The sequence below is a fragment of the Loxodonta africana genome, chromosome 6 (genome assembly GCF_030014295.1).
Source record: "Loxodonta africana isolate mLoxAfr1 chromosome 6, mLoxAfr1.hap2, whole genome shotgun sequence".
Classification (NCBI taxonomy): domain Eukaryota; kingdom Metazoa; phylum Chordata; class Mammalia; order Proboscidea; family Elephantidae; genus Loxodonta; species Loxodonta africana.
The window spans coordinates 31,980,303-32,124,481 of NC_087347.1; the positions used below are offsets into that span (position 1 = coordinate 31,980,303).

At 37.4% G+C, this 144,179-nt stretch overlaps 1 protein-coding gene across 1 annotated transcript; it reads right to left on the reverse strand.

Moving 5' to 3' along the window:
- Nucleotides 1–2,939: 2,939 nt before the first annotated feature.
- Nucleotides 2,940–4,709, reverse strand: VWC2L (von Willebrand factor C domain containing 2 like). Its single transcript, XM_064287421.1, has one exon. It carries the CDS (start codon nt 3,915–3,917, stop codon nt 3,522–3,524), a length of 396 nt encoding a protein of 131 aa, XP_064143491.1. The 5' UTR covers nt 3,918–4,709; the 3' UTR covers nt 2,940–3,521.
- Nucleotides 4,710–144,179: the final 139,470 nt, after the last annotated feature.

Here is a 144,179-nt window from a genome sequence, read left to right on the forward strand (position 1 = left end):
GATGTCCTGAATGATTTTGTGCTATGCATGTTAGTCGTCTCATCTCCCTCACCTTTTTTTTTTTTTTTTTTGCAACAAACCTCTGGCCCTCCCCACTCTGCCATTAGTTTCTCTTCATCTTTGTTCAATTCTATACTTGGTTACAAACTAATCTTTTTTTAAAAAATCATATTTAATTAGGTCATCTTTTTTTTTTTCTCTGTACAACAACCTGCACTTTATTTCATTATTCTTCAGACCAAATAGAAATATTTTGGCCCAGTACTCATTTCCTCCCATCCACTGTCCACCAACACATCTCCAAATATGCCACTCTCTTACTAGAGGAGCACTTTAGTCAGATACCACTTTCTGTTATTCCCATGTCCCTCTTCTTTGCAGATTTTACACATTTCAATCTCTGATTTTGCTCAGGAAGTTTCCTCTTTGGAATTCTTATCTTCACAGATCAATTTTAATTACTTTTTTAAGAATAGCCTCAACTTTGACCATTCAGAAGGAAGAGAAGTCTTACTTGACCAAACTTCACACAATGTTGATAAGATTTTGACTCCACATCCCTTGCAATTTGTATTGGGGCTTTATAATCATAAAATTAACTGCAGAAATTTTTTCCCCTTCTCTCCCCACATTGATGAAGTCCTTCCTTGTGAGTAGAGACTTTGCCTTCTGCATATTCTACTTTTCAATTTAAGTACGTCTACAGTATCTTGTATAATAAAGAGCTCAATAAATGCTTGCTGAATTAATCTATTATATGTAAAGAATATTTCATAATATAAATTCTTAACACATCAAGATTATTACATGAAAGTTCTATGCATCTTCAAAAATAAGTTACTTCTGTCTTGATAATCAGGTTGGGGGAGAATCAAGATGACAGAATATGGAAAAGATTTACTTAGGGATATATAGTTCATAGGAATAAGGAGAATTTTTTTAAAGAAATTGAAATTATTTTAATTGAATGATTTTAAAGTTGAGCTTCCATTATAAGATGTGGGTGAAGATACAAAGGAATTCAGAATTTAGAGAAAATCCATGGATATTAGAGTTTAGAGAGAGAGAGAAACAACCATTTATTTAATATCTCTTGGGTACCAGTCATCACAAGGCTAATAATTTCACATAAATTATCTCATTAAAGCATTCCAATATCTCCTCCCACAGGAAGGTAATTATTATTATGACCGTTTTATAGCCAATATCATGGAGGCGAAGAATGGTTAAGGACGCCATCCAAAGTCGTATATCCAAGTGATGAATTTGGAATTTGAATCCAGGTCTACTTGACTCTAGAGCCCAAGTGCTTTGAGTGGTTGTGTAGACTGTATTGTTAAAAAATAGAGTTAAATAACTTGACAATTATGGGCAAGTAACTTTAAACTTCCTTGGTCTCAGTTTCTAACTGTTAATGAGGAACTTCCCCTAGATAATCTGTAAAGATCTTTATGACTCTATAAATCCTTGTGAAAAAGTATCACCTGTTTTCTTCTTTTTAAAATTACTTTTAAAAAGAACTCATGGCACATAGAGCCAGGCAGAAAAATCTATGTACATCAACTGGTTATATTATATATTGATTATAATCCAAGCTCAAGCCCATTGTTGTTGAGTCAATTCCAACTCATAGTGACCCTATAGGGCAGAACAGAACTGCCCCATAGGGTTTCCAAGGACCATCTGGTGGATTTGAACTGCCAACCTTTTTGTTACCAGCCGATCTCTTAACCACTGCACCACCAGGGCTCCTTGACTATAATAATAATAATAAAATGCATATAATTAGAGGGGGTAGGGAGTTATTATTTAAATATCTATGCACTATTTGACATATTAAAAATAGCTATTGCCTCTGTGATAAAATGAAATCTAATAGAGGAAAAGCAATTGATAGCATTTTTAATGGGAGTTGACTAAGTTCAAACAGTCTATTTTCTTATTTATTTAATATTGATTACCAAATTATATAGATCTAAGAAATTTTATATGACAATTCTCTTCAGTTTGGGTTAAATATGAAGTGTTGTTCCTATGTTTTTATTGCATTCTAGAAGAGAGTGATATGATTCTAGAGCCATCTCTAGAATCAAATCATGTGTTATGTACTTGTATTTACTCCTATTAACCTGCAAGTAAAAATAGCAAATGTCAAAGTTTATCCAATATTTTAGACTATATATACCTTCAGTTACCATTTGTTGTTAACAATGATAATTTTACTAACTTTTCAAGCTTCTAGCTTCTCAATATTCTACAAGATAATATAATACATGAAAGAGAAAAGTCTAGAATAATATTCATGTCTATGAACATTAAATGTGATAATTATCATTAAAACTTTCCCTCATATCCTAAGGAATCTACTTAAAATTATTAGGTATTTTTGGATAAATCAGAAATGATTTGATCCCAGAACTTGGAACAGACTGAATGTTAGTGAAATACCAACACACAGAATCCTTCTGCTACTCTTATCATCAGTCAAAATTTACTTTTTACATGTTAACTTCTGGCACCATTTGACTCTTGTGGAGAAAGAAGTTTGGTCTGCACTAATAACTAAGCCTTCTTCTCTCAAACAGAAACAGTCACATAACTGGAAACTAGCTCTACCTTCTTTTACCTATAAAGTTCTAAGTCATTTGTCCCAGAACTTGGCTAGATGAAATGAGAACACTTTATATCAAGCCATCAGTATAACAGACACTCCAAGGCACAAACTGCCATTACATTCAAGGAGGACATTTTTGATGTATTAATTTATATCCTCAGGCTTCAGAGCTGGCTTGTAGGACATCATAATTAAAACTAGCCATTGGAGAAAAGAGACCAAAAGAGCTAAAAATGAACTCCAGGTACTTGAAAATATGACACAAGCATTAAAAAAAAAAAAAAAGACCAATAATACCATGGAGACTGAGAAAATTGAAGTTTTTTTTTAAACTACTTTTTACAATGGACTGAGATAAAATTCAGTTCTTTGTGGGATCCTGGAAGAAGAAAGTCTAGTTAGCAGAGAACAGAATGGGTTTATAGTATGTTCTTAATATGAAGTCCACAGCTCAGTTGTGTGTCTCTGTAGTGCTTCCTTTTCCACATACTAAACAAGTAATTCTAGACCACAGTAAAATGGTTCCAAATACCAGCTAATCAACCACAAAAAAATCCAACAAGATTTAAAAATTAGTTTACAAGACCCATAGTCTATAAATAAAACTAAGTTTCCCCAAGAAGACAAGTGTTGTAATAACACAAAAGAAAAGTTCAAAGGCAAAATATAAAAGACATCAAGATGTCCCACATAGTTCTGCAGGGAAACGATATTATGAAACACCAGAGATTATCGATCAGCAAACCAATTCACTACTTGTTGACCACAGGCTACTTATGTTATGTAGAATAATACTGTTTTCAATTAAGAAGGAGATTTAAAAATATAGTTTTCTAGCTTTATTTTTTAAGTAATATTCTATGCATGTGGTGTGAAACGTTAGTATTCAACAAATATGGAGGGTCATTCATACCTTAAATTCCTCCAAGATTTTGTAATTTTTCCCATGATATTCACAAAAGTTTTTCACTTCTTTGCACTCAGGACAGCATCCATTATGTTCCACTTTAGTACACTTTGGGTGAATTTTAGGGCATTCGGGCTGGTCGCAAACAGGTCCATCCAGAGCACAGACACACGGACAGTTGGAATGCCCTGGGAAAAATCGTTCTCCCAACTTGTATACAAAGCCGCTGTCATCCACACACCCTTTCCCTCGATAGTCATCAAAGATCAGATTATCATTACTGGAGGTCTGATCGCCTTCATCAGCAGGGTAGTCTTCATGACTGATGGCAGCAGAAGTGACCAATCCAGGGATGACCAACAGAAGTACGCAGGCTTCATGAATATGAAGAGCCATCCCCCTCCTCAAAGACTTCTGGATGTGCTCCTAATATTAAATATACCCAGTTGCTTCCATGGGAATACAAGAGGGGTAGGCTGAAAATAAATATTTAAAGAGAATAATTTGACATACAAAAAGAGAATATAGATTTAATTAAGGCCATGCTCTTAACCTGTTTGTTAGGGATCAATTTCAGGTACTAAGACTTCAAATAGACTAAGTTCATGCAACTGTTCACACTTTATTAAGAAGTTTTGAGAGTTGATTCTTGGCAATATATACATTCAAATTTGTCATTTAAGGTGTATTTTTCTCAGGAAACTTCAGCTTGAATTGACCTGCTGAATTCCAAAGGTCTGGCTTTGTCTGACTTACTTACAAGAAGTGGTTTTACTAAGCCTCAAAAGGTGGTGACAAACAGCTACTTATGAATAGCTCAAGGATATTTGGACTTACATTTTCTATTATTCTTAAAACAGAGAGTAAACCAGTGATGGGATGTATGTATGTAATAAGCATCTGTATCAAAATCAAAGAGGTTAGTCAGTAAAAATAATAATTCTAAAAGAAAGGGAATAAAACAACAGTTGAATGTAAATTCTAATTGGGGCAGAGCTGGGATAAAGCTAGTATTAAGGCTTCCCTACTTCTTTATGCTCATAACTGGAGAACAACGATAGTCTCAGCATGGACTAACATGTTTCAGGGAACAAGGATCTGGATTCCGAAACATGGCTAAGAATAAGAACAGTAAAAACTATTTCTCGCCAAATAAAATAAATTTAAAACAATAAAGAGTAAAATAGAACTCAGCATATTGAAGAGGATTTGGCAAGAATAAAATGATTTGTATTATTGTCCACATCTTGATTTCATTCAGGAGGTAAGCTTCTAGTGGGCAGGAAAGATGTATCTGTTAATAGTTTTTACAGCAACTTGAATCTAGCGTTCACATAATACTATTGTCACTATAACAAAATAACTACCATTCATACAATCTTGAAAATATAATTCTCCTTTGAAATGCCAAAATATTTGTATTTAGGCAATTTTCATAAAAAAGCCAGCATAAATTTGTTTATGGAACTTTCTGAATACTGTGATGGAGTGTTGTTATTCATAGTAAATAGGCTTTATTAATTTTGGTGGCATTGGCTCTTGTAAACTTTACTTAGTATTAGTACTTAGTGTGGAGTGTTGGTAGTGGGTTTTTATATACAAGTGACTAACTCACACAAAGGCTCTGGGGAAGCTGTGCCTTTTGGGAGTAATAGAGAAGGAAAGCACTGGCAGATAGCTCACGTCTATTTAAATACTATTGGTTTTATGCCAATATCACAAAGATTGTATATAGGACATTTTCAGATCATTTATAAAGTCATTTATTGGTTTATTTTCAGATCATAATAAGAGCGATGATAAACTATCTCTTTTCAGTTTAACATAGAGATGATGGTTTCAAATAAGATTACAAGATAGTTTTAGGAAACTTTTCATGCATTATTTTATTATATTGTGCATTTTAAGTTAAATATGCAAATTCTAGTAATAGAAAAATGGAAGGCAGAATATTCATGTCCTCCTTCCAGAGAAACCTGCCATCTGATATTAAAAATCTTCTGGGGGAGGTATGACTTCTTTTAAAATGTGTCAAAAATAATGATTCATGACAGAACAAGAAAATTCAAACCTAGAATTCTATTTGAGAAGCTGGAAGCTCCATTGACAAAGCATTTTTTTTCTTAAATTACTACAGAGGCCACAAACATAACAGAAGCCTCTGAAAAGCATAAATATATTCTACTAATTAAACATGCTATTATACATCTCTCATGCATTTGGGAAGTTTGTGTTGGAACAAAAGGGAGCTATTGTGCTTCCTTATAGTATTCCTGTAGTATCTGTCAGTACATGCAAGACAAGTCACAGAAAATACACATAGCATTCTGCTTCAAAAGGACATAGGCAGAAAATGATCTCTTTGCAAGCTACAGGTAGGCATTAATGTGTCAGGTTATGCTAAATGTAAATGTAAAGGTAAAAATTGGGGTGTAAGGCATACTATATATAAACATTAAACATGCTTTTATTATATGAAATACATTTTAAAATCTGCATGAAGAAAACAGTTTTCTTCTTATCAAAACAAAGTTCTATGGCTATTTTTTTAAAAAGCAGCCTTCTTTATAAATAAGGTTCTCTAGCACAATTTACGACACTATTTATTTTGGAGACAGAACATTAGAAAAAACATACAATATTTATCTGAAGATTTTAATAAGTATGTAAACATTACCAAACTGAAGATTACTTCCCAGCTAAACTTTCCCCCCACCCCATATTGCTACATACGATTTTCAATGACTACATCTATTTATTTGGAAAAAACAAAAACTAATGTCATAAGATACACTTACCTAATCACTCTGGAGGTTAATGGTGGTGGTGGGGGTCACAGACCAATATGAACTAAAAGGTCAGGTATGTTTTAGGAAAGCAGCTCCTCTTTAATTACCCAAAGAATACATTTTCAGACATGAATTACAGGCAATCCATTCTTTCTACCTCCCATTTCAAAACACAGTCAAGAAGCAGTCTCCCGCCCTTCCAGGGAGAAACACAGCAGACACACATAAGAAATGAGCTTTGAACCTGTCTTCAGAATTCAAAGCAAGAAGCAATGCTGGTCCTGTAGAAATCCAGACCCCAGTAGTAGAATCATGTTGAACTTATTTTTAGCATTTTCCCAGATCCTTCTATGAAATTTCCCGGTTGATTACGCCTCCTCCACACATGAGTTCACTTACACAGTGTTTGCTACGGCAGTAGAGGTGATTTGGCTAGGCTCTCAGGATCACAAACAGCAACAGCATGCTACAGCTTAAAGCCCGCTCCGCCGGCAATACCATCAGCATCATCCACAATATGTTGTTTGAATCCCCTCTTACACACCAGAAAATGCTAACTGTGGACGTGAAGGAAAGGAGCAACTTTAGCTGGGTTTCTGCATCACTGAGATCAGTTCGCAGACCGCTGATTTGGAGCTCATTCTGCCGGCAGCCGGGAATTCCTCAGCACCACGGACAGCGCCAACAACTGGCTTCTGAGCCCAGCTCGGTCGAAATCCCCGAGCTGCTTTAGACCAGGCTAGAGCGTTCTCTAAGCAGTCGCACTTCATACAGCGGATGCGTGCATGAGGAGGAGGAAGAGCGTTCTACGTGTGAGATACTTATTTGCATTGAAATTACAATAACAACAACAAAATCATCGTAATTTTACCTAATGCATTCTTGGATGGGCTGCAGAGATGAAAGTTCCAGAAGAGCCCTGCATTTAGATTTAAGCCATCTGCAGTCCGCGGTTATTATTAATAGATGCATAATCATTGCCTAAGAATCTGTGAAAATGAATGTTCGCAGATTCTGCTTGACCCTTGGCTTGCAGAAAGACTTTCCTAGTGTTAGATGATTAAACTTCAGGTCTTTCTGCAGCGTGGATTTGATGGGGGGGGTGGGGGGGAGTAGACGGGTTTTCTGCAGTTTGTTCTCTAACATAAAAGATCAATCTCTTGTAATTCATCTAGTCTGTCATTAGGCGTCATTGTAAAGCTGTTTCTTCTAAACCTCTAGCAAAGATGCTCCGTCTCTAAATTCTTGTCAAAATGAGAGAGAGAGAAAAGACCCAGACACAAATAAATGGCAGAAAGTTATTATTTTTTTTATTATTGGTAATAGTATGAGGACTAAAATATATACCTGAAGCATGTTTTAAAGCAAATTGTAAATGTTACCTGCTGGTATATTTAACCAGTCATTTACTGGTTGGGAATGCCCTCCGCAATGAGATATGCTGACCATCAAGACCACGTTTGAACCGTGCCGTCAGAGCCTCCGGAAAACAGGCTCTCCCCATCGTGAGAAAACACCACTGTGTGCGCCTCGCTCTCGTGGCCCATCAATTTGTGGATCTGCCCTGATTTCAGATCTAGTAAATGGATAACTCCATTGCCACTGGCCTGAGCTAAAACTCGACCTGAGAGAGAAAAAGAGAGAGAGAAATCAAAGTTTTATTTCAAGCAATCACAGTATATAAGCAATGGGACATTCTGCTTTGTTTCATGTGTAATTCAACAAACTTCCATTTTATGTTAGATACCAACTGATAAAGTTGAATTAACTCCTGTCTGTACTGGAAATAATTTGAATCAAAACTAAGACAAATGAATGACTATATTATAAAATTTTTGAATACGTAAATGAAAACTAGTGCCCTATCTGCCTTTCTTGAAGAGGTCAACAAATGCCCTGCTCTTCTCCTTATATTTGTGATTAATAATTCATTTTCAAGAATATTATTTAAAGCAGCTATGCAATGTAGTTTTCTTTTTCAAATAAATTATATGTTAAAAAGTTTTTAACAGCAAAGGTTTGGAAATTTATCTACGACCAAGTTTTATATCATGGATAATTTATATTTTAAAATTTGAATTCTTTAAACTTATTTATTATGATTCTGTCTAAATCATTAACTTATAACAATATACATTTCTGCTTTCAAAATTGTGATACTCATGAGAACTTTTTTTTTTTTTTTTGGAGTTGAGGGCAAAATGAATACCTTCATTTCAAAGATGACTTAGCCACTTTCACTCTAATTTATATTCCAAATTCAGTTAAACTAAGCTGTGTTACATAAGAGAGCTAAATACAACACAGACTATTCTCATAACTTTTATATTGCATATATTTGAGTGAATTTTTCCCTAAAGTGAAAACAAATTAGCAATCCAGTTTCAATTAATACTATTTCTATTAAGGTCAGAAGCAAACTACCAGGGAATTTGGAGGCAAGTAAAAGTAATAGAATATGTTTACATAAGCTCAATACTTAGGTTAAATAAGAATATGAGTACAATGCATGGGATTTATCTAACCACAATTAGAAGGTATGTTATCATTTTAGAAATAATATCTAAAATGAACTAAACTCTCTCTATATGCTAGATACTATATTTAGTATTTGATATGGATTATCCCATATACAATTTATAGTAATAAATTGTAATTAAGCTAGCACTTAATTACAAACACTTTGAATTCAGAGCCTGGGAATTTAACCATTTTGTTTTCTATATCCAGAGTAGCATTGTTATCAATGACGTCTTCTTGACAGATTTTAGGTAGGTGACATATTGTGAAAATAGATTTGTTCATTTCTTAAAAATAATTCTATAATGAGATCACCATAAAATTCACAGTGAAATATTTAATCACAAATTATACCCCAAATGGTCATGAATATCTCTAAAACAGAGAAAAGTTAAAAATGTAAAGCTAACCAGGATAAATATGGCCTATTTGCAAACCTTTATAACTACTGGGCTTCTTCATCTAGAACAAAGCCTGACACAGCAAAGATCCTTAGGATGGATTAGGGTGTCCAAAGCAGCAGATGTGAATATTTATTATATACCTTCTTCTACTGTCTTTGCTGACTGAGGCATTACATGTGGATTTCACTTATAGCTACACTCTATAGGCAATTGCTGTTTGTGATTTTCTTAAGAATCAAATAACTTTTTTTTCCCCTCATGGTTTTCATATTGCTATAGTTAAAAAAAAAAATTTTTTGGGGGGGGGAAGGGAAAAATATTATTTTCTATTTTTAAAACCAAGCAAATACAAACAGAACAGGAGCCCATAAAGAAAAAAAAATGTTTTAAAAGATTTAGGTTAAAATGATTATTTTTTGTTGAAGTGAAATCAATGAAAATCATAATCAGAAATATCTACGGGAACCCTTGATAATTTTATGAATGTTTGTTTAATAGAACAGAGAAAATGATAATATTGGAGCCTAAAGATAGGATTACATAATTTGGCAGATCATGCCTCAGGTGTTTCAAAAACCCTGTTGCTAGAATAGATTTGAGTCAGCAAGTTTATGGTAAGGCTTTTCAGGTTTATCCGAACTCATTTTGAAAAGATTGCAAGACTGAACATATCTCATAACTGATTCCTAAAAGGAGTATACATTTATAATCATGTTCAACTTGATTTAATGCATACTGAATTATTACATGACATACAATATCTGACCTAAAACTAGTTTTGTTGGAATGGGGATGCTGAAACTTTCTAGGTTTAGAAGATTTTCCAAAATTACAGGATGTGTGAATTGCTATATTAGTATCTAGCTGGTGTGAGTGAAAGAGAAGTAGAACTCTCAAAAAAAAAAAAAGTTCCAATATTGATAGCATTTCTAAAAAGTAGAGTGTTTATGGATATGTTCATGGATATTTTTCTAACTATCATGGTGTTTGGTAAAGAAAAACATAATAGGAGTTATTTGTCCTCTGAATATTTCAGGGTCTTACTGATGATTCTAAAAATAGAAAACTTAATCTATATTAGAATTTAGATTTAATCTGTATCAGGAATGAAAATATGGTAGGACAAAAATTTAAATAGTCCCATGAGAATTTATGTGAAACTTAAACCACGTGTATATATATATGGAAACCCTGGTGGCATGATGGTTAAGAGCTACAGCTGCTAACCAAAGCGCAGCAGTTCAAATCCACCAGGCATTCCTTGGAAACCATATGAGGCAGTTGTACTCTATCTTATAGGGTCACTCTTAGTCAGAATTGACTCGACGGCAACAGGTTTTACAAGTTTATTCTTATTTTAACTATTTATTAGATTGTTATGAAAAACAAATTATAACCAAAATAATCATCTTGTAACATCGTCCTTGAGTAAACAGATTATTTAAGATGTCATTTAATCTAATATTTTAGCACGAATAACTATACCAAATTATGAATGTGCATGTTCTACAAATATAGTTACAGAAGTTATAGAGATTGAAAGGATATGATTACAAAATGTAGAGTAGTATAGTTTACATTGATTTAAAAACAAAAATAGACAAAATTGACTCATAAAGGTATTATTTGTAACAAAAACAAATATTTTGGGAATCTGTTATAAAAAATGCCTTCTTTTGTTAACATTTTGGTTATTAGGGTGCCCAAATTTTTCACAGAATGGGAATAAACAGTCTTAGGAGAAGACTGATATAATTTTGTGATCACTATTCTTTCATATAAATAACTCACTACATATTAACAGTGAGTGATTATATTCACCTCTTCATTCACATAGCTCTAAAAAACTTAATCATTGCTAATTTTTCTCTACCGAGAATATTTAGAATGTTTTCTTATTGTGTAAATCAATATCTTTCTTGTTGGCCAATGGGAATGTGTACAACAGGTGTTATTATCCATTTTATATGTTGGATAAATTTACCAACTCCTTTTGAATTAGAAAAAAAGAACTAAACGTGGTCTGACCCCATATTATTACTCTGCCATTAAATGAAACAACCAACCTTTGTAATTTTAGTGGCTCTCTCAAATTTTATTTCCAAAATAAATTGATAATTAAAAAAAAGATATAGCTTCTCTATAGTTTGTTTTAAAAAAGTAACAAAGCCTAATAATATCTTGATCAGAGCAGCCTCAATTACTTTGGTATAAAAACCCAAATATTTGAATGTATTTAATAATTTAAACATCATTAACAATAGAACCCCTTAAGGAAGCTTATGAAACCAATTTATCCATGAAAATCAAGTGATAAAATTTTATCTCAGTGTCTTCTAATCATTTTGGATACACCAACCTAAATTGGAAACTCTTAATTCCATGTTAATAAAATGTGTAAATATATATTAGCATTTGTTTCAAACTAAAGACTTCAAATTAATTCTACTTACATACATCTGTGAAAATTCAATTTGATTTTGCGACTATATACCTAGAATAGCCAGGAGTTGTCTTAGTCTTTGCAACACTTATTTACCTCCTCATCTAGACAAATTCATAGTTGTGCACGGTGTCTGTTACTGTAATAAATTTTCCCCAAGCATAAAGCTTCACACAACCACTGCCTCATATATGCTTGTTGCAGAAGGAGATGGGGTATGTTATAAATAGGGTGGCAAAGACTTATGATTTTTTAAAAATAGAAATGATATGAGCCCATTACTTTGTCTTTCAGATTTACTTGAATAGCTAGCAGAAGCCCCCATTTATTGACCATCCAGAACTCTACATGTTCTTCATCCAACTATGAGATAGGTATTCTCCCACTGAAAAAATGAAGAATGAGACTAGAAGAAGGTTGATGTGGGATTTTAATCAATATCTTTATTATCTAAAATCCATGCTTTAGCTACCAGTTTTAGAGTCTTTCATAAAATAAGATTCAGATAAATGTGATACTTTCGGACTTATCTTTGAATACTTCTTACTTTCTGAGACGAATAAGCTCTTAAATGTAACATCATGTTACTCTCGTAATTGTTTTATTCAATGTTCATTTTACTACTTTGTGAAACTCTGAAACTAAAACATGCATGTTCTTGCAGGAGTCTCTCTCTTCTATCTATCTGTCTGTCTTTCTGTCTGTCTATACCTTACATCCACTCATCCTTATATACATACATTCTAGTGCATATATTGTGTATACTAAAAATTATACCTAAATGATAACTACAAAGGTTCATTTACATTCCTTCCTACATCTCCAATCACATTATCTCCCAGGTCTTCCCATTTCTGTTGTAGATACTACAGTCTGTTTTCCAGGCTCCAAACTTCAGTGTTATTCATTTCTAATCATTTCATCCTCTCCAGCCTCAAGCTAAGTTCTATCCTTCCTTTATTAATTTTCTACAATCCATCACTTTATTTCCAATTTTTATGGACACAATATTAGTTAAAAGCCTTTATTTTCAGATATTAGGGCCATGAAATGATTTCATTATAATTTCTTTATTTTCAAATCTACCAATATTAATTTCTAAGGCATTTTTTCAGTTATGCCATTCTCACCCTAAAAACCATGAATTTAAACAGAACAATCACAGCAGCAGTAACAAAATAGGCAACCCTAACTACTCAGATTTTGTTTTGTTTTAGATCCGATCATCTCATTTTACAAATGAAACACATGAGGTGAAGACATTTGCCCAAGGTAACAGAACTCATTTACAGTAGTTGCAGAATATGGTTGAAATCAGGTCTTTGACTCTCCCAAATCACTGCCCTTTTTTAAAAAAATTATTTCCTTCTGACACTGAATAATGCCCAAATATCTTTGCATGGCTTTTACCACCTCCACACTCTACGGCAAACCTGCATTTTCTCATCCAAGTACACTATTACATGAACCCCGTGTTCTCCACCAGGCAAGACTGCCATCATTTCTTAAATATATTTTTTTGTTTCCACACCTTTGGATCTTCGCTTCTGTTATTTCCTCTGATAGAAAACTTTTAGTTTCCCCCATGGTGCCTGATTCTATCTGCCTAACAAAAGTAAACTCTCCCATTACATCTCAGTTCAAAATGACTTTCTTCACCAACTCGGTCTAAGTTATCCCTAGTGTAACCTTCCTCTTCTGAGTATGTATTGCATTTTATGCATACCATAGCTAATTTTTATAGCTAACCATGTATTTCTCTTTTTTTAATCTTTTTTTTTAACTGTGCTTTAGATGAAGGTTTACAGACCAAATTAATTTCTCATTAAACAATTAATACTTATATTGTTTTGTGACATTGGTGCCAGTTCTTGTCTTACTTTATTAACTTTGTAATTCCTCAGGGACAGGGGTCGTATATATTTTTGTGTTCCTCCCAGCTTAGCACACAGCCTATTGAAGTCAGTACTCATAGGATAACATTAACAGTCTTTACAACTACCATTGTTTAGTGCTTAATATTTGCCAAGTACTATCCTAAGCACTTTACATACATCATTACATTTTATTCTTAAAACAACTCTATGAGGTACCATATAAGGAAACTGCACTATCCAGGATAGTAGCCACAACTCACATGCAGCTAACTGACCACTTGAAATGCAGTTAGCCCAAATTGAGATGTGCTGTAAGTATAAAATGACCATTAGATTTCAAAGATTTAGTATAAAAAAATGTAAAATATCTCATTAATATTTACTATACTGATTACATGCTGAAATGGTACTATTTTAGATATATTGATAAATAAAATATATTTTAAAAATTTATTTCATCTGTTATCTTTTAATTGTGGCTACCAGATAAATTTTACATTATCTATGTTGACAGGTAATATATATCAATTTATATACATATTTCTATAAACAAGTCCATGAGAGTCAAAATATGACCTTAAGTACATCCCACCTGAATTTAGAGACCATCTCAAGAATAGACTTGACACACTGAACATTAATGACCAAAGACCAGACGAGTTGTAGGATGACCTTAAGTACACCATACATGAAGAAAGCAAAAGGTCTTTAAAAAGACATGAAAGAAACAAAAGACCAAAATGGATGTCAGAGAGACTCTGAAACTTGCTCTTGAATGTAGAGCAGCTAAAGCAAAAGGAAGAAACAATGAAGTAAAAGAGTTGAAAAGAAGATTTCAAAGGGTGGATTGAGACAACGAAATATCATAATGAAACGTGTACAGTCTTGGAGTTAGAAAACAAAAAGGGAAGAACACGATTGGTATTTCTCAAGCTGAAAGAAATGAAGAAAAAATTCAAGCCTCGAGTTGCAATATTGAAGGATTCTATGGACACCTACCTGGCCAACCAACTGGGAGGGATCTACATACTTTTACCCATTCCAAAGAAAGATGATCCAACACAATGCAAAAGTTATCAAACAATATCATTACTATCACACAAGTAAAATATTATTCAAGATAATTAAAAAAAGTTTGCAGAAGTGCATCGACAGGGAACCATCTGAAATTCAAGCTGGATTCAGAAAAGGGATCATTGCTGATGTCAGATGGATCCCGGCTGAAAGCACAGAATACCAGGAAGATGCTTACCTGTGTTTTATTGACTATGCGAAGTATTTGACCATGTGGATCATAACAAATTATGGACAGCATTTCAAAAAATGGAAATTCCCGAACACTTAATTGTGCTCATGTGGAACCTGTACATAGACAAGAGGCAGTCATTTGAACAGAACAGGGGGATGCTGCACAGTTTAAAAGCAGAAAAGCTGTGCATCAGGGCTGTGTCCTTTCACTATACTTATTCAATCTGTATGCAGAGCAAATAATCTGAGAAACTGGGCTATATGAAGAAGAACTCAGCATCAGGATTGGTGGAAGACTCATTAACAACCGGTGGTATGCAGATGATACAACCTTGCTTGCAGAAAGTGAAGAGGACTTGGAACACTTTCTGATGAAGATCAAGGACCACAGCCTTCAGTACGGATTACACCTCAACACTTAAAAAAAAAAAAAAATCCTCACAACTGGACCAATTAGCAACATCGTGATAAATGAAGAAAAGACTGAAGTTGTCTAGGACTTCATTTTAGTTGGATCCACAATCAACACCCATGAATACAGCAGTCAAGAAATCAAACAATGCATCAGGCAAATCTGCTGCAAAAGACCTCTTTAAAGTATTCAAAAGCAAAGATGTCACTTTGATGACTAAGGTGTACCTGACCCAAGCCATGGTATTTTCAATCGTCTCATACGCATGCGAAAGGTGGGCAATGAATCAGGAAGACCAAAGAAGAATTCATGCCTTTGAATTATCTTGTTAGTAAAGAACATTTAATATACCACGGACAGCCAGAAGAACAAACAATTCCACCTTGGAAGAAGTACAGCCAGAATGCTCCTTAGAAGCAAGAATCGTGAGACCTTGTCTCACACACTTTGGACATGTTATCAGGAGGGACCAGTCCCTGGAAAAGGACATCATGCTAGGTAGAGGATCACGGAAAGAGAGGAAGACCCTCAATGAGATGGATTGACACAGTGATTGCAACAATGGGCTCAAATATAGCAAGGATGGTAGGATGGTACAGAACCAGGCAGTGTTTTGTTCTGGTGTATAAAGTGTTGCTGAGTCTGAATGGACTTGACGGCACCTAAAAACAACAACATGTATTTATATTTTGAAAACTCGAAGTTTTACAAAATTCATTTGTAAAAAATAAGTTTTACATAATCTATGTGGCTCACGTTATATTTACACTGGAAAGTGCTGGTATATACCCTACTTTACAGAGGAGGAAAATGAGGCTTAAAATGAGGCTTACAGAGATAAAAACAACTCCAATCCACATAGATTGCAAGTAGTGGAATCTGGTTTTGAGGTCTATATGACTTCAAGCTCATGCCCTTATCCTCTTTGGAGCCAGGCTTATCCTCTACGTCATGCCTTAACACGGCCGGATGAATTTTTATTGATTGGCTCAATGTCATCTCTCACTGTGATTAAGCTGCCCTTACTAAAACGCAACATGACTCAAACATCTCTTGGGTATGCAGCTCCAGTTTCCAGCAGAATCTACGCTTACTCCTAGGAATACTTTAAAATTAATTTCTATTTAAGTACAAGAAATATTTCAAAAATTTCATTTCTGTTGTTTCCCTAATGGCGCTTATTGAATCCAAGAATCTAATTGTACAACTAGTACCCTAGGGATAAATGAGAGACTTAGGGAAGCCGCTTTTTTATTCTTGTAGAGCTCAAAGCTCCCAGCCAATATACCCAGGATTCAGCAGTACGGTAGTGAGCAGAAAAGACCCCTGCACATCTTTAGGTGTTTTAATGCTAAGATGTCATTAAAATTTATCATTGCATTCTCACCTTAGGGGAAACAAACTAGAACATATTCTTCTGGTACTTATGCTTTCAACATTGACAAACATCTCCTCAGTGTCACCCAAGCAGTATTTCTGAATACAGTGAATATATTTTATCCAATTCCTTATACTAATTGCTCTTGAAAAGAGAAACAGTTTTTGTTTTATTGAAAGATTTCAACTTAATTCGTTTTTGCATGAAAGATTCCCTCAGAATTAAAAAAAATATTAATTTGTTAGACTGATAAAGTAAAATTAGCTAAAGAAGAATTATTGGGGCCTTAAGTATCGATATGACAATTCATATTCCTTGATATTCCAAATAAAAATTACTGAGATGCATGAAACTTTGTAATAAAGTAAATTGGTGATCAAGTTATAAGAGATACTGGTTCAGCAACACTTTACATTCTAGCTTATTCACCGGCCAAGGTGATGTCCTTTTGTAATGTGACAACCAGATAAGGAAAATAGTTAAGTGGTATTGGCAATGAAATTTACTAAATCATGTTGGTAGGGATCTTTGTTTATTATTATTATCATTTGTTGTAGGAATAATTCACAACACTTGTTAATGTATCAGGAGTTAGGAGTTGAGTCCGCCTTAGAGAACTCCTCAACTGATCCAATAAAATTTATCCAATGAAGGTACCAGTGACAAATCACTGTTAGCAAAAGTTGACTATATTGGTTGAGTTAAAGATAAATTCAATCCTATTTAATGAGAATGATAAGATGATATATCTATTGAAAGCTCAAACTTACCTTTTTTAGAAAATTAATTGAGAAGGCTTACATTTCTTAGTACTGTCTATATACCGGACATATATATTAGCAAGAAAATCACATTTGCCTATATGTTTGATCATGTTACAAAAATACAACTTGCCATCAATATTATGAGTCATCAGTTGACTAAAATGAAGTACTTTTCTATGATTTGTACCATTAGGAATAGTGTCATTCTGGATTAGATGCTGGGGTCTGCATGAACGGAGTTCTGTTTTGGGAAATAGAAACAGACTCGAAACTTTTAAGCTTACTATAAATAATGAAAATGTGAATGAAATACATCATTACACTTCTCATTAAAATAACTCCAGTAATTTCTTATGATTATTCATGCTTTGATTAAATTTCAAGCAATATGTTCCCCACAAAGAAACAGAAACACCCATTTTACATTGCTTTCAAATTAGTCTCATACACAGATCATAGAAAATTTGTTTAGTACAAATATACAAGAATGGAGTCTAATCCAGGCTGAAGTCTAAATCAATTATGTGCCAGATATGAAATAGCATATCAGAGAGGGGAAGAGAGGCTCTGGTCAATAAGGAAATGATTTTTATACACATCAGAACCAATTTGAAGCAATTCTCTCGATCAATATAGATAGGTAGAAATGTTTCTCAGCATTTATTACCTGTGGAGAGCATTATTGATTAATTGTATTGATTTTTCAGATGCATGTGGAGAGGTATGTGTTGTTTCTTTAAAAGATGCCTCTAAATGAAAAGTATCAAGAAAATACTTAAGTTTTGAGGATTTGCATTAATGGCTCAACCTGGGTCATTACTCAGAATTTCAAAAATATCATTGAAGGAGATGTGAAATGTGATTTGGTTTTTTTGTACTCTACTGCCTTTTTTTTTTTTTTTTACTGCTGATCAATACAATGTATTTCAAAAAAAAAAAAAAATGTCACTTGGGAATTTAACTTGCCTAAGGGCCAGTAACAATTTATAAGAAACTTTTTTCCTTTTTTTTTTTTTTTTTTTTTACTGTGTATACTGTTGTTAAAGACTTCTAACTTTTCTCTTGTAGGTAGTGCTTCTTAACAAAGATTACTTTGTATTGAACTATAAATATAGAATACAAAGCAAATAAATTAAAAATTCCTCTTGGTAGAAACTCATGTCACAAAAACAACAGGAAGGCAAGGAAAACATCAACATTTTACTTTAGGAATCTATGGTCAAGCATATATGTTTACCTTACCTAGAACATATATTGAAACAGACTGCTTAGCCATATCTTGGACAGAAACTGCACCATTTTTCCCTTCTCTGGCCTGTCTCTAACTCCAAGTATGATTTTGCTGTTTAGCTCCTCTAAAATTAAATGTTAACCAATGTTTCCCCTAGGACTGTGGAAAAACAAGTGTTATTGATCTAAGTCTGTCAGAGAGGACAATGCACCTGTCTTGTGACCATGAACCAGGGTGGCACCAGTCACCCCCTGGGCTGATGAGACAATGAGAGGAAAAGGTCAGCATGTTTGAGATGTGTCCACCGAAACCACACAGAAGGAAAATGGATATTCCACAAGTTCCTAAAACCCATGTCCCCTTTCCTATAAAACCTCCATCTGGCCTCCAGTTTGAGGAGGCAGGTTTAAAGGAGGCAATAATTCCCCCATCTCCTATATATCGATATATAATAAAGTTCTTGCTACCCACATCACCTGTCTCAAGAATTATTTGTTTGTGGCAGGCGGCTCTAACTCATGAAATTGCGGTAACAATAAATTTAGTAAATAAACAAAATAAGAGGTTGAAGAAGAAATCTACCATTACTTAAATTTGGTATAGAATGTTATTTGTGAAGCAAGTAGATTTTGCTGCTTAGAGTATGTTTGACATTTTTGCCCTGAATAAACAGTTTTAAACAAAAATAGTAACAGTATCTTAGCTTTCACATGATATTCACATCTTGCCTTAGGAAAGCAGGTCCTTGACACTACAGACTTTCCTAAACTCTAGTAGTAGAATAAACACAAAAAATAAAGCATTTCTTTGCTAGTAACAGAACTTGTTTTTTTTGGTCTTACAATCTTTCTTTTTTTTTTTGTTTCCCTATTAGGAAAACATGAATGAATATCTTCTTGAATAGGTGCTTTGCAACATGAGCTGTCTTCTGAATCCCTTGTAAAATCCCTTGTGAAATATGCCTAAATTCCTAAAAACGTTCTAATTATTGAATCTATTTAGAATATCAAAAGCCACCTGCTTTCATTAAGGAATCCTTGTAGACTTGTTTCCTAACTTGGTCTTCACCTATGCAGCTGATGAATGTTGGAATAATATTTATTCAGGGACCCCATGCACCTGGAGCTTTGTGAACATTTCAGAAAAACTTGTGTTAATGTCAGAGAAGACTCTAATTTTGGTCCAGCTCTGAGAACGTGATAAACCATGGTAAAGTGTAGTTCATGGCAAATCATAGATTATGATATTTTCTTCCTAATTTTTCATGAGTAAGGAAAGAATCCAAAGGCCTATATTTTATATCAAAAATTTAAAACTTAATTATATTATCTAATTATAAATTCATAAAGCTACCTTAAGTATTTCTGATTTTTTTCCTATTTAAACCATAACACTTACTACATTTTAAAACCCCAAAAGTCAGACTTCTAATGTTTCAGGAGTTTTTCTCTTACTGGACATTCGTGTAGGCATGAAGTTCATTATATAGGAGTCCCACCTTTGTGACTGTGGAAGCTTGTCTGTGAGGAGGAAGATACTGTCAGCTTCTCTTAGTGTTGGGGATAATGAATTATTAATAATAGCATCCTTATATTTAGAACTTCATCCTTTCTCACTCCAGGGTAGCATCAGCAATATATCAGCATCACTACACCATTCATAGTTCTTGTCAGAAGGATGCAAATGTGCGATACAAGAATTATAGCCAAGATGATACCCCCCAAGACGAAAAGAATTGCTGGAAAATAAACTGCGAACATCCTGTATGAGTTCAGCGTGGTTAAATAAGTTAGTTTAAATACAGTATGTGTAGTCTGTTGATTTTTAAAAAATCATTAAACCCTATGAAATCATTAAACCCTTTGAAATCATACAGCTACATGAGGATGTGACACTTACAAACATGAGAGACTAAAAAGGCAGGCCCTAGATTCAAAATCTTTCATAATTCATTACCTAAGGAAGAGCCATAGAGCTAACATCTAATCTATATGTTACCTTCAAAATGATTTGAAGTAGTTGATAAACTAGCTTCCATTTATTACCTACCATTTCCTGAACATTTTACTTCTATTATACTGTGTGATCCTTATGGCCACATACGAGGGAAATATTAATATCATAATTTTAAGATAGAGGCATTGAATCATAGAGAATAAGTAATTTCGCCAAGATAACAAAGCTAGTGTTAGAGCAAGGATGCCAACCCTTGAATGTCTAAGAAGCTACTCCCTCCTATAGGCTGGGGGAAAGGAAAAATGGTTATGCCAGAAAGCTAAGCTAATTTGGCTGCTACATTAAGCACTAAATAAATTTATATTAACTCATAATTCTGTGAAGGCATCTTCTTGGAAAATTAAAGTAACATTCTAGCATATTGTATTCTGATGACCTGGCTTTATACTTGATAGAAAATTTAAAGCAACATGTGATTTGTTTGTTCTTTAGCTAGCCTCTTTCTATCACATTTGCTTACTCTCACTGTCTTAATCTGGCATTTCACTTGTATCAAAGTTAGCTGGTGAACAATTTGAGATTAAGTGCACTGATGAATATTTGGGCTTCAAGTAAGGAGACACACGTGACTTAAATATTTACATGAAGCATACAAATGGCAAATTTGACATTGCAATTATAAAAAAAATTGACTTGTCTGAATAGATGGAATACTGGTCAATACATCCTTAGTTGCACGTCAAAGAACGTCAACTCAAAGTTGCAAAGGGAAAACATAAATTTATATTTATAATGTGGAAATACAAAAAGTCTGACTCCATAAATGGCTGGTCCAAGGGGCTGGAATGGTGTTATAAGGACTCCCTCCTCTTTGTCTCTCAGCTCTTCTTCCTCAGTTTGAATTCATATTCAGGCAAGCTCTTTCCACTTGGTGGTCCCAGCAGGTCCCTGCTCACTGTCCCCCAAATTCAAGGTCTATGGGAAGATCACCTTCATTGCCCAGCAATTCCACATTGAATTAAAAAAAAAAAAAATTGTCTCTTTTTGGCAGACTTGGGTCATGTACTTATCCCTGAACCAACTACTATGGCTGGCATGATGGATGGGTCCAGGCCAGAACTGGGGGTCCACCACAGCAATTGAGAGTGCACAAGAATTATTATTCAAAGGGAGATCAAGATGCTGTTATTAGAGGAGAAATAGTCATTTCTGCATTAAAAAAAAAAAAAAATCTACTTCCCTTAGTTATTCCAGATGTGTTAAAGGCAGGGCCAGTTTTTGCATTAGAGAAGAAAACAAATAAAAACCAGGCCATATTCTAGGCCACTGAAAGGAAGCTTTACTTTCCATTGTTTTCCCATTTGGCAAATTCATTCCAACCCATCCTTTTGTCTCCCAAAGGACTCATATGCAAATAAACTACATCTGCCTTTACTAAGAAATTAGCACAATGGTTTTGTTGAACAGACAGCCAATATTTGGGTCTCTTGATTTACAGTGGGGTTATGTTGTTGTTGTTAGTTTCTATTAAATCGATTCCAACTCATGGCAACACTGTGTGTGCAGAGTAGAACAGCTCCATAGGGTTCAAGGCTGTTACCTTTTGGAAACAGACTGCCAAGCCTGTCTTCTGAGACACCTTTGGGCAGGTTCGTACCACCAACTTTTTAGCTTGTAGATGAGTACCTAACCATTTGCATTATCCAGAGACTCCTATAGTGGGGTTACAAACCAAACAAAATCCACTGCCCTTGAGTCGATTCCAACTCATAGAAACCCAATAGGACAGAGCAGAACTGCACCATAGGGTTTCCAAGGATGTAAATCTTCACAGAAGTAGACTGTCACTATCACGTCTTTCTCCTGTACAGTGCTTGGTGGGTTCGAACTTCCAATCTTTTGATTAGCTGCTGCCAGAGCTCCTTAGTGGGGTTAAAAGGTGCAGAAAAAAATTTCAAGGACAAATTGTAGGGAGGGTGGCAGTGAAGTGGGAATTATAGATGCAAAGGCAACAGAAAGAGCTTGGACATCTATATGACAAGCAATCTGTGTTAGGAAATAGAAAATATTCCATAAACTCAGGCTTCTTTTGTATTAACTAGATACTATGATATTTAATATCTGAGTGTCATTCATATACTAGATTACACCTCTCCACAAAAATACCATTTCTGACAATTGCCTTGAATTTCCTTTATTAAATAAAATTAAAGGATAAGATTTTTTTAATTTCTGAAATTAGAAATACATATCATAGGTTTTTTTAGTCTTTCCTAATAATCCTGGTATTTTAATGAAAAAGAAAACCTAAGAAAATTATCTTTTTAAGGGCTATCCTAGCTGGGCTGACGTATTTTCTTTTTTTAAAATTGTGCTTTAGATAAAGGTATACAGAGCAAATTAGTTTCTCATTAAACAATACACACATTGTTTTATAACATTGGTTTCCAACCCCACGCCATGTCAGCACTCTCCTTTTCTCAGCCTTGGTTTCCCCATTACCAGCTTTTCTGTCTCCTTCTTCTCATCCCTGCCCCTGGGCTGGTGTGCCTATTTAGTCTTGTTTTGTTTTATGGACCTAATTTTTGACTGAAGGCTGAACCTCAGAAGTGACTTCGGTACTGAGTTAAAATGGTGTCTGGGGGCGAAACTCTTGCAGTTTCTCTAGTCTCTGTCAGACCAGTAAGTCTGGTCTTATTTTGTGACTTAGAGGCAGATATATTTTCTTGCGAGTTTCAGTGATAATCTTGAACATTTTGAAAAGGACCTTGATGTGGTCCTACACAGTTCTGAAGACTAAAAAAATCATGACAGATATGTCTAAAATAAAGAGATCAATTAAATAAAAATCAAAATATAAAAACATATACAACTAAATACTGTTATTTTGCGAAATAATTATCTTGAGAAATTGAAATAATTATCTTGAGAAATTACACTATTTCTGTTGTAGTCATTGTTGAAACTTAAAAAAAATTGGAAATTTTTTTCAGAATCTAAGAATAAACCACATGAAAATGTGAGAGGACCGGCTTGATGAAACAATATTGCCAAAATATTAATAGTTGATGAAGCTGAGTGATAGGTAAATAGGACTCATTATACTGTTTTGACCACTTTTATGTTTATTTGGAAAGTGATAAAAAGCCATAAAAATATCAGTCACATAATAAGAGCAGCACCATTACATTATAGTCATTTCTGATATTTCGAGCTAAAAACTTGTTTGATTTTTATCAAAGAGAAGTACAAAGTCTTCTAGAATGAGGAGTATATAGAACGTGTCCAAGCAATTACGTTACCACCTATAGAGCCAGATAAAAATAAACAAACAAGCAAAACCAAACCCGCTGCTGTTGAGTTGATTCTGACTCATAGCAACCCTATAGGACAGAGGAGAACTGCCCTACAGAGTTTCCAAGGAGCTGCTGGTGGAGTCAAACTGCTGATCTTTTGGTTAGCACCCATACTCTTAACCACTGTGCCACCAGGGTTCCACCACTGTGCCACCAGGGTTCCACCACTATGCCACAGGGCTCCATATTAGTATAGAGAGCAGTTATTGACTCAGTTTGTGGTACTACGATGGCTCGCTTGCAGCCATGATACTGGAAGCTTTGCCACTCATATTACAAATACCAGCAGGGACACCCTTTGTGGACAGGTTTCAGCAGAGCTTCCAGACTAAGACAGGCTAGGAAGAAGGATCTGGCAGTCTACTTCTGATAAAACTGGCCAGTGGAAACCTTAAGAAATAGCAGCAGGACACTGTCCGATATAGTGCTGGAAGACGAGGCCCTCAGGTTGGAAGGAACTCAAAACATGACTGGAGAAGAGCTGCTTCCTCAAATTAGAGCTGACTTTAATGACTTGGATGGAATTGACTCGACACCAGTGAGTTTAGTTGAGTTTGGAGTCAAGCTTTCAGGACCTTCATTTGCTGATGTGGCATGACTCAAAATTGAGAAGAAACAGCTGCAAACACCCATTAAAAATTGAAATGTGGAATGTATGAAATATCAATTTAAGAAAATTGGAAATGGTCAAAAATGAAATAGAACACATAGAATCAATATCCTAGGGATTAGAGAGCTGAAATGGACTGGTATTGGCCATTTTGAATCAATTGTGTGGTCTGGTATGTCAAGAATGTCAACTTGAAGAGGAATGGCATAGCATTCATTGTCAAAAAGAATGTTTTGAGATCTATTCTGACATACAATGCTGTCAGTGATAGGATAATATCCATATATATATAAGGAATTCCAGTTAATATGACTATTATTCTAATTTACCCACCAACCACTAAGGCCAAAGATGAGGAAACTGAAGATTTTTACCAGTTTCTGAAGTCTGAAATTAATTAAACATGCAATCAAGATGCATTGATAGTTACTGATGATTGAAATGCCAAAGTTAGAAACAAAGAAGAAAGATGCGTAGCTGGAAAATATGGCCTTGGTAATAGAAATGACACCAAAGATCACATGATAGAATTTTGCAAGACAAACAACTTCTTCATTGCAAATATATTTTTTCAGCAACATAAACAGTGACTATATATGTGCGTCTCACTGGATGGAAAACACAGGAATCGAATTGACTATATCTGTGGAAAGAGATAATGGAAACAACACTCCATATCATCAGTCAGAACAAGGCCAGGGGCAGACTGAGGAATAGACCATCAATTGCTCAAATGGAAGTTCAAGTAGAAGCTGAAGAAAATTAGAACAAGTCCATGAGAGCCAAAATACGACCTTGAATATATCCTACCTGAATCTGGAGACCATTTCAAGAATAGATTTGACACACTGTAATAACCAAAGACCAGGCGAGTTATGGCAGGACATCAAGGACGTCATACATGAAGAAAACAAAAGGTCATTAGAAAGGCAGAAAAGGAAGAAAAGACCAAATAGATGTCAGGAAAGACTCTGAAATTTACTCTTGAACATGGAATAGCTAAAGTGAAGAAATGATAAAGTAAAAGAACTGAACAGAAAATTTCAAAGGGCACCTTGAGAAGACAGGGTAAAATAATGAAATGTGCAAAGATTTGGAGTTAGAAAACCAAAAGGAATGAAAATGATTGGCATTTCTCAAGCTGAAACAACTGAAGAAAAAATTCAAACCTTGAATTGCAATATTAAAGAATTTATGGGTGAAGTATTAAATGATGCAGGAAGCATCAAAAGAAGACAGAAGGAATACACAGAATCACTGTACCAAAAAGAACTGGTTGATGTTCAGCCATTTCAGGAGGTAGCATATGATCAAGAACCAATGTTACTGAAGGAAGAATTCCAAGCTGCGCCTAGGGAACTGGCAAAAACAGGGCTCCAGGAATTGACGGAATATCAATTGGGGTATTTCAACAAACAGATGCAGCACTGGAGGTGCTCCCTGGTCTATGCCAAGAAATTTGGAAGACAGGTACCTGGCCAACCAACTGGAAGAGATACGTATTTGTGCCTATTCCAAAGACAGGTGACCCAACAAAATGTGTAAATTATCGAACAATATCATTAATATCACACACAAGTAAAATTTTGCTGAAGATCACTCCAAAGTGGTTGCAGCAGTACATCGACAAGGAACTGCCAGAAATTCAAGCCAGATTCAGAAGAGGGCATGGAAATGGGGATATCATTGCTGATGTCAGATGAATCTTGGCTAAAAGTGGAGAATACCAGGAAGACGTTTATCTTTGTTGTATTGACTGCGCGAAGGCATTCCACTGTGTGGTTCATAACAAATTATGGATAACTTTGTGAAGATGGGAATTCCAGAGCACCTAATTGTAGTCATGTGGAACCTGTACATAGACCAAGAAGAAGACATTCCAATAGAGCAAGAGAATACTGCACGGTTTAAAATAAAGAAATGGGTGCATCAGGGCTGTATCCTTTCACTACACTTATTCAATCTGTAGGCTGAGCAAATAATCCCAGAAGCTGGACTATATGAAGAAGAATGGGGCATCAGAGTTGGAGGAAGACTCATTAACAACCTGTCTTATGCAGATGACACAACCTTGCTTGCTGAAAGTGAAGAGGACTTGAAGCACTTACTGATGAAGATCAAAGACTAAAGCCTTCAGTATGGATTACACCTCAACATAAAGAAAACAAAAATCCTCACAACTGGATCAATAAGCAACATCATGACAAGTGGAGAAAAGATTGACATCAAGGATTTCATTTTACTTAGATCCACAATCAACACCTATGGAAGCAGCAGTCAGGAAATCAAACACCATACTGCATTGGACAAATCTGCTGCAAAAGACCTCTTTAAGGTGTTAAAAAGCAAAGATATCACTTTAAGGGCTAAGGTGTGCCTGACCCAAGCCATGATATTTTCAGTTGCCTCAGATGCATGTGAAAGCTGGACAATGAATAAGGAAGACCGAAGAAGGAATGATGCCTTTGAATTATGGTGTTGGCAAAGAATACTGAATATACTATGGATTGCCAAAGAATGAAAAAGACTGTCTTGGAAGAAATATAGCCAGAGTCTCCTTGGAAGCTGGGATGGTGAGGCTCTGTCTCATGTACTTTGGACATGTTATCAGGAGGGACCAGTCCCTGGAGAAGACATCATGCTTGGTAAAGTAGAGGGTCAGCAAAAAAGAGGAAGACCCTCAGTGAGATGGATCGATACAGTGGCTGCAACAATGGTTCCAAACATAACAATTGTGAGGATGGCACAGGATGGGACAGTGTTTTGTTCTGTTGTACATGGAGTCCCTATGAGTCAGAACTGACTTGAAGGCACCTAACAACAATGTTTACCTAAGTAATTGGTCATTGTAAATGATGCAAATATTAAAAGATAATCATAGCTCAAATCATTAGATTCTAAAAATCATTAATGTATATATCCAACTGAATTGAAAAGTAAGAGTTGTCTATGAATGTGCTGTTCATGCTACGTGACCTAAAATAATACAAAGATTTTAATCAAAAAACACTACCCATCATAATCAGAAAGCAGATTGAAAATACAGAATGGATCTCCTGGCCCATACTCTGAGAACTGGCCAATGATAGTGTATTTGTACAAATACACCAGATAATTGTTCTACTATCTGATTCACTTTTATTATATATTTCTGGTGTACATTTCCTACAAGTTGGAGAGTCAATCCATTAGAAAAAAAAAGTAGAGACAATTTGAGCTTTTTATATTAAGAGTTTCTTCAAAATTACACAATTAGCCTTCTAAAATTTTTAGAGCAAATCTAAAGCTTTTATGTTTCTTTTCTTAGGAATTAGTATCTTCAGTATTTTCCATTCATTACAATTTTCCACTTTTCAGCAGTTTCTCATTATAGGTGTTGTAAAACATGAGATAAGAACAAAATTCTGGTGATCTACTACCCAAAATGAGCCAATGAAAACCCTAGAGATCACAATGGTTTGATCCACAACTGATTATGGGGATGGAGCAGGACCAGGTAGCAGTTTGCTCCGTTTTGCATAAGGCTGCCTTGACTTGATTTTGATGGTGCAGGACCGGGCAGTGTTTCGTTCTGTTGGGCATAAGGTCGCTATGAGTCGGAACTGACTCAAGGGCACCTAACAACAACAGCAGCCTTGATTCGGGATTGGGTGAGGTGTGCTGTTGGGGGGAGGGGGGAGGTGTTGTTGTTAGCTGCTGACTCCCAGAAAGCTAACAACAACACCACAAAGCATGAGGGGTCTAAAACACTCCTAATTACAATTAAATGTAAAGATGCCTTTGAAAATACATACACACACCCACTGCTGTCGAGTTGATTCCGACTCATAGCCACCCTACAGGTCAGGGTAGAACTGCCCCGTAGAGTTTCCAAATACATAGGGCCATGTTTAATCCTGCACATATAATGTATATTCATTTTGACTTAAATGATCCTAATTAATAATTATGTCAACTTATTTTACTGGATAATTATTTTGGCAAAAATATTTGTAAAAATATTTTGTTCTTTTCCTAGATCCTAAAATAATTTGCGTCTATTACATACATAATCCAATCAATATCTTATCTGGTGGCAGAGTGATTAAGAGCTATGGCTGTTATCCAATAGGTCAGCAGTTTGAATCCACCAGCCACTCCTTGGAAACATGGGACAGTTCTACTTCGTCCTATAGTGTTGCTATGAGTTGGAATCGACTTAACAGCAATGAGCTTTGGTTAGTCAATGAGAAAAAAATTACTCCCCTCCCCCAACTCTCAATATTCTTGAACCAAGCTTCTTCATCTGGTGATATGCAGGACATGGTAAGCCAAAACCAACTCTTGCACATTGCCTTCAAAGGCTGTTAGCCATCAGTGTAGGAAAACTGTGATAACACTAAACCAATGCAAGGATAAGCTATCCATAGGTTATCTTAGATTCATGAATGTGTCCTTGATCTAATTTCAAGACGAGAGGTTAGAAAATCGCTTCCAGTCCAAAAGACAAATGGATCACAACTACCACAGCCTCCATCAGACTGAGTCCAGCACAACTAGATGGTACCAAGCTACAATCCCTGACTGCTCTGACAGGGATCACAATAGGAAGTTCTGCACAGAGCTGGAGAAAAATGTAGAACAAAATTCTAACTCACAAAAAAAGACCAGATGTACTGGTCTGACAGAGACTGGAGAAACTCCGAGAGTATGGTCCCCGGATACACTTTTAACTCTGTACTAAGGTCACACTTGAGGTTCACCCTTTAGCCAAAGATTAGACAGGCTCATTAAAACAAAACGACACTATACGACACCAGCCCAGAGTCAAGGACAACATCGCAGTAGCAAACAGGAAAGCTGGTAATGGGGAACCAAAGGTCGAAAAGGGTACAGTGTTGACAAGTCATGGGGGTGGCAATCAATGTCATAAAACAATATGTGTATTAATTGTTTAATAAGAAACTAATTTACTCTGTAAACTTTCATCTAAGGCATAATAAAAAAAGAAAACTGCTTCCATACCAGATATTTGCATTTTAAATTAGTTTAATTTTTTGTTGAGGAAATAATCTGTACATGGTTAAATCAGCAAGTCCTACAGGTTTATGATAAAAAAAATAATACTCTTCTGCCCTAATTATTCCCCCACCACACAGGCTTATTCCCCAGAAGTAACTATTTTGCATCCTTTTAGCTGTTTCTTTCTGACATTTTCTTCCAGATTGAAGAAAAAAAAAAAAAAAACTAACACGCTCCATTGTACATAGTATCTTCCAGAAACTTTCCTTGGTGCTTTACATATTATAATCAATTTACTCCTCAAAATCATCCTGATGATTACCCCAGTTTTATAGAGGAGGAAACTGAATCCATAGAGCTTATGGAAATTGCCTTTTGCCATACAGTCAAGTATGCAGCAAGTAGTTGAGCTAGTAAGTGGTAGGGCCTAGATTCACACCCAGGATGTTTAGATTCAAGGTCTCTGCCATTAATCACTATGCATACAGTCCATCTAAACTCAAGTCATGGTTTTGTAATCTCTGATGTGATAAAAGTGTCCTCCACACCCTTTAAGATCTCTCGGGAAAAATCATGTCTAAAGCCACAAATATTTAATCAAGTGCCCTCCACAGCTGCCTGTTCATTACCTGAGAAATATCCCTGGGCTTTGCTCTACACTTGGCTTAAGCCTCCTTTCTCATGGAACCGTCTTGTCTCTGCCTGTCAGCTTCAGACTTGGACTTGTTTCTTTTGCCAAACATCCTATAGCTTGGCAACTCAATTTTGGGCTCTCTTTTTTTTACTGTGATTTGGCTTTTTGTTGGAACTGTGCTTCTGGTAACTTTCCCTTTGGCTCCACACACTCCATCCAGTTGGAATTAGTGTCATGAGCAATATTCTCCTTGAGAACCAATGCTGGGTTTCCTGACCACCACCTAGCTTTCCCACTTCTCCAGGGAGGGGAATGACAGTGCTCTCCTGTATTTCTAAATGAGTGGTATTGTATTTTAACTGTCTCTTCAAATGATATTTTTAGTGATATTTAATTCAGCCTTCAGAATATGACTGCTTTTAACCAATTTATGCTCAAAGTGGGCCTGAGATAAAAGGGAGCTGGGTGGCATAGAAGAATAGTCACTTGTTTGGCTATCCAAGAAGCCAAGTTTAATTTTAGCCTTGAGAGAATGTTAAATCATTATAATTAGATGAGTATTAAAGCCCACAAGTGAAAAGGACTTTTTTTTAAACATACCCATTCATTTAGCATCAATTCACAACTGGCAGTTCATCCTCCCAAATGTTCTACCACTGAGCATGCATACAGAGTTGAAGTAAAACACTTCTGGAGGAGTTCAAATAACTAGGAAGTTGGCCATTCCTAGAGGTGTGACATAGACCCTACAATTAAGTTGTATATCTGTTGATGTAAGAAACATGAAATGTATATGTATCTGTAGAAGGGAATATTTTATCATTTTATACATTTTATTTGTGATACAAAATAATGAGATAGTTGGTTTAAAACGATTACAATTCTCCCTACACGGTAGCGCTGGGCTTCAGTATAAATATTGGGTAATAACCATTCCTGAGCCTGAGTTCCAAGGTTAATTTGAAGTGCACTCCAGAAAAATAGGCAATCATTTCACAGTCACTTCAAAATTCTAAGTAAGTTCTGCTTCAGTCCAGACTAATGACCTGACTCAAGAATGTCAACCATATGACGGTCCGAGGTATCTTGAGAAACAACTGAGAAAACACGACTGGCAGTTTAGTTTCCTGCCCCTGCAAACAACTAAAAGGTGTTTTTGTAAGATTTTGAAAAAAGCAGATTCAAAAACTGGGCGTTGGCATTTCCAGCAGAAAATGAAAGCAAGGGCTCTTCTTTGAGCATGAGCATGTTATTGTCAACAGTGGCATCTCTATTAAGCTTGTTCTTTTACCTAAACACTCCTATTACTGTCATCTCACAGGTTTGTCATACCCACTACCCCGACAGTACAAACATTCCACTGTAAAATCTGTCAAAGAGGTCGGTTGATTTTCTACATCTTCTGACACATGCTGCTCTTTAATACCAGCCTGTCAGAACACCTAAGAGAAAGGCATCTGCTTTCATGCCTGGAGCTGAGGCTGGGACTACCAACACACACACTGTAATCATTAGCTCTATACTGCTATGAAATTCTGCCTTTTGGAACCTTAGAGTCTCTTGCTGGAAAATGCTACTGGCACAACTGTATCATGTAAGTTAGAATGCACACATTTTGGGTGAACTAGCTAGTTTCAACAACTTTTTTTTTTTTTTTTTCTGGTATGACTCTGCTGTAATTACCGTTTTTAAAGTAAGTTGTTTTAAAATGTGTAGTGGATTTTCCTCTGTCACAATCAAGTGGTACCTGCAATGGAAGCCTAGAGAAATATTTTTGGCTTTATATATCTTGATTATATTCTCTTCTTGTGGGTTATATATGCCCCTGCATTCTTCTTAGGTTTCTCTTATCAAAGAGAACTGCTCCTCTTGGTTTCAAATGTGATTGACTTAGCTAGTTTCAGCGTGCTATGATAGAAAGCCTTTTATTTACAAAAGATGGTTTTCCTGACACACCACTGGTAGGTCATTGAGCTTTTATGTTCTCTCTTGTTACCTAGTTCTCTTGTGGCATGTGTTTGTGAGGAACCTGGGGAGCAGTCTATTAATACAGATGATGTTCTCCTAAAAGAATGGGGCCAAGTTTGTAACAAATGTAACAGAACTTCTAAAATCAGTATATGTGGTATCTTCATAGTCACCTTGAGAGAAGGATGTTGACTCATCAACCTTTTGGTCAGCAGTTGAGTGTTTTAACCATTATGCTACCTTGTAAATGCATGGTGACTTTTACTTTTTTAGTAGATGTGAAGAGTACATATATTATTTAACTTTTTATTTTCCCTTTAACACTGTATCATGACCACAGGCAGGTTTACCATGAAATGAATGAACCATGAACTTTAGGGCCCCTCAACTGTATGAACCACTTCAAAGGTCCTGGGAGGGAGAGGTCCTAGCAATTTTTTATGCATATTTTTGTGTTCTTTTTAATAAAAAGTCCCCTGAAATTTATGTTCCTGGTCCCAAAAAGCCTGGATCAACTCCTGAGCTTGGACATCTTTCCAGGCCAGTAGACTTGAAATATGTACATCTTTTTTTGTCTTAGCAGTCCCACAAAGGTGAATCTCTCCAATAACAACGACAACAACAACAAAAAGTATCAAATGTATATAGAAATAGGGACAAGGATCATTGTAGCATTTTTAAGATATCACACATATGGAAACAATTCGTATTTTCACCTCTTAGGGAGAAGTTAAAAAAAAATGTGGTACAACTACCCTTTGGAATACAGTGCATGTTTCTGTGTGTTTTAAGTGATGGCAAATCATTGCTTTCTCAGGGTGGATTTTCTTTTTTGAAACAACCAAAAGGCTTTCAGAGTTTGATAGAAAGTAGGGGAGCAACAGGAAGAGTACTACCTTTGGTTAAATATTAGGATGTGGTAGTAAAGTCACGGGCTTTTGTTGTGTGTTGGTTTGGCTAACTCTTCCATTCAACAGGCAATTATTGAGCGCTTGGTTTTTTTTTGGTATCATTGTTAGTAAAAGAGGTAAAAAAAAAAATAGCAGAAATAACATGATAATCTCAGTTTAACGCAGAGTGCCAGAGAATGAATGTCTGTCGAAAGAATTAGCAAATGAATCAATAAAATGCTGTAACAGTATTATGTGTATAGCATCATAAAAGCACAAAAGAGGGAGATAATAACTGTCTAAGGGAGTCAGGCAATGTGTGCTTCACAGAGGATAAGACATTTGAGCTAAAAGATAAAAGAAGTTGGAGTGAAAAGAAAATATTCTGGGTCAAAGGAAATAATAAATAACAAGACAGAGACGTGCGAAGGGGTTTGACTTGGCTTGGCATGCCAGGTTACGTACGTATTTATGAACGTTAGGAGCCGGGATGGAAAAGTTAGGCAACTGCCAAAAGACAGGTGCTTTTCTCCCTATTTCATATTCTTACACTGTGTCCTTATTTTGATTCTTCGACAGTCCTTGTTAGAACAAAATTCCTCCATTGGACAAACTTAGTTTTCCATATTTAGCTGACTTGTCCCTCATCAGAGGACAACGTTCTTTAAAAAATGACATTCATACTTTTTCTCTTTCTGGAACATTTATGCGGTGGTTATTAGAAAAGGCATATATAATACAAGAGCCAAATTGAACTATTTATAGAAAATCAGGATCAAAAAAAAAGGGAACACACAAATGACAACCAGAAAATTCAGCACAATAACTACATCATTAAGCTTCAGATTTGGATATGTGCTTTCTGACAGCTGAGTCAAAAAATATGTGGCTTGAATAAAAAGATATATAACTCTAAAAATAAAAATATTTTCTCTTGAGTCTACATACAAAGAAAAAGTAGTTAAGATCATGGACTCTGGAGTCAGAATGCCATGGTGGTAGTTACCTAAACTCTCTGTGCCTCAGTTTCTTCATATAGTAAATGGAGGTTTTGTACAGTTTAAATAAGATACTAATAGGTAAGATTTACATAATGCTAAGTAAGTGCTGACAACTTCATTAAAGTTGTCAATGATTTCATTCTACTTGGGTCAACAATCAACGTCCATGGAAGCAGCTGTCAAGAATTCAAGTAACATATTGCATTGGGCAAATCTGTTGCAAAGACCTCTTTCAAATCGTAAAAAGCAAAGATGTCACCTTGATGACTAAAGTATATCTGACCCAAGCCAACCTGACAGCGACTAACAATAAAAACAACAACAGACGTACACTAGGAATGATGTAACTACTTTACATATATTGAAGCATTTAATCCTCACAATAATCTGAAAGGTAGGAATGATTATCTTCAGTCCCATTTTACAGGTGAGCATAGGGTCGCTATGAGTCGGACTTGACTCGATGGCACTGGGTTTGGTTTTTTGGTTTATAGAGAAACTGAATAACTGTCCAAAGATTATGCAACTACTGAGTGGTCGAACCAGAATCAGAACCCAGGTGGCCTGACTCTGGAGCCATGCTCTGAACTACTGACTATGCTGCTCATCTGAGAAAAAAAAGAGAGCAGAGAGCAAGGCAGTAACCAGAATTTTCAATACCATTTGGTAGCAAACACAGGCATGGATTTTCTATGCTGACTATTGCGGTCCATGTTTAAAGTAAAACATTATAATGTTTTCTAATGGAATTCAGTAACAGCAAAGGGCAAAACTACTGTGGTCCAAGTATGCAGACTTCAGAAATTCCAAGTTAACTCAGGGGTGGAATTTAGAATACATAGAAGAGTGAACTGCTTGCATGTGCTTTAGTCACACTCTCCTAAATACGACTAATTTTAGTTACTTTTCTGTATTTCTGATTGAAGAAGCAGCAGTATGCTTTGGAAACCAGATCAGCAGATGGTATGTTTGGCGACCTACTGCATAAATTGAGGAAACAAAAAAGTTTTCCTGCCTGGAAAACATGTTCTGCCAGTGGTATGTAAGTACGTACCTTCTGCCTGAAGAGAGGTACATACAGAGTGTTTATCAGGAGGACATCCAAGATACTTAAGACATTTTTATATACCGTATTTTTATGAAAATAACACATATCTTCTACGTTTATTGCCAACCATGCTCTCCCGCAGCGAGATATTTTCATAAGTATCGCTATGACAATTCCTTTTACATGTTATGTAAAAAATTAACATAGCATGCTTACAGAAATACTTCTCAGGGGGAGGCCGTGGTTGGCCAACAAATGTAGAAGGCACGCGTTATTTGCATAAAAATATGGTATCATAAGTGGGATAGAGAAGGGAAAGTAGAGATATTAGATGTGGAAAAGGAAATTAGTCAAACCTTCTTCCTTTATACGAAATATGGCACCACTCTGAAACCCAGCACAGTTTCTTAGTGAGAGATCACAGTGGAGACATGAAGGCATAGATAGTAGGACATTTGTATTAATTATTGTATTTAACATCCATAACCTGATGTGTCACAAGATCACCTCTAGGAAAAAAAAGTGTGCTTAAAAAGAGTCTGTATTAGTTAACTTGTAAAGGAGACTTCCAAATATATAATAAAGGTTATGGGGGAAAATGTACTAAAATAAATATAGTCTAGGTGATAGCTGTCATATCTTCGTGAAGAGGAAGTCCTTTCAGACAACTCAAATATCTTTTATGGCCCAGATCAAGGGGAGGCGAAATCTATTTGATTTTAATGTGCTCTTAATTTTGTTCCACTCGGTATCTTCACTAAGGAACAGAAACTTGGTTTTAAATTGAAATGCTCTGAGATGGTCTTGTACAAGTTAAAAGGTCATGTTCAAGTTAACGAAGCTATCTTAGGAATTCTGGGCCTACTGTATCAAATATGTGTCAATCTTCTGGGCAGAAGAAATATGTCAGGGATACCAGGCTTTTGGGCAAAGTTGTTTTATCAGCAGAGACTTACAGAGTGTTTGCCATGTGCATAAATCATTACAATGATTTGCCCTCTAGTCTTCCAGCACCTTCTCTTATCTCTCTCTAAAAAAACTACACACACACACACACACACATACACATGGTAGCCAGAGTGAGTTTTAAGAAATCTAAATCTGTTCTTTGATGCTTTCTCATTTGCCTCATCATTATGCAATCTCCCCTTCATTTACTTTTCACACCACTTGCCCCCCTCCCAACTCCTACCTCCTGGCCTTGACAAATTAGATCCTCTCTGGTTGGGATGTTCTCTTCAGGCATCTCCTTTTCCTCATTAAATGAATTTCTTTCAAGTGTTAATCTACACGTCCCTCCTTTTGGGAGCCTTCTTTGATCTCTCAGACTATTATCTAGGGCCTCATTTTGTGCCTCCATAGTAGCTCTATCTCTTTCCAGCACCACGCAACACATAATTATTTAATAATTATTTGTAGTAATCTTACTTAAAGCCTGTCTTCCTCACTAGCCTGTAAGTTCAATGAGGTTGAGAACTGCGTGTTGCGCTCCATAAGAAGTTTACTGACTGACTTCCTGAGTGGAGTTGTATCTCATGGGATAGGAGAGTGATGAAGGTGTACTAAATGTAGGGTGGGGGCTTCAGTATGAGCAAAGACACAGAGGTGGGGATTGGCATGGAAAGCCCTCAGTGTTTTAACACTTGGTGCTCTTTAGGCAAGGTCTTAGCAACAGTTGTGCTTAGAGAGGTAAAAAGCCAAACAAGCTGATCTCATCAAGTCACCTTCTAATCCAGGATTTTCTGTATGTGGTACATATTTTCACAACTCGCAGAGGAAAAAGAACGGTCCCTGACTGCATATTGAAGGCACAAAGGGACACGAAGCCAATGTTCTTCATTTAGAAAGGGAGGCTGGGATTCAATATGGAAACTTTCAGTGAACACAGAGCCAACGTCATGTGCTCGATGGATACTCAAGAGCTGAGCTATTGTTGCTAAGAGAGGATGGTGCTGTCTTGAAGACTCTCACTACCACTGTTATCTTTTCAAGCACTCCCTCCTCCATGAGAGTGTTTAAGTCTGAAGGCTATTACCTACAATCACAAAATCTGCTGCACAGAGTACCACCTGCCATGAATTATAAAGGTACTTATTACACTAATGTGGAGTCACTTGCCGGGACCAAAATCTAAGGTTAGGTCATGAAAAATGTAGGCTCTATTTTGCAACAAATATGTTTTGGTTTAGAGATGCTGAGTATTTCTTCACAGTGAGGTTACATTAACAAAAAGCCATTTCTTAGAAATGAATTATGCTTCTTTGCACATTTGTAATGGAACTTAGTTCTCAGTCAAGCAGGAGTCAGGTTAAAACCATTCCTTATTAGTCACATTTCTTGGAGGATTTGATCTTTCTGGTCATTGGCATCATTCAAATGGCTGAGCCATAAATATTTTAATTATTTTCTATTCACCATACGGGATTACTTCTGGCGACAGGAGAGATATTCAATGATTCTTCTGCTGCAAAACTTGGCTAACAAATCACTGTGATATTTACTTTTCTTTTTCCAAATCTACAGGGAAATAAATTTATGGATCACTTAACCTTTTGCCCAAGGAACAAACCCAACTCAGCTCTGAATTAATATTGCTCTGAGGATCCAAAGTGAGGTCTGGTGTTCACAGTAAAATCCAGATAATAGAGGCAGAACTGCTTGTCCTCACCTGAATTAAATGGTTGTTCCAGCCTTTAGTATATTTGCACAAACATCTAATAGCTCGTTTTTCTTTTGTTTTGCTTTGCCTTGTTTAGCTTGGATTAAGTAACAAATTGCCTACTATGGTGAATCGGGGTTCTTCAGAGCCAGAAAAACCATAGTCACGCATGTCCCACTGGAGCTGACATAGATACTTATCCTCTCCTTCACCTGGAGACCCCCAATCTGGCTTCAGCCACAGAATCTGGCTGTGCTCAGTGTCGCAAAGGGTGAGGAATACATGAACAATTTTGTAGATGGTTCTGATGTCTACATTACACTCTGAAGTTTGCCAGATGTGCTATAAATGTGACGTTCTACCTTTCTATTCAAATAGCCAAATCTCTTAACCCTTCAGAAATTATTTTATTCAAAATGCCCCTTCATATCTTACACTCTATACAGGAAGAAGTTGTCTACATGGAAAGACTTCAGTGTTCCTTCATACCTGTAATAACTTTAGCAAAAGAAAGCACTTTCTGATTTTGCTAACTTAATGCAGGAAGTATTGGAAATTCAGCCTCAGCATGCACTGTCTTAGCAGCAACTGGGGATCTAAAACTATTCAGAAATGGCACATGTTTTCTACATTCCTTTGAACTATCCTCTGAACACACACCGTGTTTTCACGTGATAATCAATACTGAGAAATGCACTGCTTCTTAGAGTTGCTGTCATTAAGTACTCCAATTTTCTTGAAAAAAAAAAGTGTCATTCTGCTTTTTCTTGCAAAGAGAAAAAGGATATTATACACACAGCAGTACCAAGAAAATGCTTAGGGTCTGGGGGAAGAACGGGGTGATTATCCATGTCCAGTGGATTCAGTAGCAAATCAGGACCTTTTTCCCGGTATTTACCAAAATTGCCTTAATAAATGCTCCTCTGGAGAGCAAGGACCAATTACACTAATGTAGGAGGGGAAGCAATAATTGACTTCACATCATGGAAAATACCCACTGGAAGTAGTGATGTAAACAGTGGTGACCAACATGTTTGACTGACTGCTGTTGCCGACATAGGTTGTAGTGTTTATCTTTTCTACTCTGTGCTTTGAATTCACAACTGCCATGAGAGAAGTGCTTTGTGAATACCGTGAGCCTCTGAGCCATTTAATTTTGAAGGTTTACTCTATTTTAACTTCTTTATATGTGCATTTATCTCTAAATTAGAAATAAATTAAACAACGTACATGCCAGTACATTATCTCCAGAAACTGACTCTGACAGGGTCTTTACTTTTTTATTAAAAAATAAAATAAAAGAACCTTGGGTCCCATTCTGTTACTTGTTTTCTGCATATTAAAACCCTCACTCATTATTAACAGTTCTTGAACAGTAAAGCAGAAGCAATCACACAGGATCACATAAAATACAATTTTAGTAGAGTTCAATAGGAACCTTTCTGAAAATTGTTTTAGGCATTTTTTCGAAGACTGCTAGTAACTAGAAATGCTTTTCAAACCCTAACATTTTTCAAAGCCTGAAAATTTATGTTAGGCCTATTGGGTGAAAGACCTTTCGTTTCTACCCCAGGAAAGCCAATAGTGGAATCGACACCATTTTAAAGGTCATCACTACAGATTAGATTGGGTCTGCCTTGTTTAAGACAAAATAATTTCTAAATTTTGTTGAACTACACAAATCTAGCTCCTTTCATCATCGTCTCAGCATCTTGTTCTATCCTTGCTTTTCTCTTTGTTGATAAAATATATGTTTACATAGCTGCCCATGCTTTCATGCATTTATTCCTTCATATAATAATACTGATTTGCTATGGAAAATTTTTTTTTTTTTTTATGGGTCAGGTGGAGCCCTGGTGGCGAACTGGTTAAGAGCTTGGGCTGCTAACCAAAAGGTTGGCAGTTCGAATCCACCAGGCGCTCCTTGGAAACCCTATGGGGGCAGTTCTACTCTGTCCTATAGGGTTGCTATGAATCGGAATTGACGAGACAGCACACCACAACAACATAGGTCAGGCACTGTGCCTGGAACTAGGGATACAGTGTTACTAAAATACAGCCTCTGCCCTTGGGAAACTTTGAGTCCAGCCCCTTCTCACTTACTCAGTCTAGAGCTGTTTCCTGGATTCCTGGGCTATCTTGAGCTATATATACGTGCTGGGGCAATCTGTGTGGTGTTTCTGGAAGGTTTGCCCAAAACAGAAGGGTATTAGAAGATAATTCTTCTCTATTTTTGATGTTAGTCCTCCAAATTCTTAGAACTATTGTAGAGGAAGGATATGCCCACCTGGATAGCCAAATTAATCAATCCCAATCAGTGTTATTGCACCCAGGTTTTTCTTACATTTAATATTAGCTAGGGCAAACCGAAGGGGATCACTGGGATCCCTGGGTGGTGCAAATGGTTAAGCACTTGAGCGCTAGCTGAAAGGTTAGCAGTTCGAATCCACCCAGAAGTGCATCAGAAGAAAGGACTAGTGATTTGCTTCTGAAAGGTCACAACTGTAAAAACCTTGCAGAGCAGTTCTGCTCTGCACGCATGGGGTTGCCATGAGTTGGAATTGACTTAAGGACAGCTAACCACAATAACAAGGGGATCACTAAGGCTCTAGATCCATTCTAGCTTTCTTCTGGAACTAGTCTAGAGGAGCCTTTCCTCATTCGAAATTCAAACTCTAACAAACTTTTTAGCCTTCTACAAGAGGCTGCAATCTTGAACCTCAGGACCAGCCAGGGACAGATTACCCAACAAGCAAGATACACAAGCTCTTACTTGTGCTTACTTATCGGTAGTACACAATTTCACCTATTTTCACTTCAAAGACGTAGTAAAACCCATGAAATTGTGCACTACAGATTTGTAAGTAAACACAACTAAGCCCTTGCATACCTTGCTTAATGTAAGCCCATGCTTACCTTGCTTACTGGTTAGTGCAGGCCAGTGAGCCTTCAATCACAGAGAGAGTGTTAAGATGGGACACATCTCTCAGGGAAACTATCCACTTACCAACTCTGGGAGTGGCCTCTAGTAAGTACAAAAGGAAGAGCAGGGCTTTGGGAATCAGATTGCCGCAAAGTAAATGGAAGCTCTGATAAGCTTTGCGATTTAGCTCTCTGAGCCTTGGTTTCTTCTTCTGTAAAACTGGAGACAATAATACATTGCAGGGTTGGCAATGAAATGAAATGTTTTTAAGGAAAGTGTTCAGTTTAGTACATGCTGTACTACCCAAAGAAACTGTGGTGGCGTAGTGGTTAAGTGCTACAGCTGCTAACCAAGAGGTCAGTAGTTCAAATCCACCAGGTGGTCCTTGGAAACTCTATGGAACAGTTTTACTCTGTCCTACAGGGTCACTAGGAGTCAGAATCGACTCAATGCTCAGCGGCAATAGGTTTGGTACTACCCAATTAACGTTACTACTGTCTCCTTTCTTCTCCCTGTATTTCTCTGCTTGGCTACAAATTTGGTTGGGTGGGGAATTTCTCAGAACTACCAGATCAGGCAGTTTCATAGGAAAGCATGGATAATTAGCAGTTTTCAAAGAGCGTGCACCATAAATAGGGACAATTCACAAGAGGCTATCAGGTGTCAGTCTAACCCAGAGTTCATCAACCTACAGCAGGTATGCCAGACGGTGGTATAATGAGCCAAGGTACTGGGCATACAGCCATTGCCCAGGTGAAAAAAAAGTCCAGACTAACTGCCAATCTTAGTCTGGCAGAATAAGTCTTGAGTTTTTACTAACTGCAGCTGCTCCTTGTATTGTACGACTGTCCTATGAAGCAAGGGAAACATTGCCAAATAAAAGCTGGAGCTTATTTTCTGGACTTGGGGCTGAAGACACAGTGTCTCAGAAACTTGTTTTACCACTTTCATCCCTATGCTCTCCTAATCATAGGGTTGTGTGATATGCTTTGAGGGACGTTGCTGGTATCCTATCTGGCATACATCCTCCTCTTTCCCTTTCATGATAGAACCCTGATGTCCTGCCACTGTTAGCACTTAGGGAAAACTCCAAGGATGAGTTCTGATCAGTTCAACTCTATCAAGGTAGAAAGAGTATGAGAAATTGTTACAGGAATAAGGTTCTTGCCTCTCACTTGCCAAGACTGAGCGGGTAAGTCATGTAGTTTTCCACACTAGCAAGGCTTTATTGAAGAGGCTTCCAAACGGAGACAAAGAGGGCCTAGAGCAACGCTTACCCTCGTCTCACAGAACAAAAGATGGGCCTGGGTTTTTAAAAGTTCTTGGGCGGGAAAAGATTCATGTTTATTCATAGACACAGGTGGGGATATGTTAACTAAAGTGCATGCGCAGCAGCTTTCCAAGATGGCTCCTGTCTCGGAGGCCTCTGGGATTTGTAGCAGGGCTTATTATGGGGTGTCATGTCTGCACAGTCTCTTGCTCCCCGGGTTCAATTCCCCGGCTGGGGCTGCAGCCCCTCCTGGCTCTGGTGGACGGTCACACAGTGGTCACAGGTGGATGTTCTGCGCATATCCCTGGGGCTGGTTTTCTCCAGCTGCTTCTGAAAGGCAACTTTAAAGAATTTTGCTGGCTATTTTTATATACCCTGCCCCATTGTTCTGGGGAATGGCTTTGTTTCTGCATCCTGGCCCATTTCTTGTTACTTTGTTTGCAGATTTGCAGGCCCCTCTGTTCTCTATCTTAAAATCAGGTTCTGTTTTTCTAAAAGTGAACAAGGAAGCACTTAATGCTAATTGCCACTGGCAGCTATTCCAAATTTAAAGGTTATCAGTCTTATGATAAAGCCCATAAAACAGAAATACAGAGTAGAGATACAGAGAGAAATCAAGGGGCATAACTGATGACATCATTGAGCCAATGGAGCAACTCTCTCTGCCCATATCAGATTTAATGATTTCTAAGCTTTCTTATTTACACCAACAGTTTGGGTTGAGTTTCTCATTATTTGCAGCCAAAAATTATCCCTGATTCTGTTGCTACAACAGTTTCCTATTTTTGATGTAACAAATTACCATAAATTTAAGGGCTTAAAACAACACAGATTTATTAAGGTAGAGTTCTGGAGGTTAGAAGTCTAAAATGAGTCAGCAAGGCTGGTTCCTTCACAAGGCTCCAAGAGGAGAATCTGTTTCCTTGCTTTTTCCAGCTTCTAGGGTCTACCTGCATTCCTTGGCTCAAGGCCTTGCACAGGGGCGGATTAACCAGTAAGCACGGTATGCACCGGCTGGCATTGTGCAAGGGTACACATGGGCTTAATTTTACTTACTTGCTAATCTGTGGCGGGCAATTTCACATGATTTTCACCACATCTTTGGTGTGGTGGGGGACAGGTGAAATTGTGCACCCCAGATTGGTGGGATGGCACAAGTGGGCCCATGTGTACCTTGCTCACTGGGTAATCCAGCCCTAGCCCTGTGTAACTCCAACCTCTGTTTCCATCACATCTTCTTCTCTGATTCTCCTCCCTCCTACTAGGAATCTGTGATTACAGTGGGCCCACCTGGATAATCCATGATAACCTCCTCATCTCAGAATCCTTAATTTAATCATATCTGAGATGTTTATTTTATCATCTAAGGTAACATATTCTCAGGTTCTGGGGGATAAGATGTGAACATCTTTGGGGAAGTCATTCTTCTGCCTATCACACCTGCCTAACACAACCGCATGGCTACATTACTGAGGGGTTCTTTGTAGTCTGCTAACAATAAACAATAATATCAGTCTTACATTTTTTTAATTGTCATTTAGTCATGTCATTTAAGCAACACTTATAGAACACCACATGTTGGCATTGTGCTAAGCATCTCAGTTATAAAGACGAGTAAGTCCTTGTTCCTTTGCAAAGAGGGAAGACAGGCAAGTAGTTGGAGGATCTTATTAGAGTATGTTCAGCAATGTAGCTGAAGCTATGTGAGCACAGAGAAGAACCCTTGCTCTCTCTAATGGGTCCGGCTGTTTGGGTGTAATGAGGCCTTTTGAATCACAGATATGGAGAGGATAATATCACTATAATAGGAGATTATTATCAAGAAAAAAGCTAGTCAATTGCTAACGTGGTTTTAGTATTTTGGATTATTTTTTAGATTTCCACTGGTCTGGTGTCTTTAGGTCAAACAGGCATTGTTTCAGAAAATGTCTGAGAAACCTGAGACAGGTGAAAGGTGAGCCAGATGATTTCACACAATGTAATTACAAGCTAACTCATTTCATAATCCATTTATTCAACGGACGTTTTCTAAGCTACTGAGTTAGCAGGCAGTGAGCTGCATTCCAGAGGCAATTTCAAAGGTGATTAAAGTGTCATGGTCTCTTGTACTCTAATTAGAGATGCCACAAGTATACAAATGACTAATACATTTAATGCATTTTATAATATTTAATTCTGCCAGAAATTGCTCCATTATCAGCTTCTACTTTGTTTTTCATCCTTTTCTCCCATTTCTTCCCATTCATAATTTTACATTCTTTTCTTGTTATTTGAAAAAATTAAAAACACTGAAAATCACAAGTAAAAATTACCCACCATGCAACTGCTTTGAAATGCTATGTTGTTGTGTGCCGTTGAGTCAATTTCGACTCATAGCAACTCTAGATGACAGATTAGAACTGCCCCATAGAATTTCCTAGGCCAAAATCTTCATGGGAACATACATTATAGAATCTAAGGTATATAGATCGTAAGATACGCTGTTATTGTATGTGCCACTAAGAAACACACACACAAATACAGCACTGCCAATTAAATTAGGTCACACCATCAACTATACAAACAATTCACAAATGTAGAGATGTTAACTTGTGAAATTGGTGAAATATAGTATATAATACAATGAAATCTTCCCCTTTTCATTTCTCTCTTCCCAGAAGTAACTGCTGGGTTTAGTTCAATATAAAAAAACACCCGTTTATACATGTAGGAAAAACCACAAGAGGTATGATGTTGTATAGTTCCCAACTTTCCATGGCTACAAATCAATATGCCTAAAATCTATATTGCCAAATAACACAGCATACTCTTTCCTTTTTTTACTTAGTTACCACAACGTGTCCACATATATCTCCAACATTTCAGGAACAGTGGTGTAGAAGAGTGTTTTTTCTTGTTATGTAATGTGTGAATATGTGTGTGTGTGTGTATGTAGAAATGCCTGTATGCATTCACATGCTGGTTAAGAAATTTGGTATAGGAGACGATATGTCATGAAAAGCTATATTCTAGTTCCAGGTAATGAGGAGACAATGTGAAGTTCAGGGTAACGAAAAAAGAGAGAGAGATTGAGAAATCTCTTTGCCCCACTTTGTAAACTGGTTTTGGTGATTCTTCTCCTACAAGTTTCTTGGAAAGCTAAAAGATCTCATTTCAGAGATGCTTCAACTTCTGCATTTTCTAACAGTTCTACATATTTTCCTGAAAACCTGAACCCTTTTGTTTATACTAGAAAATCATTTAAATTCAAGATCAGTTTCAAAATTGGTTGATGCCTGAAAAGCCAGCAAGTGCAAGAGAAACGGAGGATGGTTGTTCTTCCCTTAATCTTTAACACTCAAGTAGATGAAGATGTTGGTTCTGTGACCAACCAAAGGCCAGAAATCCTGTTATGACATGTGTGCTCAAAGACCTAGATTTAAACTTATACTAACAAATTAACAGCATGCTTATCTTGAGGGGATTTGAAACTTAAGTATTTTATAGTGCTATGGATTGAATTGTGTCCCCCTGAAATATGTGTTGAGTTTCTGGCCCTTGTGATGTGATCGGTTTGAAAATAGGGTTTTTCTTTTGGTATGTTAATAAGGTTATGTCAGTGTAAAATGGATCCTAAACATAATCACTTCTAAGTTATAAAACATCCAGAACAGACACAGAGACACACACGTAGGGGAAGATAGCCACCACGTGAGAATCACAAGGAACCTTAAGGAAATCCAAGGAACTCCAAGGAACGCCCAAGGCTACTGACAAGGAAAGATACTGGTTTGAACTTCCAGCCTCCAAGACTGTGAAAAAATAAATTCCTGTTCTTTAAAACCTCTCACTTGTGGATATTTTTTGTTATAGTATCACTGGGTAAGTAAGACGTAAAGCATAGAATATCTCTCCACAATATACTAAGGGCTTAGGTGACATGCAACTGTTGAGGGTTTTGAATCATGCAGACCTTAACTTTGTGTGCCAGTAAGTACATGAAAAAAAAAGTTTGTTTTGAGATAAAGTGCCCTCTCCAAGGAAGGAAACCTAGATTTATTGAGTGTTTACTAAGAACCACACATCAAGCTAAATGATTTTGTTTGTAGTGCTTTATTTAATCAAATGAGGTATGCATCTACTTTACCGCAACTTTGGTGCAGAAATCAAATGTTCTATTTCATATAATGATTAGCTGAGTAAATTACTCTATTGCAGCTCTGTTTGGGATCCCTGATTATTCAACACATTAGCTTTCAGGGTTGCAGGTGCAGGCTGCCGCTTCAGCATCTTGCCCATTTTGAGAAATTTAGAGTTTCTGATGCTCTGCTTGATTCTATTTGATAAAAGAGTTTATGATATCATATATTTTAGAAAAAAGAGTTTGTAAAGGAACACGAGCTACAGAAATGAGCTGGTAAGTGATTTTAATATGGGCAGATATATATACTTTTTTTTTCCCTGTGAAATATCCACAGAAGTTAACGTTCTTAGGCTGGTAGCCACATATATTTCCTGTTCTGTTTAATGTGTAATCGGATATATTTATTGTCAGAATTCACTTTATACCCCATACCCGTTGCTGTCTATTGCAACTCATAGTGACCCTACAGGATAGAGTAAAATTGCCCCATAGTGTTTCCAAGAAGTGGCCGGTGGATTCAAATGCTGACCTTTTGATCAGCAGTCGAGCTCTTAATCACTGCACCACCAGGGCTCCAGGATTCACTTTAATGTCTATCAAATAGATTTTGGACAAATTTGCTTATATGGGAATTTGATCTGAAGAAAATCATTCTAGATATTTTTAGAGTCATTTCCAGATTTCCTTCCCAGCACGTTACTGCCAAGCAAACGACTTTGGGAGTTAATTTAAAATAATTAGCATAAAGGCAGTGTTTATTAGTTGTCCAAAAGACAAAATCCAAATTCTTTAACATTGTGGTTCAAAGCAGGCACTTTCTGAGCTGGCTTCAACCTCCCTCTGTATTCCCATTTCCAGCCACTGCTCCTCACTTAGTCTGTATTCTTCTCTCATAGCATTTTATCCTATTGCATTCTAAGCAACATCACAATAAACAGAGAAAAGATTGAAGCTGTCAAGGATTTCATTTTACTTGGATCTACAATCAATGCCCGTGGAAGAAATCAAGCAACGATTTGCGACAAAAGACCTCTTAAAAGTGTTAAAAAGCAAAGATGTCACTGTGAGGACTAAGGTGTGCCATGGTATTTTTTTTTTCTTTTTATTGTATTTTAGATGAAGTTTTATAGAACAAACTAGTTTCTCATTAAATAATTAGTACACATACTGTTTTATGACATTGGCTAACAATCTCACATGTCGATACTCTCCCTTCTCGACCTTGGGTTCCCTATTACCAGCTTTCCTGTTCCCTCCTGCTTTCTAGTCCTTGCCCCTGGGCTCTTGTGCATCTTGAGTCTCATTTTGTTTTATGGGCCTGTCTAATCTTTGGCTGAAGGGTGAACCTCAGGAGTGACTTCATTACTGAGCTGGGCGCCATCTAGTTTTGGTGGACTCAGTCTGGTGGAGGCAGTGGTAGGTGTGGTTCATTAGTCCTTTGGACTAATCTTTTCCTTGTATCTTTAGTTTTCTTCATTCTCCCTTGCTCCTGAAGGGGTGAGACCAGTGGATTTTCTTAGATGGCCACTCACAGGCTTTTAAAGCCCCAGACGCTATTCACCAAAGTAGAATGTAGAACATTTTCTTTATAAACCATGCTATGCTGATTGAGCCAGATGTTAAGCCATGGCATTTTCTATCACCTCATATGCAGGCAAAAGCTGGACAATGAATAAGGAAGATTGAAGAAGAATTGATGCTTTTGAATTACAGTGTTGGCAAAGAATATTGAATATACCATGGACTCTCAAAAGAACAAACAAATCTGTCTTGGAAAAAGTACAGCCAGAATGCTCCTTAGAAGTGAGGATGGTGAAACTACGTCTCACAGACTTTGGACATGTTTTCGGGAGGGACAAGACCCTGGAGAAGGACATCATGCTTAGTAAAGCTGAGGGTCAAGAAGGAAAGGAAGATCCTTAATGAGATGAACTGACACAGTGGCTGCAACAATGGCCTCAAGCACAGTAATGATCATGAGGATGGCGCAGGACTGGGCAGTGTTTCGTTCTGTTGTACATAGGGTCACCGTGAGTCAGAACCAACTCGAGGACACCTGACAACAACAAGTTCTATATGCAGATAATTAATAAGGTGAGCATTCCCAAGTCATGGACTATCTTATAATAATTTAAAGTATTTCTATTTTTCAAATAAATAAATAATTTACTAACTTTTTATCCCAAAAGAATACACTAGATTTGGTACCTTTCTGAGAAGTCAATCTGCGTTATAAGGTTTAACCATACAATGTGTGACTCTTGTAATCAGTTTACTTGCTGTATAGTCATGTCTCATGTAATCAATATTGACATGAAAAAGAAATGTAATCCTGTATTTTTGCTTTGGCATATAGCACCTCCCTATCATCTTCATAATAGCTGTTGATGGTGAGAAAGTGATGTTTTATTAATGGTGCCATAAAATTGTCAACACAAATCACTCGATATTATCAGTTTACTCCAAAAACAAATTTTTTTTTTGAAGCAATTACTTCTCTGTATTAATAAAGCGCCAGTCTGGAGGCACACTACTTAACCTCACCATCATTTCATAAATATGAAAAACATATAATTTTCCTACCTTCTTTGATCTAATCTCTGATTTTCTGATAGACTTGACATTCTCTAAAATATTCTTTGTGGTTTTCTTTCTCTCTTGAATTTTGCTTTGTCATCCCACAGCATCAGTAGCACCATTTGCTGGTACATAGGTTTCAATATTTCAATTTCAATAAAAAAAATACATATATATTTCTAAACTTAAACAAGCAGGGCGGGTGACAAAATCTCCTGGCATTTACCTTTTTTTGAGGGTGGTTGTAGCAGTGATAGCAGAGAAAGGGCTGAGTTTTTTTTTTTTAACCACAGATGGCAAAAAAAAAAAAAAAAAAAATCTATATTCCTTACTCTTTTTATCTAGTTGTATTATTATAAAACCCTATAAATAGGAAGAATAACAAATTATTCTTTTGCCGTAAATTGTAGCCTTCTTTTGATCAAGCCTCTGCAATTCATATAATCCCCTTGGGAGGTGGGGATAAATACACAGAGTGCTTATGTGCTGACCTTGACTCACACTTTTGCATCCTTATTAAAAAAAAATTGGCTTTTTTTTTGTTGTTGTTTTCCTACTAGTAGTAATTCTCAGAGATATGTTCCAAATGACATTAAATAGGAAAGCTATTTGGTTTTTTATGTTTTTCTGTTTTTAAGCCACTGTTGCAAGCTTGCAGTTGAATTTTATTTTTGTTTGTCAGCTTTGGGAAAGGAAGTCAGATCTTGTTTAATTTTAAAGCCTAAATGATAAAGACTAGTTATACTGTTATGATGCTTTAAGGAAAGTTGAGATCATTATTTGTCCTGTTTGGCAATGGAAAGGACATAGAACACACTACAGGCTGTTTATACAATTTGTATTACAGAGACAGAGCATGTAACAGCATGGAATTTGGGTCCCTAATGGCCTTTAGATATGATTCTCTAACTTTAAGTCTGGTATGTGAAGAATCACTAATGTCTGATTGCTGTATGAATCTGCTACCTGGTATATAAATTTTAGTCAAAAAAGGAGAATCCTAATAGAGGCCAGTTTATGAGACAGATATATCTCAAAATTAAAAGAGAACAAGAAAAGGTTTAGTAATAACGAAATCATATGTAAGACATGTTGTTGTAAATTAGACTATGTACTCCTTGCCATCAAGTCCATTCTGACTATAGCAACACTACAGGACAGAGTAGAACTACCCGACAGGGTTTCCTAGGCTGTAATCTTTATAAGAGTAGACTGTCTGATCTTTTCTCCTGCGGAGTGGCTGGTGGATTCAAACAATTGACATTTGTTTAGCAGCCAAGCACTTAACCATTGTGCCACCAGGGCTCCTTATGTAAGACACAAATATGTATAATGCAGAATCTAAGCTTTGCAGGAAAATAAAGCCACATAAGTCAACAATATGAGTTACAATGCATCCAAGTTTGACTGCCTTTAAGACAATCTCTAGCACAGAGCCTGGCACAGAGCAGGTACTCATGTGCAAAGTATATTTGTTAAACAACTGAGTAGTAACAGGGCTCCTGACTCCCTGGGTACATGAATTAGAGCAGCCTCATTGAAGAATATCCTGTGAGTTATTCTACATACTAGAGTCATTCAATCAGACATGATGCATTAACTTAGTGACAGCCCACCTTAGTTTGTGAACTTGACAATGACTTCACTAAATGTCAAAGCCCCTTTAGAGTGCTAAAATGACCTGGAACAACCATAGTAGATGGGGACTAAAAGCCTGGATGTGAATGATGCAGTTACAAATAGTCACAGAGTATCAAAGAGATTGAGGCAAGTATAGAAAACTTTGGAGGTGGGGACAAGATGGCGGAGTAGTCAGATACTTCCAGTGATCCCTCTTACAACAAAGGCCCCCCAAAACAAGTGAAGTGATTATATATATGATAAGCTAGGAGCCCTGGACATCAAAGGCAAGGTTAGGAAATCGGACTGAGTGGCAAGGGGAGGAAGAGATGGTTTCAGAAGCAGTGATGAGTTGCCGGACTTGACTCAGCAGAAACTGGCATCCCTCAAGCATGATCCCCTGATGTGAACACCATGGGGCTGGCAGTAGCATCCAGGATACAGTTTCCTCAGGGAGAGATATAGCGAGCTGTACACTCATGCCTCCGGAATTGGTGAAGAACAGTGCTCTTGGCAACAGGTAAGTATGGCTTCGGGGGCTGCCGATTTCCCTGGGCCTGAGATGGGTTCTGCTGCATGCTCTGAGCCATTCTCCTGGCCTTGGAGAAGGAAGAAATTAACAACTGGGGGAAAATACTATCAGCCAGCTCCCCTAAGCTGGGAGCTAAGGGCAGAAGCAGCTCCTCTCCAGGCACAAATGGTCCATGGACTTTGAATGCCTTTCACCACTGCATGGACATGTGTCAGCCCATTTCAGGAGCTTAAGCCTTTGTTGGAAGACTGCAATGGTGTATATGCCTGAGACCTGACTTCAACTGTTTCAGCTGTGTGGTGGAGAGGTGGGTTTTTGACATTTGACACTGCTCTGCCTATTAAACAGGGTCCTCACCTACCCACATCAGGGGCCTAGGTGCCGGTGGCTCCACCCATGCCACCTAGCCACCCGCGACAGGGGTCCAAGGATAAGTGCTGCCTCCCAGTCCCTACAACAAAAAGCATTGGGTGCCCATGGTCCAGGTGCAGAACCCACCCACCTGTGTGCTCTAAGGAACAGGGACTCACTTTACTCACAGACATTCAAGGGATGGTTGTCAGCCCCCTGCCTTGCTCAGAGCTTGACCCCCTGCTGCAACCAGATACCTGTGTCTACACCAATCACCCCTGGCCCAGTAAGACCATCAGACAGAGCCTGCACCACACACTTGGTGGCCAACTACCTGGACACCTGAGCTGAATCCATACAGGGAAAACTGAATGGACTCCTAGGCTCACATACCTGGTAACAGCTCTACCCAGCTGGTGACAGGACGTTAGAGCTTCAAAGGCACAAATAATCAAGCTAGCTCTCTCAAGCAGCCTATTTGGGCATATCAAAACAAAACAAAAGGAAGCTAGGATACAGTAAGCAAACATAAAATAAATTAATACAATAACTTGTAGATGGGTCGGAGACAGCAGTCAATATCAAATCACATAAAGAAGCAGACCATGATCACTTCAACAGGCTCTCAGAACAAACAATCAAGGATCTTCCAGACAAAGAGGGATCCCTGGAATTCCCAGAGGAAGAAAGCAAAAGATTAATTTACAGAACTTTTCAAGAGATCAAGAAGGAGATCAGGCAAAATGCAGAACAAGCCAAGGAACACACAGATAAAGTGGTGGAGGAAATTAAGAAGGTTATCAAGAGCATAATGAAAAATGTAATAGGCTGCAAGAATCGATAGAGAGACAGCAATCAGAAATCCAGAAGATTAACAATAAAATTACAGAATTAGACAACTCAATAGAAAGTCAGAGGAGTAAAATGGAGTAAATGGAAGTCAGAATTAGTGAGATTGAAGATAAAACATTTGGCACCAATATATATGAAGAAAAATCAGATAAAAGAATTAAGAAAATGAAAAAACCTTAAGAATCATGTGGGACTCTATCAAGAGAAATAACCTTCGAGTGGTTGGAGTACCAGAACGGGGAGGGACAACAGAAATACAGAGAGAAGTTTTGAAGATTTGTTGGTGGTAAACTTCCCTGATATTGTGAAAGATGACAAGATATCTACCCAAGATGCTCATCGAACCCCACATAAACTAGATCCCAAAGAAAGTCACCAAGATATACTATAATCAAACTTGCCAAAACCAAAGGTAAAGAGAGAATTTTAAGAGTGGCTAGGGATAAATGAAAAGTCACCTACAAAGGAAAGTCAGTAAGAATAACCTTGGACTTAAAAAAAAAAAAATTTTTTTTTTTTTTTACTCAGCAGAAACCATGCAGGCAAGAAAGCAATGGGATGACTTATATAAAGCACTGCAGGAAAAAAATTTCCAGCCCAGAATCATATGTCCAGCAAAACTGTCTCGAATATGAAGGCAAAACTAGGATATTTCCAGAAAAACAGAAGTTTAGGGAATTTGCAAAAGCCAAACCAAAACTACAAGAGATACTAAAGGGAGTTTTCTGGTTATAAAATCAATAACATCAGATATCAACCCAAGACTAGAACACAGGACAGAAAACAACCAGATATCAACCCAGATAGGGAAATCTGAAAGATAAATCAAGATTTAAAAAAATGCTCAGAACTCGGAAACAGCGATGTCATTATGTAAAAGATGACAACATTAAATCGATAAAGAGGGGCTAAAAAATGTAGTCATAGATCTTTCATATGGAGAGGGAGACAAGACAATGTAAAGAAATAAAATTTGGTTTAAACTTAGAAATAGGGGTAAATATTAAGGTAACCACAAAAGAGACTAACAGTCTTACACATCAAAATAAAATTCAAGAAGAACATAAAGACTCAGCAAAAACAAAATCAACAACAATGAAAAAGAGGAACACACAATTTACAAAGAAAAACTAAAATTAATAAGTGGAAAAATGAAACTGTTAACGGCACATGAAAAAAGACATCAAAATGACAGCACTAAACGCCTACCGCACCACACCCACTGCCGTCTAGTCGATTCCTACTCATAGCGACCCTATAGGACAGAGTAGAACTGCCCCCTAGAGTTTCCAAGGAGCGCCTGGTGGATGCCTACCTATCCATAATTACACTGAATGTAAATATGAACCAATAAAAAGACAGACAGTAGCAGAATGGATAAAAAACATGATCTCTCTACATGCTGCCTACAAGAGACACACCTTAGACTTAGAGACACAAACAAGCTAAAACTCAAAGGATGGAAAAATATATATCAAAAAACAACAATCAAAAAAGAGCAGGAATGGTAATATTAATTTCTGACAAAATAGACTTCAATGTTAAATCCACCACAAAGGATATGGACAGACACTATGTAATGATTAAAGGAACAATATACTAGGAGGATATAACCATATTAAATATTTATGCACTCAACGACAGGGCTGTACGATACATAAAACAAAACATTAACAACATTGAAAAGTGAGTTAGACAGCTCCACAATAATAGTATGAAACTTCAACAAACCACTTTCAGAGAAGGACAGAACATCTAGAAAGAAGCTCGATAAAGACGCTGAAGATCTAAATGCCACGATCGACCATATTGACCTCATAGACATATGCAGAACACGCCACCCAATGGCAGCCAAGTATACTTTCTTGAAAAATGCACATGGAACATTCTCTAGAATAGACCACATATTAGGTCGTAAAGCAAGCCTTAACAGAATCCAAAACATAGAAATATTACAAAACATCTTCTCTGACCATAAATCCATAAAACTAGAAATCAATAAGAGAGAAAGCAGGGAAAAGAAATCAAACACTTGGAAACTAAACAACACCTTGCTCAAAAATGACTGGGTTACAGAAGAAATTAAGGACAGAATAAAGAAATTCATAGAATACAATAAGAATGAAAACACTTCCTATCAGAACCTTTGGGACACAGCTAAAGCAGTGCTCAGAGGTCAATTTATAGCAATAAATGCACACATCCAAAAAGAAGAAAGAGCTAAAATTAAAGAATTATCCCTACAAGTTGAACAAATAGAAAGAGAACAGCAAAAGAAACCTTCAAACACCAGAAGCAAATAATAAAAACTAGAGCAGAATTAAATGAAATAGAGAACAGAAAACCAAGTAAAAGAGTTAACAAGATCAAAAGCTGGTTCTCTAAAAATTAACAAAATTGATAAATCATTGGTCAAACTGACAAAAGAAAAACAGGAGAGGAAGCAAATAACCTGAATAAGAAATGAGACAAGTGATAACACAACAGATCCAACTGAAATTAAAAGAATCATATCCGATTACTATGAAAAATGGTACTCTAACAAATTTGAAAACCTAGAAGAAATGGGCAAATTTCTAGAAAAACACTCCCTACCTAAACTAACACAAACAGAGGTAGAAGAAACCCATATGAAAAGAAGAGATTGAAAAGGTAATTAAACCCCCCCCCCAAAAAAAAAACCCTGGCCCTGACTGCTTCACTGAAGAATTCTACCAAACTTTCAGAGAAGAGTTAACACCACTACTACTAAAGGTAATTCAGAGCACAGAAAGGAATGGAATACTTCCAAACTCATTCTATGAAGCTAGCATATCCCTGATACTAAAACCAGGTAAAGACACCACAAAAAAAAAGAAAATTACAGACCTGTATCCCTCTTAAAGTTAGATTAAAAAATTTTCAACAAAGTTCTAGGCAATAGAACTCAACAACATACCAAAAAAATAATTGACCATGACCAAGTGGGATTCATACCAGGTATGCAGGGATGGTTCAACATTAGAAAAACGATCAATGTAATCCATCATATAAATAAAACAATAGACAAGAACCACATGATCTTATCAATCGGTGCAGAAAAGACATGTGAAAAAGTCCAACGCCCATTCATGATAAAAACTCTCAGCAAAATAGGAATAGAAAGAAAATTCCTCATCATGAGAAAGGGCATTTATACAAAGCCAACAGCCAAAATTATCCTAAATGGAGAGAGTCTGAAAGCATTCCCCTTAAGAACAGGAAAGCAGACAAGGATGCCTTTTATCACCACTCTTATTCAACATTGTGCTGGAGGCCCTAGCCAGAGCAATTAGGCTAGATAAAAAAACAAAAGGCATCCAAATTGATAAGGAAGAAGTAGAAGTATTTCTATTTGCAGATGACATGATTTTATACACAAAAAACTGTAAAGAATCCTCAAGAAAATGACTGAAACTAATAGAAGAGTTCAGCAGAGTATCAGGATACAAGATAAATATACAAAAATCATTTGGATTCCTCCACAGCAACAAAGAGAATGTCAAAGAGGAAATCACCAAATCGATACCATTTACAATACCCCCCAAGAAGATAAAATACTTAGGACTAAATCTAACCAGAGACATAAAAGACCTATACAAAGAAAACTACAAGACACTATTGCAAGAAATCAAAAGAGACCTACATAAGCGGAAAAACATACCTTGGTCATGGATAGGAAGACTCAACATTGTAAAAATGTCTATCCTACCCAAAGCGATCTATAGATACAATGCAATCTCGATGCAAATTCCAAGGTCATTTTTTAATGAGATGGAGAAACAAATCACCAACTTCATATGGAAGGGAAAGAGGCCCCAGATAAGTACAGCATTACTGAAAAAGAAGTGGGAGGCCTCACACTACCTGATTTTAGAGCATATTATACCACCACAGTAGTCAAAACAGCCTGGTAATGGTACAACAACAGGTGCATAGACTAATGGAACAGAATTTAGAATCCAGAAGTAAATTCATCTACCTATAGGAGCTGATATTTGACAAAGGGCCAAAATCCGTTAAATGGAGAAAAGATAACCTCTTTAACAAATGGTGCCGGCATAACTGTATATTCATCTGCAAGAAAATGAAACAAGATCCATACCTCACACAATGCACAAAAACTAACTCAAAATGGAGTAGAGACCCAAATATAAAACCGAAAACAATAAAAATCATGGAAGAAAAAATAGGGACAACACTAGGAGCCCTAATACATGGCATAAACAGTATACAAAACATTACTAACAATGCACAAACACCAGAAGAGAAACTAGATAACTGGGAGGTAATAAAAATCAAACACTTATGATTTCACCAAAAGAGTAAAAGGATTACCTACAGACTGGGGAAAAAAATTTTTGCTATGACAATTCCGATCAGTGTCCGATCTCTAAAATCTACATGATACTGAAAAAATTTAACAACAAAAAGACAACGCAATTAAAAAATAGGCAAAGGATATAAATAGGCACTTCACCAAAGAAGACATTCAGGCAGCTAACAGATACAAGAGGAAATGCTCATGATCATTAGCCATTAGAGAAATGCAAATCAAAGCTACAATGAGATACCATCTGATTCCAACAAGGTTGGCATTAATTCAAAAAACACAAAATAATAAATTTTGGAGAGGTTGTGGAGAGACTGGAACATTTATATACTGTGGTGGGAATGTAAAATGGTACAACCATTTTGGAAATCTATTTGGTGCTTCCTTAAGAAGCTAGAAATAGAACTACCATATGATCCAGCAATCCTCCTCTTTGGAATATATCCTAGAGAAATAAGAGCCTTCACACGAACAGATATATGCACACCCATTTTCATTGCAGCACTGTTTACAATAAGAAAAAACAATGGAAGCAACCAAAGTTTCCATCAATGGATGAGTGGATAAATTATGGTATATTCACACAATGGAATACTACGCAATAATAAAGAACAACAATGAAGCTGTGAAACATCTCATAACATGGAGGAATCTGGAAGGCATTATGCTGAGTGAAATTAGTCCATTGCATAAGGACAAATATTGTATGAGACCACTATTATAAGAACTGAAGAAATAGTTTAAACACAGAAGAAAATATAGTTTGATGGTTATGAGGGTGGGAAGGGAGGGAGAGGGGTAGTCTCTAGAAAGTAGACAAGAACTTTCTTAAGTAAAGGGAAAGATAACACACAATACAGGAGAGGTCAGCACAACTGGACTAAACCAAAAGCAAAGAAGTTTCCTAAGTACAACGGAATGCTTTGAAGGCTAGAGTAGCAGGGGCGAGGTCTGGGGACCATGGTTTCAGGGAACAGCTAGGTCAACTGGCATAACAAAATGTATTAAGAAAACATTCGGTATCCCACTTTGGTGAGTGGCATCTAGCAAGTCGCCGTCTAAGATGCATCAATTGGTCTCAACCAACGTGGAGCAAAGGAAAAGGAAGAACACCAAAGACTCAATGTAATTATGAGCCCAAGATACAGAAAGGGCCACATAAACCAGAGACTACATCAGCCTGAGACCAGAAGAACTAGATGGTATCCAGCTACAACTGATGACTGCCCTGACAGGGAACACAACAGAGAATCCCTGATGGAACAGGAGAACAGTGGGATGCAGATCTCAAGTTCTTGTAAAAAGACCAGACTTAATAGTCTGACTGAGACTGGAAGGGTTCCAGAGTTCGTAGTCCCTGGACCTTATGTTAGTCTGAGACTGGAACCATTCCCAAAGCCAACAATTCAGACAGGGATCGGACTGGATTACAATACAGAAAATGATACTGATGAGGAGTGAGCTTCTTGGCTCAAGTAGATGTACGAGACTATGTGGGCAGCTCCTGTCTGGAGGGGAGATGAGAAGGCAGAAGGGGACAGGAGCTGGCTGAATGGACACGGGGAATACAGGGTGAAGAGGAGGAGTTAGCTGTCTCATCGGGGGAGAGCAACTAGGAGTACATAGCAAGGTGTACATAAGTTTTTATATGGGAGACTGGCTTGATTTATAAACTTTCACTCAAAGCACAATAAAAAAAAATGACACACACAAAAAACTTGATTGACGTATGACTTCATTTATTTATCCCCTCAACATAATACTATAAAACAGCTTGTTTTAAAGCATGGAAATGCACCAGGTTAGATTTTCTAAGAAAAATGAATCCTTAAATGAAGATCAATTCATGTTACAGTGAGCACTGTAGCATTGTAATACGCAGCACAATATTTGAAGTGAGAGGCATGCTGGAGATTGGACGTGGTTCTAGGCATGGATGGGAATGTTCAAATAGAAATAGTTTAAAACTTCTGTTGTGACTGCTTTTTCTAATAACCACTCTATTTAATCAGAAATGGGAAGAATCCTATCATTTCATGGTATGATGTATGTTCAATTAGGAGAGGTTTTAGGGCAAGAGAGATGGCAGAAGGAGAACAGCTGGTAAAGATGAATAAACAAGATTAGACAGGGAACTAAGAGGAGAAAATATGGAGGGGAGGCATGTAATCATGGGAAAGTGTTATCAAAAAGTAATTTCTGGGCCATAAAGTCAAGAGCTCTAGAGATAAGGACAAAGCGAAGGATTAGGGCTTGCTAATCGCCTGGTCATTTTTGAAATTTGAAAAGAGTTTCAAGACTGAGACAAGGGTAGAAATGAATTGAAGAGAAGTTGCAAGGGAGAATATGAGGTAGCTTTTCTTGAAAAGTTTAGTAATAAGTAGAATTAGAAAAATGAGGAATTGCTGGAGAGAAGGGCAGGATAGAGTAGGTGTATTGTTTATTTTTAATTCTTTTAAAGGATGAAATGGATTGGTAGGGTGAGGAAAGGATCCAGAAATGAAAGATTGATGTTACAGAGAAGAAACAGTTGATGGGGCATCATTGGGTTGACCATGTCTGAAATGTACTCAGAACAATGGTAACAGCAGAAAGAGGGTGACTGTGAACTAAGTACTAACTTTTCTAAAAAATAGGAGAGAATTACCCAAATTTTGTTGATTACAGTTGGATTAAATTGATATAAGTAAAAATCTTTGCTTCCAAGCGCAGTGGTGGACTACTCAAGGCTAGTTTTAATAAAGTGGAGCAAAAATAATGTAAATTTCTTCTCATTACACTCATGTAGAGAAAAGAAAATGAATAACCCCCAGTTGTAAAAACTGCGTGTGAGGCACTATTATTAAAAAAAAAAAAAAGTTGCAGTCAATTCAGTTCTGACTTATAGAGACCCCATGTGACAGAGAACTACCCAACAGGGTTTTCTAGGTCCTGGTGGTATGGTGGTTAAAATGCTTGGCTGCTAACCCAAAGCTTGGCTGTTTAAACCCACCAACTGCTCTGTGGGAGGAAAGATGTGGCGGTCTACTTCCATAAAGATTTCAGCCTTGGAAACCCTATGAGGAGGTTCTACTTTGTCCTATACTGTCACTATGAGTTGGAATCAGTTTGATGGCAATGGGTACATAGTCTAATTTACTGCAGATCACTGGTGGGAGCAGAAGTAGTTGGCATTTAATGCCATTACTTATCTTTTTTAGGAGTCTCTGGGTGGTACCAATGGTTAAGCGCTGGACTACTAGCTGAAACATTGGTGGTTCGAACCCACCCAGAGATGCCTGGAAAGACAGACCTGGCCATCTGCTTCCAAAAGGTCACAGCCTTGAAAACTCCATGGAGTAGTTCTACTCTGCACACACGGGGTGGCCATGAGTCAGAATCAACTCAATGGCAACTAACAACAATACAGTTTTTTTTGTGTTCATCTTTTCCACCCAACTGGTTGATTTTATGGTGACTCAAATATATCCAATGAATGAATAATGCAATGCGCAAATCTTAATTTAATACATTTTCATTAAATTCCAAATTAACTTCAGTTGGCTACTAGGTTTTTCCTGTATTTTTGCCTTGTATACATATATGCGTATGTGTATATATATATATATATATACTATAATTGCATACTGTCTTGGGTCATTTTTCTCTGAGGAAACTTGTAAATATTTCTGGTCTGGGTACTGCTTGCAAAAGCATGTCTTACCAAAAGTATTACTTGGTAGTGGGAAAGTCTTTTGGCAGAAGTTATACATCCACTATCTAAACATGGGCACCACTTCAGTAAAGCGCAGCAAACAGTGTGAGGATCTTTCACAGATACCTAACGAATATAATTGTTCCGATGACCAGCCTTTCACATTTTTCCTAGGTACGCATTTATAGAGTTTCTTTCTTATTTTCAGTTGTGAAGATAAATTTATTGGTGCCTTCTCAAGGCTACTTAGAATTTGATAATAGAAGGTATCAGACTGTCATGTTTTGAAAGAAACAGACCTTGAAGAGAGTGAAGAACTAGTTATTATATGACAGAATAATAAAGATGTCATCTCTCCCTACAACCCTGTTTTCGAAAGTCATTTTTCACTGCAGGGAAAATTAATATATTTCAAAAGATATAAAATATAGGAAATGGGCATCAGTCACCTTCATATTTTTAATGGAAATACTGTGAAAAATCATAATTATAATCAATTTCACTGAACTAAAAAAATTTTTTTTTCCATTTACTTAGTTCTTAACACTACTCCGTAGTATATAAGGAATACTACCAAAGCATGGAAAATATTTTCTTCTTTTTAAAACTCTTAAGGTTACATTTCTTATATCTTGTTTTAATTTTGCTATTCACTTCATTGGTAGTGGTGCTTTATGCTTGAACTGTTAGATCATATTTGGATGGCAATTTCCAATCAGTCAAAATGGCAGTCATGTTTTGAAGGCTGCTGTTAGCAGGAGAATATGATCTTGACTATCTTACCAAGTGACAGTTCCCCAGGTCACTTAATAGGAAAAGGAAAGCAATCCTGATACCAAAGGTTTAAGTGCTGATATTCAAGTTCAAATTCATATTTGCTCTTCAAACTGACTATGTCCAAATTGAACTTATAATCTTTTCCTGCAAACTCGTGCTTCCTCTTTTATTTACTATCTGTTGTTAAAAGCAGAACCATTCCTTCTGTCACTCAGGCTTGAAACCTCAGTTATCTTCTCTCTCCCTTATCCTTTACCAGCCACATTCCTAACTCCTTTGGATGGTAATAACTTACAATGTGTCTCCCTACCATTCTCTTTGTCCATTCTCGTTTACACATTTCTTCCTTCCTGGACTATGGCAGTATCTTTCCAATAGCTTTTGCAGCCTAAGTTTCATTCCATATGACATACTGGCATCAGAGTTAATCTTGCTAAAGTTATAACTTTGAACAAGCTACTCCTCTCTGCTCACAAACCATGCATAGCTTACTGCTGCCTAAGGAAAGAAGTACATTCTCTGTCATTCAAACCAAAAAACCAAACCCACTGCTGCTGAGTCGATTCCAACTCATAGCGACTCTTTAGGACAGAGTAGAACTGCCCCATAGGGTTTCCAAGGAGCAGCTGGTGGATTCAAACTGCTGACCTTTTGATCAGCAGCTGTAGCTTTTAACCACTGTGCCATCAAGGCTCCTTGTCATTTAAGGCACTTAAAATCACCTGTGATCTATCACCTCCACCTTATTTTCGATAATCCTGCCTTCAGAGTGACCTTGTATTTTACCTGAGTTAGATTATTGTGTATTCTCAGAAAATACTCTGTACTTTCAGTTTAATCTGAATGCCATTCTCATCATGCCAGACTAAAATCCATTTCGAAAGCCCTGTTCAAACACTGTCTACTCTGAAGTTTTTAGTAATCTCACATCTATACAGACATTCAACTATGTACTGAATCACCCAAGCATTGTAAAGATGTTGATATCCCAAATAAATACCCCAAATACCCCAATAGATGTCTACCCCTAATGGAAAAAAATATGAAAACAAACAGCAATATCAATATAACATTAATGGTGTATGTTTCTTATCTATAATTGAGTTATCAACAAAGTTCTATGGAAACACGGAGGAGGGAGTCAGTACTTTTCCCTGGGGGAGCCAGAGAACATTTCACAGAGAAGAAGAGATTTGAGCTACATCTACAAATAGTACAAAGGAAGGACATTCCACATAGAGGAAATAGCATCCAGGGGCAGTAAATACTTAATGCATTGAAGAAATACTTATTGAGAATCTATTACATGTCAAACACTACTATATATTGGGGATACTATAGCAGGAGACACGGAGAGGAGAAGGGAGAATTAAGAGATATGTTTTTAATTTAATGGGAAGAGTATGGTGACACTTTAGACATGTGGATATGTGAAGGTGCAAAAGTCCACCATGACGCTAGCATTTCTTGATTGGAAGGAATAATTAGCCAATTAATTAATTTGGAGAATACCATGGAAGGAATATGATTGGGTCATTTTTCAACCTATTAAATTTTAATTACAAGCAAGATGTCCATGTGGTGAATGGAAATGTGAGCCCATAGGACTCATCAACATTTAAATGAGATTTGAAGCCATTGGAATGAATATTTTATTAAATAAAACACATAGCTTGAGACTAGAAGAGGTATCTCAGAAAGCAGGAGAAAATATTTCTTCAAGAAACAGGGAATGCTTAAGTTTTACAATGTTTAATTATAGGTACATCTAAGAGAAGAGGTTATTTTTGACAGGGAAGAAAACTTAGGTAAAGCTGTAAATTGAAGAATAATAATTAAAGGAAAGATGGAAATTAAAGCTATAGGAGAAAGGAGAGAACTGATGGGCCTCACTCTGGGAAGAGGAGGAAGGCAAAGGAATTAAGAACCTTGGTGGAATGAGTGGTCATGGAAAGCAGAAGGGCATGAATACAGATAGAATTTTAGTTAAGTTTAGAGATAGATATGAAGAAAATTAATTCATGGCTCCATTTTTTTTTTTTCCTGTGAATGGTTCTTACTTTCTGTTCTTATGGCATGTTGTATTCCTTTTAAAGTATTCATCACACTCTGCCCTGGAATATAGATGCTTGTATTTATATTTCAACTTCTCAATAAACTTACAAGCTGCTTAAAATCAGGGATGATGTCTAGTCCACTTGCGTTTCTTCAGTGTACTTAGGACAGTACTTAAAAAAAGCAAAAAAAAAAATTTTTTTTTTTTTTTTTAAGTACTTAGTGAATTGTAATTCAGGAAAGGGGACCTCTAAAGGTATTTTTGAAGCTATCTCATTAAATAATAGCTCTTAAACATATATTCATTACATAATCCTTTATTGACTAGCCACAGCAAAAACAATGGATATAATACTAGTCCATGAGACTGAAGAACAGTGAGAGATTGTCAGGCATCCCTGCGTTATGAAACAAATTGCAAAAAACAGGATATCAATGGATCCACCCATGCTGGACAACCAGCTAAAGAAAGTCGTGTTGATGTATTTGATTATCTTTCTATACTTCTCCTTTGGGATAGATTGTATCATTGTTCAAAGTAGTTGCTGCCTCACTCTAAGGAAGGATTGTACTTGACTACTGAAGTCCTAGTGGCATACTGGTTAAGAGCCATAGCTGCTAACCAAAGATTGGGTGCTCAAATCCACCAGGCGCTCCTTGGAAACCCTAGGGGCAGTTCTACTCTGTCCTATAGGGTCACTATGAGTCAGAATTGACTCAATGGGCACGGATTTTTTTGGTCCCCACGGAGGTCAGACTTGGTCATAAGGCTTGCTTTGGCTCCTCCTTGTGGGAGAATTACACATCCACATTCTAATGAACTCAGAGTATTTGTGTGATTTACTTTGGCCAGAAAAGTGTGGAAGTTATACATTTTGCCCATTTCCTTCCCCTGCCCTCTGCTATGGGACTGGTAATGCCTCAGAACAGGGGCTTATCCTTGAGCCTGGATCCAGTGCTGCAGATGGTATGGGGCACTACCTCAGCCCCTGCAAGGGACATTTATGTGACAGAAAAAGAAAACCTTGTTCCTGTCAGTGATTGAAATTTTGGGATTGTTGGTTACCACAGCAAACAATCCTGGCTGATACATCTCCCTCCTCAGACCTCTCTTCAAGAAGGCATCAGAGATATCTTGAATCATGAAGATAAGGGACCTACTGCTTGTTACACATTCAATCTAGTTGCATATACAATATACACACATGAAACAATTTAAGAGTAACAGAACAATTATGCCTAGGTGGAATATAACTTGAAGTGGATTTGTGAGTGCTGTGCAATAAGACTAGAAATAAGTAGGATAAATAAGTAACAACTCCACAGAAGAGTATATTTGACATCAGGTAAGGGATGGGAGCTAAAGGGAAGAATGAGAAAGTTGTCTCAGTCATGAAGAATTTCATCCACAGAATCTTGAGAGTCTCCTAAATTTTACAGTTGATAAAGAAACACAAAATTTGAAAGCTCAACCAGCTCTACTAAAATTATCTTCCAAATTGGTTCTCTGCTTAAACAAATCAACTAGTATTGAAATAGGAGGCTCGGCCATATCTTATAGTACCTATGCCATTTTTTTTTCTTTTTTTCTTCTTTCTTTCCCTTCCCTTCCCTAGTCCGTGTCTGTCTCCAGGTATGATTTTGCTGTTAACTCCTCTAAAAGTTAAATGTTAACCAATGTTTCCCCTAGGACCATGGAAGAACAAGTGGTATCAATCTAAGCCTATCAAATAGGGCAATACTCATCAGGAGGGGGCCAGTCACCCCCTGGGCTGATGGGATAATGGCAGGAAAAGATCAACATGTTTGAGATGTGACCACCGAAACCAAACAGGAAGAGAATGGACATTCCACAAGTTCCTAAAACCTATGGCCCCTTTTCCTTGCAAAACCCTAGATGGCCTCCAGTTTCTGGAGACAGATAGCTTTAGGAAGATATCATTCCCCTCTGTCTCCATATACTGATATACGCATAATAAAACTCTTGCTACTCACATCACCCCAGTCTCAAAAATTGGCTGTTCGCGGCAGGCAGCCCTAACTCAGGAATTTGTGATAACAGTATGAAGAGGTTAAATTGCTCTTGCTAAAAATATTTGCAAGGCAAACTAAGATTAGGTTACGAAGTGATCTTACAGAAGGTTAGTGACAGTTGTAAAAAGATAAATTAGTGTGTGTATGTTTTTATATACATACATGTGTATGTTTGCCTCTATGTGTGTGTTGCCTAAGAATTTTACTTCATTTAATAACTACATTTGTAAATGCTATGATTTTTGGTGTCCCAACCACTTAAACAATAATGAAATTTCAGCAAACCAAGAAAGCCCATATCAGAGTTGAGCTGTTTTAATTTACCTATTGTCAGGGATTGAACTGTGTCCTCCCAAAATATCTGTCAACTTGGCTAGGTCAGGATTCCCTTATATGATTGTATGGTTGTCTACCATCTTATCTTCTGATGTGATTTCCCTATGTGTTTTAAATCCTATCACTACGATGTGATAAGATGGATTAGTGGCCATTATACTGATGAGGTTTACAAGATAGTGTTTCAAGCTAATCTCTTTTGAGATATAAAAGAAAGAAGCAAGCAGAGAGACATGGGGACCTCTTACCACCAAGAAAGCAGTGCCGGGAGCAGGGTGTGTCCTTTGGACCTAAGGTTCCTGTGGTGAGATGCTCCCAGACCAAGGGAAGACTGATGAAGAGGACCTTCCTCCAGAGCCAACAGAGAGACAAAGCCTTCTCCTGGAGCCAACGCCCTGAATTCAGACTTGTAGCCTACTGGACTGTGAGAGAATAAACTTCTCTTTGTTAAAGCCACCCATTTATGGTATTATGCCTAGGTGGCATCACCACCCTATTCACAGCCATCTGCACTCTTACATAAAATGACATTAAAAAAATTGTTGCATTCTCCACCTCCAGTCAGCTAGGCCTAATGGTAGTCACCACTGGAATTAACCAACTCCATCTGGCCTTCCTCCACATCTGTACACGTCTGCTATATGACTAAGACTCCTGTCAACACTGAATCGTTGGCATTTCCGTCTAGTACAGGGCAACAGCAATTTTAAATTGTAAAAACTGTTATACTGAAGGGGTTCTATTAATTTCGAAAAATTTTCGCCTTAGTAAGTGACTTTAAATACATAGCTTTTTTTTGATAAATGGATTTGCATCTACCTCAGAATATCCTGTGAGTGGCTATAGAAAGTTTGTTTAGCAATACGATAAGGGGGCTATAGAATCTCACTTCTGTGAAAATGTTAGTTTCCAAAAATTGTTTCAAATTATCTTATAACTTGTTTATAATGATGAGGTTGGTGGAGACTTATACGACACCTAGGCTTTTCAGTTTGTTTGCTATGGTTAAAATGATATGTCAATACCAGAGAGTGATTTTATTTTAAAGACTTTTCATTGTATAGCTGTTGAAGAGTTCAAGAAACATGCTTGAATGTCTAAAATTGCTTCTTTTGTCCAGAAGAATATTCCGTTATACTATAAATCAATGAAAATATCACTTCAAATTGATTTTTAAAAATTCATAACCCATCAGTTATCTGGCTCGGAGGGCCATTAAGGGGAAGCTACTGACGTTCCAAAAATTACAAATCATATCATCTCACCATAATTTTCCTTCCTGCCTTATGCCCACGCCCAGAAAACAACACAGGTGTGGTGTTTCACAGGTAACAGGATAAACTAATTTATCAAGTTCCAGTCAACAAGTTGATTTGAGAGAAAACTTCCTGCTACTTTTAGACTAGAGCACCTGAGACCAATCTACATTTTGACAGTGATCATTAGCAAGCCAATTGTAGACTAAATACTCTTTCTCAGTGGGATTTTAACCAAATCAGAACTTATTAGCAAGGAGTCTTTGGTGGCTGAATGAGTCTCTTGCAGGTTATGCAGACCAAGCCTTCTTCATGTAAGTCTGGTTTTAATAATTTCTCTCAATTTTTTTCTCAATTAGAGCAAATTGACTCTACATTTCCCTTAATACATTTAATTAACTCTTTAATGATATATAGGGCACTGGGATGAATTCTGTTTCTCTGATCACTTATTCCTCCTGAAAATTATCTTGAATTTAAATTAGGCCTTACATCTATTTGATATTTTCTCTATTAAAAATGTAAATAGAACCCTGAAGCAACCCATTTGAAAGTTAATAGTTCATCTGCAATTGATGTAGAAATCAGGAAGGGCATGGCCATAAGAATTAAATGCCCTTTGCAAAGCCAAAGCATTAGGTTTTTTTCCATTGTTAAAAATAATCTAACTTGTGCTCTAAAGTTGTATTAACTCTTTAACATCACTGAAATGTCTTTTTGGTATTTTTCCAAACAAAAATATTACCTCCTTAAATGCCTATATGATTTTAAAGGAAATAGCCTATTTGTTGCGTATAGGAAGGGCACGTAGTGGAGAGTCAGGAAGATCTGAGTTTAATCTCCCATTCTCACTAGCTATGTGAACTTGGAAAATTAACATTTCTGAAAGTATTTCCACATCTATAAAATGGGAATAAAAATGGCATCTGCCTCACAGGATTCTAACCCCTCCTCCAAAAAAAAAACAGTAGAACTGGACAGAGTAGAACTGCCACATAGGGCTTCCAAGGAGCAGCTGGTGGATTGGAACTGGATCTTTTGGTTAGCAACTGAGTTCTTAACCACTGCGCCACCACGGCTCCCACAGAATTCTAGTGAGGATTATATAATTTGACACATATAAAGCACTTAGAACAGTTCCTGACATACAGTGAGCTCTCAATAAATGTATGCTCATTACTATTACAATTATTAATAAAACTGGAACTTACAGTAAGCCTTCAATATTTAATACTTTCCTTCTTTTGACACTTCTGTGGGTTGCGGGGGGGTGGGGATCAGCCACTTCTTTACAAGATAAAAAAAGTAAGTAATTGATATCAAGGGATTCATTGTAATATGGTCATAGATTCTAAACTCAGTTGGCAAAAGTTATGTTAGTGATATGAAATCATGGTGTGTGAAAAGTGGAAACTGAAAATACCCAACATAGAGTCAATAGATTAGCCTGATAAATTGTAAGTATATTTTTTATCCACTTATCTCTTTTTACCCACCAACTTCCATCATTATTAGAGTCTCTATAGACTCTCCATGATCAAAGCCACAAGGGCTCAGCTGTCTGCAACAATTGGAGCTCCTACATCTGAAGCCATAATTAGTGAAGATGCTGCTCTCAGGGGCAGTGAGCACCAGTGACAATAGTGACTAGGTCTCTGATTTCAGAGACAGCTCTAAAAGTCTCTGCTTTTGGCAATATGGTGGAACAAATGTCCAGAGATCTACTTCCAGTACCAAACACCCAAAAATATTGAATAGAATATTTTAAAAAATCTTTTTAAATGCATTTTTGTGCTGGCAGAAGAGTGAAGTTCAGAAAAAACAAAAAACTAATAAGCAAAAATCTTGACATATAAAGAAAGCACTAAAGCTGGTATATGCCCTGGTATCTGCTCATTCTTGGTTACCTAGCAGAGCTTACACTTTGGTGGACCGAGTGATCTGGAGAAAGAAAACTCAGCTTAGACCCAAGAAAAATGAACAGTCAAGTCAGAGATTCTCATCCAAAACTAAGACCCTCCCCTCACCTCCAAAGGCGATACCAAGAACATCCATATGGTTGCAGACACTGTATACTGCACAACTCTTTGGAATGTGAATGGTGCTCTGAAGTTTTACGAGATGGCTACTCTGAGTGACACCAGCATTGAGTGAATTAGAGAAAAAGCTGCACTTCAGAGGAAACATCAAGTATATTTACCTGTTTCAGTTGTGATTCTGGGTAGAGGAGAAAGAGATTTAAAAAAAAAAAAAAAATCCCCTAAAAATGGCTAATCATAAACTCAAACTCCTAAGTGTCTGCCTCAGAATGCTCATTGACCTAAAATCCCCTGAATCCAACAACTTGAAGTTTTCCTATGATGGTAGTGCCTCCAGGCCCTTGATAGAGCAAAGGTAAGTCCTTTGTAGAGGAATCTCTTTAAATCCAATCCACAAAGAATTTCTAAGGATCAGAGGTCATAATAATTTAAAAATTAACAACAACAACAAAAAAAAAAGTCAGGTATCCAGCCACATAAGGGACAGTTAACAGAAACAACAAACTGGATATCAGACTTACAAAAGCTGCACGTAATGGAATTATCAATATGGAAACTATCCAAATGACTAGGTAGATTTGAAAAACAGACAAATTTATTTTGCATAAGTGAAAAATAATTAAAGTTATTATTTTAATTAAATAATAATAATTGAAATTAGAAGCTCAGTAGATGGGGTATAGAATAGATTAGACAAAGCCAACAGGAGAATGAATAAAATAGAAGATAAATCTAAAGATATTGAACAAAATGCAACAGAAAAAAATGGAAATATTCTCTTGGAAATAGGATTTAATATTTAAATAGTAACAGTGACCAGATAATATTACTTTAGTATAGTAACACAATCCCCACTCTTATCTAATTAAATTTTCTCCCCTTTTCTAGCTCAGACCTGCAGAACACCCAGTACACATAGGAGATCATAATGTGGCCAGAAGAAGACAAGCACCCTGCAAAGGATGACTATTAGACTGAAAGTTAAACAACAGCGGAAACCAAACAACAGAGAGATATCTTCAAAGTGCAGAGAGAAAATCACTGTCAACCTATAAGTCCATACCAACCAGACATTAAAGACTGTAGACAAAACGAAGATACAGAGACAAGCAGAGCATTTAGAATGAAGAAATCACCAGTAACAATTTCCTTTAATAAGAAGAAAAATGGTCACAAAAGGAAGGTCTGAGATGTGTGAAGAAAACTTGAGCTGAGGAAGTAATAATCATGTGGATAAAACTAAACAACTATTAAGATTTTAACGTAATTTATAGTGTTGAAAATCAAGACAGAATTAAAATATCACCTTACAAAAGTTTTTGCTGAGAAGGGAAGCAGTGGCTTGAGTTAAATTATTTAAAGGTCCTTGCATTGTTCTGGAGGAGGACTCTTTTTTTTTTTTTTTTATCCTTGATTATCCTTTGAGTATGGTAGTTAGGCTTAGAAAATTTATTATTACACTCTCTCTATGCACAGTATTATCATGGGGTTTACAAAATGAAATCAGAGCTGATTTCTTCCTAAGCAATTTCATATACAATTAGTACTAAATTTAAGAAATGTCGAATTAATCAGTTTGATTTTCAGCCTTTTGGTAAAGTTGCCTCCTTTCTTGCCTGCAGTCTAGTGTGGCTGTAACAGAAATACCACAAGTTGATGACTTTAACAATGAGAAATTTATTTTCTCACAGTCTAGTAGGCTAGAAGTCCGAATTCAGGGTGTCAGCTCCAGGGGAAGGCTTTCTCTCTGTCAGCTCTGGAGGAAGGTCCTTGTCATCAATCTTCCCCTGGACTAGGAGGTTCTCAGCATAGGAACCCCAGGTACAAAGGAAGTGCTCTGCTACTAGCACTGCTATTTTGGTGGTATGAGGTCCCCCCTCTCTGCTGCTTCCCTTTACTTTTATCTCTTATAACATAAAAGATGGTGTAAGCCACACCCTAGGGAAACCCCCTTTACAATGGATCAGGGATATGACCTTAGTAAGGGTGTTACACTCTCACCCTAATCTTCTTTAACAAAAAATTGCAATCACAAAATGGAGGACAACCACACAATACTGGGAATTATGGCCTAACCAAGTTGACACATATTTTGAGGGGACACAATTCAATTCATGACAAGGGTTGACCTCTATTATTTTTGTGTTTAATTTTTATATTCAAATTTCTAAAGCAACCACTAAAAATCAAAATAATATATATGAGTAATGAACTAAGACAGAAGGGAAAAAAAAATGGAGTGGGGTGGGAGCTTTCTAGTGCATACCAAAGGAGAGAAAAAGAAACATAAAATGCATTTGAAAACATTAAATATTTTTTTCTACAAGCTCTATATAATTGTTCTGCTCTATGGTAGACACTAAATGTCTTTTACAGAAGAAGGGTTGATAAATTATGGAAAAAAAAAAAAAAACCCAGTGCCGTCAAGTCGATTCTGACTCATTATGGAATGCCTAGATATTTATATACTTCTTTCTATCTTATGTAGGTTGGGAACACTTGCATGCAATCCTATCTAGGGACAAGTTTTTCTCCTTTTACTAAAAGCGCAGGGAATATGTTTATTTGACATGTTTATTCCATGGAAAAATGTATATCTTTTTTGAGAAAAGTGAGTAGAGAGAGATTGTTATCGATGGAGATTATTGTTTTCTTCAGCCCACATTTTCAGATGTATGTTTCTCATTAGCATAATTCAATCCCAGCAACAAGACACGCTGGCATACTTAAAAGATAAATGCAATAAAAGCGGGTTGGAAAATTAGTGGCTTTGGTATATTTTATGTGATAATAACAGTAATCACAGGTTATCACTGACCATACAAATAACAGCTTGATTTCTCATATGATTAAAAGGGAATTTAGTTCCAGAGGAAGTTTAAATATCTTAGAAATCTAAGGGAGGCATCACATCTTCATGCAATTGTATCTTTCATTCTTGGCTGATTCAACTCTGCCTATTAGCATTTGATCCTTGACTGACTGGGTATTTTGTTATCTATAAAATGCAGGGCTCAATTCGTGAAGACAGCGTCTGATCTGTTGACCTCTTTCTTGAAGAAAAGAATGAATTTACTGAGACCTTCATCAAGGATTGGCCACATCCCTTGCAGATTGATTCTGGGTACTAGAACATTCTACAATTTAAACCCTAAATTGTAGGTTTGAAAATGTGACTTTTTAGCCTTGATTATCCTTTGAGTATGGTAGTTAGGCTTAGAAAATTTATTATTACGCTTTCTCTATGCACAGTATTATCATGGAGTTTACAAAATGAAATCAGAGCTGATTTTTTCCTATGCAATTTCATATATAATTAGTAGTAAATTTAAGAAATGTCGAATTAATCAGTTTGATTTTCAGCCTTTTGGTAAAGTTGCCTCCTTTCTTGCCTTCAGTTTTCTGTGGTTTAGCGTAGATTTTACACAATAAAGAAACATTGGCAGTTGTTCAAATCAATATTCAGATTATGCCCCACTTACAATAGGACTAAAAAAAAAAAAAAAAATTTTTTTTTTTTTTTTTACAATAGGACTAGGTAAAAGAATTCCATAGGGCTTGCAAATATTGAATCGGGGAGACGCACATGGAAAGGGCAGTGAGTCACATATTAAATGCATTATAGGATTTGTACGGAAAAAAAAAAAAAAGTGAAGGATGCTAACACCCGTTTAGACCTGGAGCCACAGGAGAGAGCCATGAACATAAGGGCAGTAGTACAGTAACTATTTGTATCTTAAAAAGCTCTTTGTAAAAGTTATGAAAAAATAATTGAAGGCAAATTCAAGGACAAAATGTATTGTTAAAGGTAAGTAATTAGCCTGAAGGAAGCATAAAAACTGAGGGAGTGTAAATAGCTTGCACAACCAGCAGTAAAAGGGCAAAAATATAAATAAAAAAGGAGAAGCAGAACACATGGATTTAGCAGGATTTAAGAAGTATGCTTTAAAATGTCAAACAGTCTCAAAAAAAAAAATTTAGGAGGACACTAAAAGGCTGTAAGCCATATGCAAATAAAGAGAAGAAAAATATGAGGAAGGACTAAATGGCAAACATGCAGACACACACACAAACACACACACACACACACAGAAAGACACAGGGGAGGAAAAAGAAAGTATTAACTGTCTTAGATGACAAAGGTACAACTCTGAGTACCAGGACAACAGGATTTAGAGATTGGAGAAAGTCAGGATAAAGGCAAAGTCTCTTTAGGAGGAGAATGTTCTGAAAACATTTGGGAACTTTCAAGTGTATCACTTAATCAAGGGAACTAAACTGTGAATTACCCTTCAATACAGCACTGTAAGATTGTTGGTTTCTCTAATGTGTCAAATCATTAAAATTTAAACTTTGAACATGGTGGTAACTTTGAGGACTCAATTAGACTATCTGGGACACTGGGCTGTTAACAGAAAAATATTAACCCGTACACCATTCAAAAAGAAATTATGATCTTTTTTTTTTTTTTCTGATTTAAACAGAATAAATGTTAATTGTAGAAAATTAGGAAAAAAAATACCAAGATAATAAAAATTATTATGGCCTCATGAATCACTGTCAATGTCTCAGTATTTTACATATACCAGTGCCAAATGCCATCAAGTCGATTCCAACTCATGGCGACCCCATGTGTGTCATTCTAGCACTATGCTCCATAGGGTTTTCAGTGAATGAATGCTTGGAAGTAAATCACCAGGCCTTTCTTCCAAGGCACCTCTGAGTGTACTCAAACCGCCAAACTTTTGGTTAGCAGCCCAGAACTATGATACATATACAAATAGACATTAATCTTGTTCTTTCTCCTTTAGCAATATTTTTGCTTGTGCATTTATTTTTTTTTAGCTTTTAGGTGGACTATTAGACAAATTCCATAGCTTTTCTGGTCACTGTTAGATTACAATAAAGTTTATTCTAGTTCCTTAACCACATATTGGTGGTGCAGATGTTAAAGTGATTGACTGTTAACCAAAAGGTTGGCAGTTCAAAACCACAGCCACTCTGCGGGAGAAAGATGTGGCAGGCTGCTTCTGTAGGGATTTACAGCCCTGGAAACCTTATGGGGTTGCTATGAGTCAGAACTGACTCGATGGCAGTGGGATAGTAACACAGTCTCCAATCTTATCCAATCAAACCCTTTCATGGGTGAGTTTTAAAAAAAAAATGTTTTGGCTCTCAACACTCAAATGCGGTGCAGACTAACTTTCTTGTTTTTTAGGCAGTTGCAGCAGTATCTGACATGAGGCCAGAACATATAAAAGTGGCACAAATGCCCAGTAATAAACCTCCAGAGACGGAAAATGTAGCTGGAACATATACGTGCCAGTGACCATGAAAGGTTACAGCTTCTCTCTTCTAGCTCAGACCTGCAACTGACTGGACGCTTGTAGTGAAGGAGGGGTGTCTGGTTCAATTCTGTTCTGCTCTGTCTTAAAGCGTCTCTATTAGTCTGAGTCAGCTCGATAGCAATGGTTTTTTTTGTTTGTTTTTTAATTTGGTTTTATGTTGGGATCACGAGGCTCCATGACATGCTTTTAAGCAGAGTCCCACTTAGGATGAATCTGTGCCTCAGAGAGAGACAATAGTGGTACTACAGGAAATATGGGCTGTTGCCTCTCTCTATATGGGAATGAAGCTCACTCCCAACCCAGTCTTCTTTCTCTTCTTCTGCTAACTCCATATAGTCTGTCAGTTTTGGATTTCTCCAGGTGAAAGTCAGATAACAATTCCTGTGTCTCTCACATGACAAAAGGTATAATATTCATTCAGGGTGGCCTTCCTGAAGAGTGTTTACGAGGATTAAGTGGAGGAGAAAATTCTAGAATTGAAAAATGCAATATCGGAAATAAAAAGTAACTAGATGGGCTTAAATGCAGAATGGAGATGACAGAGGAAAGAAGCAGGGGACATGAAAATAGAACAAAAAAATTATCCAATCTGAAGACCAGACAGAAAAAAGGATTAAAAAAAAAAAGGCAGAGATTCAAGAAACTGTGGCACAATATCAAAAGATCTATCATATATGAATTGGAGTCCCAGGATGAAAGAAGAAAGAGAATGGGGCAGAAAAAGTATCTGAAAACACGATGTTTGAAATTTCCCTAAATTTGGTGGAAGACGTAAATTTACAGATTCTAGAAACCCTAGAAAACCCCAAGCAGAATAAGTACAAAGCAAATCATGTGTAGGTATATTATAGTCAAACTGCTGATATTCATAAATAAACAAACAAAAAAAACCCCACAGCTGTCGAGTTGATTCTGACTCTTAGTGACCGTATACGACAGAGTAGAACTGCCCCACAGAGTTTCCAAGGAGCACCTGGTGGATTCGAACTGCCAACCTTTTGGTTGGCAGCCGTAGCTCTTAACCACTACACCACCAGTTAGAGAGAAATATCCTGAAAGAATCCAGACAAAGTACATACGGGGAAACAGTAATTCCGATAAAGTTTTTAGAGGAAAATGAAGGAGACTATCATGGCTTGGGGGGTGGGCAAAGGTTTTTTAGACATACCACAGAAAGCAACTATAGTAAATGACAGCATTGATAAAAAAAAGATTTTGTTATCGTTCAAGCCTTCTGTGCATCAAATAATCTTGTTAAGAAATGAATAAGCAAATCGAAATCTGGGAGAAAATATTTTTCAGAATATATAAAGTACCCCTACAATTTAATAATAAAAAACAAACAATCCAATAAAAAGATGACATATTTGTATACATACTTAACAAAAGAAAATATTCTAATGGCTAATAAGCACATTAAAAAGTGCTCAATAGCATATCATAAAATAAATGCAAATTAAATTCACAATGAGATACTATACTCACCCATTCCAAAAAACCAAACCCGTTGCTCTCGAGTCCATTCCAATTCATAGCAGCCATGTAGGACAGAGTACAAAAACCCTGTAGTGTTTCCTGAGGCAGGCAGCCTCAGAGCCCAACACTTCTAAGAGACTTATCCTCCTACATTGAGCAAAATAAGCTGCCCTTTCCTCTGAAATTGTCCTGGACATGATAACCACAGAATGGACCATAGGTGGCCTCAGCCCACCTCTTGGTAGAGGCTTAACATCCTAATGAAGAAAAATTCATCCCTTCCTCCATCCTGGGGGATCAAACTCTTGTCTAAAGAAAATGCATAGTTATCCCCAAGCTCTGAGCACCTGCATGAAGGTCAATCCTGAATATTCATGATGAATTTGCATTTCCTCGTCTGCTCTCTATAAAAGCCCACCTTTGAGCAGTCTTGGAGGCACCAGGCTCAATTGCTCCTTTCCTGGTACAACGACATAAAGGCGTCTTTCTGATCTCCCACCTTGGCTTCTTATTTATTGGCTGTAACAAGTCATGCCGAGCAAAACCTGGGATTTTCACCCAGCAACATTGCAAGGAGCGGTGGTGGATTCTAACTGCCAACCTTTCGGCTAGCAGCCATGTAGCTCTTAACCACTGCGCCACCAAAGCTCCCTACTCGCCCACTAAAATGACTAAAATTAAGATGACTGACAACACTAAATGTTGGTGAGGAGGGAGAACAACTGGAACGCTCAGATATTTTTGTTGGAAATGTAAAGTGATATAGCTAATTTGGAAAAAGGCCTGGCAGTTTCTTACAAAACCAGGTGTACACAAAAATTCCACTTCTATGTATCTACCTCCAAAAAGATGACAATATATGCTCACAGAAAGTGTTTGACAGGAATGTTCATAACAGTATTATTTATAAGAGTGAAAAATGAGAAATAGTCCAGGTATCCATCAACAGGAGAACAGATAAACACACAACATGAAAAAGGGGGAGGGGTGGGGGAACCCTAGCACACAGCAGTCAGTTGTCCATAGTAATCCTGGAATTCAGCAGAGCATGCATTGCCAGTTAATTGATCCAAGCAGAATCCTGCCTCCTGAGAATGAGGCCCATGGCTTTTGGCTCCGCCTTCTGGGCTCTTGAGTCATCCTTCTTTTTCCATATAGAGTAGCCATTGTTTTCAGCTGAATAGTTTTCTCAGGTTGCTTCCGTCCATAGAAGTTTGAGGGTTCAAATGCTGCTTTTCCTTTTATAATGTCTCTATCCATTTCAGACTCAGCTGATATAACTTCTTTGGGTGTATTATATATCAATTTATAAACTACTCCATTAGACAAAAGGTTCACACACAGGTCCTTTTTGAGGTTAACCCTTCTCAGGGTTCGTGGGCGATACTTGTGGGATAATACCTTTAGAAGCACTATGGTCTAGGAGAGAGGGTCTTGAAGCACACACTGAAGATTCTTAGAGGCTTTTTGTTTAACTGAGGAAGTATATGAGGCACCAGCTTAAATCCTTCTCAGGTCTTACAAAGAGTCTTATCCCACACCTGGATTCTCACAGGCAATCTTTCACTGGCAATGCCCAGGATTTGATCTTTGCCCTGAAGTCATTTTTTTTATTTTAGGGATATTTTGCTGGGTATAAATACTGTCCTGGGCCCTTTACATTTCCTCCAAATTCTACTAAAAAACTAAAATGTTTATTCTTTAGTTCGTCTGTCTCCTCTCTCATTTTCTTATAGGTAGTTAGATAAAGCCAGGCAGTATCTTAAACGCTCTGCCCAAAATTTTCCTCAGGTACAGCATTGAGTTTATTGGTTATATACCCTCCTTGTCAAATTACCACAGGCAACAGTGCTGCAGAACTCTCCACAGCTACATAACCAGAATCCCCTTCCTTACAGCTTCAATAATAATTTTCTCTTTTACTTTCGTGGCTTTACCAGTGGCCTCCTCAAAGCTATTGGCCTTTTCTAATATCAGTGCCACATGTTTTGGGTTTCCTTATTTCAACATCCCACTTTCAGGTATCAAATTCTGCTTTAGTTATCCATTGCTGGATGACAAACTACCCCAAAACTTAAATGCTTAAAATAAGGTTCATTTTATTATATCACACAATTTTATAAATCAAGACTTTTAGACATGGCTTGGCTAGATGGTTCTTCCTTCTATTTCAGTGGAGGTCATTTGGTGGTTTTAGCTCCATAATGGGCTAGTCTAAGGGTCCAGGATAACTTCACTCACATGACTGTGGCCTTAGTGGGAATGGCTAAAAGATTGGACTTCTAATGGCAGCAGAGCTTACCCAAGGCTTCCTTAGAACTGGGCTTCATACGTCAGGGCTCAGGGCTCCAAAGGCAAGTGCTTCAGCGAATGAGGTGGAAGATGTGTAGTCTTTTATGATCAGCCTAAGAAATCGCAGAGCATTACTTTCTCAGTGTTCTATTATTGAAGCAATGACAAGCCTGTACAGATGCAAGGGGAGGGGACACGGACCTTATCTCTCAAAAGGAGGAGTGTTAAATGTTCTGTGGCAACATTTTGAGACCACTACAACTGGCCACCCGCCCCCCCGGAAAGAAAACAAACAAAACAATAGACTTAAGCAAGGCATTTTTCATACAAGAAGATAATACAATGGCCAACAAACATCTGAAAAAGGGCTCAACCTCATTAGTCATCAGAGAAGCGAAAATTAAAATCGCAATGAAATACCCTTACACATCCACTGGAATGGCAAAAATGGAAAAACAAAAAAAAAAAAAACAGATAATAACAAGTGCTTGAAAGAATGTAGGGATTCTCATATGATCCTGGTAGGAGAATATTTGGCACAACGTTTTGAATAACCGTTTGGTATCCTTTATTAAATTTGAGCTTATATGTACCCTATGGCAAAACACTTCATACCGAATAATAACCTGACAGAAATGCATGCACATGTTTGCCAAAAGTTTGTACATGGGATGTACATAGAGCATTATTTGTAATAGCCTAAGACTGGAAACAACTGAAATGTTAGTCATAAATAGAAGGGAAAAATAATTTGTGGTATATTCATACAATGGAATCCTATTTAGCGATGAAACTGAATAAACTATAGCTAAATACACAAACATGAATGAGTTTCTCAGATGTGAAACTGAACTTAAGAAGCCAGACACAGAATATATACTATGTGCTTCTAGTTGTTCCATGTTAAAGAATACCAGCCAAACCAAACCTCCTATTTTACTTTCTCATTCAACTAGAAGGATTAGTGTTCATCATAATGTTCTAACAAAGAGGCAAGTGCCTGGAATATAATAGGTTGCAATAAAAAATTGATAAATGGGACAGTAAATGTATAAATGACCAGGAAATAAGAGAAAACTCATTCACTTGAACTGAGGTACAAGGAGAGGTCTTAGTCAAACACATATGAATTAAAGATCATAGTCAATGGCTCTAAGGGAAGCAATTCATATGAGGTGAGGAGTAAGATCATCCTGAGCTGCTGGTTCAGGATTGTGTCTATTTCCTTCTTTGTTGGTAGGGATGATGTCAGAGTCTAGTCTGGTTTGAAACGGTAAAGGTTTAAGTGGTTCCAGCTCTCAAAGTCACTCAGCTGCAAGAGCAGAAAGCATAGAAACAGCCTATGTTAAATTCCCATGTTACAAGTCATATGTGAGTTATGTTTTAGAGGCCACTTTAAATAATATCATGTAAAAAAAAAAAGATCCAAGTTTAACCTTGATCTCCATTATTTATTAAAAATAAGAGAAACATTAAACTTTAAAAATATTGACCTTGCTTCTGGCTAATATTAAAGAAGGGCATAGAATCATATTCAATCAAATTTTCAAAAGAACCTGTCAAAAGTTCATATTACAGTAGTAAAAATGATAATTTCTCTAAGCAATTCATATTTATAAAAGGGTGAGGAATTCTACACCCAGACTAAAACCTTTTGATTTTTTAAAGCTTTAAAAGCAGACTCAAGTTGAAGCTTTCACAGTACTAGGAAAGCCAGTTTTATTTCAAATACTTCAAAGCTGACATTCTGATTTTTAAAAGTTAAACAATTGAGAAGACTTTGACTTTATTAAGTGTTATCTCCTCTACACAAGAAAGTGAGGTTTTGAAAGGTCATTCAATGCCCAGCATCTACACGTATCTCCTTTTTTCAATACATACTGATATGCTCTTGAATATAGAACAGTATTTTCAGTAAATGGTATTTGGTGATAAACATGCTTTTAGTGAAAGCGTATGGGTTAAGAAAAAAGAAAAGTTCTATGGCAGAAGTAGAAACTCACCATTATTAAGGTCTGAAAACCAAACCCACTGCCAACGAGTCGATTCCAACTCATAGCAATTCTACAGGACAGAGTAAAACTGCCCTATAGTTTCCAAGGAGCACCTGGTGGATTCCAACTGCCAACATCTTGGTTAGTAGCTGTAGCACTTAACCACTACGCCACCAGGGTTTCTATTAAGGTAAAAAAAGAAAATTCTTTCTTTTTTTTGGAGAACAAAAAATCATTTGTTCTCTGTAAACCTATTTGCATACAGTCAAATTTGAGCCTTTTAACTGCATCCTGAATGATTTCACCCCAGTGTCTCCTGGTTTTCTCTTCCATTGTTCATTTTCCCTTATTGGAGCTCAAGAAGTCAGATACTTGATCTTATTAATTACATTCACTTAAGATACCCTGGTGGTGTAGTGGTTAAGAGCTACGGCTGCTAACCAAAAGGTCAGCAGTTCAAATCCACCAGGTGCTCCTTGGGAACTCTATGGGGCAGTTCTACTCTGTGGTCACTATGAGTCAGAATTGACTTGACAGCAACAGGTATGGGGTAAAATTAATTACTCAGCTGGGGATAATTTAGTTATTTATTTTATGGCTTGTTTGAAGTTTGGAAGTTAACTTAGAAGCACTCTAGGGGAGAAACTAGATTAAATAAAAGGATCTTTAAATTAATTTTTAATCTTAGTCTAATACCCTGTTTTATCTAAGTTTATCTGGTTTTCTAAAATGTATGTCAATTTCCATAACCTATTATTGAAAATTTCTGCAGTTACTGACATATAACATCAATATTAAAATTTGCAAAAACATGTACAAACGTAAGAATTTGTAGTGTTTGGCCATGTATTTTATACCCTAGCCCTCAAATTTAGTTTAGTTTTTTTTTTTTTTCCATTACTTCCTAATGACTCAATGCAATCAAGCTTAAAAATAACATGCTTTACCAAAGTCACTCATACATATGAAAAATCAAATACTATAAAAGAATCTATGTGGAAAGACAAGTCTCCTGCCTCCTCTCCTCCAGCAATCTGATTCTCCAGTTTCTGCTTTTAGTTCTATAGTTAGTTTCACAACTCTATTTACCATGTGTACAACTCCATCTCTTCATTTATGTTCTTGAGGCAGTATCTACTAATACCTCCATATGAAAGATGAAGGTATTTTTTCTTACACTACCCTCTTCCCCTTTCTCCTTCTACTAATGTTTGATAGTACTTTAAAATTTTAAATAAAATAGGTGCTATACAGAGAGTCCCTGGGTGGTGTAAACGGTTAAGTGCTTGACTACCAGATGCAAGGTTGGTGGTTAGACCCAAAGGCCTTTGGAAGACAGTCCTGGTGACCTGATTCTGAAAGGTCACAACCTTGAAAGCCCTATGGAACAATTCTGCTCTGCACACATTTGGTTGTTACAGGTGGAATCGGCTCAACAGCAATTAACAACAACAAGTTGTTATACACCTATTTTTTTCAACCTGGCATTGTTGACAAAATTTTTTGATTTCCTATTTTGTAAGATGTAGATGTTAAAGACTATGCCTTTCCCCTATTCCCCTTCTGCCCTCATCTCTCTTTCCTACCATCTCCCAAATCTCATCTTTGACAGCTAACAGATTATCAGAGTTGTTAATATTTACATTCAATCCTATGACTCCAAATGGTATCCTGCATCCAAGTGGGGATGAAGACCTGGTAGCGCAGAGAGCAGGTGTGGCATGAACGGGCTGCGCACATCAGGCATACTAGAGCAATGGCAGCTGTACAGTCCCCCCCACTGCCCATCGTGCTCTGAGTCATTGCACAGCATCCAGCAGGGAAAATTCAACTGTTCATAGTCACATCCCTTTCCTAAGAACACTGCAATATTCTACACGTAGTTAGAAATTGTTATTTTTTGGTGCTCAAGTTTATTTACAACTTCATAAGTTGTTTAAAAAAGAGATGTGTGCTCCTCTAGTAATTCTGTGTTAACTATGACTTTAAAAGCTGCCAATGCAAAAATGGATGATGTTGGGGCAGGTAAAAGGGTATGTGAAATGTATGAATAAATGATGTGAAAATGCACACTCTTCCCATATACGGGGTAGGGGGAGAAGAGACTGAAGTGAATGTCTCTGTCTTCAAGGGAATTTAAGGAACAGGGAACTGGAAGATACCCATGAGTGACTAATTACAAATACGTCTTACTTTCTTGCCTATTTTTTTCCCAATCGCTCCCTCTATTACATATATAACGTATTAGTTTTCTAGTACCATGTAACAAATTACCACCAACTTAGAGGCTTCAAACAACATATTTATTATCTCCCATTCTCTGTGGATCAGGACCATGACATGGAATGGCTGGATTCTTTGCTCAGGACCCTACATGTTTGCAATGAAGGTATATAGGCTGAGGCTGCTCTCATCTGAGGCTTGGGTCCTCTTAGGTTGTTGGCAGAATTCTATTCCTTGTGGTTGTAGGAATAAGGTCCTGAATTTTGCCAGCTCTTGATCAGGGGCCACTATCAGCTCCTGGATGCCACCCATTATTCCCTGCTATGTGGCTGTCTTAATCATCTAGTGCTGCTGTAACAAAAATACCACAAGTGGGTGGCTTTAACAAAGAGAAGTTTATTGTCTCAAAGTCCAATAGGCCAGAAGTTCGAATTCAGGGTGCTGGCTTCAGGCGAAGGCTTTCTCTCTCTGGCAGCTCTGCAGAAAGGTTTTTGTCATCAGTCTTCCCTTGGTCTGGGAGCATCTCAGCGCAGGAACCTCAGGTCCAAAGGACGTGCTCTGCTCCCAGTGCTGCTTTCTTGGTGGTATGAGGTTCCCCAACTCTTTGCTTTCTTCCTTTTCCTTGTATCTCTTTACAATGGATCAGGAATGTGACTTGGTAAGGGTGTTAAAATCCCACCCTAATCCTTTTAACATAAAATTACAATCACAGAATGGAGGACCACCACAGAATACTGAGAATCGTGGCCTAACCAAGTCGATACACATATTTTTCGGGGACATAATTCAATCCGTGACACTGGCCCTCTCCACAATATGGCACTGCTCCTTCAAAACAAGCAGGAGAATATATCTGTTGTTTTGAGTCTCTGGCTTCCTCTGTCTCTGGCATTTAGACACAGAAGTGATTTGGTTAGGCCCATCTGGATAATCTCCTTTTAGATTAATTTGATGCCAGCTGATGAGTAAACTAAATTACACCTGCAAAATCTCTTTACATGAATAACATAATCACGGGAGTGATATCTGATCATATGCACAGATTCTGCCCATACTCCAGGGGAGGGAGTGTCATTATGGGTCCTTTTAAAGTTCTGCTTGCCATATAGAGCTAAATGTAAATTTAAAAAACAAGGCAGTATTTGAATAATGAACTGTCACTTCTTACAACAGAGCAATCTAATAAGTTAGATGCAGGTAAGAAGCAATAAGTATGTTTTACTACTACAACCGAGTGGAATAGAGTTCTTTCTTTGGCTAAAGTAGAGATGGTTAAACCTTGAGAAGGTCTTTTACAACACATTTCCTATCAGATGTACTCTAGAACAGCTTTTGGCTGCCTTGAGGAAAGATCAAATAGTGAGGTAAAATTAAATTACAACATCAGTTGAATTAATCAATAGGGAACCCATACAGCCTAAGTCCTATACTTATTTTATTTCTCACTGTTAAATAAGTCATCACACACATTTTTGCTTTACTGTCATATATCGATCCAGTGCCTGGTTGACTGTAGACCAACAACGAACGTTTGAGGAGCTGAATAAAAAAAATTTTTTTTTTTTTTACCTTACAGTATAAACAACTGTTTTGGGTTAACTTGGTTTTTAGGTTTTCTATCGTAGAGCAGCAGCAGTCTTTCTTCATTACATTACCAAAAAAGGCAACTCAGTCACCTCTTGTCTGTTAACCCAAATTTCAGGCAATTGCTTAATAAAGAAGGTAATCAACCTCTAAATTGCACTTTACTAAATCCAACTCTCTAAGCAGAAGCAATCATCATACCTTAATTTGATTGGGCATTTATTGAATTTTTAGTCTTTACTTATAACTCTTCTGGGTGCTGTGGCTCTCTGTTGGCAGAAATATCATTTATACACAATGAAAAAAAAAGACAATACTAAGCAGTGTAATAAAATACTGAATTTAATATTATCAGGGGTCAAAATGCATGGTCTGGGCAATTATCTCAATTAATAGTTGTCCAAGGAAGTCATTTAGGACAACAACAACAATTCTTTAGCAGCCATATTGCATACTGGAGCTCGAGGCACACGAGAATTATAAATAGTTGAAATTTCAGATAATTATAGACATACTTCAAAAACTATTTCTACCAAAGCCTTTTAGGGACCAAGAGCAAATAGAAAAAAAAAAAAAAAAAAAACTGACAGAATTGAGATTTTCATTTGCTTTCTAACCTGTTTCTGTCCTAAATTAGAATATAAATTGATAATAAAGGTCCAAAACAGAAGAAAGAGAAAGAAAAGGAACAAAAGATATAAGGACTAATAACATAATCTCTTAACTAAGAGATTGGACGGTCTCTCTCCCCTCTCGGAGGTTGCAGAAAATGTACTATCAGTTCAAAATTAATTCTATTAGATTGCATAATCTCAATTTCATTTTCCAGTTTTTCAGAGTGCAGAGACTGAAATGAACTCATCACGAATAGAACAATGTAACTTTAAGTTTCACCTATATATGCTTCTTTAAAGTGGATGGCATCTTTAACTGTAAAAAAGAAAAAAAAATTAAGTATCCTATTTGCACAGGTTTAGATAAATATCTCACCAACTCTAGCATTTTAGTTGTGTTCCTTTGGAAAAAACAGCCTTTTAATTTCTGGAAGGAATCCAAGTTCTTTGCTAGAAAGAAAATTTGTCTTAAGATCCCAAATAATTTCTTAGTCACTTAGTTCACTTTCCTTTTTGCCAGTAGAAATGTTTAATAACCAGCTTAAAAAAAAAAAAAAAAGCCTTGATTTATAGTGTTTGTTGATTTCCAAGGTGTAAATACTCCCACCATGACCAATTCTGAGCTACCAACGTGACGTCACTGAATGAAGAATTGGGAAGAGATGCACCCAATTGGCTCTCATGAGCCCGTGACAGCCAGTACTGGATCATTCTCTATAGCCATGGACTCCCTTATTTAAAATATCCACAGGAGATCTGTTTTCTTTTTCTAGAATATCAGAATGGTAGCAGTGGTCTTAACAGGGCCGAAACATTGCTTCCTAAAAGCACGCCTAACTTATCCTGAAACGTAAAAGGACATGACTGCCATTACCATATGGCTATTCTGCTACACTGAATCCATGTGCCTGGTGTCTGCACAGAAAGACAAAAAAAAAAAAAAAAACACGTCGAGGTTTTCAAAGCCTTGTTTTTAAATTCCTCCCTCATTTGACGAATACAACAACTGTGTCCAAGAAAAGTCAAATGGCTTACTCAGTTAAAATATTGAAGATAGATTTCTTAATAAGTTATGAGTTCAGTATTTTTACAATAAGCCTCCTAAACACTCTCTTTTTGCTTTTAAAGCTATTTTATACTCATTTGAAGTGAAAGAATGTTACTACAAAAGGGAAAAAAAAAGAGATTATACACAGGAATAACTTTAGCAACATCCAATGGTTAATATAGATGGGATCAACAACATGATTCCTTAGAATTCCAATGGGGTCTCCACACTACGAGTTGTTTTTTCAGGAGTGGGGAACTAGGATTACAAATCTGTAGGCAGTTGTCTGCTTTGCTTCAAATTCTGTCTCTTTAGACCTGTCTGCATTCAGTCACACTGAAAGAAGTGAGGCAGCTTAGGAGGCTCGCTCAGTAGTAGAAGAGAAGCTTTCTTGCTGTATTCCTAGGTCTCACAGTGTTTAAACAAAATAAAGAAGAAATAAAACCTGTTGCTGTCCAGAAGATTCCTACTCATGGTGACGTCATAGTCTTTAAAAAAAAAAAATTTTTTTTTTTACTATTGGCAAATTGTTAACATCTAACATTAATACTTTTTTGCTTGCTCATAAACATTTCCTCTTATTTTTAATCTTACAGGTAATAAAAATACTATTTGATTCCTATGCATTTAATATTCATTTATGTAACCCAAACTGAAAAGTTATGTCACCAAAACTATAATTACCACTTCGACCTGTGCCTAATTGGACAGTTCTAATGTTGAATAGTTTTGCGTACCAGATATTTTCTCATCTTCAACTCATCTTTAGTGAATCCTCTCCAAGGTTGTAAATTCAGATCAATTATCTTTGCTCTACATGAGTGTAACTGATACTCTTCAAACTATTTTTCTAACCTGCCGAGAGGGAGACACTAGGGCCCCTGTTTTTTTTTATCCCTGTCGCTCTTATACCTATGCCACTTATTCTTCCTCAGTAAATTATCCTTTATTTATACCTATTTAATTTTATCTTTGGAGTCCCTAGGTAGTGCAAACGGTTAATGTGTTCAACTTCCAACTGAAAAGTTGGCAGTTTGAGTCCACCCAGAGGTGCTCTGGAAGAAAGGCCTGGAATTCTGCTTCCAAAAAATCAACTGTTGAAAACTCTCTGGAGCACATTTCTACTCTGACATACATGGAGTTGCCATGAGTGAGAGTTGGCTCTGTGGCAACTTTAAAAAAAAAAAAAATTGCATGTTAATTCCAGTCATTTCTCCAATTTATCAAAATAAATGTAAATTTTAATTGGACTGTGCTCAGAAGGGTGATTGAGACCCCACTCAAATTGATTTCAAAGGAAACTGTAACAAATATATTAATTTCTTTGCCCAAGTTTATGAAATAAGATAGTAAAGCATGAAAAGGCACCAAGGAACCTCAATAATATGCTTTAAATCTTACCACGAAAACATTTTTAATGGCACTTTGAATTTTGTCTTCCATACACTTGTCACCTCACATAGCAATAATGTGACCAAATCCATGCTTTCTGCTGCTGATGAATACTTTATATAAAATTAATCCCAGTGATAACATAATCCATATATGGTAGATACACAAATACGTCACAGAAAAACATTTTATGTGACACAATTTGGGGGACGAGTGGCTATGTAAATCCCAAATCAGTTCTTGTTACTGGACTAGAGGCCAGAAGGCTTTTAAAAAAACATTGCTGGAACCTGTATACGTACCTCAGCCTAAATTGTTACTTAAATAACCATGTAGAGGTTTTTTTTTTATTTAGATGTGAATAAGGTGGAAATTACATATCTTCCTCTGTAGTGTTAATTTGAAACGTCTATTGGAAACAACCACTCATAATTATCGAGAACCTAGGCAGTTCTTTCTCTTTCAACTATTCTCTTCTCAGTGAATGTAGTGGATGCTGTGGTGTATCACTGAGATGCCTGTTCAGGAAAAGAACATTCATTTCTCCAGCTGCCAGGAGTGTTGCCTACTGAACAGCTCACACCTGACTCTGTCTCTCGCAGTTTCCCTTGGCCAAAAAAGCTGCTTGATCAAAGTTATGCATCATTGACTGTTTGATGTGGCCCAGCCCTTGTTCCTTGGTTTGGGGCAATTGTGAAGGGTCACACCAGCTCCAGAGCTTCCCATAGGGTTGTTCAAGGCCTCTGTTGTAAGTTCATCACAGAGTAAATTCTCCAGAGAAAATTTTCCCTCTTTCCCCAATTCTGATTCTCTCTTTATAGTTTCTGTTCCTGAGAATATCCCTAATGAATCTCCTGCCCATAAATCTCTCGCTCAGAATCTGTTTCCCTGGAACCCAACCTAGAAGAGTTGATACCAAAAGTGGTGCTAGGAAAGAAACTTTAATGTGAGATTGTAAAACTAGATCACCCATAGACCAGCTGGCAATGAAGACCCTGCTACTGCTGATAGGTGGTGTGCTGAGACTTCCTGGCATGTGGGAGCATTACAAGTGTTCAAAATTTCAACAGTGGTGAAATGGAATGGGATTTCCAGTGGTAGCAAATACTCTGGAAATGGGAGAAGGTAGGGAATAACTCCAAAGTTTGAAAGGTAGTCATTAAAAGGACTCTGAAGTCTGATGGCTATTGCTGGGAAGTATGAACACATTGGAAAAGATAATGAAAGACGGAAGGTAACTATTACCTACTTATGCCAGAATATAAAAGCTAGAGAGTTTTCTTGGCAGTGTATAAGCTGGACAGCAGTACAAGCTGAAAATGGAGCTGAGTAGTAAACTTCCAGCAGAGTTTGAAATCGTAATAAAAAACCAAACCAAACAAGTTGCCACGGAGTCAATTCCAACTCATGGTGACTCCATGTGTGTCAGAGGAGAACTGTGCTCCACGGGATTTTCAATGGCTTATTTTTTGGAAGTAGATCACCAGGCCTTTAGTCCAAGTTGTCGCTGGGTGAACGTGAAATGCCAACCTTTTGGTTAGCAGCCAATCACATTAACTGTTTACACCACCCAGGGACTACTGGCCCTCAGAAAATTTCCTACACAAAATCCAGGTCCTTGAGTGTGAAGAAGAAATGGAACACAGAAAATTGAGATGGAGATATTTAAGGAAAAACACCCCGAAATTCCAAATCTCTAGATTCCACTTAGCCTTCTGGGCTATCAGAAGTGTCTCACTCCTTCCTTAAAGTTCAGTGCTCTCTGCTTGCTTAAAATGGTTCAGAGATCTACGTCTTGCAACACAATACTTTCCTTCCTCAGGATCTGCTCATACCTTTCCACCTGACAATGCAACCAATAAGTAAAGTCAAGTCAGGGCATAACACATCGAGGATGCTGGATCTGCTTAAAAAGGAAGGGAGCTACATGCTGAAGAATCTGTAGGACCTAGCCAAAATGTTCCAGTCAAAACTTCAAGAGTATATGTGGGAGTGAATACCGTGTGTGCCGGGTCAAGGTGTACAGAATATAAAACTGGCCAAGGGACAGATTATCAATACGATAACATTTTCCTTTGATACAGAATTGACAATCTGGCAAGTACCCTGGTAGACTGGGCTAACACTCTACTAGGATGATTCTTGGAAGCTTGAGTAAAAGCAATGGCCCACAATATGTGGCTACAAATGCCAGAACTGCCATGACTGATGGTGGAACAAGAGATCAAAAACTCAGAGAGTGGGCATGCCAGAGTGAGGTAGCACATAAGGATGGGAAATTCTTCTGCTGACTATGTTCTCTGGAAGAGTCCACAAGACTGTCCATTCACCAAAGTGCTAAGGAATGTGTTGGTGAGATGGACACCAATATTACTGAGAAGGTGGTACTGAATGACTCTAAAGGCCCAGGGTGATTGTAGGCTATACTGTTACGGAACTGAGCCCTCAGAAGGCAATGACAGTGATAAAATTCCAAAATAAGTGACAGACCCCATAATACCAGGAGTATCTGTGGTTAGAAAAGATATTTTGGGAACTTAGGGCAATCACGTAAAGGAGAATCACAACATAAGCAGGTAGGTTTCTGGAGCAATTATGCCATCTGTTGCAGAGAACTTTACATCACACAGAAAAGATAACTGGGACATGCTTGTGGGCCCTGCTAGAGACAGACTATGTCTATGGGACATCAAATTACCATGTGGCCTGAACTGCCCATTATAAGCTGGTTTCTGTCAGAACCACTAAATCATAAGCTCAGATTTTCCCAGCAACAATCTGTAATAAGACAAGAGTGATACATCTAGAATTGGTCACCAGTGAGTCCAGAAGGCACAAGAAAGTACAAGAAAACACAAGTAAGTTTCGTGAGTGGTCCAGACCACCATGTTATTATCTACGAAAGTTGCATCAGTACCTCTCCTTCAGTTCACAGCTTGCTTCATTGGTGGGTCAGCTCAGTGAGTGGTTGCAAACTGAAAATGGACCGTCAGTGTAACCCCATTCGGGGTGGTCCTGAAAGTCAATGGTGAAAGAAAACTCTCCCAACATACAGAGCTTCAGGCAGCATACCTGGTTATCCACTTTGTGTAGATAGAGAAGTAGCCTGAATACACAAAGACTGATGGGTGGCAAATGGTTTAATAGATTGGTCAGGATCCTGGAAGGAGAAAGACTGGGAGATTAAGGACAAGAAGGCTGGGGAAGATATATCTCCTGTTTAGGACCAAGCCACTCATTCCCCCAGCTGCCAAAGTTTTGGCTGGGCTGCTTGTGGCCTATAGATGAATGCCCTTGGCTAAAAGAAGCTTCCTCACTCAAGATTTTGCACCTGTCTTAAGGTTAGTCTGCATGGAATTTCTGGGTGTTACAGGGGTCAAAGGCCTTGCCCCCTTGCCTTCATTTGGGACAACTTTGACGGTCTATATAAGCTCTAGAATTTCCTGTAGGATCGACAGAGGTCTCTTTTGGCACTGCATTGTAGCTTAACTTCTCTCTCTGCCCATTCTTTTTTCTCTCACTCCCTTACATGTATTCCTAAGAGCACTTTCCAAAAAAACTGTCTGGACACAAATCTCCATCTTAGAGTCTATTTCTTGAGGAACTTGACCTAAGGCAGTGCCCTTTCATTTCCGTATAACATTTTCATTTTCCTAATTCATCTTCAACTCTATTCCCATGGAGCTAAAAGGTCTAGATGTGCTTGTCCCATAAACTTTTCATTTTAAATTGTCCATTTTCAGGCCCCTTTCATCTATCCTCCCTTGCTTTTCTCTCTAATGGTCCCAGCATAACTTGGACTTTCAAGTTGACATCTCATTGATGGTGTAGGGGCAAAGCTGGGACCTTTGCTAAAAGCATTCTTTTATAGTCCTGTGATATTGTACCAGGTTAGGATAGCTTTGCAGGGCAGTGTTGCATTGATTTATATACTCTAGGAAAAGTACTTGGAGGAAAATCCTACCTGAAGGCAGGGCTTCAACAGGAACCAACAAAAAGAAGTTAAAATGCCACAATCTGAAACTTCCTTTTCAATCTTTTTTCTAAGTTTTTTTTTTTTTTTTTATCTTTATAACATCCCTTGCACAGCAGGTTAACTATTTGACTGTCTATTCTAGAAACTTTTTGATTTCTTCCTCCCTCACCATCCAAATTTGAGTGGACTTTAGACATTCTATAGAATCATATGTAGCCCTTGTTGCACAGTGGTTAAGTGCTCACCTGCTAACCAAAAGGCTGGCAGTTCAAATCTACCAGTCTGTGGTTTGGTTTGGTTATACAATCATGTATAAAAACATCTACTAACTTGGTTATACGATCATGTATAAAAACATCTACTAACTTCAATTTGCATTTTTTTTTTTTACCTCTTTGAGTTGTTACCTCCTCATCACAGAAAATACTGCTATTTGATTCTATATTATGTACTCAATTGTTTGAGTTAATCAAGTGGAATAAATGAAGAATATTGAAAGTGAAACTAATTTGCCAAATATATCAAAGGGAAGCCAATGAAAGTTAGAAATATACATAAAATATAATGATTCTTTTAAAGATTGACACCAAACACCATAAATAATTTTATAGCTTTTTTTTTTTTTTAATTATTTTCTGCCATGTTGGCCCTGTCTGCACCCCAGAGTTGATGTGAGATGAGCAATCCTCGGCTTCAAGGGCAGCTTTGCTCTCGGAGCGGCATTTCCACACGTAGACTGGAATGAGAAATGCTCCTGTGTTTCTGCATCACAGACCTGCTATTGTTCTTTTTGTCACAAAGATGTGATGCTGCAAATATACGCCTCTAACCATCTTTGTGTCTTTGGCTGGGAAGTAATCTAGCTTCTCTGTGCCTCAATGTTCTTTCTTATACATATAACGAAGAACTTAGTCAAGTTTTTGGAACAGTCCCTTCAAGCTTAAAACAAAACAAACCAAAAACACTAATTAAGAAAATATACACAAATGCTTTCCCCAGTGCCTGGAATCTAATAAGGAGTCAAAGCATGTTAACTTTTATTATTGTTATTATTCTATGAATAGAAGTTTTCATAAAATAAGGAGCTATATTAGAAGATATCAACCTAGATATAATTTAAAAAGTGGATTTAAATAATTATAATAAATCATCAAAAAAGAAAACCCTCTGATTAACCCAGATGTTCCTTTCTAATTAGGTGATTTTCGAACCTCCAAATTTTATGGAGTAACAGGTTCAAATATATAATTAGAGCTATTGGATTGAAATACATTTGTATTCGATTAAACTACCCAAATGTGTAATTGTTATCTTTCAGTAAATGCACATGAGATAATTCTGAGAGCTTGCGGGTCCAAAGTATGCTGGGATACAACGTGATGTCCTTCAGTCAAAGTTTCTTAAGGACTGCTATATATGATCAACCAGCTGTTGCTCACGAACTATTACACAATGCAAGTTCAGAATGAAACTGAATTTCACCTAGACAAATAAACCAACCAAAACCCACTGCCGTCGAGTCGATTCCGACTCACAGCGACCCTGTAGGACAGAGTAGAACTGCCCGATAGAGTTTCCAAGGAGTGCCTGGCGGATTCAAACTGCTGACCTCTTGTTTAGCAGCCATAGCGCTTAACCACTACGCCACCAGGGTTTCCAGACAAATAGCTTCTCTTTATTTATTTCTTATTTATAAGTCTGTTCCTATCATGCAGCCTCAGGGAACATACATACAGATGACACAGAATTAACTGACTGTCAGATCATTCATTCTATGATCTATATATAACTCACAACACTCGTGCTCTCCTAACAATCAGACAAGTGACTGATTAGCCAGGTGGGCCTTTTGCAAAATTCTCTGCAGGGCTACAGTTTCCAGACTTTTCAAACAGAAAGAAGTCATTTTCAGAGAAACAGGTGTTTGGAAAAAAAAAAAAAAAAAGTCTTTATCAGATTTCACTGTCTTCCTGTCAAGTAAATGCAGGATCTCCTAGTAATGGTCCTTTAAAACTCTCATGATCCAAGTGGAGATGTAAAGAAAAAAGATAATTTCTTTGATATACCTAGGATCTGCACTTTATATGACTTCATTTAGTTAACAGTTTGAATAATACTTAAAACAGTATACAATGGCTATGGGGCAACTTGACCAATAAACAGAGAGTTAAAATATCTAAGTATTTTAGTACAGTTGCAGACTTGAGCAGATTCATTTAACTAATACAGATGGTGCTCCTACTGTGTGTCAGGCACCAGGTAGTAGTTCTCATGGTCTGTGCTCTGGGCCTTAACATATTATCTCATTTAATCCTCACAGTTCTTAAATAAAATCAATTTTTTATCTCTGGGAAACCAAAGCATTAAGAGTTAAGTAACTTGTCTATGCCCACACTGCACCTAGATGGTAGAATCAGAATTGAAGCACTTGTTTATCACCCAATAGAAATTTCCCACTTAACGTTTATTGTTAATTACATCCTCCTTTTATCATGGAATTGGATTTAACTGGTGGTTTCGATGGAGCCCTAGTGGCACAGTGGTTAAGAGCTATGGCTGCTAACCAAAAGATCGGCAGTTCAAGTACATCAGTCACTCCTTGGAAACCCTATGGGGCATTTCTACTGTGCCCCGTAGGGTTGCTATGAGTTGTCATCAACTCAATGGCGAAGGATTTTTTTGTTTGTTTTGGTTTTGGTTGTTTAAATGAAGTGATCAAGAGCATTGATGTCTCACAAACAGGGTCTAGTATTGATTTTAATATGAATATTATATAATTCCTGAGCCTTTAAATAGTAGAAGTCACAAAGGCATTTATAAATATGTTTCATCTTATAGAAAAAAGATATTCACAATCTTATTGATATACAATAGGTAATATTTTCACTTAATACTTGTTCTTCTACGGGCAGCTCGTAACAGTTTGAAAACTAGTCAAATCTGTAAGTCTTAGTACACCAACACTGGTATGTGGAACTTATGTAATATTTGACATTTCTATTTTTTTTTTATTATGCTAGGGCTGGGTGGAGTTGTGCAAGTTACTTTACTGCTCTGGACTTCTCTTTCTTCACCTTCAAAATTAGATTTCTAATATCCATCCTACTTCAATTATTCAGCCACTCCATAAGTATGAGTTTTTTGCCTTCTATTTGCCAGACCTAGGTTTAAATGCTAGGATTATATTTGTGGGAAAAAAAAGAAAACATAATTCTTAGACTCACAGATACAGTTTAATTGCTGTGAGAGGTTTGGAAATTATAAAGTCCTATAAAAATGTATGTCATTATTATCCCTTTAAGACTAATGTCCCTACCTTTCTGCTTTTTATCTTAATATGCTAATAAGAGAATCATACCAAACTACCCATCATCTGTAACTCAAATTCATGTAACCGAAAACTGATCAATAATAGGGAATATTCTGGAAATAATTGAAGGAAGCATCAATCAGAACATACATGTTGGTGAGGTGGTCATCTTTGCCAGAATGTTTTCCAGGCGGAGTAAGAGTAATGATAATTAATGTGGCAAAATTTGACCCAGGACAAAATAACTTGTAAAATAATTGCTTAGTTTAATTCGTCAGATTAAGAGAATAATATCCCTCCAAATGAGGTTCCAAAAGCTTTATAGATTGCTTGTAAATTTATCATTAGAAATTAATTTCTTTGAGTTTTTATGGATTTTCATTCATTCTAATATCTCTTCTCCCCATTAAAAGCTCTAGAAAGAATAATGCCATACAGATTAGCTACTAACACTTGGGAGAAAGTGACTTTAATCCTTGATACTCAAATTGTGGTCCATAGTTTAGCAGCATCAACATCACCTAGAACTTCGTAAAAAATGCAGAATCTCAGGCCCACCCAGACTTACCAAATCAGCACATACATACATTTTGGCAAGATCTTAGTAATTAGTAGGCACATTACATTTTTAGATGTTAATAAAATCTTTTCCAATTAGTAAGAGTTGAGAGTAAGATGGTTGATACAGTAGCTCCCAAAAGCTGGACTGCAGGCTTATGCTGATTTATAACAAGGGTTCCAGAAAAATAAGTAATGAAAGGAGAAAAATAAGGTTCCTTTAGTGAGTTTTGAGAAGCTGCAGCCATTCAATTTAAGGAAATATCTTTTATTTATTTCTTTTACTTTTTTAAATTTTTAACTCATTTTAGAATTTCCTGGTGTGGGCTGTGTGTATGCATGTATAACCACTTCTTCACAAGATAAAGTTGACAAAACACACACAATATTTTTTTCTTTTAAATGACTGGCTCATAAAATTCAAAAGCAGCCTGGATAGAAGATAAGCTCCTGAAGAGATGAGTGCGGTCACTAGAAGAGGAGAAAGGAAGGAAGTGGAATATCAAAGAAGGATTCTTCACATTTTTTCTCTATATTTTTTCCTTAGGCTGGACCTCCTTGGAGAGACTATGCAGACAAGGCTTGGCCAATTGTTATAATGTCATTTGGCATGGGACTACTATTTGATATGCCCTTCTTCATGCCAGAAATGTTCACAAAACACAGATCATCCCAAAAGCTATTGTGAAACATCTTTTGAAGAAGTAGATCATAGTATAGAAAAGTATTCTTATTTCCTAGAATTTTCTCTAAGGAAGGAAATCTTGCATATGCTTATCCACCAAATATCCACTTTTATTGTTTGAAAATACAAGCCTGTGTTGGAATCCTGCCCTTTGTCTTATTCTCCTCTTCACCCTATTTGCAAGAAAGGGATTCCCATGCTCAGGTTATGGAGATGAGAGAACACCTGATACCCAACATCTGACAGATGAGATTGACAGACGTTTATCTGCCATATATACCTATCCTGGGGAGGAGGATGCTGCATACCATATACAATGTTGCATATGAGAACACAGTGAGCAAGCAAAGGATGTGGGGGGCAGTCTTAGTAGTAACAAGAGGGTAAGGTGACCCCTGGTTCCTGTGGGAGGATGTGGTAGGCTTGTTTGAATAATTCCGCGGGCTGGCAGGGAACTGAAGCCTGCTGCTTGGGGATAAGCAGGCACTGTGCTTGGTCCCTGTGATAAAGGCAGTTGTTTGGGCCTGATCTGCTGGAGCAAGATGGGTGGGGAACTTGTGGTTAGGCACGTGAGGCCCTCCTGATATTCCCAGATGTCGAGGCAGCACTTAATATTCAATCTTAACTACACGCCTTACACCATACCCTTTCACTCCATTTCACTTACCCTGGGTCAATAGCTACACATTAAAAACTATAAAATGAAAACTACACAAATGCATGACATTCTTTCAAAAGTATACTTTGAAAGTAATATCAAGGGGAGGTGAAATGTGAGGAGGTCCTTGAAAATGATTATCATAACATTTCTGTATTCTTTGAATAAACTAGTGACATTTAAGTTTGCTAAATGAACATTTTAATTTTTCTGAAGCAGCTCAGTGATTCTAAAGGCAAAGTCCTAAGCTATTTTCCTTTTTCTACAAACCGCATTGTTTGTGATGTAAGTGTATACACGCATTCATTAATTAAAGGTTACTCCACAACAGATTCTTTTCTCATTTACCAAAGATCAGGCCCTTTTTTTTTTTTTTTTATAACTTTTATTAAGCTTCAAGTGAACGTTTACAAATCCAATCAGTCTGTCACATGTAAGTTTACATACATCTCACTCCCTACTCCCACTTGCTCTCCCCCTCTTGAGTCAGCCCTTCCAGTCTCTCCTTTTGTGACAATTTTGCCGGCTTCCCTCTCTCTCTATCCTCCCATCCCCCCTCCAGACAAGAGTTCCCAACACAATCTCAAGTGTCCACCTGATATAATTAGCTCACTCTTCATCAGCGTCTCTCTCCCACCCGCTGACCAGTCCCTTTCATGTCTGATGAGTTGTCTTCGGGGATGGTTCCTGTCCTGTGCCAACAGAAGGTCTGGGGAGCATGGCCGCCGGGATTCCTCTAGTCTCAGTCAGACCATTAAGTTTGGTCTTTTTATGAGAATTTGGGGTCTGTATTCCACTGATCTCCTGCTCCCTCAGGGGTCCTCGGCTGTGCTCCCTGTCAGGGCAGTCATCGATTGTGGCCGGGCACCAACTAGTTCTTCTGGTCTCAGGATGATGTAGGTCTCTGGTTCATGTGGCCCTTTCTGTCTCTTGGGCTCTTAGTTGTCGTGTGGCCTTGGTGAGATCAGGCCCTTTAATCATCAGGACGAGCATGTTATTTAGTAAATAAAAAATGCTTATGGATCAAAGACCAAAAATTCCAACTTAGAAAATTATTCCTATGCAGCTTCCTTACAAATAGTTAATGTTCCTTACTTTCCTTATAAAAATGGAAAGTAAAATACAAACACATGAGTAAATAACTATTTGATCTTTCCTGGCCCTTGCATCTTATAATTAATAATGTGATGGGATTTTAAATGTTAAGGAAATAATAATTTGCCATCAACAGGGATGGGAGAATTTTGTTTATTAGTTTAGTGTGATTCCATTTCTGAAAATGTGCTTCATTGATCTTTGCAAAAGAACTTTAATTGGAAACGGATATCACAATCTATTTGCCATATCAATAGACCCAAGTTGCTGCAGTTCATTAAGGACTACACCTGCTATTTAACTTTTCATGAGGAGAAAAACCCTTGATTTAATACACTAATGCGTGGCCAGTGTGGGAGCTCAAAAAACAGCGGCTTGAACTACTTATTTCTCTACTCACTCGGTAGTTAAAATATGTCTCAATTCCCTGCTTGGGATAAATATAATCTAAACTTAATATGGATATCCCTTTATATAGATATAGATTCTCTTCTTAAATACAAGTGTAATCCATTTAATCAATATTCTTTAAAAAGCATTGCATACAAAAATAAACGAGGAAAGTGAGTTTTTAATGCCAGTGCACAGAGGGGTGTGCTGGATCACCCTTTGAAAGCAATCTGAAACTCAGTGGGGTGGGGAGGTGGGGAAAGCACCAGAGAAAGGACAGGCTTTTTATATTAGGATAAAAAACATACAACACACGGATACTAAATAAACAATATTAACAGCCGCCCTCACCAGGACAGGTACCCTTCAACAAATAATCAAGAAACAGCAGTAGAGAATAAGCAACAAAGCACACCACAAATTCCTTTAGATGAAAGAGATAAAAATAACAGACTGGAGTGTCCAAGAAAACCTCATAGCTTTTAGTTTGAAAAATGAATTCTTACATCAGTCAGTAAATGGATTTGTAGGGTCCCTCTGTGCTTAAAGTTTGAAACAAAACTAGGGTCATGGACTTGATCCCCAAAGGAATCAGTGTTTGCTGTCAGGAAGCAGTTTGACTGCAGGCTTTGGATTCATGTTGTCATTGTAAGACTAGAATAGGACACAGTTTATTACTAATCCACCCTTTTCCCTGGAAAAGTAACTTTCATTTAGTAATTTCAATTTTACTAATGGAGGCTAGCACTTTCTTTGCAGGTAAAAAAAGTTAATATTTAAAAAAAATTAATTATATTTGAGCTAGTCACTGAAATTTATTATTTTAATATTTTTGAGTGAAATCTTTCTGTGTCCAAAAATTGTCCAACTTCATATTAAATTCTGTAAGAGTGTATTATTTATTTTTTGGAAATGTGCTTTGGTATCAAATTTCCTATGATGTATTTATTACATGAGGCGAGGCATTTCTGTATGCAAATTAGAAGAGTGGACTTTAGGTCCTCTCCATTACAGTAAACCAAGGCAATTCTGTCTCTTTTAAGGCATATTAATGAACTTAGTCAACAAATATGGGTCCTATTTTTTTTTTTTTTAATGAGACTTCGAGTTGAGAAGGAAAAAGGGATGGAGGATGCACAGGTAAAGTAGATTACATGAACACTTGGGTTGGTTTTTAAAGAGTGGCGCCTGCTTTTTACTTCAGTCAGAGTAATGAAAGCAGAATTTGGGTCAGGGGTGTGTGTATATTTGAATTTTTTAAACTTGTCCTGTGGCGTTCTAATGTGCATCAGTGTTGAGAACCATTCGAAGTGTGGGAGACACAGGCCAAAAATAAACAAACAAACAAATAAATCGATGAGGTAAAAGAAATAGTACAAGATAGAGACAGATACGGAAGAAAAAACCACAAAGTTATTATCTCTGATTAACAGCTGGGTTTGAAAGAAGGGAGCTGAAGGTTGTCAGTGCTCTCTTCATACAACTCTGGATACTTCCTTTTATTTCAAAAGAACATGTGTTACGTCACCAACGGTAACATAAAAATGAGTGTATGGTTACATATGTAGGTTATAGGCATATATGTGTGTGAGTAGGTACAGGCATGTACATATGTGTGCACAGTAGAAGTATCTACATGTATGTGTACATACAGATATATGTGTGCGGACATATATCCATAGAGGACACAGTTACAGATATTTCTTAGACATAACCAAATACCTTATGAAATTGGTTTTCTGGATTTGAAGGCTTAGGACCTTAGTCTCAGGAGGCAACTCAATCAATCGGCATAACATAGTTCACGAAGTTCATGTTCTATATTCTAGTGAGGTGAGTAGCACCTGGGGTCCTAAAAGACAGTGAGTAGTCATCTAAGATACAAGTGCTGTTGATCTCTATTTGGTAGAAACAAAAAAGAAAGAAAGAAACCAAAATCTAAGAGAAGAAACTAGTCTTCAGTGATAACAGCATACACAAGGCATGGACTCATCTACCCTGAGACCAGAAGCACTAGATGGTGCCTGGCTACAACCACCAACCATTATGGTCAAGGTGACAATAGATGGACCCTGATAGAATGGGAGAAAAACACAGAATGGAGCTCAAGTTCTTAAAAAGTCCTGATTTACTGGACCAGTTGAGACTAGAAGACTCCCTGAGATACTCTTTAAACCTTAAACTGAACCTATCCCTGAGGTCACTTTTTAGTGAAATAACAGGCACACAAAATAAAGAATATTACCTGTGAGTATGATTCTCCATTAAAAAAAGAAAGAAAAAAAAAAAAAAAAACACCTATATGAGACCAATTGAACCCCTGGTGACACATCAGTTAAGATTTTGGCTGCTAACCAAACAAAAGGTTGGCAGTTCAAATCCACAGCTGCTCCTTGGAAACCCTATGGGACAGTTCTGCTCTGTCTTATGGGGTCACTGTGAGTCAGCATCGACTCGATGGTAATGGTTTTTTTATATGAGAACAAAAGGTCAACAATTTAATGCAAAGGTGAGAAGGTAAGGGGTTAGGTAAACTAGAGTACTGGAAATGGAGCAATCAGAACACAATTAAATAGAATGTTGGCACACTGGAATAAATGTAACTAATGTCACTGAGCAATTTGTATAGAAATTGTCAAACGGGGGCTTAATTTGCTGTGTAAACTTTCATCAAAATCAAAATGAAAAAAAAATTTTTTAAAAAGAACATATGTTACTCTTGAAATCTAAAAACCATCAGAAATTTTGAAAGGTATAAGTAATAATAATGTCTGCACAAAGTATTATCCAAACCAAACCCACTGCCATCTAATTGATTATGACTCATGGTGATCCTACAGGACAGAGTAGAACTGCCCCATAGGGTTTCCAAGCCTGTAATTTTCTGGAAACAGGCTGACAAATCTTCCTCCTGTGGAGTGGCTGGTAGGTTTGAATCGCTGACCTTTTGGTTAGCAGGTGAGAGCTTAACCACTGTGCCACTAGGGTTCCTTACAAAATATTATGGAAACACAGAAAAAAGGCAGTTAACGCAGGTAGGGGGTCAGAGAAAGCTTTGTAAGGAAACAGGAGATTAGTCTTAAAGGATAAGTGGGGCTTATTCGAGCCCATAACCTATTAATCAATTTTTAAACTATGAATTTTCTCATCAATAAAATGTTATTTACACAAAGAACTGTAGCATTTATTTAATTTCCAATAATATTCCAGCCTAATAAGCAAATAATTGAGGTCTAATACACAAAGAAAATTATTTCCCAAGTTTATTATTGGAATCTGTGTTAGTATTTCTGTACATTATCAAAGCAGTGGTTTAAAATGATTTGAATAAATATAATAATTTATGACATTCACATTTTAGTGGCTTTGAAAGGAGCCCTGGTGGCACAATGTTTGAGCGCTCTGCTGCTAATGTAAAGGTCAGCGGTTTGAACCCACCAGTGGCTCTTCAGGATAAAAAGAACTGGTAACCTGCGATATGGGGCAGTTCTCTGTCATATAGGGTCCCTACGAGTCAGAATCAACTCGATGGCACACAACAACACCAGTGGTTTTAAGTGAATTAAAACAGTTTAGGCAATAGGTCAACTTAGCCTACTGAATAGGGCAGAGCTAGGGCCCCTGCCTTTGACTATGTCAGTTGAGTAGTCACAGTTGATAGTTCTGGGCAGGTTGTACCTAGAACAGTGAGTCACAAATTGGGATAACAAAAACTAAGAGTGCTTGCTTTTTCCTCTATGAAAAAACCTTCTCAGTCGACAAAATGGTTAAATATTCAATCATAGCCCTATCCTATCATGCAAAGGTTGTGGTGGCATAAACAATCCTAGGCCTCAGATGGCCTTGACTGACTATTTTGGCCTACATCGACCCAGCACTTCTTCCTACATTTCTGTCATATATCCTATTATCAGCCTAATTGAGAACTATCTTCACTGCTCTTGATTTTTTCTGCTGGTATTAGTCTCACCCCCTTGACTGAATTGCTGGAGAGCAGGAACCATATTTCATACATATTCTTGGAAAGTATTTGGTTGGTTTGATTAAAAAACTTGTATTCAAAACTAAAACCAAATTCGTTGTAAGGGATGGATTACCCAATAGTGAGGTAAGCATGTGCTTAGGGCATCAACAAAATAGGGGCACCAGTTGTCCAAACAAAAACTCATAGGTGCCAAGCAGACAGGACACAAGAAAATCAAGAGCTGCAATGGAAGGGAATGGGCAGACACTAAATTAAATTAAAACCATTTTATAAATTTTGGATGTGATAACAACGATATTTTCCTTTTCATTTCAGACCGCTTGGGTATAACCTCAAATTCAGTTCTCTATTGTCTACCACATAAGAACGCACCAGTGGCACTATAATCACATGACTCGTGATGTATCTGATTTTGCACAAAGCGGACCAATATGCACCTTCAGTTTGAGCATACCCCTGTATTTATTTCACGCTCTTTGTGATCACTCACCCCTGCTAGGTATCAGCAGTAGTCCAATGAGCTGTGAAGATGCAGCATCAAAGGATGGAAGGTAAGTGCACAAGTTTTTAAGTATTCTTTCAAGACAAAAATCACTCATGGATATCTGTGAAGGGCAGGCCAACAAACATCGTAGGACAAGTGAATGGAACTATTTTTGGCTGCCTTGTATTATTTCTTTTGATTATTTCAGACCTGCAGAACAAAATTACATGTTCCAAATCAAATTTTTTTATTTACTAGTTTTCAAATACAAATTTTTGTATTAACGCCCAAATTCAAATGTAAATTTTATTTTAAAAATTTTATTTTCAATTATTCAAGGTTATTGGCTATGGGAGAACCAAATTTAAAAAAGTGACATAATTGTATATCCGGAAAAAATGAAACAGCAACAATTAAGCACAACACAAGAATGAAAACTCAAAGAGAAAAAGAAAAGGATTTGTGAATCCCTAAACATAATTCCAAAATTAACTTCCTTTTTAAAATGCAATGAATCAGAAGAGAATTATTTCATTGGATGCTCAAGTTTAATGGGTGCAAATTGTTGTATTAGTACCACTAGTGCTCAAATTACTGATATCAATATAACAGAATTTGTTCCAAATTCTACATCAATACCTTGCTGTAGCAAAAAAACGCATAATGGTGTGGACAGTGAAACTATTTTAGGATCTGAAATTGTTGCATCTGTAAATAACACAAATACAGATCCTGCTTTGTGGAATAATTTTTCTTCTAATGATGTAAGTTATTGGATTGAAAGAGGGCCAAGTGACTGTCAACATCACAGTGGACCATTTAAAAACTGATGTAGAAAACTTCTGGATAGTAAGCAAACAAGGTTCTGTAGTCAGAATATATTTCTATGGTGAAAAGCTCATGGCGAAAATTATAAGAGGGAGTGGCTATTCTCCATCAGTTGGCTCTGTATATGGTTTTGTTTGCAAACTATTCAATCCTATATCATTTAATTCTTGATTTGCTATGGATGGATTTAGCGATTGGTACAACTTGAATATGATTGATAAACATGAAAACAGTTCAATTCACAGAGATTTTATGTTGTCATATTTGAACTGTACGGTTTTAGCTTAAGTCATGAACTGGAAACACAAATTAATGAAGAACATCAGTACTGGAAAGCTGCTTTGCAACACATTGTTGCTCTCATTATAACAATCACTGATCATGAACTATCTTTTTGAGGAAGAAACGAAGCATTTGGGTACCTACAAAATGGAAATTTTTTGAGTTTACTTGAACTTGTTGCTCAGTCTGATCCATTTTTAGCATGTCACATCTCAAAATACAGTAACACAGGAAAGGGTAACCCATTGCATATATTTAAAACAACATGTGAAGAATTAGTAAACCAGTGAAATAAGCATAGCTCGATATTTCAGTTTTTCTGTAGATTCCACACCTGATCTTTCTCATACAGATCAGCTAAGTATTGTTTTAAGATATTGTCTCAGGCTGGGTTCTTTAGAGATGCAAAACCAGTAAAATGTATAATTATACATAGAGAGAGGAATTTATATCAAGGAAATGGCTCATGCAGTTGTAGAGGCTGGAACATTCCAAGTCTGGGTCATGAGAGGGGTTTCTCCTGATTCATGTAGTGGCAGGGGCTGGCAGGTCAGAGAGCAGGGCTCTTGCTCACAGGCTATGAAGGTCGATGAATCACAAGACTGGCAGGTAAGACCACAGGTAAGCTCCTAGCTCAAGTCCCAAGAACCAGAGATCAGACGAACAAGAGCCAGTTGCTGGATGCATTGCAAGCAAAAAGCCCGCAAGCCTTGCCAGAATGCCCACTTACATTTGATGCAGGCCACACGTCCAAGGAAACTCCTTTTCAATTGGCTGCTCACAGCAGATCCCATCATGGAGGTGATCACAAATATCAAATCTCATCATAGAAGTGATCACAACATCATATGAATGCCAAACCACTGAGAATCATGGCCCAGCCAAGTTCACATTCAACCTTAACCATCACAGATACACATCTCCAACAGATGAAAAACTTGTCAAGCGATGTATCACATTTTCTAGCTTAAAAAGTGACGCCAGTGAAGAAATTGCAAATCAAGTATGTCATTATGTGAAATTTGTAAAGTTGATTTTTCTAAGTGCAGAGGTCAGTACTATGACAATGCTGCCAATACGTCAGGATGTTACAAAGGCAACAGAAAATTTTAGAACATAATGAACATATCATTTCCATACCATGTGCTGCACATTCACTTAATCTTGTACAACATAGCAAAGTGGATTGTTGTCCCAAATCAGTTGGTTTATTCCCTACATTTCAGTTACTTTACACATTTGGCTACCTCTGGCAGTTCCTAAAACATATTTAAGCAACGATCAAGTATTAAATGTCTTTCTAGTACACTTTGGGAAGTGCATGCTGTAGCAATAAGTGCAATCCTGGATTGTACGTTCAGATTCTAGATCTCTTAGAAAACATTTTTGAAGACCAGACACAAAGAGGAGATACCAAAAGAGAAGTACAAAACATTGCCAACAAAACGCAAACACTAGAGTATGTATTTATGTTGGTTATGGGGAAGAATATATCGCAGCATTTTCATTGGCGGAGTCAAGCTCTCCAAGGTTAAGAAGTAAATTTAAAGACATGCACAGATCTCTACCAGTCATTAACAGGATATTTACACAACTCAAGAGAAGATTTTGAAAATTTTGAAAAACAACAAAACAAATACTGCCAAATACTGATTATCAAGGAGTTCACTGTCGCAGTACCGTTAGAAAGAAGCGAATAAGTGACAGAAGCGCTCTAGAAGTATCATTGGGTGCCAGAGATAAAGTTCACGTAACCACATACAACACCATCACTGACACACTTGAATTTTGCATGAAAAGAAGAGAGAAAGTGTATAAAATTCTTTCAAATAGATTTTCCTTCTTAAACAGTGTGGATGTGCCTGATAAAGAATGCATGAAGGCATCCAAGAAACTAGTGCAGACTTATCCTGATGACGGAAACACAAGCCCTATAGAGAAGTGTGACAATTTCATTCCTACATGAGAACTAAGTTTACAGGTTCAGGAGAGAAGTTTCACTCATGTAGGCATGTATGATTCTATAGGAGAAGGTAAAATACAATGTGCACGTCCCAGTGTTGAAACTGCTTTACAGGTTGCCACATCTTCCTCCCGCAGAGCAGCTGGTGGGTTAGAACCACCGACCTTTCAGTTGGCAGCAGAGCGCTTAGTGACTGCACCACCAGGGCTCATTCCTAACTTTAATGATCACGAACTGCACAGCGGAAAGCTCACTTTCATCCCTATGGAGACTCAAAGGCCGTCTGTGTACAACAGTGATTCCAGAAAGCCTGATTCATTATTCGTATTATGCATGGAAGTAGATCTTGTTCAGCAGCTTAATTGTGATACAATCATTGAAGAATTTGTAAGAGCAAAGAATAGAAAGAACTGTTTTTAATTATATTAGAGGTGAAAGGTCTATCTAAAAATAAAATATAGTAATTGGCTCTAATATTTGTTTTCCGATTATTAAATTTTCTTTTATGACTTCTTTTCATTTGTTTATTTATAATTATAGCATTTATTATGAAACAGGTATCAAAACTGAAGTATGAATTATTTAAAGCAAAATTGGTGAAAGTCAGTTTTTCGATGGAGGTCAACAGAATTTTACATTGATTGTTGAAACAGCTAAGTTCAGTGAATCACTGCATCATTTTCTTTGTTGTAGGACAGATGGGTATTCTTTTTGTAGAAAACGTGGTATGTAGTAAACATCTTAGTACCCTGCATCCAGTAAAAATTTTCTAATCCAGTTCATCTCATTCCACTAAAATTGCATATGCCACTTTGGTGTTCAATTGCTAATACTGTAGTTGCATTAAAAAAATTACATCGTGGGTAGCTCAGGCACACACCATAGATACATATACACACGTACACATATAAAACCCACATATCCCCTTCCAACGCATGAGTTAGCAGAGGAAAGGGCACCACGGAGGATCAGTGTTCAGGGCTCTCACATGCCTTGATCCTGCCCTGCCCATTGCCATCGAGTCAGCTCCAACCCATGGCGACCCCACGTGTTACAGAGCAGAGCTAAGCTCCGTAGTGTTTTCTTGACCATAATCTTTATGGAAGCAAATCAGCAGGACCTTCTGTCGTGGCACCGCTGAGTGGGTTTGAACTGCCAAACGTTCAGTCAATAGTAAAGTGGATACCATTTACGCCACCCCAGGATCTTGTACAAAACTCATCTATGGGCCGGATCATTTGTTATATGAGCCTGTTAAAAGGGCCTGATCATTTGTCAGGGAGGCAGGTGGACAGCACCAGGTAAAAGAGAGAAAGGAACATGGCATTTTGAAGAGAAGTTCAAGCCGACCTGTAACAGTGAGCTTGTATAGCAACGATGTTTGCCAATTTCCCCTTCTCCTGGGCTACAGAAAGACATCCCGCTTTCCTTTGTCACTGTTTTACTAAATCCCATACGTGGAATTCTCTTACTCATATTCTTATCACAGAAACCTATTTTAGATAAGGTGTTCTAGTTATTCTTTCTCACATACCCATTATCTTAATCTCTTCCTGGTAAGAAAAAGGGAGAATAAAATAGATGAAATATTGCTTGTTATAGTAGTTTAGGAAACCCTGGTGGCGTAGTGGTTAAGTGCTACAGCTGCTAACCAAAAGGTCAGCAGTTCGAATCCGCCAGGCGCTCCTCGGAAACTCTATGGGGCAATTCTGCTCTGTCCTATAGGGTCCCTATGAGTTGGAATCGACTCGACGGCAGTGGGTTTGTTTTTTTGTTTTTTTTTTTTAATAGTACTTTAATTGTATTCCCATCTGTAGGCAATACATCAATTTTCTAATACATTAACAGGTTTATGTGATTCCATGAGGATTATGGACTTTATAACAAACATTTATAACTTTGCTAACCAAGTCATTTTAAATTATTTTTCTTCACTAATGCATATATTAATTCAACAATAATGATTTCCCAACAATGAAGTATAGTCTATGTGATAGGGGCTGGTAAGAGTATGGTTACAAGAAGGCAATGCAAGCAAGACAATTAAGCAGTTAAAAAAAAAAAAATTACGTGCCTGCTATTTGAGGAAAGACTAGTTTGTCATGGGAAGAGATGGGGACCCTTAACTCAGACGTGGGGGTATAGGGAGTTCTAGGTGAACTAGACTAAATGAAATAGTAAGGATGAGTAGAGGATTATACCAGGTGAAGGTAGAAGTGGACCAAAAAAAAAAAAAAAGCGCATGTGTATCTACATATTAAGTACAGCCTGAAGGAAAGAGCATGGCATTGAGAAATCAGGAGAATGGTTAATATGGCTGGACAGAGGGATTTGAGGTTTGGGGCAGGGTAAAGTTTTTTTTTAAAGTAGCAAGAGATGAGGCTGCAGTGGTTGTCAGGGGCTGAATAACATGCGGTGTTGGAAGCAATGCTAAGTATTGACAAACTAAAATATAAAATAAACTTCACCTGGACTTCTATCACTTATATGATTTCATGCTAGCGATGGCACTAGAGAAATACTTTATGGTGTGGGCAATAAATACCCTATTGTTTAAGTGAGGCTTTCTTTTAAAAAATATATCCTAAGAAATGCTTTACTGAATTTTCACTATAATTTACAGTTGCCATACTATAATTTCAGAGATATATTAACAGTGATTGATGACTAAACCTTTCTTTTATTCAATAGTATTAATGAGCCTTTAACATATTCTAGGCATTGTGCTAGATTCTGGAGTGACAAAGATGAGGAGAACGTGGTTTTGTACCTGAAAGACACATCGAGGTCAGGAAAAACAAATCCTTGGATTCCTTTTGCCCCTGTCACTTTCTTGGTTTGGTATCTTATCACTACTGTTTGACTTGTGCGATATTTTACTAATCAATTCCCTGAATTTAGTCTGTTCTCCTGTTTCACTCTCCTATCCCACATACTCTAAAGCACCTTCATCGTTTTGAAACCCTGATTTCATTTTTTAACTACTCCGATTAAACATCCAAGACTCTCTTAGTTCATTAATCTAGAGTCCAAATATTTAGCCTTTCATTAAGGAATTCTGCAGACTCTAAACTCACCCTCACCTTTCAGATCTTCTTTACTTCTTTGAAGCATACCTAGGAGGAGAAGAGGAAAGAGCTATTGCTCTTGAATACATTTTCTAAATCTGGCATTGTTTCAAAAATCTATTAAGGTAATATGTCTATTGAAAAGTTTCTAACGAAGACACACACACACACACACACAAAAAGCTAAAAAGGAGGAGCATCTTTTCAGGTTCTCATAATTTATCTAGCTCCTCACTCCAGGCTTGACATCTCTTCAGGTGAGGTTCTGGTCACATCTTCCTGGGGAACTCTCTGGTAGAGCCAAGTTAGTCTATTGACAGTGTGCTGCGGAGACAAGACACCTATTCCTACCTCTACCCAGCTTTCAGATCTTAAAACACCATCTCCTACACTAGACCTGGTGCAAACTTTGAGCCTTTATGAAGACTGATTGTTGAGGAGAGGCTGCCCCCTCTTCAAGTGCAATTTCTGCAATACTCAATGAGATTATGAGAGGGGTTGGAAGAGGTGAATCAAATCTTCCATTACTGCTGAAGTTAAAAGTCTTGTATTCTAACATTTTCTGGGTTTCCTGCTTATGTGAGTAGCATAATGATTCCTCCAAGTATGGCATATCAGTCATAATTGGCACAGAAGTACATATTCCCAGATGTCATGTTGCTGAATGCAACAGATGTTTACAGATTTGTGGCAAGTAGTAGCAGCTTGTCAGATGTGATAAATACTGCGTTCTGATAATGTCTTACATTCTAAATATTTTCTAAAAGAAATGTGTGCTTAGCAACTAAGAAATATACCCAAATTAGAACACAACAGAGAATCCCTGATGGAGCAGGAGAACAGTGGGATGCAGACCTGAAATTCTTGTAAGAAGAGCAGACTTAATGGTCTGTCTGAGACAAGAGGGACCCTGGAGGTCATGGTCCCCAGACCTTCTGTCAGCCCAATACCAGAAACATTTCCAAAGCCAAGTCTTCAGACAGGGATTGGACTGGACTATAAGAGAGAAAATGATACTGGTGAGGAGTGAGCTTCTTGGCTCAAGTAGACACATGAGACTACGTGGGCAGGTCCTGTCTGGAGGGGAGATGAGAAGGTAGAGGGGGACAGGAGCTGGCTGAAAGAACACGGGGAATATAGGGTAGAGAGAAGGAGTGTGCTGTCTCGTTAGGGGGACAGCAGCTAGGAATACATAACCAAAAAAAAAAAAAAGAAAACCAAACCCAGTGTCATCAAGTCGATTCTGACTCATAACAACCCTATAGGACAGAGTAGAACTGCCCCATAGAGTTTCCAAAGAGCACCTGGCAGATTCGAACTGCAGACCCTTTGGTTAGCAGCCGTAGCACTTAACCACTATGCCACCAGGGTTTCCGGGAGTACATAGTAAGGTGTATATAAGTTTTTATATGAGAGACTGGCTTGATTTGTAAACTTAAAGCACAATAAAAAAATTAAAAAAAGAAATACGCCTAAATTATATGAATCAATCACCAATAACCCTCGAGCATTTACTAATTCTAATTCCTTTTTGCCAAGAGATTCCAATTTTGTCCAGGAAAGTGGTGACTTTGTGCTTCATGAAAATCAAATGATTACGCTAAGGCAATTGTGGTAATTTCATTTTCTAAATCTGGCATTGTTTAAAAAATCTATTAAGGTAATGTGTCCACTAAAAAGTTTCTAACAAAGACAAAAAATGTTTAAAAAGAAGGAGCATCTTTTCAGGTGATTAGTCTAGGCAAGGGTATATGATGTAATTCTGACTCTATCTGAGAAGTTACTGGAAAAGGTGACTGGGAAGGTTTTCCTCAGCTCTGTGAAAGACACAGGCAGGGGTTAGCCACTTTTTTTCCTGCCCGTGGCTGCACATAGTTCCTGGAAACATCCTGGTACCAGGAAAATAAAGCCAATGGAATCACCAAGAGCCAGAGCCTTCTCATTGTTAAGTTAATGAGTTAACTAATTCTGGAACTTTCTTGCCTCTGGACTACGTTGTCGTTCACACCACTTTTAGAAGAGGTTTGAACTACCTGTACTCTAAAGAATCCAAACTCCTCTAGAAGTTTACTGTCGTGGGTTTGAGAATATTAAGAGACTTGGTTGGTTGCAAATCACTGACTGGCAGGCATCTTTCAAAAGTGGGAATGATTCAGGAGAGTCGTGCTTACTTCATTTTGGGAGGTCCATCATTCACACAGTGATGGTTACATTCCTGAACTTGGATCGTCTCTGATATTGTAATATAGTCTGTTGTCAATGGAGCATGTGCTGAAATTATGTTTTATGTTAATGTTAATGGCTTGCACTTTGTGGCAATATAATGAAGTGGAAAGACCATTGGACTGAAAGTCAGAAGACTTGGATTCTTGTCCTTACATTGATACGAAGTCTTTGTATGACCTTATTCAGATAATTGAATACTCTGGGATGTGGTTTTATCAATTGCTAAGTCAGAAGGTCACACCTGTTTATCTCTAATGGGGTTCTGGTTCTAATTTTCTAGAGCTCAAATATACCCACAATTTGTATTCTGGAATCAACAGAAGGCTCTACCAACTGGGAGGTTTCTAAGAAGGGAATGTGCTTTCTACTTTTTGTGTTGTCACGCTTATAACACAAAGTTTTGCTATTAACCCAATAAGGAGAATACTTTTAATAACTGATTTGGACTGAAGTGCTGGCTACAGCATATGTGAGCATGCAGAGCAACAATAAGGTATGTACATTGAAAATGGCCAGGATGTGGTGGTATACCAGCTACTGTTAATGTTACTGGGTAAGATGTAGCCTTTGAGGATTTACATCATGTAACACCAACAGAACTTTGAGATAAAATATCCATATTGAAAATATTAAAGAAAACCGGGTTTATTTATTTAAGGTTGAGAAGATGAAAACCTGGTTTAGACTTACAGAATTTGTTTTAGGAAATATTCCCTTAAAAATATTGTATTCAATTTTTGGGGCCTATATAGGTGTATAAGGAGCCCTGGTGACACAATGGTTATGTGCTTGGTTGCTAACTGAAAGGCTGCTGGTTTAAACCACCCAGGGGTTCCCTAGAGAAAGGCCTGGCGACCTGCTCCCGTAAAGATTACAGCCAAGAAAACCCTACTGTGTTACATGGGGTCACTATGAGTCAGAATCAACCAATAGTACTCAACAACAACAATATATAGGTGAGTGTGTGTAGTTGGGGGCGTCTTCACAGTTACCATCTGGAACTTACTCTTACATTACTGGTCCTTTGTCAAAGAGCCCCAAATAAGGTGCTAGTAGCAAAGTAGCAAGAGTAACTGCTTGTCATTGACCAATAGCATTATAAGCAAGAGGCTCCATCTCTAAGTGAAAATTAGCATTGGTACTCAGCATACCTGCTGATGAGGTTAAGAGATTCTCTTGTTCAGTGGCCTATGGATGAGCCAGAATGTCCTCCCATTTCACTCAAAGTGCTTTTATGGTATCTCTGACACTGGCTGCATTTGGTAATAGCATTACTGCTGTGTTGCATTTCTAGTGCACTGTTTTTACTTTATTACAACTCTGCAAAATAGGCTACCAACAGAGGCACTCATTAAGGCACTTGGGATTCATAAAGTGGAAAGACAATCTTGTTTAAAAAAAAAAAAGATCAGAGGGAAATGGTCACCAAGGTGACTAATGTAATATATGACTAAAGAAGCTGGTTTATAGAGAAGCCTACAAAATCAGTACAGTCACCTCTTCATTATTAATGCTCCATGAACAAAACAGGCCAGCGCAGATAAGTGACAATGCATTTCCAAATCTCATTTCTTCTCCACTCTCATGGATTAGAAGCCAGAAGTCTGCATCGCCTTGAAAGTTAACATTTCCATATTAAACTAAATCTGAGCAGTCAAAGCCAAACAGAGAAATACTTATGCATAATTTGGTAAAAATAATAATATATATATTCACCTCAAGCTAACTGTATTGACTCCCTGGGTGACCTCATATTCAAGATGATATCAGTCATGCATTTACCTCCATTTGGAAGACAGCTGGGGTATGACAACTGATCCAACAATTGAAAACAGTCTCTAAATCAGTTGTGAGTTTAGTAATAACACCTATTTGTAAATTTAGCAGCAGCCTTGGTTATCAGAAATGTTGTTATGAGGTGGAAAAAATTGATAGTATAAGGCTGCATTCTTTGATGCTAGTCTGCACACAAGAAGGCTGCTCAGGACAGCATCACTATTATCCTGTCCCCTGACTGCTCCATTCTTAATGTCCCCTGCTCCTCTACTAATACTCCCCTAGGAGTCGGAACTGACTTGACGGCACCTATCAACAACATATGTGTATATATATATATATTTATTTATTAAAAATTGGTAAATTCAGAAAAGGTATATACGTCTTCATTGCACCAATGCTTTAAATTTTCTGTACTTTAACATTTTTTAAACTATGAGAAGATGGTGTGAAAAGGTAGAAAATAAAAATTTAAGCAAAGAACATCGCTGGAGAACTTGATGCCACATTTCATTGAGTGCAACACCAGTCCCCTGCCTCCCCCCTCCCCCGAATCAGAGTAGATTTTCTTGTGTGTATGTGCTTAATGGTTTGATACCAGATAAAATTGATTTGTGGTCAGGACTTGTGTATATTTTATGAAAAATACTTATTATTCAACACTAAAATCAGGCTGAGTACATTTAGCTGCTCATACCATGAGAGGTACTTAAAACTGAGGGGCACCAAGAGAACAAAAGGTTCATATCTCCTAATTCCCTCCCCAACCAAACACACCAAACCACAGATCCAAGAAGGGGAGGAAGATATGTACAGGATGGAATACAATATATAGTTGACATATATTGGATGGCACGAATGGTTAAATGTGTAACTACTAGTCAAAAAGTTGGAGGTTCGAACCCACCTAGAAATGACTCAGAAGACAGTCCTGGTAATCTGCTTCCAAAAGGTCACAGCCTTGAAAACCTTATGGAGCAGTTCTACGCTGCAAACATGGAGTTGACATAAGTCGGAATTGACTCAACGACAACTAAAAGCAAGAAAGGATCACAACACAGAAAACGCTTAGTTTCACTAGAGGTCACTAAGAAGTGACAGTCTGAATTCAGTCTCAGAAGATGTAAATGTCCCAGGCTAAGAGCAGGAAAAGGGCAGCCCAGGTAAAGGACGCAGCACGTGCATTCTGGGAACGCCGTGTAGTTCAGAATGACTGAAGCACAGCGTGTCTGGGAGATGGATGATAGTCAAGGCCCGAGAAGAGCAAGACTACAAAAAGTTTTATCTTTCATATGAAGGTGTTCAAACTAGCTGATTAACCAAAAGCTAGGGAATTTTGCTGAAGATCATTCAAAAGCGGCTGCAGCAGTATATCGACAGGAAACTGCCAGAAATTCAGGCTGGTTTCAGAAGTGGGCGTGGAACCAGGGATATCATTGCTGATGTCAGATGGATCCTGGCTGAAAGCAGAGAACACCAGAAGGATGTTTACCTGTGTTTTATTGATTGTGCAAAGGCATTTGACTGTGTGGATCATAACAAACTATGCAAAACACTGGGAAGAATGGGAATTCCAGAACACTTAATTGTGCTTTTGAGAAACCTTTACATACATCAAGAGGCAGTTGTTCAGACAGAACAAGGGGATACTGATTGGTTTAAAGTCAGGAAAGGTGTGCATCAGGGTTGTATTCTTTCACCATACCTATTTAATCTGTATGCTGAACAAATAATATGAGAAGCTGGACTACTGAAGAAGAAGGGGGCATCAGGATTGGAGGAAGACTCATTAACAACCTGCGTTACGCAGATGACACAACCTTGCTTGCTGAAAGTGAAGAGGACTTGAAGCACTTACTAATGAAGATCAAAGACCACAGCTTTCAGTATGGATTACACCTCAACATAAAGAAAACAAAAATCCTCACAACCGGACCAATGAGCAACATCATGATAAATGGAGAAAAGATTGAAGTTGTCAAGGATTTCATTTTACTTGGATCCACAATCGACAGCCAGGGAAACAGCAGTCAAGAAATCAAAAGACGCATTACATTGGGTAAACCTGCTGCAAAGGACCTCCTTAAAGTATTGAAGAGCAAAGATGTCACCCTGAAGACTAAGGTGCACCTGACCCAAGCCATGGTATCTTCAATCACATCATATGCATGTGAAAGCTGGACAATGAATAAGGAAGACCGAAGAAGAGTTGACGCCTTTGAATTGTGGTGTTGGCGAAGAATATTGAATATACCGTGGACTGCCAAAAGAACAAACAAATCTGTCTTGGAAGAAGTGCGGCCAGAATGCTCCTTAGAGGCAAGGATGGCGAAACTGAGTCTTACATACTTTGGAGATGTTATCAGAAGGGATCAGTCTCTGGAGAAGGACATCATGCTTGGCAGAGTACAGGGTCGGTGGAAAAGAGGAAGACCCTCAATGAGGTGGATTGACACAGTGGCTGCAACAATGAGCTCAAGCATAACAATGATTGTAAGGATGGCACAGGACAGGGCAGTGTTTCCTTCTGTTGTGCATAGGGTCGCTATGAGTCGGAACCGAGTCGACTGCACCTAACAACAACAACAGCAACAGGGAATTTTTAAAACAATAATATAAATTATGTATGATTGTTGTTGTTGTTAGGTGCCATCGAGTTGGTTCTGACTCATAGGGACCCCATTCATGTACAACAGAACGAAACATTGCCCAGTCCTGCTCCATCCTTACAATCATTGTTAATGCTTGAGCCCATTGTTGTAGTCAGTGTGTCAATCCATCTCCTTGAGGGGCTTCCTCTTTTTTGCTGAGCCTCTACTTTACGAAGCATGATGTCCTTCTCTAGGGACTGATCCTTCCTGATAACATGTCCAAAGTACATATGATTAAGTTTCCTAAATTGGAGTTCTTCAAAAGGTTAAATTCCTTGGAGAGTTTATGTTAGAAAAGAATTTTCCTTGTTCTATGATTTATATCATTTATTAGGCAAAGAATATTGCAGAGGTAGAGAAAAAATTCGTTTCATATTAAAGATACACTGACCTTAGTCATTCTTACAGAATATATTCAGATATAAATTTTTAATACAAGAGGGAAAACTAAAAATAGGATTAAGTGATAATTACAACAATAGGTAGCATTACATAGTTTATTGTTTGCCAGGTGCTGTTCTAAGTGTTACTACTGGGTAAGATGCAGCCTTTGAGGATTTGTATCATGTAACACCAATAGAACTTAACTCACTGCAACAACTCTAAGAGGTAGCTCCTATTATTAGCCCTATTTTAATGTTGAAGAAACTGAAGCACAAGATATTTAAGTGGCTTACCCAAGTGGTAGTAAGTGCCAGAGCTAAGATTTAAACACAGAGTCTGTGTTCCTTTTCTTAAATAAATTTCAAAATTAAAAATTAAAAACTGAACCTTATGGTGTTATTTGTGTTTTGGAATTTAGAGACACTGATTAAGGTCAGCTGTTAGTGTAAACCTGGGGCTTCACAAAGCGATTTTAGCAATGCTACATAAATAACCATTACTCAATATTAGTGCCAATAGTCCATCCATAAGTTTTAACATTATGCACCCACAAACATAATTACAGAAATGGAACTAACTTAAAAATATTTTAAATATGTGAAACATACTATTCATGGAGTAGTAATGATTTAGTTTCATAGAAAGCATAGTCCAAGGTAAAATAAAAATTATGTACTATTGTCAGAAGTGATCATGTATGGGCTGACTTAAATTACCTGCCTATTTCACAGTAAGGATAGAATGTTAGTCACTGAACCATAGAAACAACTAGAATAGATAAAAATGTATTAGGCTTAGATACCAATATAAAACCTTGAGTAGATAAATCAAAAATGCTACTACTGAGTAGAGTTAATATGAGTAATTATTAGTGCATAGACATATATTTTGAATTATCAATAATAAAATTACTTAAGAATGATTGCCGGTAGGTTAATAAAGAAACAAGTCATTGCTTAGTGATATAAGCAAAAACAAAAAACATTTTAAAAGTTAGAATAATAGAAATAAATCTTAATTGCATATCAGGAAGTATTTAAAATTTTTTTTAAACCAAGAACAAAAACCATTAAATGTCATGCTGCCATTCCTTGCTGATGATTATTACCCTGAATATGGTAGTCCGATCTGGTTGTTCATTTCAAGGGTTTTATTTCAGAAATAAAACAAAAAGAAACTGAATAAGGATCATGAACAGAGATATTGGGAAGAGGTCACGTGAAATAAGAGAAAAAAAAACTAGTTGGAAAAGACATGTGGAACTAATGAATGTTAAAGACAATCAGCAGGAATAATGAAATGCTCAAAAAATAGCTAATGTTTGTGGAACTTTTACTATGTTTTAGGGCTGTGCACTGTTCAATTTTAACTTTTCAACAAGACTTAAGGTTGGCATGACTACATCCCAATTTTCCTAAAATGAAAACAGCGTTTCAGAGAGTTTTCCCGAAGTCTACCTTATGAAAATAACTCAAGAAAATGAAAAGTAATTCAATCCTTGGGAATTCTTTGACAAATAATAATTAAAGAAAAGATCTAGAAAAAAAAGTCTTTAAAAATCAAACGACAAATGATTTTAAACTCACAAAGGAATGTAAGTAGTTAGATAGGCAATATGACTAGTACTTGGAATGACAAGTATGTATTACACTGTTCAAGAATATCAGTGGTGACTTTTTATTTTCTTGAAGATGGCACTCAGGTAGGTGGACCATAATTTCCATTTTATTAAAGTAAGCGTTTGTTTTGATTCACCTGTGTTTTAAAAATGTATTTTGTTTACTTGAAGCAATTTTAACTACATTTATTTCATTTAAAACTATGTAATGAGATGTTTATAGGTAGTTTCATTGTTTTTCTTTGCTATAAAAAAATGACTTTTTTTATAGTAAGTGAATTGTTTTTTCGCTTGTAATAAAGAAAGAGTTGCTTCAATTTTCCACTTCACTTTGACGTTGATAACCCTGACTGGAATGGTTTGGCAGCAGCTCTGTTGCAGTAAAAATGAATTTACATCATTTGCCTCAAAGAAAGTAAGAGATGGAAAGACTATATATAAATTGGTACTAATTGTATCCACTTTGTAAGAATTTTTGCTTAGAAAAACTGAGTGATACTTCTGAAAAATAAGTATAAATAACTGTTAAGTTCTAAGGGTAAACCGTTCTAAAAGCCAAACAATAATCCAATGCCTCAGCTCCACATACATAAAGTCGTAAAAGATCATTGGTGTTGATGATCAACTTTCTAGAAGTCTAATCAGTGTTTGCACACACAACGGCCAATACGCAGGCTTTTGTCCCTAAGAAATGGGCACTTAGAGGGGGATTAATCTGTTCTGGAATGTCCTAGAACTATATCAAAGAAATATAATACCAAGAACCCTGCATAAAGTCCTCAAAACCAGGCCCAAGAATACCTTGGGATGTGGCCAAATTTAAGCAGGATGAAAATTACTCCTTCCATAGCCATTTGGATTCAAGTTATTGAAAGCATATAATGGGTTATCTTTACCTCTGCATGACATCAAAGTACATTTTAGTGCAGCATGTGAATTTTCCAAGTGGTATTCAAGTGCATAAACTGAGAGATAATACAACTCTAAAAATTACTAACCTACCCTGGGAGGGTTCTCCTTTTGTTTTTAATTTGAGAGCCTCTGACATATAATTCTCAGTTTGGATTTAGAAGATTTATCGTAACTGTTAAAAGATATGATTCACATCATTAAACATAATCGTTTTCATCACAAAGGAAATGATTCACACACTAAAACCCATGTAGAATATTTTAATTTTTTCTGTGAATAATTCATCTTATTAGTATGGAAATACTTTTATCCTTGAAAGTTTACGATGCTTCATTTTTAAATGTACAGTCAGTATTAATCTCTTCAATGTGATACCACTATCTGTTTCATTCTAATTAAAAATAAGTGAGGATGTGTTAAGGTAAGATTCACATTGTCTCTACGTGTGCTATGCAGACTGAGTTTGGTTTTGCATTTCAGTCGCAGAAGAGTGAGGATACAATTACTTCCAAGAGAACATCACATTTTGAACCTATCTAATTAAAGGGAAACACTTAGAAAGATAAATTAGCTGAAGGTAGCCAAGAAAATGGTTTGAAAATGTGTAACAGATTGGTCACCCTAGTCTGACCTCATATTCCTTCCATTCCAATTAAGACAAGCTTGGGGAGGGAGGGTATTCAAGATCCCTTAAGAATTCACTGTTTGCATATGTTGTTTATTATGGGTAGGATACATATATATATATGTATGTATCTACATATATATATTTAAGTAATGCTAGTTAGCAAAAGCTATTTCATTAGAGTGTGGAGTAAGTTAAGATTTTATTAAATTAATTTCTCACGCTATGAGTGTGAGCAGAGAGTTGGTTGTATAAGGGAGCACACATTAATCAAGAAGTTGATACATGGATTCATCAGCTAGAGAATGCCTTGCCTACATTCTCTCCTTGGTTGCCAACTGCATTACTTGCTAGAAGTGATGATGAAAGCATATATTATGATCTCAGAAATGGAGTGAAGTGGTAGGCCTGAATGCTTGTCTACCATGTTGTCTTAGTCTGAGTTTTCTAGAGGAGCAAAATTAGTGAAGTGTATGTAGATATATATTGAGAGAAATTTACTTCAAGAAGGGGCTCACCCAATTGTGAGGAAGTGGCTCATGCAGTTGTGGGGGCTGGCAAGTCTCAAATCTGTGGGTCAGCCAGCAGGCTGAAGGCTTCTGGGGGGCTGAAGGTTCCTGGTAGGCCGAAGGCTCCTGCTGGTTCATGTATTTGTAGGGGCTGACAAATCCAAAATCTGCACATCAGAAAGCAGGCTGAAGGCTTCTCGTGTCCCAAGAACCAGAGGTGAACTGGCGAGAAAAAGTACTGGACATCTGTTTATATCATGGAAGCAGGCCACAACCCCATGGAGATTCTTCTTCCAACTGATTGGCTGCTCACATCAGATCACAAAATGGGAGATAATTACGTAGTGTCTGCTAAACCACTGAGAATCATAGCCTAGCCAAGTTGACACGTAACACTAACCATTACGCATGTATAAGAGCTAACTCTTGATACTAGATCTGGGTGCCATCTGTTCCATTCCTCAACTTCACCAAATGGTCAATGGGCCTGATTTCACCAGACCCTGGGCAGATCATGACTAGATCCAGTGCCCACACAGGGATATGGGGACAACCATAATTCCCCAGTAAGCTAAGCATTCTCCATTCTGTCTGTGTTATATCATTAATGTTGATTACAACTCAAGAATCCAGTCCAGCTAAATATATAGTCAGACATCAGAGAAGCACCTTGGCAAAGGCAGAAAGATCAAGCATCAGCATTCTTGTGTCCTGGTTGATAAACTTTCTTCTTTTGGAGAAGGGGGGGACATGGATAGGCATAAAGTAGGCTATTTGAGCCAGTTGAGAATGGAATATACCACAGCCAAATGCCACACCTTCAATGATTTGGCCAGGAGTCCCTATGACTAACTCTAGGAATTGTTGAGACTGGGTGTCACCCATAGTCAAGGTTGACAGATGGCCACTGGGAAGTGGCAAATTATGAACTCAAGTGGGCAGCTAAGCTGCTCACTGCCCATCCTAGAACTAGGCTCTCCCAGAATTTTAGTTGGTGTTTCAATTGAAACACCAAGATTCATGAAAACTGGGTTTTCTAATTTCCACACACACTGATTTTTCAAGTACATGAATCAAATCCACTTCCAAGGATGCAATTTTCTATTAGTGTTGATATTTTTATTGATATAAACTAATGTGAATGCATTTGATTGTAATGATTAGACAGAAAATCAATATTTTAAGATATTAAAACTCAAAAAATGATTCTACCTCAAGTAGATGAGCAGATGAAAACTATTTCAATCTCAGGAAACCCACATTCAATCATGATCTGATCAAGCCACACTGGCAAAAAAAAAATCTTACTTTGAGAGAATTGGTTCCTTTTAAGCAGATTTAATCTCTTTGGATTCATTTACCAGGGGGGAACATCACTCTTAAAAATGTGAATATATCAAACACAATAATAAACCTGTGAACTGTTAGCTTATATTTTATTTCATGATGCCATTCCTATAATTGGATACAGAAAGAAGCCACTGATACGTTCTTAAAAGAGGGAAAAGATAAAATAAGTGAAATTTGAAGAGTAATTTTAACTTTCAAATAATTGCAATGCACATAGGGATAGAGTTTAGCAGTCATTCCAAGTCAACATTTTGATGAATATAATCAATAGTAAGTGGTATAGAAGATAACAGCAGATCATGAAACTTACTAAAAGGTACTGGTATTGCTAAAGCTGTATGGAGGAAAGACAAATAAAATTTGTGTTTTTGAGTGTATAATCATAAGATTTAGAGATTTTTATATCAAAATGAGAATGTGATTAAAAGCATATCCTTTCTAAAGGATTTTATTTACTAATCACCAAGTTCATATTTCTAGCCTTAATTCCTGACTAATTCAGTAACCCTAAAATAATTAAAAAATGCAATCTTTTGGCACAGTGATAATTCATATTAAGAGACAAGAAAGATAGGATTCATGAAGGTGATCCACCATCAGCTTATTATGGAGAGCATTAATACTTTCACGGGTCTATCTATCGATAATTTTTAATGATACTAGTACATTTAGTCAAGGAAAATGAGAACAAGTTACTACTATTGCATTAGTTCCCTAGGACTGCCATAACAAAGTACCATAAATTTTAACAACAAAAATTTATCCCTTCACAGTTCTGTGGCTTGAAGTCTGAAATCAAGGTGTCAGCAGAGTCATACTCTCTCTGAAGGTGCTAAGGGAGGATAGTGAGGACCCCTTCCTTCTCTTCTTACTTTCGGTGGTTATCAACAATACTTAGCATTATAGGTTGTCTCCGAGTTATGACCAGGTTCTGTTCAGGTCACTCCATTGTAAGTCAGTTTTGATGTAAGTTGAATACCTTTTTTTTTTTTAATTTTCATTATTATTGCCTTTTATTATCAGTATCTTTATCAATCTGATCTTTGAACATCTGCAAGTGAACATCTGAGGGTGATAACATCAGCTAATTACATGCTGCAAACTTGTACATATAACATATTACCAAATACAAAAACCCACTGCTGTAGAGTTGATTCCGACGCATAGTGACACCACAGGGTTTCCAAGATGGTAATTTTTTACTGAAACAGGCTGCTACATCTTTCTCCTGCAGAGCCGCTAGTACTGGTATTTTCAAACTGCAGACCTTTCAGTTAGCCGTTGAGCCCTTTTACTACTGTGCCACTAGGGCACCATAGTACATATTAGAAAAAACAAATCCATTGCCATTGAGTTGATTCTGACTCATAGTGACCCTATAGGACAGAGTAGAACTGCCCCATAGAGTTTCTAAGGAGTAACTGGTGGATTTGAACTGCCAACCTTTATGGTTAGCAGCTGTAGTTTTTAACAACTACACCACTAGGGTTTCCATAGTACATATTACTAATGACAAAATGTACACACACAAGAAAGCAAATAAACAAAACAAAACAAACAAAAAAGATGGTCGTAAGTGCAGTTTGTCGTAACTAGAATATATCATAATTTGAGGACTACCTGTACTTGACTTGTAAACATATCACTCCATTCTCTTTCTCCATTGTCTCATGACATTCTCTTCTGTGTGTCTCTGTGTCCAAATTTCTCTCATAAGGACATCAGTTATTGGATTTGAGCCCACCGTAATCTAATATGGCCCCATCTTAACTTGATCACATCTATAAAGACCCTATTTTTCCATGTGATATCACATTCGCAGGTTCTGGGGGTTAGGACTTCAACATAATTTTCTGGGAACCAGCTCAACCTGTAACAACTATTATTAAGAAAAACACCGTTTAGTCCCTTTACAGGGACTTTGAGGCTTTTGGAGTAACGAATTAGATAAGTATTGACATAAGCTTTTTAGGATCCCTGGAGATTCAAAGATAATGGATAATCTGGCAATAAAGTTTGACCAGATTGGAAGAATTAATAGGCTTTCTTACTCTATAAAAGCATAAGTTAAATTCAACCTAAACAATAATTAGCTGGATTTTTAACTTTCTGCTTCTCTATGTCTCAACAGAGAACTACCAAATGTCCTTCAAGGAGAAAACTCCTCAGTTGCTGCTTCCTTATGTGAATTAGTGCTATGCCCACTTCCAAATGAATATGCACTTTTGGGGCAAAGGAACCAGAGAGCTTCAGATATTCTCCTACCTGTGACTCTGTGGTAGGTGCTGTGGAGTTAAACAAACACGAGGCAGAGGCACTTCCTGTGAGGCGGCTATTACTATTTAATACACAGTCGAGTATTTGGAATAAATAACTAAAAGTACAAATGCCACATAACTGAGTGGTAGATGTGGTATACAGACCTCAGTGCTGTGGAAATCCAAAGGAGAAAGAGGTCAAACTAAAGGAATATTTCAGGGATAACGGTGCTGAGTTTTAGAGGACTGATAAAATTTATCAAGACAACAGGGAGTATAAATAGCAACATGCCATATGCCAAATATGCCAATTAATGAGGTCTTGTTAGTGACTTCAAAGGGAATCTCTATTTTACATTTTGCCTCACAGAGAAGTCTCTTTCAGAGGACATTCACTACCAGGTAATTCTTCCCTCTCCCTCCAAAAATGGTGCTATAAGAGGCTATGGACTATTCATTAAATCCCTACTTAAGTATGTAAGGTACTTACTGCTAAATGTTGTCTGAAGTCTACTTACTGAAGAGCTCTCAAATCGATAGCATACGTTTTGATTATTAATCAGTGTTTTCCCGACAACATCCTCATAATGAATGCTTCCACTGAGTTTTATTTAATAAATTACTGATTTTATTGCTGTCTTTACTCTTTGGTAATTTTTTAAAAGTTTATAATACTAATTTCTTAAGTGTTATATCTTTCAGTTTAAATTTAAATTGCTGTTGTACAATAGGCAGCATTAGAAGTATAAAAAATGAGAAAGAAATGGGCTAAATTTCTTATCCTTAGTGCCACAATGTTATATGTGTACTTATAGCAATTTGCTCTAAACAGAATTAAACATAAACTATTAGAGCAGCAAAAATTCTGCCAATATCAGCTGAAAGCACCAGTTTGGAATGCAACCTCTTCCCTCAATTTGGGCTCAAGTGGCTAAGCTTTTTTTTTTTTTTTTAAAGCTAATTTTAAACTTTAAAAAGTGGTTAAGGGTGTCATCTCCAGAATCTATCCTGTTCTATCACTAACTTCTCACTTTCCTCATCTGTGAAATGGTGATAATAGTAACACCAAACTCATAGACTTTGGGACAAATAATTTAAAATATGGGATGTATTTAGAAACATCTAAATACAAACACTAAATAAATACTAAATAAATAAAACATCTAAATAAAAACACTTTTTTTTTATAGTGTTTTTTTAAAAGTGTTAAAGGAGTTAAACTATGCAACCATTATATAGAGCTAATATGTGACAGGCAGACACTTAACACCCTGTAAATATTTGCTATTACTTTGTTGTTGTTATTGTTACTAAAACCATAAATTAACAAGAGGAAACCAAAGTCCTAACACTTTTAAGAAAAATAGTTCACAACGCCATCCCGATAATTCATCTGAATAACTGATGAAAGCAAGACAAACAAATTATTCAACCAGGAAACCAGAATAAAATCAATTCACTGTCACAAGTCTGGTGAGCACTGGAATTATTAACACTTTTTATTTATAATTATCACAGCCATATACTTTTATGCTTTTGATAGGCTGTGTTTTCCTCCATATACAAATATTTTAGAGTATCAGCTGCTGCCATCTATGTATCTCATACTAATTCAATATCAGATTTAGGTGATCGTTCCTATCAGTTTTTCAACTGAACCTACTGTGATTCTTTGTGTCATCTCTCAACTAATCTGTCAGTCCATGAAAAAGGCTTGGTCCACTTATTTAGAAAATCCATTATGCTACTGTCATTATTGTTAGGTGCCACAGAGTAAGTTTTGGCTCATAGCGACCCTATGCACAACAGAACGAAATGCTGCCCAGTCCTGGGCCATCCTCATAATTGTTGCTATGCTTGAACCCATTGCTGCAGCCACCGTGTCAGTCCATCTTGTTGAGGGTCTTCCTCTTTTTCTCTGACCCTCTACTTTACCAAGCATGATGTCCTTCTCCAGGAACTGATCCCTCCTGATAACATGTCCAAAGTAGTCTCGCCATCCTAGCTTCTAAAGAACATTCCAGTTATATTTCTTCCAAGACAGGTTTGTTCGTTCTTTCGGCAGTCCATGGTATATTCAATATTCTTCGCCAATACCACAATTCAAAGGCGTCAGTTCTTCTTTGGTCTTCCTTTTTCATTGTCCAGCTTTAGAGTGCATATGAGGCTATCGAAAACATCATGGCTTAGGTCAGGTGCACCTTAGCCCTCAAGGTGACATCCTTGCTTTCAACACTTTAAAGAGGTCTTTTGCAGTCGATTTGCCCAATGCAATGTGTCTTCTGATTTCTTGACTACTGCTTCCATAGGTGTTGATTGTGAATCCAAGTAAAACAAAATCCTTGAAAACTTCAATCTCTGTTTTTTGTGATGTTTCTTATCGGTCCAGTTGTGAGGATTTTTGTTTTGCTTATGTTGAGGTGGAAACCCTGGTGGCGTAGTGGTTAAGCGATATGGTTGCTAACCAAAAGGCTGGCAGTTCAAATCTGCCAGGTGCTCCTTGGAAACCCTGTGGGGCAGTTCTACTCTGTCCTGTAGGGTCGCTATGAGTCAGAATTGACTTGATGGCAATGGGTTTGGGTTTTTTTTTTTTTTTTTGGTTTTATGTTGAGGTGTAATCCATACTGAAGGCTATGGTCTTTGATCTTCATCAGTAAGTGCTTCAAGTCCTCTTCACTTTCAGCAAGCAAGGTTGTGTCATCTGCATAATGCAGATTGTCAATGTGTCTTCCTCCAATCCTGATGCCCCATTCTTCTTCATATAGTCCAGCTTCTCGGATTATTTACTCATCATACAGATTGAATAGGTGTAGTGAAAGAATACAACCCTGACGCACACTTTTTCTGACTTTAAACCATGCAGTATCCCCTTGTTCTGTCAGAACAACTGCCTCTTGATCCATGTACAGATCCCTCATAAGCACAATTAAGTGTTCCAGAATTCCCATTCTCTGCAAAGTTATCCACAATTTGTTATGATCCACACAATTGAATACCTTAGCATAGTCAATAAAACACAGATAAATATATTTCTGGTATTCTCTGCTTTCAGCTAGGTTCTATCTGACATCAGCAATGATATCCTTGGTTCCACGTCCTCTTCTGAAACCAGCCTGAATTTCTGGCAGTTCCCTGTCGATATACTCTGCAGCCATTTTTGAATAATCTTCAGCAAAATTTTGCTTGCATGTAGTATTAATGACACTGTTTCATAATTTCCACATTCGGTTGGATCACCTTTCTTGGCAATAGGCATAAATATAGATCTCTTCCAGTCAGTTGGCCAGGTAGCTGTCTCCCAAATTTCTTGGCATAGGTGGGTGAGCACCTCCAGCGCTGCATCTGTTTGCTAAAACATTTCAATTGGTATTCCATCAATTCCCAGAGTCTTGTTTTTCACCAATGGCTTCAGCGCAGCTTGGATGTCTTCCTTCAGGACCATCAGTTGCTGATCATATGTTACCTCTTGAAATGGTTGAATGTCAACCAATTTTTTTTGGTATGGTGACTGCGTATTCCTTCCATCTTATTTTGATATTTCTGTGCTATTTAATATTTATTATGATACCACACATAATATATCAAGTTGAAGTAGCTCATATAAAGTCTTACATAAGAGTTTTGGAGTGGATATTTTGAGAATACTTGAATTCTGGTTCCAGTTCTGCCCCTAATTATTCTTCAGTTCCTAAGGGAGCATTTAGGCCTCAAATTTTGCCTTGTGTAATGAAGTGATAGACTACAAGAGTTCTGTGATCTTTTTCAGCTCTAAATCATTTATTCTAAGATTGTAGGAAAAATAAATGAAAAAATTAAATGTGTGTGTTTCTTTAAATCCTTAGTAAAAAATTGAGAGGAACATATCCAGAAAACCATGTCCTATTAGAACAGGTAGCCTGAATCACTTGGAAATTACACAATGTCAAGATAAAGCTTCCTCTGGATTTAGAAGAAATGAACAACTTGCCAACTGACTAAACACAAATGTTTTATAAAAAAGATTAATATTAGTCTTAGACAATATTAAATTAACTGATACAGAATCAGAAACAAAACCACTGGTCCTCATTAGTCTTATTCAAGTTTCCCTCCTTGCTATATTAATTGTGACTATGTTAAAGTACTATATTATTTCTTTTGACTAACTCTATCTCTTCACCAGTATTTTTTCAGTCTGAATCACTTATAATCTCTACTTCATTTATTATAATTCTGGATTGATTATTTATTCATGTTTTCTTCAGATTTCTAACATTATTCAGGTATAATTGATATTTAATGATATGCACATATATAAATATATAAACTAATACATTTTACATGTATACACTTCTGAAATCATTACCAAAATCAAGATGGTAAACATATCTATCACCTCCAAAAGTTTTCTTGTTCTACTTTGTACCCTGCCCCTCCTCCCCACTCAACGCTCATTGTACTATTTCCCCTAGGAATCTGCTGATTGGCTTTCACTCACTATAGATTTCTTTGAATTTTGAATTTTATATAAATGGATTCATACAGTAGCTACCCTCTTTCTCTCTCTCTCTCTTTTTTTTTTTTTACTAGCTTCTTTCATTCCATAATATTATTTAGAATTCATCCATGTTATTGAGTGTATCAGTAGTTCATTCCATCTTATTTTATGGGCATACCACAATTTGGTTATCCATTCCCATGTTGAGGGTCATTTGGGTTATTTCCAGTTTTGGGCTGTTGTAAATAAAGCTGCTATGCACATTTGAGTACAAGTCTTTTTGGGGGGGGGGAGGGTACATGTACTTTTGTTTCTCTTGGGTAAATGCCTAGGAGTAGAACGGCTGAATCATATGGTAGGTGTACCTTTAACTTTTTAAGAATGTGCCAATTTTCCATGTTAGCTGTACCATTTTACACCCTTACCAGTGTTGTGAGAGTTCCAGTTCCTCCACATCCTCACCTTTATCAAAAATCAGTTGTCCACATACGTGTGGGTTGATTTCTGGACTCTGTTCTGTTGGTGACCTAATTGTCTCTCTTTATGCCAGTTTTACACCATCTTGATTACTGTAGCTTCAAACATTTTCAAAACAAGAAGTATCTAAAGGTGCATAAAATATGATTCATTAAATGTTGAGTTTCAATGACCTGCTTGGAGTAATGTCGCTAATCATAGTTCTATATTTAGGTCCAAAGGTAGTAGTTTCTCACTGTTCAATGAATTCTATTGTTTTGTGAAGTATGAAATGCAGCTATAAAAACAATTCCTTCAAGTTGAAATATAAATATTCAAGGAAAAGGAAATAAATTATTCTGCTTGAAAAGAGGGATTTTGTATGTGTACTTCCACAAAATCCAAAATCAGATATGAGCTTAAAAGAGAATAACTGAGAGTTGAAAATTCTAATATTTTCTTCCTCATATTCCTCAATTTCTTCAGAAAGCAGATTTTCCCAAAGATTGTGCTTTCTATGAAAATATCAAGATCTATGAGGTTTACATAATCTCCTTATATTTTAACTACATTTAGGACTATACTGATATAAATAGATTCCAGGTTGCACAGTGTTTAAATGTTTGGATACTAACCAAAAGGACAGAGGTTTGAATCCACAAGCCACGCCACAGGAGAAAGCTGTGGCAATCTGCTTCCGTAAAGATTACAGCCTTGGAAACCCTATGGGGCAGTTCTACTCTGTCCAATAAAGTTGCTGTGAGTCAGAACTGACTCGACACCAATGGGTTTTTGGAAACTGATACAGATCATGATATTTTCCTTAAAAAAGCACAATCGTTGGAAAAACCTGGTTTATGGCAAAGAAATCGAGTCAACATGAATGGGAAAAGATTAAAATTTTCAACTCTCATTCTCTTTTAAGCACATATTTGGTTTGTTGTTGTTGTTGTTAGGTGCTGTCAAGTCGGTTCCGACTCATAGCAACCCTATGCACAACAGAACGAAGCACTGCCCAGTCCTGCGCCATCCTTACAATCGTTGTTAAGCTTGAGCTCATTGTTGCAGCCACTGTGTCAATCCACCTCATTGAGGGTCTTCCTCTTTTCCACCGACCCTGTACTCTGCCAAGCATGATGTCCTTCCCCAGGGACTGATCCCTCCTGACAACATCTCCAAAGTATGTAAGACGCAGTCTCGCCATCCTTGCCTCTAAGGAGCATTCTGGCCACACTTCTTCCAAGACAGATTTGTTTGTTCTTTTGGCAGTCCATGGTATATTCAATATTCTTTGCCAACACCACAATTCAAAGGCATCAATTAGTCTTCGCTCTTCCTTATTCATTGTCCAGCTTTCACATGCATATGATGCAATTGAAAATACCATGGCTTGGGTCAGGCGCACCTTAGTCTTCAGGGAGACATCTTTGCTCTTCAACACTTTGAAGAGGTCCTTTGCAGCAGATTTACCCAATGCAATGCGTCTTTTGATTTCTAGACTGCTGCTTCCCTGGCTGTTGATGGTGGATCCAAGTAAAATGAAATCCTTGACAACTTCAATCTTTTCTCCATTTATCATGATGTTGCTCATTGGTCCAGTTGTGAGGATTTTTGTTTTCTTTATGTTGAGGTGCAGTCCATACTGAAGGCTGTGGTCTTTGATTTTCATTAGTAAGTGCTTCAAGTCCTCTTCATTTAGGTATTTAGCAAAAGTGCGTACATAAAAATCCTCTTTTAAAATGGAATTTTTTATCTCATTTTCTCTGAATATTTAAGTTTTGACTTGGAGGAATTGTTTTTTATATCAGTATAAAGAGTCCTGATAGCACAATGGTTAAATGTTCAGATGCTAACTGAAAGGTTGGTGGTTCAAACCCACCCAGATGCTCTGCAGGGAAAGACCTGACAATTTGCTCCCATAAAGATTACCAAAACAAAACCAAATGCATTGCCACCAAGTCAATTTTCACTCACAGTGACCCTATAAGCCAGAGTTGAACTGCCTCCGTAGGGTTTCCAGAGAGTAGCTGGTGGAATCAAACTGCCCACCATTTTTGGTTAGCAGCCGAGTGCTTAACCACTCCACTATTAGGGCTCCTAGAAAACCCCATGGGGCAGTTGTACTCTGTCACATACCATGAGTTGAAATTGATTAAATGGCATCTAATTTAACAACAAAATATCAGTATAATAGTAGTTGAAATATAAGACTGTATGAATACAGGCCCCCTATCTTAAGCAAAAGAAAGTGAACACTATTGTACACCCTGCACCCTGTTTAAAGAGCAAATTGGTAAAAATGTCTATGTATGACTTTAAAATCTACACATCCAGAAATACATGTATGTGTAGATTTTAAAGTCATACACAGACACATACAATGCAATATAAAATTATAAAAGCAAAGCAACAAACATTAAGATTTCTATGAAATATTGTCAACATTATAGCACTGTACCTTAAGATCTCAAATACCACAAATATCCTTATTTTATGTGAAATTATTCTCACTGATTTCCTTTGAGCTGGCATAGCTACTATGTTTTTGTTGTTCTTAGGTGTTGAGTCAGTTCTGACTCATAGCGACCCTATGTACAACAGAACAAAACACTCTCCAGTCCTGTGCCATCCTCACAATTGTTGTTATGCTTAAGCCCATTGTTGCAGCCACTGTGTCAATCCATTTCATTGAGAGTCTTCCTCTTTTTCACTGACCCTCTACTTTACCAAGCATGATGCCCTTCTCCAGGGACTGATCACTCCTGACAACATGTCCAAAGTAAATGAGACGTAGTCTTGCCATCCTTACTTCTAAGGAGCATTCTGGTTGTACTTCTTCCGAGATACATTTGTTCGTTCTGTTGGCAGTCCACGGTATATTCAATATCCTTCTCCAACACCACAATTCAAAGGTGTCAATTTTTCTTCAGTCTTCCTTATTCATCATCCAGATTTCATGTGCATGTGAGCCGACTGAAAACAGCATGGCTTGGGTCAGGTGCACCTTAGTCTTAAAGGTGACATCTTTGCTTTTCAACACTTTAAAGAGGTCTTTTGCAGCAGATTTGCCCAATGATTTCTTGAATTTTGATTTCTTGACTGCTGCTTCCATGGGTGTTCATTGTGGATCCAGGTAAAATGAAACCCTTGACAACTTCAATCTTTTCTCCATTTATCATGATGTTGCTTATTGGTCCAGTTATGAGGATTTTTGTTTTCATAGATACTATTAGAATCACATATGTAGTGAAAGCTCTTCAACGTTCAATTTTTAGGCTTGTATAACTCAATGAAATTCATATAAAACAATATCCTGCTACTTTCTTTTTTTTTTGAGTCTCCTAGAATTTATTTTATTCAGGTTTCAATATATTGTTTGAAGTCTTCCTTTTCTTTCAATTCATTAAAATTAGCAAGTTTCTCACAAATTTCCAAATTTATGAACTTCTTGCTCAAGCTAATTATTAAATGGATATAGATAAAGGATTTTAAATAGTGAAAATCACAAGGTACCTACTATAGCCATAAAATTAAAAAAAATAAGTTATTTCTTCTTTGAATAAAAGCAAAGCTCACAAGAGGCCCTTTTTTATCCCTATCATTAGCTTTGGAAAATCTCCTAACTGAAGATGTCCCAGAGTTTCAACTGTTGAAATAAAAATAATACAATTTGGCTAGATAACAGCATGGATATTAACTAGTCATTGGCTTTAGAGCAAACAAAAATGCAAATGAGTATGAGAATTACACCTCTTTCTTCAAATTAATTTACTGTTTATATTAAGATCTCAAATGTTACACTTCTTTAGGAAATATTTATTCACTCGTCAAGTCTTTATTAGGTGCTTACTATGTATCAGGCACTATTATCCACACAGTGGATACCAAAAGAACCAAACCCATCGCCATCGAGTCGATTCTGACTCAAAGCAACCCTACAGTACAGAGCTGAACCTCCCCATAGAGTTTCTGAGGAGCACCTAGCAGATTTGAACTGCCGATCCTTTGGTTAGCACCTGTAGCACTTAGCCACTATGCCACCAGGGTTTCCCCACTCAGTGAATATATTAGGGAGAAAAGTTTCTATACTCATGAACCTTACGCTTTGTTGGAGAAGACAGCCAATGAGTATGATCATTACTGTGATAAGTCCTATGAAAACAATAAAAAGGGAGGTGTGACAGCAAGCAACCCTGGTGGGGATCTATCATAGATAAGCTAGCCAAAAAGCACTTCATTAAGAAGAGAATATTTAAATGAATACCTGAGGCATTATGGAACCTGCGATGGGAACAGTCAAAGAATAAGCTTTCCAGGCTAATGGGAAAGTGAGTGAAAAGTCCTAATGTAGCATGGATTGAGATATGCCATGAACAGAAAGGTGGCTAATATTCTTGAAGCATGATAAGCTGAAAGATATAAGTTGATGAGAGATAAAATTCAACATCTAGGCAGGGGCCATAGCACATAGGCTAATGTGTGCCATTTTGAGTTTAATTTTATTTTAAGTGTGATATGTTGTAAGCAAGAAAGTAACAGAACATTCAGATGGGTATCCAGAAAGAAAACTCTGGTCCCAAGATGCTGTTTTTAGTCACCATCATATCAATTCTGAATCATGGCAACCCCATGTGTGCAGAGTAGAACTGTGCACAAGGCTGTGTGACCTTTTGGAAGCAGATTACCAGGCCTTTCTTCTGAGGTGCCTCTGGGTAGACTCAAACAACCAACTTTTTGGCTAGCAGTCGAGCGCTTAACTGTTTGCACTGCCCACGGACTGCAGGGTCTAAGACACTTCTTCCCATTTAGCAACCAATAGGTTGATTACCACACTTTCTCTTATGAAAGTCAAAAATACCCACAAAGGACTTCATTTCTACTCTTCAATATGCCTGGTTTGTGGTCCAAAAGGAAGCTCTGGACAGTAAAATACTTGAATGGAGACTATGCAAATGGATTAAATGAGCGCTTCTTAAGATGCAACCAAAGCTCAATAACACTTACCGTTTTAAGTCTAATCTGCCAACTGAATACTTATATAACTAAATAGAATTCATTGATAAATTATTCAACTCAAAACATTTTCAAGTGTATAATGCTGTGCCTGGTGCTCTGCGGGACACAAAGATGAGTGAGACATCTTAGAAGAATTTAGAGTCCAATGGGGGAGGTAAGATATGAGACTAAATATATTGATGATAATAATAATAATAAATCAAACCTGTTGCCAACTTATACTGGCTCTGAAAGTCACAAGACATTTCTTTTCTCTTTTGAAAGTTCCATCTCTATCACTAATTCATTACAGGATCTTGATCAGGAAATAACATTTGCCCTTAAATAAACATGTCAGGATAAGCTTCTTTACCAAATGTTAATTTTAAAATAAATAGAGGATAAGAGATCCCCACACGATTCAGAGGTCAATATTTGGAATTCTGGTTTCAGCTTAAGTGCTTGAGGTAGATACTTCTCACAGACTTTATCTAAGTTGCAATTATTTTCTCCTGAATGAAAAAAAAAAAAAAAGCTTCTCTTAAAGTGCCTGGGAGAAATCTCCTATCATAGCCGCATGACACATGGCTTATCCCCCTGTCCTCTAAACAAGTAGATTGTTGTTGTTAGGTACTGTCGAGTCGGTTCCGACTCATACCGACCCGATGCACAACAGAACGAAACATTGCCCGGTCCTGCGCCATCCTTACAATCCTTGTTATGCTTGAGCTCATTGTTGCAGCCACTGTGTCAATCCACCTCATTGAGGGTCTTTCTCTTTCCGCTGACCCTGTACTCTGCCAAGCATGATGTCCTTCTCCAGGGACTCATCCCTCCTGACAACATGTCCAAAGTATGTAAGACGCAGTCTCGCCATCCCTGCCTCTAAGGAGCATTCTGGTTGTACTTCTTCTAAGACAGATTTGTTCATTCTTTTGGCAGTCCATGGTATATTCAATATTCTTCGCCAACACCACAATTCAAAGGCGTTAACTCTTCTTTGGTCTTCCTTATTCATTGTCCAGCTTTCACATGCATATGATGCAATTGAAAATACCATGGCTTGGGTCAGGTACACCTTAGTCTTCAGGGAGACATCTTTGCTCTTCAACACTTGGAAGACGTCCTTTGTAGCAGATTTGCCCAATGCAATGCGTCTTTTGATTTCTTGACTGCTGCTTCCATGGCTGTTGAGTGTGGATCCAAGCAAAATGAAATCCTTGACAACTTCAAGCTTTTCTCCATTTATCATGATGTTGCTCATTGGTCTAGTTGTGAGGATTTTTGTTTCCTTCATGTTGAGGTGTAATCCATACTGAAGGCTGTGGTCTTTGATCTTCATTAGTAAGTGCTTCAAGTCCTCTTCACTTTCAGGAAGCAAGGTTGTCATCTGCTTAACACAGATTGTTAATGAGTCATCCTCCAATCCTGATGCCCCGTTCTTCTTCATATAGTCCAGCTTCTCGGATTATTTGTTCAGCATACAGATTAAATAGGTATGGTGAAAGAATACAATCCTGATGCACACCTTTCCTGACTTTAAACCAATCAGTATCCTCTTGTTCTGTCCGAACAACTGCCTCTTGATCTAAGTTTCCTCATGAGCACAATTAAGTGTTCTAGAATTCCCATTCTTTACAGTGTTATCCATAGTTTGTTACGATCCACACAGTCAAATGCCTTTGCATAATCAATAAAACACAGGTAAACATCCTTCTGGTATTCTCTGCTTTCAGCCAGGATCCATCTGACTTCAGCAATGATATCCCTGGTTCCACGTCCTCTTCTGAAACCAGCCTGAATTTCTGGCAGTTCCCTGTCGATATACTGCTGTAGCCGTTTTTGAATGATCTTTAGCAGAATTTTGCTTGCGTGTGATTGTTCTATGATTTCCACATTCGGTTGGATCACCTTTCTTGGGAATAGGCATAAATATGGAACTCTTCCAGTCAGTTGGCCAGGAAGCTGTCTTCCATATTTCTTGGCATAGAGGAGTGAGCACCTCCAGCGCTGCATCTGTTTGTTGAAACATTTCAATTGATATTCCATCAATTCCTGGAGCCTTGTTTTTCGCCAATGCCTTCAGAGCAACTTGGACTTCTTTCAGTACCATTGGTTCCTGATCATATGCCACCTCTTGAAGTGGTTGAATATTGACTAGCTCTTTTTGGTATAATGACTCTGTGTATTCCTTTTGATGCTTGCTGTGTCGTTTAATATTTTCCCTACGGAATCCTTCACTATTGCAACTCTAGGCTTGAATTTTTCTTCAGTTCTTTCAGCTTGAGAAACGCCGAGCATGTTCTTCCCTTTTGGTTTTCCATCTCCAGCTCTTTGCACATGTCATTGTAATACTTTATTTTGTCTTCTCGAGAGGCCCTTTGAAATCTTCGGTTCTTTTATTTCATCAATTCTTCCTTTTGTTTTAGCTGCTCAAGAGCAAGTTTCAGAGTCTCCTCTGACATCCACCTTGGTCTTTTCTTTCTTTCTTTCTTGTCTTTTCAGTGACCTCTTTCTTTCTTCATGGATGATGTACTTGATCTCATTCTACAACTCGTCTGGTCTTCGGTCACTAGTGTTGACTGCCTCAAATCTATTCTTCAGATGGTCTCTAAATTCAGGTGGGATATATTCAAGGTCATATTTTGGCTCTCGTAGACTTGCTCTGATTTTCTTCAGTTTCAGCTTGAACTTGTATATGAGCAATTGATGGTCTGTTACACAGTCGGCCCCTGGCCTTGTTCTGACTGATGATATTGAGCTTTTCCATCGTCTCTTTCCACAGACGTAGTCAATTTGATTTCTGTGTGTTCCATCTGGTGAGGTCCATGTGTATAGTCGCTGTTTATGTTGGTGAAAGAAGGTATTTGCAATGAAGAAGTCGTTGGTCTTGCAAAATTCTATCATTCGATCTCCGGCATTGTTTCTATCACCAAGGCCATATTTTCCAACTACTGATCCTTCTTTGTTTCCAACTTTCGCATTCCAATCGCCAGTAATTATCAATGCATCTTGATTGCATGTTCGATCAATTTCAGACTGCAGCAGCTGATAAAAATCATCTATTTCTTCATCTTTGGCCCTAGTGGTTGGTGTGTAAATTTGAATAATAGTCATATTAACTGATCTTCCTCCTAGGCATATGGATATTATCCTATCACTGACAGTGTTGTACTTCAGGACAGATCTTGAAACGTTCTTTTTGATGATGAATGCAACACCATTCCTGTTCGAGTTGTCATTCCCAGCATAGCAGACTATATGATTGTCTGATTCAAAATGGCCAATATCAGTCCATTTCAGCTCACTAATGCCTAGGATATCGATGTTTATGCGTTCCATTTCATTTTTGATGATTTCCAATTTTCCTAGATCATACTTCATACATTCCAGGTTCCAATTATTAATGGATGTTTGTAGCCGTTTCTTCTCATTTTGAGTCGTGCCACATCAGTTAATGAAGGTCCCAAAAGCTTTACTCCATCCATGCCATTAAGATCGACTCCACTTTGAGAAGGCAGCTCTTTCCCAGTCATTAGATTAGAGGTATAAAATACATGCAATATAATTCTTACAGAATTACCATTTTTTTGTGGTTGGGTTAGTTTGATATAGAGTGGACCGAAATATTTTATCCAATTCAAATATACATTGAATTTACTGTTTTAAACAAGAATGCAAAAGTTAGAAAATATGTACATTTAGGTAATTAAATAATGTCATTTCTTTAAGCAATATACACACATATGTACCCACACATTCTCGTACAATTCTGTGCTAATTCAAGCCAGTATAACCATGCAAAGAATAGGTGCATGTCCAAAGATCACAAGGAAATTATCTAAAACAGAAGCCAATTTCTGTATTGGGGCAGGGGGGAAGATTGGGCTAGGTGATTTATTTTCTTCTCTAAAAATTTCATTAATGTTATCATAAGGTTTTATAATAATTATTTTTTATTGTGCTTTAGGTGAAACTTTACAACTCAAGTTAGTTTCTCATAGAAAAATTTATACACACATTGTTATGAGACCCTAGTTGCTATCCTATGATGTGACCACACACTCCTCCTTTCTACCCCAGATTTCCTGGGTCCATTCACCCAGCTCTTATTCCTTTCTACCTTCTTACTTCGACTCCAGACAGAAACTGCCCATTTAGTCTTATGTATCTACTTGAACTAAGAAGGACAGTGTTTCCAAATATCATCTTATGTCTTATAGTTCAGTCTATTCTTTGTCTGAAGAGTTGGCTTCGGGAATGGTTTTAGGTCTGGGTTAACAGAGAGTCCGGGGGCCGTGTCTTCAGTGGTTCCTCCAGTCTCAGTCAGACCATTAAGTCTGGTCTTTTTACTAGAATTTGAGCTCTGCACCCCACTTTTCTCCTGCTCCCTCAGGGACTCTCTGTTGTATTCCCTGTCAGGGCGGTCACTTATGGTAGCGAGGTACCATCAAGTTCTTCTGGTCTTAGGCTGGTTTATCTGGCCCCTTTTGTCTCTTGGACTAATATTTTCCTCATGTCTTTGGTGTTCATTCTCCTTTGCTCCAGGTGGATTGGTACTAATTGATGAAATCTTAGATGGCTGCTCGATAGCTTTTAAGATCTCAGACTCCACTCACCAAAGTGGGATGCAGAACATTTTCTTAATAAACTTTGTTATGCCAATTGGCCTAAATGTCCCCTGAAACCATGGTCCCCAGATCCTGCTACACTGTTTGGTTGTATTCAGGAAACTTCTTAGTTTTTTTTTTAGTTCAGTGGTACTGACATCCCCTGTATTGTGTGTTGTCCTTCTCTTCACCTAAGATAATTGTCTACTATCTAGTTAGTGAATTCTCCTCTCCCTCCCTCACCAACCTCGTAAGCACCAACGAATGTTTTCTTCTGCCTTTAAAGTCTGTTTTTGTCAGAAATTAATGTTGCCACTCTTGGTCTTTTTTGATTGTTGCTTGCTTGATGTATTTTTTCCATCCTTTGAGTTTTTGTTTGTTTGTGTCTTTAAGTCTAAGGTGTGTCTCTTGTAGGCAGCATATAGACAGCTCACTTTTTAAATCTATTCTGCCTCTGTCTGTCTCTTTATTGGTGCCTTTAGTCCACTTACATTCAGTGTAATTATCAATAATAGGCATGAGTTTAGTGCTGTTGTTTTGATGTATTTGTGTGTGTGTCTTGTTGACAGTTTCTTTTCCACTTAAATTTCTGTGCTGAGTCTTTTTATGTATTTTCTTTTCATTGTTGTTGATTTTGTATTCGTTGAGTCTTTATGTCTTTCTTGTTTTTTTATTTTGATGTGTAGGATTGTTAGTTTCCTTTGTGGTTGCTTAATAATTACCCCTATTTTTCTAAGTTTAAACCTAACTTATTTCCTTATATCACCTTGACTTCCTCTCCGTATGAAAGATGTATGACTACATTTTTAGTCCCCAACTCGACGGCACTGTGTTTCTTGGGTTTTTTTTTGTTTTAATGCTGTCATCTTTTATGTACTGATGTCTCCGTTCCCCTATTTTCAGTGTTTTAGTTTTCATCTATTTTTGCAACTTCCCTGTCTGGGTTGACTTCTGGTTGCTCTGTCCTGTGTTATACTCTTGGGTTGTTACCTGATATTATTGATTTTCTAACTGGAGGACTCCCTTTAGTATTTCTTGTTGTTTTGGTTTGGTTTTTAAAAATTCCCTAAACTTCTGTTTGTCTGGAAATGCCCTAGTTTCACCATCATATTTGAGAGACAGTTCTACTGGGTATATAATTCTTCGCTGTCAATTTTTTTTCATTTAAGGCTTTATATATGTTATCCCATTGCCTTCTTGCCTGCATGATTTCTGCTAAGTAGTCAGAGATTAGTTTTAGTGACTCTCCTTTGTAGATGGCTTTTTGTTTATCCCTACCTGCTCTTAAAATTCTCTATCTTTGATTTTGGCAAGTGTCTTAGTCATCTAGTGTTTCCATAACAGAAATAACACAAGTGGGTGGCTTAACAAAGAGAAATTTATTTCCTCACAGTAAAGTAGGTTAGAAGTCCAAATTCTAGGCACCAGCTCCAGGGGAAGGCTTTCTCTCTCTGTTGGCTCTAGAGGAAGGTCCTTGTTCTCGATATTCCCATGGTTGAAGAGTTTCTCAGGCATAGGGACCCCAGGTCTAAAGGACATGCTCTGCTTCTGGTGCTGCGTTCTTGGTGGTATGAAGTCCCCAACTCTCGCTTGCTTCCTTTTCCTTTTACCTCTTGGGAGATAAAAGGTGGTGCAGGCCCCACCCCAAGGGAACTCCCTTTACACTGGATCAGGGAGGTGACATGAGTAAGGGTGGTGGTGTAACAATCCCACCCTAATCCTCTTTGGCATAAAATTACAATCACAAAATGGAGGACAACCACACAATACTGGGAATCATGGGCTAACCAAATTGACACATATTTTTGGGGGGACACAACTCAATCCATAACAGCAAGTTTTATTATGTCTTGGTGACTTTCTTTTGGGATCTACCCCGCATGGGGTTAGATGAGCTTGATGAAGCCATCACAGTCTGCCTCTTTATGTAATTTGATATTGACTGTCGTCTCCAAGCCATCAATAAGTTATTATATTTATTTATTTTATGTTTGTTTACTTTGTCCTAGCTTCTTGTTTTATTTTGTTTTGATATGCCCAAACGGGCTGGTTGTGTGAGCTAGTTTGATTACTGGTGTCTTCGAAGCTTTCATGTCCTGTTTTCGTAGCTAGAGCTATTCCTCCTATACGGTCCTATGAGTCAGAATCAACTCGACGGCAACGGGTTTGGTTTTTTTTAGGGCTGTTCCTAGGTATGTGAGCCCAGGAGTCTGTTTACTTTTTTTGTGTGGATTCAGCTCAGGTGTCCAGGTTGTCAATCACCAAGTGTGTGGTGGAGGCTCTCACTTACAGTCTTAGACAGGGTGGTGTGATTGCAGTAGGCACAGGTAACTGGCTGCAGTAGGGGGTCATGTGCTGATCAAGACAGGAGGCTAACTGCTGCCCCTGCATGTCTGGGTGGAAGGCATGTCCCTGTTCCCTAGAGAGCACAGGTAGGAGGGTTTTGCATCCAGACTATGGGCACCCAATGTTGTTGGCTATAATGACTGGGAGTCACCACTTATCTTGGACCCCTGCCAAGGGTGGTTTTTTGGAATGGGTGGAGCCACCAGTCCTCAAGCCTCTGATATGTGTAGGTAAGGACTCTGCTTAATGTGCAGAGCTGTGTCAAATATCATGAATCTGTCACTCCCCCTTATGGCAGATACAGATAAAAATAGGCTTCAAGTATATACCCTGTTATACTGTGCTAATGAGGTTCTATGCTATTGAAATGGGCCCACACATGTCTACACTGGGGTGAAAGGGATTCAAAGTCTGTGGACCCCTTATGCCCATACCTAGGCAAAGGGACTGTGCCTGCCCTGAATTCCCAGCTTAGGGGAGCTGGCAGATTATTTTTACCTGTTTGTTAATTTGTTCCCTCTCCAAAGTGGGGAGAATGGTTCAGGAGGCATGACGGGTCCTACCTACTTCTGGCCCAGGTTGCACAGTAATTGCTGAAGACAAACCAGGACTTGGAGCAGAGTGGGAAGTGGGTAGGTAAACGGGAGAGAGGTACTTTCCAAAAGTTTTTTTTTTTTTTTTTTTTTTTATCCATGGCAAAGTTAGACACTTGTGCTTATCTTTTGCTGATTGAGTGCCATTTCTCGCTGGTTCTGGAGGTTTGAGCAGACTGTCCGCCACTTTGTCTTTCCTGATGTGGGACGTGAGTCCTGAGTACCACTGCTTGCCTCACTGCACACACCAGGCAATCCAGCCTGCAGGCTGCCAGTGCCAGCCAGGTCAGGTCTGGCAACTCCTTGCTGCATCTGAACCATCTCTTCCTCCCTCTGCCACTCAGTCTGATTTTTCAATTTTGTCTTTGATGTTCAGGGCTCCTAGATTGTCATATATAATTGATTCACTTGTTTTTTGGGGGTCTTTGTTGTAATTGTAAGAGGGACCACAGGAATCATCTGACTACTCTGCCGTCTTGGCCCTGCCTCTTAATAAAATTTTTTAAGTGTCATTTCTCTTCAGGGAGACCCTATTGGGCAGGTACAGGGAATACCACGTACTGTCTTACTTATTGCTATGGATTGAATTGTGTCCCCCCAAAATGTGTGTCAACTTGGCTAGGCCGTGGTTCTCAGTATTGTGTAGCTGTGTTCCATTTTGTGATCTAATATATTGTAAATTCCAACCTCTATGATGTTAATGAGGCAGGATTAGAGGCAGTTATGTTAATAAGGCAGGACACAATCTACAGCATTAATTTCTTTTAAGATATAAAAGAGAGAATCGAGCAGAGATGAGAGGGACCTCCTACCACCAAGAAAGAAGAGCCAGGAGCAAAGCATGTCCTTTGGACCCAAGATTCCTGCACTGAGAAACTCCTAGACCAGGGGAAGATTGATGACAAGGACTTTCCCCCAGAGCTGATAAAGAGAGAGTCTTTGCCTAGAGCTAGAGCCCTGAATTCAGACTTCTAGCCTTCGAAACTGTGAGAGAGTAAATTTCTGTTTGTTTAAGCCATTGTTGTATTTCTGTTATAGCAGGACAAATTTAAAACGAACTTCCAAAAATTTTCAAATTGTTTTCAGAAGATATCTTACTGAGAAGGCAAATGGCTAAGGTTAATGTTGTATTTATAACATACATTCTACTTTTCTGTATAAATAAAACATCAGTCTAATAGGTATAAAAATAAATTTTTGGCTATTTATACTACCATTTTAAAGACAAGATACCATATTTTAGACACCAAAATAATGAGCATAGCTAATCTGTTGAATCACAAGTTCCTTCAAAGAAGTCGGTAAAATTTACACGTAGCAATCTCTTAAAAAAAAAAAAAAAATTACTGCTGAATAGAATAGAAAAAGAAAAAAAAATCTATATTCTTCCTCCTTGCATGGCATGTACCAATGCAGAAATGCAGATGCCACTGGTACATCCAAAGATATGCAATGAAAAATTCACACACACAAATCCTCAGACTTACTGTCTTTTCCTATTTTTATTAAACCATAACTTCTCCTTTGTTTACTTTACAGTAAATACATTTGCTACCCATTTAATTTCAGTCACCTTGATTCTTCTTTCCACCCTCTTGAGGATAAAACATTAAGTCTTGGAATAATATTGTTGTTCTTACATTATTTTCCCACCAGGAATGTCTTGCTCTCTTTCCATCTTCTATCCACAACCTGAAATCTTATCCAAGTACCGCATCCTTATAAACCCTATTTGAAAATTCTAGTAAACACTCTTCTCTCTTTTACTTTGACACACAGTTTGAACCCATACATTTATGCTTATCATTAAACATTTATTGAGCATCCACTATGGGCCAATCACAAATGCTAAAATAAGGAAATTAAGACAAATATAACACAGTTACTATATACACAGGAACTGCAAGATCAATTAGGTGGCACGGAACTGGACAAGACTCACGTTCAGGATTTCCTTAGTCAGCAAATATTTATATAGCATCTACAGTGTGCCAGGCTCTGATCTACCCACTGGGGATACTTAGTTTATATAAAGACAAAATTGATGTCTTCAGGAAGATTATAATCTAGCTCTAGGCCTAATCTGGTTCCACCCACCACCGAATGACTTTGAGAAAATGTCAGTTAGCCTCTCTGCATCTCATTTTCCCCATTTTGAAAATCAATGTAGTCATAACTTCAAAAGTTATTAGGAGAATTGAGTAAAATAACAGACGTGAAAGTCATTAGTAAATTTTAAAGCAATAAATTAGAAGTTATTTTTATTGTTTTTGGTGTTTTCCTTCTAATGTTAAAGTAGCTGAATCTTATATCTCCAAAAAGATAGTAAAATTCTTGAATGCAGTGCTGGTGTCATATGTTCCTTGATAAACACTACAGTGCTGAGCTGTTTTACTCACACCATAGTTTGTCCAGCAGTGCTGTTGAATCTAATGTGCTTTATCAAATGGTGGAAAGATAAATATTTCTCCCTCACTTCCCTCATAAGCACATGGGAATGACTGATATCAGGCTTGGTGGAAAAGTCCAAAACAATTTCAATATTTCTTTTTTTAATGGGTTTTGCCCTATAAAAAATGACCAGAAAGATTCAAATGACAGATAACTGTTTGGTCCCAATAGAGATATTAATACCCTGATGATAATGACTACAGTGACTATAGTTTCAACTAGGCCACTCATCTCTTGCTGTGGCAGGCAAGTCTGACTATGTTGTTGTTAGGTGCCGTCGAGTCGGTTCCAACTCATAGCGACCCTATGTACAACAGAACAAAACATTGCCTGGTCCTGCGCCATCCTGACAATCGTTGTTATGCTTGAGCTCACTGTTGCAGCCACTGCGTCAATCTACCTTGTTGAGGTTCTTCCTCTTTTCCACTGACCCTGTACTCTGCCAAGCATGATGTCCTTCTCCAGGGACTCATCCCTCCTGACAACATGTACAAAGTATGTAAGACCCAGTTTCGCCATCCTTGCCTCTAAGGAACATTCTGGCTACACTTCTTCCAAGACAGATTTGTTCATTCTTTTGGCAGTCCATGGTATATTCAATATTCTTCGCCAACACGACAATTCAAAGGTGTCAACTCTTCTTTGGTCTTCCTTATTCATTGTCCAGCTTCACATGCATATGATGTGATTGAAAATACCAAGGCTTGGGTCAGGTGCACCTTAGCCTTCAGGGTGACATCTTTGCTCTTCAACACTTTAAAGAGGTCCTTTGTAGCAGATTTGCCCAATGCAATGCGACTTTTGATTTCTCGACTGCTGCTTCCCTGGCTGTTTATTGTGGATCCAAGCAAAATGAAATCCTTGACAACTTCACGTTTATCATGATGTTGCTCATTGGTCCAGTTGTGAGGATTTTTATTTACTTTATGTTGAGGTGTAATCCATACTGAAAGCTGTGGTCTTTGATCTTCATTAGTAAGTGCTTCAAGTCCTCTTCACTTTCAGCAAGCAAAGTTGTATCATCTGCATAACGCAGGTTGTTAATGAGTCTTCCTCCAATCCTGATGCCCCGTTCTTCTTCATATAGTCCAGCTTCTCGGATTATTTGTTCAGCATACAGATTAAATAGGTATGGTGAAAGAATACAATCCTGATGCACACCTTTCCTGACTTTAAACCAATCAGTATCCCCTTGTTCTGTCCAAACAACTGCCTTTTGATCCATGTAAAGGTTCCTCAAGAGCACAATTAAGTGTTCTGGAATTCCCATTCTTTGCAGTGTTATCCATAGTTTGTTATGATCCACACAGTCGAATGCCTTTACATAGTCAATAAAACACAGGTAAACATCCTTCTGGTATTCTCTGCTTTCAGCCAGGATCCATCTGACATCAGCAATGATATCCCTGGTTCCACGTCCTCTTCTGAAACCAGCCTGAATTTCTGTAATTCCCTGTTGATATACTGCTGCAGCCGTTTTTGAATGATCTTCAGCAAAATTTTGCTTGCATGTGATATTAATGATATTGTTCTGTAATCTCCACATTCGGTTGGATCACCTTTCTTGGGAATCAGCATAAATATGGATCTCTTCCAATCAGTTGGCCAGGAAGCTGTCTTCCATATTTCTTGGCATGCACGAATGAGCACCTCCAGTGTTGCATCTGTTTATTGAAACATCTCAATTGATATTCCATCAATTCCTGGAGCCTTGTTTTTTCGCCAATGCCTTCAGAGCAGCTTGGACTTCTTCCTTCAGTACTATCGGTTCCTGATCATATGCCACCTCTTGAAATGGTTGAATATCGACTAATTCTTTTTGGTATGACTCTAAAAATAATTAGTCAGACTATAGATACTTTAAAACTCAAAAAAATTTCTACACAATGGCCCATCAGCAGCCAAAGTAACAATTAAGTATAAAATATCCTCTGGCTTTTGGTTTGTTCTGAAACTCAGTTGTTGTTAGGTGCCGTCAAGTCGGTTCCGACTCATAGCGACCCTATGCACAACAGAACGAAATACTGCCCCGTCCTGCACCATCCTTGCCATCATTGTTATGCTTGACCTCACTGTTGCAGCCACTGTGTGAAATTTTGTACAGGCAATGAAAAGATTGGGTCGCATGGTTATTTTCTTACATAGGGGAACATTTATCATTTGATCTAACCTAGAAAACAAATACATTC

Bases quoted from the DNA above. Each gene is read 5' to 3' on its own strand.
- VWC2L (XM_064287421.1), bottom strand. From the start codon at position 3,917: ATGGCTCTTCATATTCATGAAGCCTGCGTACTTCTGTTGGTCATCCCT.